The following is a 144,179-nucleotide window of genomic DNA, read 5'->3' as shown; positions in this document are numbered from 1 at the left end:
GCCATTCAACCAAAGAATGTGAATCCTAGTAAATCGACATCTTCATTGATATGGCCATTTTTCAGTGCAACAGGCAGCAATGCTATATTAAATAGCACAGAGCATTGGTATTATCCTTATATCCAGATATTCCACTGATAAGCATCTATTTTCAGAGACTAGCCTGTCGAACTAAAGAATTAACCCAGAGAGCCACTGATGTTTTTTTCCTCTTTTAATCCAGTATATTTGAAGGGATTACTAGATTGAGTGGTACAAATTTATTAATTTGAAGGCAATGTCACACAGGATAAGAAAAAGTATAAATCACAAAGACTAAATTGATTAATGCTGCTAAACTATCCTGACCAAAAAAGGCTTACCCAAATATAGTGTCTGTTAAATGCTTTCCAGCTTAATTAGCTCTTCCCACCCCTCCCAAGCAAATATCCAAATTTCTCAATTAAAAAAGTATCACGCAGACTTTCCATTAACATATTTCAAGCTGGACACAAAAGAATTATTGTAGCCATGTTTAACTCAGCACCATGAATTTTAGAAATCAGATAGCTCACGAGTTGAACTTCCTGTTCCAGAGTGGGAATCAGAGTTTTGATCTGAAAACTTGGATCCCAAATTTAAGTTGTTGCCTTCCACTTCATTGTTATCCTCATGCTGCGACATTAGGCAGAACTGAGCTTCTTCTGGCTGGGGGGAGGTGCTCTCATCTTTAAGCAGTGTACTTGTTCTTCTGAAATCCACGAGTGCTTGAAATTCTGAGTTCTGTTCAGAAGCCTCCAAGAATGTGCTTTCCTTCATCCCTTTTGCATTTATCTCGAATGGTTCGACTACAACTGTACTAGTCTTGCCTTCCATGGGAAGAAGATCAACTGGAACCAAGTTTCTCTCTCCTATTTTATTAGTAGCTGCCTCTCTTTTAAGACCAGAAGCTTCAATTTCACTTACTGCAAGATCATTTGTCAAGGCTTTGACATATTTTTCTGGAGCTCCCTCTTTGAGAACTATCTTAATTTGTGTATCACAGCTAATTAGAGTGTCACATGGCTGTGAACTTGTCATGAATAGAGTCTCTTTTTCTGAGGGAAATGTATGATCCTCAAATTCTTCTTGCTGATATAAATCTTTGGAGATTGGACATGAAACTGCAGATGCTTCTTGAAGAGGTTTTTCTAAAGAGCAACTGAATTCACCAAATTTTGTGATATTTGAAACAGAAGTTTTTTCTATTGTTTCTTCTATTTCTTGAGGGTCATCTCTGTCTTGTTGATATAGAACATGTATACTTACACTAGTCTGTATTTTAGCATGCATTTTCTGATCCATATTTTCCCACACAGAAGCTGGTGTTTCAGAGACCTCTTTGGGTGGATTCTGAAAATTAACATCAGACCCTCTATATTCAGTGTTGGACAGTGCAGATCTTTCTGTGGTATCACCAGCTCCCTGCACCAGCTCTCCATCATGCCCATAGTCTGTGCTCATAGCTTTCACCTCAGCAGTCCCCTGTACTGTGCTGTCAGCACATTTGGATTTAGAAGGGGGTGTTTCAGAGGCCTCCTTCAGCAGCCTCTCTAAAGCAGAACTGAAGCCACTGGCTTTGGATGGGGCAACAGACCTTTCTATGGTCTCACTGATTTCTTGAGGTACCTCTCCGCCATGCTCATAAGTCATGCCTTTATCTTGCACTGCAGCAGTTCTCTGTGCTGTGCTATCAGCATTCTTGGCTTTAGAAGGGGGTGTTTCAGAGGCCTCCTTCAGCAGCCTCTCTAAAGCAGAACTCAAGCCACTGGCCCTGGATGGGGCAACAGACCTTTCTACAGTCTCACTGATTTCCTGCAGCACTTCTCCACCATGTTCATACATTGTCCTTTGAACTTGCTCCTCAGCAGTCCCCCATGGTGCACTGTCAGCACGTTTGGGTTTAGGAGGTGGTGCTTCAGAAGCCTCCTTCATCAACTTCTCTAGAGCAGAACTCAAGCCATTAACCTTGGATCCAGCTACAGACTTCTCTATGGGCTCATGGACCTCTTCAGGCTGACCAGTAGCTTCTTGGTGTGCTGACTGTACACTGCAGTTACTTTGTGATAGACTATCTGAGTCATTGTATGTTTTTATTTCCGCCCTTCTGCGTTCAGAAGGTTGAGATACAAGGGCTTCTTTGAGAAGGTTCTCCAAACCAGCTTGAGGCCTCTGAGAGCCCTCAAGAGTATCATCCTTGTCTGCTGCCTGATAGTGTAGATACAGAGGTTCAAATTCCCTAAACAGTTTTCTGAGATTTTTTCTGTTCTCATGCTTATCTGTTGATGACACATTCCCTTGTCCTGTACGTTTGCCTATTTCTTCTCCTTGATCAACAGGAGAAATATCATGACTGTTGTTCCCTGTTCTCTCAAAAACCTTGCACTGATTTGATTGAAAATGTGCCCCTTTTAAAAGGTTTTCTTTGAGGTTTAAGCTACATGACATCTCAGAGGCTTCCTTTTCTAGCTTCTCTAGACATGATTTAAATACATCAAGCTCACCTTTAGGTAGAACAACTTTATCCACAGTCTCTGCAACTTCCTCTTTATCCAAAGGAGTAGTCTTGTTTTCCCCTTTTTCTATAGGTAAATATAGTTTATCACCTACTACTGTGTCCTTTAAAACATCTTTAGCACCAGGTGTCTGGAGCTGCAAGGATACATGATGATCTTTTGATGAAACAATGGTTTTTTCTGTACAATCTCTAACTTCTTGCTCTGGAAGACCCATCTTTTCCTGGGATTTTGAGATAATTGGTTGTCTGTCCAGCTGGAGAGAGTCTGTATTCCTTGTGTGTGTCACATTCAGACCTTTTAGAATAGGAGATCCTAGAGACTTTTTGCATACCACAGAATCTAGTTTCTGTGGTTTTTCTCTCTCAGATGTTTGGGTTTGTTGTAGAATTAACCCTTGCTTGCTCACATTATCTCTGCCTTTTTCCTCTTCCCTTGATTTTTTTTCATAGGTTATTGATCTAGTATTATTTGGCCAAGAATCATCTTCCCTGTCAATGCTACTCTGGAATTTAACTCCAGTATCCCAGAAGTTTCTCAGACTCTGGAAGTGTGAAGGATCTAAAATTTGATTCTTTGACTTTTCATTCATCTTGTCTTTTAAAGACAAAACCTGGAAGCTGGACTTCTGTTGGGAAGAAGCAGCAACTTTCCCTTTAAGAGTTTCCTTCTCATTTTCATCTTTGCTTTTTGAGGAAGCTGAAGTAACACCAGCTCTGGGATGCAAGTTACTGGCTTTTGGGAGTTCACCAGATTGAAGTGTCCCTTCTGGCTTTCCAAATGCATGGCCTGGTCCTGATTCAAAAGAATGGTAACTTTTGTTTCTTGAAGCCTGGCTTGCACAACTTAGTTCAGGACTTCTTGATGTATTCTTGCTCTGATCATGCAAGGCCTTAGGTAGATACACTGCAGATGGTTTTAGCTGGTCACTTTCTCTGAGACCTGTAAAAGCACGGCCACCTGACACACCAGCATTGATACTAACTTCCTTCTCTCCATGACTGGGGATACCTTTATCCCTTTCCCAGAATGCTCTGATCTCCCTTATTCTTCTTTTTTCTTGTATTGCCTTCTCTGACTCACATTTCTGAGCTGGTAGCTTGTGCCCTTGATGGTCCATGAGATGTGATTTTTTATTTTGTTGTTTGATTTCTTGATCATGTTCTTTTTCTTCAACTCTTGTACAATCAAATTCAGTCAGCAATTTATCATTTTGCTTCTCATTTGCTTCCCCTGTCTTAGGCTTCACCCTCTCCTTTATCAGCTGTATGTTTTCTGAAGTAAAAGATGTAGATGAAATTCTGCTCTGTTGTTTAATCTTTCTGAATGGTTTCTCTTCTGAATCTTCTGTTTTTCCATGCATGCCAGGCCCACTGCGCTCTGCAGGAAGAACTGCTGTTCTGATTGACACATCCACTTCCTCTCTAGGCTCCCTGAATTGGGACTTCGTTGATACAACTTGCTCATCTTCAGTACTAGAACTTCTTTTAAACCAGTCTAAAACTTTTGACAAAGATTCATCATCCACTTTCATGAGTTCATCAGCATGCTTGCCAGGCTTGAAAATGGTTTTAGCATCTCTCTCCTCAACAAGATCAGGCTTACCTTGTTGAACACTTGTAGAATTGGTATTGGATGCCTCATGTGCTTCTGTTTCAGCAGAAAGTTGATGTCCATCTACAATGTAAACAAACTTATCAGAGTTATGAATTAGATACATGACTAAAAATCTCTGGTCTACCTAGAAAGTTCTCAATTTTTTTTTAACTGTTAGTGGAAAAAAGAGTTCTCTGTCCCTGTGATTTTGGAAAGAACCATACCATGGGCAATGGCATGAAGAAAATTCCTGCTCTGAGACATCATACTGGAGTCATTGCTATGGAGGGTACAAGCCAAGAAGATGAGTTAAACCCATTCTTAAAGGAAATGCTTTCATTGAAGGAAGGCTGCATGTGACACGCACACAGAGGATGACAATCCAGCATATTTTTGTTTAGTCCCATAGGCAAATCCCTAAGTCACATCTGAATTACTCCCAAGGACAACTGACAGCACTACACTAAAATACCATCCACAACAGAGGTGCCTATACTGGCTCTGATACAATGACCAGTAGGAGATCATAAATGTATATTAAAAAATATTGATTATTTAATTCTGCAGTAGCACATTCCCGCAGTAGCACGTTCCTACTACTGTTTCCTCGTTGTTAATCATTAGCTACAAGTGATCCACATTAATGAATATGTGTTATATCCTATATCAATCCATTTTTCACTTCTACTAGAATCTTACCAGTAAAGTTTTTGTGTGACTCTGATTCATGGCTCAAGATCTGGTTGGATTTTTTTTCATGTGTTTTATCAACACTCCACTCATTACTGCTGTTTGACAGGATATTGCTGGAGGTCTTCTGTGGAGTTTCAAGTTTCTTGGGAGTAACTATATCTGTCTGGAAGCTTTCATTAACTGGGAAGTCTGATCTGTTACTGTCACAAGGGCTGGATGCAGATGTGTCTTCTTGTAAATCATCTATTGTTTTAATTTTTAAAGTTGATGAATAGGTTCCCAAAGGCTTTGCAGCAGGAATTTGCTTATCCCCAAGTGAATCTGATTGAATAGCATAATTTTCACTATTCTTTTTTTTGTCATATTTTAAGGTTTCATGCTCTCCTTTTTCTTTACCATGGTGTAGCTGTGGGCTTTGCAGAGGTTTTCCTTTACCTGAGATAGATGAAAACCTCACTTGTTTCAGTTTTTCCAGTGAATTTTGTGCAGAGTTTTCTGCTTCTTCCGTAAGAGAATTCTTCTCACCTTCCCCTTCAAAAATAGTTGCAGTAGCAAAACCATTTTTTTTCTGAACATCTAAGGTCTGACTGGCCCGAACTTCTGAGTCAGTGGAACTTGAGCTTGAGCTGCGCTTGAGAATGCCCCTGGGTGTGGTACCAATGCCATTTACCCCCTCACTCTGCTTGGTTGGTTTGGGAACAAGGTCTTCTCTTTGAGATACAGAATCTGCTGCTTTGTGAATTAGTTTCCTAGCTTTTGGGACAGGACGCTTAACTAGCTCCTTCTGTGGTTCATCAGTAAGTTCTACAAAAGGCCTCTCAGGTTTCTCTGTTTCATCTTTTTGTAAGTTTGATTTAGGTGGGCTGTCTTCTGAGAGTGACCAAATTTCTGTAAGACACAGAAGAGTTCATGAGTCTATGTGACATTTGTAAGTATAAACAGAAAAATATGACAGTGCAGATCTGAAATGCAGTGATTATACTAGTTTATTAAAAAAAACTGCAACAAAAACACAGTCAGTAATTTTATATAGGTGTTGATTTCTTTTTTATGTAATAGAAACTTTTAGCAAATTAAAAGCTTGCAGTTATTTCTTATTTACAAACACTAGCTATTTCATGATGCCAAATAGAGCACACCAAGTTTTTTGTCATCATTATTCCTGCAAGGGACAAAGTTTGCAGGGAAGGGCAGCTTTTGAATACATATACACCTCTTCAGTGTCAGAATGTAAACAGCAACCTACAAAAATGGAAACTGGCTATTTCCAGTCATGTGGAACAAGACAAATACAGAAATAATCTCCTGGCAGGGAGATGAAGGGTTTTGTATTCCTACTATGCAAATCTTTCCTTTTCCTGTTAGCATGTTTCACAGCAAAGACAGGAGAGTAATAGCCACATATGATTCTAAATTACAACTTCAAATGCCTGTATTGTGATATATAAACACTCATCAACTTGCTTGTAGAAAATACTGCTGGAAAGGGAGGATAATAAACAGACTAAGGAAACAAAGGAGAAAACTATGGACCAAAGAAAGCTAGGCTGCTTCTGTCAAGCTAATTAGCAGCAATGATTGAAAGGTCATAAAGACAGCTCTGCCACATTCAAGGAAATTTCACTGTCCTCTTGTCAATTCAGGACCAGCAGCCCTCCCAGATGGAGTGCTTAGTACCGACTAAAACTATGAGTAAAAGAAAGGAAGCAAAATCCATTTACTCATGTCTACTGCCATTTCCTGAGTATATTCACATGCTTTCGATGAGGTTTGAAATAAGCTAGTTGAGAACTCTCTATACTAACAGACAAAAAAGGTTTTGATCTCTTACAGAAAGAAGCAATGGAAGTAAAAATAATTTCCATATAAACCAACAAGAAATTCACAGTCATCTGCAAAACAAGTTCATTTACCCTTCTTTGATAGCTGAGGTACGATGACTGGTGCGTCTTCTGATTCCACACTGTTCACGTTATCATCTGATACAGTGGAATTAAAGGGATTTCTCCTTTGCTAGAAAAGGAACAAACATTACTGTTGCAGTCAAAATCTTGCATCACAAAATAGACAAGTGCAGTGATTTTCTCTTCCCCACTAACCCATCAGTAAGGAGTCTGAAGGCATACCACTTAAATTGGATACATGACAAAAAAACCTAAACAATATGAACAGGAAATGATCAGAAGTGCCAGTGACAACTGCATCTTGTTCTTCTAAACTCACCAACAACAGAGATAAGCCACCACTTAAAGACATTTGCAAATTCCAAGTTTTTGCCAGATAAATAATTTTATCTCCACTTCTGTGATATTAGAAACAGAGCAGGCCAATCGCTTTCAGTAGTTGAACAGATTGGAAATAATGTTAAGAAAAAACAGCCATCAATTATAGGTGTAGCAGCACTTTAGTGCTGAACCTTTAGTGATTTTCATTACCTCTCTCTAAAACAAAAAAAAAAAACCCTAATTTTTTTTACAAACTATTATTTTTCCTCCTCAAAGCTTTACTAATGCTTCCCACTGAAGCAAATAACTTCTACCATATTCAGTACCAGTCATACCCTTACTGATGAGACTGCTGCCTTCACAGGTCTTTCCTCTGGTTTGTTTAACACAGGGGTTACTTCTTTAGAACTGTAAAGGAAAGTTAAATAACAACTTCAGCAAACAGGACATTACTTTAAGCCTTTTTGAAAAAGCAAAACAAAGATTCACTTATACATACTCAAATATAAATATAAACATGGCACTGGAGTTTTTCTATTTAGCCTCTTTTCATTCCTATAGGAAAAGGGATACTCTTGCTGCTTTATTTCCTTGCAAAAATGTATTTACTTGTTAAAGAATTCAATACAAGTTCTACTTGGTGTGACAGAAACCATAGTTTTGATACATTTAAAATATCGGAATAAAATTTATAAAAATAAACATAAATATAAATCAATATTTTATCTTTACAGTAAATACTGTATAAATACAGTAAATATCACTACTCTCCAATATCAGTGTTGCCATCTTCATCCTTGTCCTACATTTGTACTTCTAAGACTGAAACCAAACTGGAGGAAAGTGTCAAAATCTGACTGAAAAATAGAATTTTACAGAATGTCGAAGTCAGAAAAAACAGAGGAACTCCATCACCACTACAGTAAAGATGTGACATCTCACAGATAGCAACACATCTGCTCAGAGGTACAGTTTATAAGGTATTCTTTCAATTGAGATGTATAAATTTTTTTGATTGTTTGCATAAGTGAAGTAAGTTATTGCTTGTGATAATAAGTATAGCCCAGATATGGAGAAATTAAAACAGCTAGAAGAGACAGCTCCTATATTATCTCTAGAAATATCTAATCTACTTACAAAACAATGCAAGGTTTTTTTCCCAATCAGATTTTTAATATTTTAGTTTACCTAAACATCTCAGATATGAAAAAGTATTTGAAGATGGAAGTTAGACATGGATTTCAATATGGTCTTCACATGACAACAATATTGAGTATCCTAATTTTATATGGAAAACACTGACATTAATCAAGATATACACTTATGATTTCAGAGTGGGGGAACAATATGAAGCAGAAAATATTTATATTTCCTGATAGGAAATATATATCAGGCTAGGAAGGACAGCAATTCCTATGGTTTTTTCAATACAGATGTACAAAGAGATTTCAAAACTAAGGATTTTTTTAGTCAATGATCTTTGTTATGTGTGAAAAGGCTTAAGGGTGGTAAGGAGAAGAGCCACAAGGTGTCTTGGGACAGAAACAGCATCCACCTCTCATCAAGTTCCAGATTCATCTCCTTGCATTAACAAATATCTCTCCAGTCTGGTAATTGGTACCAGTCTGCCCTCCTGAGGGGAGGACAACTTTCCCATCTTCTGCAAGGTGCACAGTTAAGCTCAAACTTTAGGGGAGAACAAAACCCCAAAATACTCTGATAAACTACCCTTGGAAGTCTATTTGTCTCTGGACTGCTAAGGTGTCTGCTCGGTGACATCACTTACGTTTTGCAGAAGGAAAATACAAAATTATGGAGAGGATAAAATGACCACAGTGAGCAATGTGAACATAAGGCTAACAAAAAAAATACCAGGTGCAATCTGAACTATAAACTTCTATATCCCTTCCTTGCTCTTTTGATTCAACACTGCCTTTAAGAAACATACCACCATGCATAGCGAGAGAGGGTTAAGGAATGAGCTGATCTTGGAATGGAATCTATCTCAAGGGTGAAAAATTAAATGTTCTTACATTTTTGTAGGACAGTAACTGTTGCAGCCTCTTACATGCACACACCAGATTACTAGCAGATTGCTATTGTTCTTTCTACCATTTGCTGATCCCAAGTAAGAAAAAGATTCTGGTTCTCAAAGAGCTAAATGTTGCAACTTCTATTTTCTTTTCCAAAATATCCTTTCACATCATTGTTTTTAACCTTAGTTCTAATATATATTTTTAAGTATGAAAATAGACACACATATTAAAGAAATTTCAGAAAATGAAGTTTGTGTTCTTGCATTTATAAAGCATTTGTGGTTTTGTTTTTGAGAGCACCACACTCATATGCTCCTGCATTTTGTGTCTTCTCTGCAACATCTACTACTGAACAGGACAATCATAATTTTTGTTTTTCAGGTTTAGGTCCCAAATACTTCAACCTCTCACTCATTTTAAGCAAGAAAAATACTGTTAAGCACCCTGGGCTGCAAGAAACTGCTAAGACATTCTTCAGTGAAGTTTTTACAGGTGGAGAGGTACCTTTATGTGTGTATTCAGTGAAACATAATCTCATAATCTTTAATGCAATGTTTCTTTGCACTTAGCATAGAATAATTAAAGATTAACAACTTGGCATTATGTACTGAAAACCCTGGTCTAAATAAAGCAAAGCAGAGAAAAAACAACAGCCAGGATCCTATAACTCTGTTTTACAACAATAGGTCTGAAAATGAGTTTACCCACAACCTACATAGATAAGAAAACTGAACAAACTGTTCCAAGATATGCTGCATTCACAAGGCTAATCTAAAAGTGTGTAAGTCCAAACTGATAGATTAAAAAAGGCTTTAAAAATTCTACCCTTCAACTTGGAAAAATGATGTGTCAAGAACCACAAGGGAGGTCCAAGGCCCGTACAGACTGAAGCAACAAGGCAAATGCAGGAGCAGAGCTAGGGAAAAGGGTTACAGATTTGCAGGCATTGTCAATATGTGGATTCATACACGACCTGTGAATCTTAATTTGAAAGACAACCCTCCTTTTTTAAGATTCAGCATATAGACAGATGGCATCACTGGGCAGATGTAATATTGACAGTGTGACTCACCTTTGAAAACTCATTCTGTTCAAGGTTACACCTTCAAAGACATTTCACACACCTGGCCTGTAAAGGCTCTGGTATGCAAGAAAATTATCACAATGATATAAAACTCAAAAAAGAAATAATTAATAGCTTTATTACGTAATTTTGATATTTGGGGTGTGGGAATAAATGTCACTGCTAATTTTAAGAATATTGTTGCTCTACCTAATATAGCAGCACCCTGATTCAACAGTAGTTGAACTGGCCCCAGAGTTGGTTTTATCCTTATCAGTTTACAAACAGATCTAGCAGAACTAAACTTCCTTTACACTCAGTAAGAATTGTTTTGCTTTAAGAACAGGATCCAGAACAAAAGTACTCTGAGTAACTTGTTATCATATAGCTTCAGGACCCAATCCTCAGGTGAGCAGCTGTGTAAGTTTATGCAAAGCCTGCAAGTCAGTGCTGGCCTGAGCCACACTCTTAGATAAAGGGGGGGAAAAACAAAGAGAAAAACCCCATAAACCCCACAACACCAACAAACTTATTCTTAAAGCAGCACTTAAAAATGCTTTAAAAGTTCAAGTGCTTGAACCACAGGTAGCATTTGGACACTGTAAGCCGTGAGCTGCCTTTAATGCAATCCCAAATTCTGCAATAATTCTGTTTCATCCTCTTAGCTGTGTTAAGACTATTCCATTGTGAGAGGAAGAGCCCATTAATTCCTTGTGGCTCCACTATCCTAGCAGCCAAATTAAATGTTTGTAGACTTTCCCTTCCCACCCCAGCTACTGGGGTTATTGCTTTTGCATCATTGTGTTTCCTTCTGCCCTTAGAGACAGGCCCACAGTTATGCCAGGCCAGTCTCCTTCAAATTCCAGTATCCAGAGAACAGAAAGGACGACTATTTTAAAAGCATATGGTGCCTCCTGCAATTTCTCACATACAATACTGTGTAGACTAACCTCAGTTATGGTGAATGAAGCCCTCACTAAAATCATAAGCAAAGAATTTCACAGTCCTGCCACATTTGCTTGCCATAGGTTTTGACATTTTAGAAACAAATAACCTGAGGCATCCAATCAAGTTATTTATGCAAAGTCAGTGTAAGTAAGCATCCAGCCCACATGTGACAGATCACTTCCATGACAAGGTCCATTTCCAATTGCCTCATAAATCACTGGACTGTGTGGGGTTGCTTTAGAGAGAAGATCTTGAGCTATTGAGGAAAGTACAAGTACACATGAACAAGGCATGGAGGCTGATCAACTTCTGGTACAATTTGGAGCAAAAGGCAGGGGAGAGTCCTGGAAAATAATTATCAAGCTTTGCATGGCTGTGATCTGAAATAAGTCATCAAATACTTCAAGTTGAAGACCACTATCAAGTTGGTCCCATTAAAAAAAAAAAAAAAAAAAAAAAAAAAAAGTCTACATATTCTTAAACCTTGCTATGTTATGTATTTTTGAAGAGGCTGCCCTGGCATATTATGAAATCTATTATACCTTATCAATCACATATAGATTCTGGAGAGTTCTAACTATAAGAATATGATTATAAGACTATACTTCTTTAAAAATATCATCATCTGTTCCTGATGAGCAAGATGATATGTAAAATATTCTAAAAGATATATTAAACAGCAACATGCCTTCTGCTGTTCTCAAAGAAATAACTTCATAGCAATCTCCTGAATGTAAAAGCCACCTGTAAAAAAACTACATTTAGTAACAACTAACTCTGTCAGCACATCAGTTAACTTCAGCTGGGAAGGAAAACAGAGCTCTGTTTTGTGATAAGAAACCTTTATCATCCTTTTTGGACAACTTCATTTTTGGCAAGTCTATAACAAAGCAGTTGATTTGACCTCTTTCAGCACAATTTCAGATGTGGTCAAAACAAACACCTCTGAGTTCACTGATAGTGATAAAATATAAGAAAGACACAAGCCAGAGTTGTTAAGACTCACACCAACCTTTGCTGCCACTCACCATGAATGTGTGTGCCCAGACTGCAGAGCATGAAAATGAAAGGTTCAATTGCTACTAGGTATTGTATAAATGCATAGTAGGAGAAGCCTTACTGCAAAGAAAAAACAGGTAATGTACAGAGAAGGACATAGAAGACAGACAAGAAAGGGACAGGTTTCAGAGCTGATCAATGGCACAACCAGAAGTGAAGCAGTTCCCTTAAGAAGAAACTCTGGCTCTTACCTCATTCTGTTCACTCTAAGCACAAACAGTGGCTATCTGGGTTACACCCTGGTTCTTGTTTCCTCAGTGTGTTGAGAAATCTGGTCACTTTTACCTGCTCTGACTCCAACTGTTTCAGCACTTTCCTTCTCAAATGTAGGCTTTTTGGAAGTTTTTAACACAGCCAATGAATTACATGTAGGTATTTTAAAGAGAAGACATATCTGTTTCAGAAATCAACTCAGCATATTTCAAAACAAAATAAAGCTGTTTGGGATGTTTATGGGCTTAAGATAAGTAGTTTCTGAACTAAAAAGGATTTAATATTAAATCACTTTATCATCCAGCCTACTGTACAATTGTAGTAATTCAGGCATACCAAAGATGACTGTCTCATTTTACTCTGAAAGGAAGCTTCTCCATTCCAGAAAGACATTTACTTTTCTTGGTAGAATCTGACTAATTTTCTGCAGCTAAAGATTCTAGTTCTTTCCATCTGAAATATATTTGGTCTTCTAAAAAAGTCTCAGAGGTCTTCAACTGCGTGCCAAATAATTTGGAAAATTTTAAATGGCAATTTCTTAGTTTCCAATTCTTCATGTGATATGAAGTGCTCAAAACATGTGGATGTGGCACTTGGGAGTGTGGTTTAGTGGTGGCCTTGGCAGTGCTGGGTTAATGGATGGACTTGATAATTCTATAGGTTTTTCTAACCTCAATAATGCTGTAATCCAAGTTTAAAATTCAGGCTGAATTGATAGAATGATTTCAGTAAACAACTGAATGAAGACATGCAGAAGTTGTGATCCCCATATTACTGACTGCAGGGGACTGATCATGGCCAGCCATTCCAACTAGAAAATCCAGGTCTCACTTCAAGGAACCAAAATAAATCGTGACACAAGAACATGTGTGTGACCATTCTATGCTTGATTGTCAACTTTTTCTGAGAAAGGCAAGCTGAAGATTGTTAATTGTTCTATATTCAAATGCAGAACAGTACATGACTATGTGTCTGTGACAAGCACAGTTTTCTTGTACAATTCTAAAGGAACATTTGGTGACCTTTGAAATAAGAGATAAGTACAATATTTTGGGTGGAACTTAGAGCTCCCAAGTTTCACTAGTCTATATATATATATATAGATATATATATATATATATGTCTATATATATATACATTCTAAGCATACATTCTAAGCATGATAAACAGACAGCTTACCCCCAGCTAGTTTTCTGTTGTTCTTCTTCTTGATGTTCCTCAATGCCATGTAAATCTGGTGGCTGGAAGACTTCTTTATTAACATTGTTCACCCAGCTGATCTTTGCTTTGCTCGTTTTGTTCTGAGCCACTTCAGCTAAAACATGATGCAAGAATATTGTTGTTTCCCACATGCTCATACAGGTTTTCTTAAGAAAGATGTACAAGTATTTGCATTTATGCCTACAGCTATTTCTAAAGCCCACTATACTTGAATTGTTTTCAGAAGCAGATCTGGTGCCTTCTAAAGAACACCTTTTTAATGCTACTAAAAATGTCAAATACTGTTCTGAGTACTTCATTTTACTATACCAGCTATATCTGGTTTAAACCTTAAATCTTTAAACCAGATATATCTGGTTTAAACCTTAAACCTTTAAACCTCCATCTCCTCGTAAATGGAGGAGTTTTCTACAAGAACCCGGGTATATACTAATCCTGCAGTTCTTGCAGTTAGACAAATACTGAAAGTTCATACTCAGTGTCCCAAGGAAGGAAAAAATGATTAAACCAGAGGAAACTGAAAATATGTTGAAATCAATTCAATTTTTCCCTTCTTAAACAGTAAACCGGAAGTTGGTCATAACTCGCTTGGGCCAATCCTTTATGAACAGAATTGCCACAAGACGTTAAAAAGGTAATACGAAAAACCCAAACAAACAAAAAGCCTCACCTCACTCAGCAATGCAAATACATTTGCATTTCTTTTTAGGGTGGGACAAAATCCTACTCCAATAATCCCTTTCAGAGCAAAAACATTCCATTATTTCCTCTAATGCTTTTTCCACTTCACCAACAGTTCAGAAGTGAAGAATTTCTCAGTGTGCAAAAATAAGCAAGATTTTTATTCACTTATTTCATTTATTCACTTATTCATTTATTCATTTCATTTATTCACTTATTCATTTATTTTTATTCACTTATTTCATTCATTTATTTTTGCTATCTATAACTGCAAGGACAAATATCTTGCCATCTCATGAGTCATTGAAACCAAGCAATTGTACACAGTTCTGAGTGTGCCAACATGTCACTTTGTTTAAGTAACAAGATTGGGATTAATTATCTTTCCTTTAAGATGGCATAACTTTTAGTACTTTCCTTTAAGATACAAGTTACTGTGAAATTTAGCTAGAATTTTACAGCTGATTTTCATAACCTTCAAGTACAAAACCAGCCAAAATGACAAACACACCACGCTAACCATCTAGGGGGTTTTTTTTCTGCATTCTTTTCTTTTTCAGGCCTTTTCTTTTTAACTTAAAAACTCAAAGCAGTAACCTCAAACTGACTAAACTGACATTATTCAAAATCATCTCTGTAAATATAGAAATTAAGAAGGTGCAATACTACAGGGTTAGACAGAGGAAAACAAGGCTAACTTGTAGTTACAAAACCCATAAAAAGCAACAACCTGTAGTCCATTCACAGCATGGAACTACACTTGCTTCACTAGCACATAGCAAAATCCCTTGACAGAACTAAAAAAACGAAATAGCACAAATATCAGTACAATTTGGTAAGAATAATGTAAGTCTTGCCCTTCTAAATCAAGAGGACTTAGCAGAACTTGAGGAGGTTAAAAGGGGATGTAGGTCAGTTTTGCTAAGAAAAAAAATCACTTTCTATACAAAGAATGATAAAATAGACCAGGACACTTTAGATTTAAAGTCAGATGTTGAGAGATTTATAATGGGGGTCTATAAAATCCTGGATATCATATAATATGTTTTTGCAAATACAGATTGACTGCTCACTCCCTCCTTCCAAGGGGTAAAATTAATGGTGACCAGGACACCCACCATGGCATGGGGATTATGGGTGCACTTAAAGTTCACCAGGACACAGGATGCCAGTCACAGCTGCCAGAGCTTTCAGCACATGTATTTCAGTTAGTTATAACCACTATCTCTAGCTTGTGATGCCTGCCATTAAGCCTCAAAGGTCTCAAACCAAGCACCAAAATCTTGGAAATTCATGTTAAAGAGCAATTTCCTCAATCTTGGATTCTTTGCATGTTCCTAAATAACTCATAGGGCCTCAGAAATGGAAATGAGAATGAGTCTAGGAGTGCAGAGAGCTTTTAATCCTACACATAAACACAAGCCAGTCCCTTCTGTTAGCAGTCACTGCTCTTGAATATACAGCATTGTGGGAGAGGAAAGCTTCCACTGTAAATTACATGGGAAGTCTCTTTTTTGCATCACTTTCCATTGTAGAGAGACCAGTATTCTTGTATTTCACAGACAACACTGTCTGAGGTTAGCAAAGTAAGAGACAGCCTTTCCAAAACAAATTTCCAAGTGCTCACCGATGGTGGCAGGTTTCCTGCGCATGGAGGCTCTGATAATATCTGCTCCATGGATCTTATCCCTGTGCCTCCTCGACTTGGCCTCATAAAACCACTGCCCGCTCATATTCTTCAGCTGAACACGGTCTTTGACTCTTTCTGGTAAATGCCTGAGGAAGAGGAAAATGAATAAATGAGATATAAACATACTTCACATACTTACCTATGTGAACAGGAAAAAAGAGTCAGATTGTTTTGGTTGCTTGGTTTTTGTTCCAGGGAGCAGGGCTGTGTTTTGGTTGTTGATTTTTTTTTTTTTACACAGTCTCCACATCCTATTTCCATCTTCTCACCCATTATGCTCCTTATCTATCTGAAGGATGATAATGAGCTGGAAAGGGAAGAGCCTCAGCCTTATTACTTCAACCTATGCTCTGAGGGTAACTCTTAAAAAAAAAAAAAAACAAACAAAAAAAACAAACAGCTTTGCTATGATAAACACTCAAGCACTGGAAAAGTCCCCACTTACTGCAGATTTTGACTTTCTGCCTTCAAAGGCCAGTTTTCCAAGATTAAAATTGAGATAGGCTAGTAGAACAGCATAAATGTCTCTAGCAAAATTAAGAGCATGGCTATTTTGAGGCCCAGAAGATGCCTCTTCAGAGGTTTTTTTGGCACTTATTGTACCCACACACAATCCAAATCCGCATTAGAAGCCTGGTGCCATTTTTTCCATAAATTACACAAAAATCCTTATATGAATACACTGAGTTACAAAGAAAAACATCATCACATGCAAGAAACAACAAAATAAGTTTGTGCTATTTGTTTTATTAAACTATATATATATATATCCATCATGTGAACTACAGTCATTTAAAAAACTGGGAGACAAATTATTAATAATTTGTTTTCAGGCTACAGGGTTTTCCTGCTTTTATGAGGCATGCTTTAACAGAATAAGTGGTTGCTATGGGCAATTTGAGAGGGTGGTTTTTTTTTTTTTCCTTGTTAGGCATGTAACATATTAGGCATATGCTTACACATGGCCTGGAGACTAACCTGCAGATCAGGGAAGTTACCAAACAGATTTAGAGAGCACTTAAACAATAAAAAGTCAAGTCATGCTTCATCTTCCTTCTCCATTTATGTCCTTTCCTTCAGCAGAATAAGCTAACAACATAGCCCAAGGGAGAAATCAAATCAGGTCCATTTACTGAGACTGGAAGGCTAAGCACAGACCACAATGCCATGGAATGGTGCTGTCTTTCACAGGCCTGATGGATAATCATGTATGGTTTGGGTTGGGAGGGACCTTTAAAGATCATCTAGCCTAACCCCTAGGAAGTTCAGAGTATGACATTCCTCATGGGTTTAGGGGACAAATCTTCTGGTACAATCAATTATTTCTGATGACAGCCCTTTAAGTATAGTTTGCAGATTTGATTGTCACACACTGATAGTTATTCACAGCAGAGAAAGGACACTGGGCTAGTCCCAACCCTCAAACTAAGATAGACCATTCTCATCTGTCAAACTTCTCTTTCATCTTTGTATGGTCAGATATGAAAAGCCTTATTTGAATACTTAAAGCTTCATTTTGAAAGAACTGTCAAAAATTGGTCCCTACTACTAGGGGTGCCTCAAATCTACTACATACAGTTTAGGCTGCCAGATGTTGAGGTCCCCACTGGCATTTTTAACTCCAAGATTCAACAGTCCATAGTATTACTATGTCATTTAAAATTTCTCCCTCTCTCTGTGCTTCTCCCAGGGCCAAACCAAATACCCTTCCTAAGCAAGTGTTCTAAGTTGAAGCAGGAACACAGCAGTAGCTTCTCTTTGTCCTCCAGCAAATATATTACTCAGTTTATAAATGCAGCCAGCAGGAAGAATGGAAATGTAGAACACACAAATTTTTTACACAGGTGGCTGCTTCTCCCTTTCACCTTCTTTCACACGTGTTATTTGTGTTCTCAGAAGTGATGCCCCTCAGGGCAAGGGACTGGCTTTTCAGCTGTTTGTACAGCCTGCAGGGCACCAAGTGCTCTGGGACAGTGCGACAACATATGCCAAGGGAGGCTCTCTAGCGGGAGGGTGCTGAGTCACAGGACAAGTATTCAGTGTGCTCACCCCAGACACTGCTCACCCCTCTCCCCGTGGTATTCAGCCACTGAAACTGTGGGGTGTGGCTGGAAACCTTTACAAGTCAGCTCAGAGGAGAGGAAGCTCAGCTGGGCTGTGGAAGGGGACAGGATCACAGGACCCCAGACTCTCAGATCTGTGACCAGTTAACCAGATAGAGACAGAGGCACAGATTTGTCACAGCTCTAGACTCAATAAATTTCACCTGGCCAGTGCAGCTCTCATTTTGTCCGTAAGTGAAAACACCCTGCTCCCACCTCTGCTTGCTGCCTATGAGAGTTATTGTACCTTAACTCCACCAGCTCAACAGGCCTTCAAGACTTTGGGAATTAATTAATTATGCTTGCTAACAAAGGTATAAAAGTGCTCTCAATTTTCACAGCACTTCCTTTACAAATGACCTGCCTGATAGGGTTTGTATGGTGAGAAATGACAGATGCTGACAGCAGCTGACTTAAACAGACTTTTAGTATCTCACCTCAAAGTAAGCTTGTCTTACTTGCCTTTTCAAGAGAGGCGTTTAGCCTGTCAGTCCCATTGTTTCTGAGGAACTAAGAGCAACATAAGTATTAAAGCTATTTCCAGGCATTCTCCAGCCACAAATAAAGAAATAGAATTCCATTATCAGAAAGACAATTAGTTCGAGGTTCTTGACAACAAAAAAGTTTTTAAGCCTCCTGTGGTCACCAATACATCACAGACTTGTAATGCCTGCAACTGTTTTCACAACAAACGAGAATTTTTTAAATGCTCCTTGAATTCTCAAGATTTTCTAGGAGGAGGTCTCAACAGTCACATCAAACTGCTTGCACTATGTGGGCTTGATTGACTGCTAGGAATTACACAAGATTGTGGTTTACCTTGAAAGCAACTGTGGAGAATCAGGCTGCAGCCATGGTTTTCCACAGCTACGTCAGCCTCCCAGCAAACCACAACAGGCCTAGAAGCCAACAACTGATTCTACGCCAGCTCCACAGTTAACAAAGAGGCTAACCAAGTTGCCTTCAAATTTTTCTCTTGGTGATCAAAGAACTAGTAGACATCCAGATTAAGAATCAGATTGCTGGCTCAGCTGCCAAATCGCAATTAGGAGAAAATGCAGCAAGACCTCTATGCATGGTGCAAGTATGTATTCTGGAGTCCCTCTGTGCTCTGCTAAAATGCCAGTTAGTTTATGCTGCAGTTTTTCAAGGGGAAACAGCTTAAAGTTATAGTGAAGCTAGTGCCCATTTCTCCAACAGGAACTTTGCACTCAAAAAAGTAAAGGTACATAGTTAAATGGAAATTTAAAAGAGGATTTTGGACTGAATAAGACTTTGTTACCATTATTTAATAAGATGTTTCCACTATGCTAAGGTGAAACATGTTTTATGGCAAGATGGAAAACTTGTCATCTCCCCTAGGGCAGTAAGTACATGGAGATTGCACTGAACAGGAATACAAACCAACTGTCCATCACTCAGCAGGCAAACAGAAAATCTATGCATGGATTAAATTGGTTTGTTCCTCTTCACCTCTGGAACATCTGATAATGGGCCAGATCATGTAGCACCACTGTAAGGCAGGAAATCTGCTCTGATATAATCAGTCTCTGACAACCTTCTTATCACCAAATCCAGAATGGTTTATCCTGTAGGCTTTGTAGGCTACTGTAATAGGTCATTGCATAAGCAAAGAGGTAACAACTCATCCTTGTTTTTGAAAAAAAAGAGTATCTAGCAATACATACCTGTATCTAAAATTTTTCATCTACACTTCCTCAGTGTCTCAATTCCCTCCCCTGCACCTGCCTTATTCACAGTCTACATTACAAGTCACCATGGAATTTGCAAGATGTGACTACTGACACCTTAATACCTCATTTGATTACCTTATGCCCCAACTGACAGCTTAAACTGAGCTTTCAGGCAGGAGAATCTGTGTGGTGCCAGCATATTCTGGGACTTCTCGTGATGAATGAAGGAGGATTGAGATCAAGGTCTGTGTTTACCTCAAAGATAGATTCACTATTGTCCTACACACCCTAATCCAAACATTTGGAAAAAGCACCTTAGAGTCCAATACCAAAGTAAACCCTTTAAAAATCATTATATTACCACACCTTATCAACAAATTAACTTCTGAAACCTCCCTTCTGCAAATGGGATAACAAAATACCAAATAAGTGGAGAAGTTGAAAGAGAAATTTGATTAATTTTATCTCAATTCTATTTGCTGCAAACATAACAACAAATCACAAACCAACAAAAAGACAAAGGATTTAGGTTCTGGGTCACATTCTGAACACAGACAAGACAAACTTTTTGTAGTATCACTCATGCAAGAAGAAAAGTAAAATTATATTAGCCCAGGTATTTTAAGAGCCAGACTTGTTGATAAGGTTCTTTTTTCTTCTTTGAGAGTAGGAAACAACTACAAAAAGTTTGCAGGACAAAGCAGTAATTATTTAAACATTCCACCTTGTATGAGCATGCCTCTTTAGTCTGCAAATATCTATAGAAGGTATAGGAAGAAAGTCTGTTCTGACATTTGCTAGAGAGCTACACCCAAAATATTTGTAGTGGGCAGTCCCAAATTGCAAGTAAGCTATCTTTTGCATGGTAGCTGCATATGACATTACAAAACCCTAAAAATCAAGAAAACCCATCGGTAACTGTTAACTTGGTTTAAACAGGAGAGTAATATAATTTGAAAATGGTTTAGGGCTATACTAGAAAGAACAAAGCAGACCTGTGGGGTTATGCAACCTTTCCCCATCCTTGCCATCACAATTCCTCATAAGCAACACCTCTAATTCTTGTCTTCGGTGTCTCTCTAGACAGCCAGACTTCTGACAGTTAGAAGCAGCTGGATACATGAAAAAAGCAAGCCAATTCTGTTTGTAGTAATGCATGTTCTTCCATTTTATGCTTCTTCAGAAGTCTGTGTGTGTTGAGTCTACTAGCAATACCCTGATGAATAAATCAGGTATCATCTTGCTTTTGGGTCCTTGGAGAACTGACCAGGCTGTAGTCAGCTCAAGTCTTGATGACAAAGACTTGACATTGTCTCTCAAGTCAGAGGGGAGATAGATCCAAGCCTGGAGCATCAGAATGAATGAATGAGTTACATGCTTAGAAGGAGTGAGAAGTCAACTGATTTTGGATTGAAGGAAGAGAAAACATGAAGCTCTGCTGCCCACTGAAATATGGTCTCCATCAGAATCTGGAACCAAAACTATGATTCCAATGTTTGTGCTAACAAGTGGCTGTGAAATACGCTGACCACATCAACCCTGCTGTACATTTCTCTCCTTGCAGATGGCCACTCAGGGGGCATCAGACTGGCACATTTTCCCCCTGTTTAATTTAAAATATATGCATATTCTGCACTACAGATAGAGGCCTTAATGTCTATGTGCCTTCCTGCTATGTCACCTGCACTTAGCACTTAGACTTACTCTCCTATTAGTAGTTACACTGTCAAGTTTGAAGTAAACTACCTTTTACAAGCAATGAATTATATAGATCATGTAATTAGATACCCCCTAGGCAGACACAAAGTAAGCACAAATGCTTTGTTGAAGCATTTCTTAGCATATAGAAGCTTCACTTTATTCCATTCAGGAAATCAGAATCAAGACTCTTGAGTCCTGCTACAGGAGGCAGGAGTCTTCAAGGTCTGCCAGTATTAGCAGCTTCTATTATCTTCCAATTGTTTTATTTCCAGAACAGCCTTACAGTGTTTAGTTTCTCTGCTTATTTTAAAGGATTTGCATTGAGGTTGTCCAATGGCCTCCCCTCCCTCTTCTGATGCAACCCAAGTAAACCTGACAGGGGAAAACTAAACCAAACTGATCAACTCAATCCTCACAATGAAGGCACAGCTGTCCTGTGACAAATACACCCTTGGTATGAGAGCCTGCCTGGACAGCAGCACAGGACAATCTGAACAAGGGCTGGAAAGGTTGTTAGGAAATACGTAACTGGCAGGTTCAGCTCACACGGTGTCCCCAGCTCTTCACAGGCTTTAAAAGTAGGCATATAAAGCATAAAACCAGCCCCACCAAATGACACATACAAGCAAATATAAGTGAGCAGAAGAGCCTGTATCATAGCTTGCCTCACACTATCAGCAAGGACATCTTTCCTGCTGTGCAAAAGAAAAGGTTACATTTAGGATTTCAGGTGAATTACAAATCAAGACTGATCCAATCTGAAGACAAAGGCTTCAGTTTGGCACTTAATAATACAACACAGTGTCAGGTACGAACATGTGATAAGCCTTCCCAAGAAAGTTTTTGAACTGTAGGGGAAACCTTGCTTACAGAGGGAGTTCTCAATATACAGGTTAAAAATGTTATTAGTGTCCACTTTTTCCCTTCAGTACATTCTTACCATACAGAATAGGTCCCATCTCCCCTGCTTCACTAGCACTCCCAAACAATCATCATCCACAATTTATCTGCTGCTGGTAGGCAAAGTAGTAATCAATACTGGGAAGAAATGGTACCAGCTCTTTTCTCAGTGTAGTCTAATGCTGTATCTTTTACCAAGACAGATAAGCAAGGTCTCTCTTCCTTAAGCCCATTTATCTCACCTGATCAAAATGAAAACAGTCCTGGTTTTCTTACTGGCATTTTACAAGATGGGCTGGGACCATTCTCCCCACCGTCATTCTCATGTCAGTTGGCTTTGTTAAAAAGGATAAATAATGACACAAACATTCTGCTAGAGAATAAAATTGATCTACTTCCTGAATAGTCACTGTACTTGGAAAATCATGTGGTGCTAAGCAGTGTCCATGATGGAGAATTCATACAGAAGACATGAGCTTATCCTTTCTGCCACAACAGGTGCACTAAGAACCTCCTTGCCTCTGCTAAGCACACTCTCAAAACAGTTTCATGCAACAAAAAAAAATAATTTATGACAATTTTAACTACATATTCTGATGTAGTTATTTTCACATTACAGTAGTAAGTCTGGTTTCCCCAATGCCAATATTAACCTTGCCATGATATCTTCAATATATCCCACCTCACAAGAGACAGTCAACAATATAAGAAAATCTGCCTTTAAAAGTAACTGGAGAGGATATCTGTTAGAACTAGACAGGGCCAAAATAACATTTACAATAGGCTTTCAACTGCCACACACTCCCAGCAGAATCAGACGCCTGAAGCTTTCTCTTTTTGCAATACCACACCAATCAATGTATCAAAGGGGTTTGGCACTCAGCAGTCCCCACCCACCACACAAACAACTCCATATCACAATTTCCCCTATCATTAACCTCCTTCAGTTTACATAAGGAGCAAACAATCCCAAACACAGCCCAGAAGAGCACTGCTAGGAGGTTCTGCTGGGAAGGGCTGATCAGCACATAGGGAACCCTGTCTCAAAGGCGACCACAACAGCTTTCTGCCTTAGACACGCTGGTGCCAGGGGCCAGCTACTCAAACCACATAAGAGTCACCCAGCCACACTCTACAACTTCACAGACAAATATATTCCTGTTCACGTTACTGTCTCCAGAAAGGGCTCAGAGTTAAGTTAATTCTGAACTATGCATCTGTAAAAGGAGTTAGGGGTTACATTGAAGCTACTGCCAGGACATTCAGTTATGTACATAGCCCACTCCTTTTGTTCAACGCTGGAGTAGGGTATATCAGGAATGATGACAAAAAAACCCCAAAATAATTAAGTTAGTAATATGCTGAAAAAACAGATTCTAGTCTTGAAAAGCTGTCACCTGATTCTTATTTTATGCCTTTGCCCCATCCACAGCAACACTGCTATTGAGCAAACTGCTGCAGCTCCTAGAGCAAGGAAGCAAAGAGAGACATCTTCTTGCACCAGGAATAAAAAAGCATACAATGTCTTTTGCTTTCCATGCATCACACCCTCTTGTCACCTGAGATTTCTTCATCACCCTTTTGCCAAAGAGATCATCAGTATCCTCTTTCCTTTGAGACAAACCTCAGCAGAGGTGAAGGAGGAAGCAGACGCTGTTCCCAAAGCAGTGCTGCACCCAAAACTAATCATGCTGATCCTGACCAACACATAAGGAGCCGAAAGATGGGGAAACACCTGTTACAACCTTCAACAAACCAAGATTTAAATCAGACTACCTTAAGGAGGCTGCATGGGCCAGCCTACTTAGATTTTTAGTTTTATTAGGTTAGCAATATTAGGAACTGTTAGCAGGGAAGAGACTCTATCAGGTGGTTTGTAAAATTCCACTAGGAAGTGGCTCAAAGAGGATTTTGTCACGTAACCAATTTGACCATGCTCCAAGAACATGGCACAGATTATTAGAACACCCTTCAAACCTCAGAATTCCTTCTGAAGAGGAAAAAACATCACATTGAAAGACTCCCATTATATACACATATAAATAACACATTGTCTAATGTTTGTATGATGACAGTTGATCTCAGGTCCTGGAATCTTCCAGCTGTGCAAGGCTATAGAATCCAAACTAAAGTACTGCACCTCCTTGGCTGGAGATACAATTCAAGCAGTGTTTTAATATATAAGACATGAAAAGCAAGCTCCATGTGCCACAATTAAGCAGAAAAATCCATTTCATATGTAGGCTTCCAGCTTCTCAAGTTATAATATTTAGAAACTAGAAGAGACTTTTTATTGTAGCAGCAAACATGCTGCTGCAAAACATGATTACAGGCTGCTACAACCTGCAGTCTCTTGCATTTTCCACCACACCCTCTTGAACTAGAATTATAAATGGCAAAAGTAAAGCTACAGGGACAAAAATACTTTCTGAAAGTCTTTTCAGACCACTACTGAGAGTGGCTTTTTTGAATTTCTGTTCTAAGAAGGGTTCTTTTCTCTAGATGCTGTTTTCAAACTCATCTACAATTACTTACCCTGAATGCTTTCAGACCTGGCACTGATGTAACATTCCAAGACTAAATACAGTAGTTTTCTACCTTCAGTAAATAAAATGCCTATTCTGTTAAAGAAAAGTCAGTTTACTGCTTTTTGAAGCAGAAGACAAAACTGTGTGGTGAAAATATTTACTTAGGCTGCATTAAGATGGGGGCACGAACTTGGAACAGTGCCTGTAATGATTTTACCTTCACCAAAGCAAATGCTTTGAGAGGAAAAGTCTTTTTAACAAGGAGAAGCAACTGGTCTGCACTTTATTGCTCTTAAAAGAAGCAAGTAGAATAACTCAACAAAATGCTGATTGCATGCTGATCAAAGAACCTCAGGGCTGCACAAGCACACAAGAGGCAGGCTGCCTTTTCCTTTGCAGGATATAGGGTATGCCTACAACAAGGACATTTATTTAAGAAAAAAAATCCTTCTCAGTAGCAAAGAAGCATCAGAGATGCATCATGCATCATGGTTGGAATAACTTCAAAATATTTAAATTGGAAATACATTACTTCATGAGGAACATCACAACGAGAAGGAATCTCAGAGAAGATTACCAAATCAGTGAGAGAAAATCCTGCCTTCACTGAGGCCTATAAAAATTTCTTTCTGTTATAGCACTTGGGAGTTCTCAGCACCTCAGGCTCCATTTTTCCTTATTTGTCCACATATTATTTTCTGTACCTTGTAATGGATAATTTCCTTTCCAAAAAAATTAAACAATGCCTCACCAAAATCCTCACTCTTGAGCAAGCAAATACCAGCAACTATTTGGAGATATAGATGTCTATGAAGCAACTATCTGCTACTTATACCTGTGTAGATAGACAGCTTTCTCAGAGCCATCTGGGAAACACTACTTTCCATGCAGGCATTTCTAGTCATAGCAGTTACCCTAATAGTAGCTCCAGTAAAACCTCCCAGCACATGAAACATTCCAGAATAACAACACACTGCTCCATCTGTAGCACCACAAAGAAATTAAAGAGCAATTTTCTGCTTTATCCATGGATTGCAAGGACTTTTTCATGGCAGTGGGGCATAGTGTTGGTACTTCTGAACTCCAGCTCCAAATATTTTAGGTACAACTTCAGCATTCAGACATATTTTCTGACTGCAATCATGTTTTGGTTTGTTGGGGATGCTTGCAATCCTTTTGAGCCAAGTCCCTCACTCACTATGCATTTGTCCAGTCTGCAGTGGTTTTGGCCCTTGCAAACTGAATCCTCTTCTGAGGAAACCCAGGCAGATGTGTATCCAGGCAGATGTGTACAGGGTGCTCTTGGCCCCTTAGGGAATTGCAAAGGTCCAGAACAGTTTTGGCCACTAATGAATCATTTGTGTGGCAGAGGTATTTCATCCAGAGACTATGGTAAATCCGGTCCAGAGTAGAATATATCTCCAAACCACATATACTGAGGCATATGGGGCCCTTAGCAACAACTGTTTTAACCTACTCCTGAGTAACAGAGCACAGGAACTGTGTGGGTCTTCCCAGGACAAGCAGGGTGCTGGATCCCTTACCTGACTCTCTCTTCTTCAGCTCTTTTAAGCTCTGCATCCCGTTGCAGCACCTTCATTATTGCCTCTTGTTCCTCCTCTGTTAGGAAGCTTAGGTCAATCATCTTGTTTTGTGTGTAGGGCTGGTAAGGAGTCTGGGAAGATCTTGGATTCTGCTGAGGACAGTCTGGCAGCCTGCTTTAAAGTTCTAGAAAACTTTTTCAGCAGGCACTGACAAACCCGGACTGGGTTACAGTCAGTGGTTTAAAGAGTCACAAATGTTGCTTTCTTGCATGTTTCCCTAGATGAGAGACTTCTGGGAGAGTGTTGTATTCCTGCTTGTCATCACAATAATGTCTTCTCAGTTTGTCCACCCAGCTCTGCTTCCTGGAGTAACAGTTCATTGACCCAGCATATCCAGAGTTTTAGAACAAACAAAACGTTCCCTAAAAAAGAGACAAGGAAGAACAAGTTGCAATATCAGGGATCAGGGAAGTAGATTATGTATTCATTTTTAATTAAAAGAAACAAGTTTTTCAGTGTGATTAAATGACTTTATGAAGTTAAAATGGTCACTTCAAGTCAAACCTGTTTTACAGGCCTCTTGAACAAGGTGGCCATGAAAATATATTCCTCCCGAATATGACACTCACACCCTAAAACATAGAAATGAGTGTCATACAATTGGTGCACTTTTATTATACAATATTTTAAACCATTCTTACAGTTAGCAGAACAATTTGAAGCAAAGGGGAGATAACCACCCCCCCCAAAATAAGTAAAGAGCACTTATCACAACGATTTAAAGGGAGGGAAAAAAAGGCCAAATCACTGTTCTACAGGCCATATGGAATAAATGTGAAATACTTTATACATTTCTATATCGAGTATGTGTAATTACAAGTCATGTGGTAACATGAACCTCACTGCTTTATACAAGCCAAACTGCATTTACAAGTAGTAATTTGAAATACTGTTTTGTCTGTGTTCCATAGGCCATGGTTTCAGAGGACTATTCACTTAGAGATAATTCCAACTGTAAAAGACAAAAACCTCTTCTTTAAAAAAACCCTTAAAGGGATAGAGAGAGTGGCATGGGGAGGAGTTAGTTGTGTCTGTGGTTAGGTTATCTTAGTGCCTCAGGATTCCAGGGACACTGGAATGTCAAAGCCTGAGAAAAAATAAATAGCTCCAATTTAATGCTCAGAAGCATGCCTAGTGCCAAACCTGGTAAGAGACAGAAGAGAAGCAGATGTTTTCACTGGACATATCTCTGTACCAGGCAGCTCCATCACAGCCCTTCAGGGTTGTGGGTGTCCTGCTTTGCTCCATCACTGACACTGTGATGTGGCTGACAGGATGCTGAACTCATACTGATCTCCCCAGCACTACAATCCAGCAATGAGTCACTGCGTTTGCTCCCCTGGCCACAAGAGCGCCACCAGGCCAGTAAAACAAGATAGTGACACTGGCAGGACTCAAAGGGAAACTTCATTCTGAAAAGAACAGCATTTCTTTTAGATTTGGTAGGGAGCTGTAGCCACATTACTGATTATCCCCCCAAAAACTCCAGTGCCCAACCACATTCTGCATGTTTTGTTTGGCTGCTATATTTCTCTCTATGATACTCATTGTGATTTTGTTGCATGAGGTCGATACAACGGCATCTCAAACAACCCATCACCTGTAACTTCATTTGTATTTAGAAAATTATGGGTTTAAAATTAGGCAAAAGTGAAAAGTGCTTCCTGTAGGACTACCAACAAACAGAAAAATCCTAAATTTGTTGAGTATCTACATCAGTACTCCTTCAGCTTAGGAACAGGTATGGATATTGGTTTCAGCTATCATGTGGAAACTTCCTACACCATCTGACACAGCAAGCAGCATCCACAGTGCTAATCCAAAGCCCTGGGTGCTGGTTGAATGGCAAGTGCCCAGCCAACAGGCACAGAAGCTCAAGTTACAACTACAGAACCTGGACAGCTGTGAACAGGAATAATCAAAGATTTTGCTTTGTTTCTTGCCCAAGATCAGTCCAGTCTGCAAGAAACCTTTTGCAGGGAATAATATCTTAGCACATCTTTGGTCTTTTACTTTTTTTAAAGTAAAAGGGAAGATGTGTTATATTGCCTTATTATATGAATTTTAAACTAAAGGAAATAGTTGGACAGCATTTACAAAACCACCTGCAGACTTCACTGATGTCTCTCAGCACTCAAACCAATAAAATAAGTGGAAACAGAGCTTCAGTCCTCCCCAGCTGAACAGCAGTTTGCAAGGGCACATCCACACAGGCTGTGAGAGCTCACAGCAAGCAGCACTGCCACTGAACCTCCCAGATACCATCACACTGTACAGCAGTTTCTTCAGCACCCCCACTTTGTTTTCAGAGGCGAGATAACAAGATACCACCCACCCTGGCAGGCTCTTCACCCATGATTCCACAGTTCTTCATAAACAAGAAAAACTCTTTCTGTGTGTGTGGTGTGTGGCCAATCTCATGAGATTGTCGGATACCAGTAACTGCAGGCTGGCTCTCTGCAAAAGATTATCAGCACTGATTCCAAACACGGATGGTAAAAACTGCTAGCTTAGAGTATAGAACCTGTTATAAAACTTAAAGTTATTTTAAAAATAAGAAGTGAAAAAAAGCCCAAAAATCAATGTCTTCTCCCTGTTAAATTCACACTCCAACACCACCTCAGCCTCAATTATTTTGATTTCTTTTGACATTTTTTCCTCTTAAAAACCCCTATACATGTCAGGAAGAGCTGAGAGGTTTGAACAGTTTGTTTGGTGCCACTGCACCTTCAATGGCAAGCATTTCTTGTCAGGAAAGTTTTCAGACTTAAGTTTCAAGTAAGATTGCAAGATCCTTATCAAACTGATTGACTCATGAAAATTGATACCACATTGACTGACTTCCAAAGCAGGGGTCTCATGTGCTATATACTAACATTTGTGAGTCATGGCATATTTGGCATGATTTTTTTTAAACATTAAATTCAGGTAAAACCACACCAAAAAAAAAATCCTCTCTTTAATGAAAGACTCCCAGTAATAAACAGGAATCTGAAATTATGTTTTATCCAACTCATGAAAGCTTCTATGTTTTGGCAAGAAAAGAAACAGAAAGGCAACTCAAAATATAGTTTTGCCCACACACACTCTTAAGCTGCTTTTGGTTTCCAACTGGTTTAGGCCAGGCACTCATCCAAGAATTTTATCTTGTAAAATTTCTCAGAACCTCTCAGACAGCTGTACACCTCATTTGCTTTAAGTCAGAATTCACATTTTTCTAAAACAGGAACCACAAAAGAAAGACAACTTTGTCTACAAACTCATTAACCCTACAGAAGGTTCTGCTTACCCCCAGACACATCTTTCCCCCAAATACAAAAGGGGGACATTAATTTGAATGCTGTATTACGAACACTATGGGATATTACATTAAGTGGTACTACAGTAATAGTTTAGGTTCCCAAGTTTTTACTCAGTGTATACCTGTGGGATGCTAATGAGGGAGGCAAGGAAAAGGCTGGAGTACTTTGCCATGGCTGACATTGAGTTTACCAAAAGAGTCAGAGCACAAACAACAAAACCCCAGAGTCAGCTGCTCCATTCAAACCAACAAGATCTCCTTTTGCATGCAGAAACCTCATAATGTCCTAAATTTACATTGCAAAACTACTTTTCAAGTGCTCCTAGTAGAGTAGACCTAAGCTGCTAAAGCTTTGATCCAGAGAATTTGTCTTGCAGCCAATGCCTTCTAACAAGAGGAAGAAGGTGACAGCCAATCCTACTTCTGGCTGCTTCACCCACTCTCTGTGCCAGCTCCTTCAGCTGAACAACTGCCCTGCAGGCCTGGCTGATCAGCAACTGCTATCTGCACATCTTCATCCACTCACATGTAACCCACTGGCTCTGAAAAATAAGAGGGTTTGGATTTATGTGCTTGAAAGGTACAACTTTTTCTAACTGTGTTTCTCCACTGCTAGAACATACCAGCACTAGCAACTAGGATGAGTTGGAAGTCCACACATAAGGCAACAGGAAGCTGAGGAAAACAGAGAAATGCAATTGTGCACTACAACAATTTGCATGCACAGAGGAACTCATTCTCAAAAGTAACCAAGTTTGGCCTACACCCATGCTCAGGAAATAACAGACCTTTACTTAGAAGCAGGGAAGCCAAGAAGAATACTAAGAGTGATAAAAGCCTTGGAGAGCTGGCCCCTGTGGCCCTGGGAAGTGACATTAGGCAGTAACAGTACCTCTGACTGCAAGCCCCACAAGCTACAGCTTTGCAGCAACAACAAACAAATGAATAAACTTAATTCTCCAGGGATATTTAAGCAGTGCAGTCACAGGTAACTCAGCACCAGCCTAGCTAGGCTTAGAGATAATTTTTCTGTAAATACATGAGGCAAATCTCATGAAGGCAGAACAGCTAATTAAGCTAAACACCACTGTTGGCACAAGCACAATTGGTCATGAACATATTTGCTCAGAAAATCAGAGGATTATGGATTTCATTTTGAGAAGTGGAGAAAGAAAAGCTATTAACTTTGAAGAGGAACTTAAGTCACAATTCACAGGAGTTTTAAAAGCTGTTGCCTGCAATGATCAGGACAAGAATTTAAGCACAAGAAGGCCTGTTGTCATTTTTATTCCTGAAGGGGCAGAAAGGAAAAGATCACCCAGTAAGATATGCATATCTGCAGCCCATCCAGCTGCTCTTACAAGAGGTGCTATCAGAATATTTTCAAAATTATAATAGCAGAGTATACATAGCATATCATATGTCCAACAGTCCCAGAGATTAATTTAGAAAAGAGTGTTTTCTTACATGTATGCTTAGTCAGTGGGAGGTAGAGAGGTTCTTATCTAGCTAGTTGTGAAGAATGTTGGTAGAACAAGGACTTTTGCAGAAGTGAGGGACATCTATTTTAAGAGCAGTTTCAGTGTTGCCTTATTCATACAGCAATGCTTCATTTTATTGCAATAATAAGCCTATTTGTTCTCCTATGCAGGATTCCTTACAACATGGTTAAGGGAAAGAACAGGACCACATAACTGCTCCAAACAGCCACAAAGGGGAAATACTGAAAGTTACACACAAGCTTTGCTCACACCTTACTCCTTCTCAACAGTATCAAAAGGATCCTTGCTGATTTTAACCTGTAAAATAGTTGCAAGTCCCAAAATACTTTCACTGACAGTCTTGTATAATGACATTCAACCAGCTGAAAGAGGAAGTTCAGCTGGCACAAGCACTTCAGAAAAATTCACATTTTTCCTGGAACATCTGATTTCTTGGTCCACATGACTGCCTGTGGTTTAATTTTATTCTTATTTGGTAAGACATTAAGACCTTCACGACTTTGAAGACTATTAAGGCAATTTACTCTGAAGAAGAGCTAATAACAAAGAGGATAAAAGTTAACAACTTAATATTGGAACAGAAAAGAATAATTTGCTTTGGTTTTGGCCTAATCCCTCTAATCACATATGGCAGCTTGCCATTTCTTTCACAGGGTTTGGACATTGGCAGCACTGCCTAAGAATGTAAATCTCTATACCTGTTATGGTGTAAAACCATTAGGCCAGAGGTATTAAGAGAATGTGGTCTCTGGAGAAAGAGGCTCATAAATTAAAGAGAAGACTTTGGAAAGCACACCTAAACATTCCTTCTCCCTGTGACCACTGTCAGACTAACTGCAGAAGCCATGCCATTTATTGCATATTACAGTAAGTATAAATCTACTAAAAATATATAATTTGAAGAATCTTCAAAATTACAGAAATTCCACCAAGTTATTGATACTAACATCAGCATATTTTCAAATCTAGTTATATTTTCTTGCACATTGCACCATTTGTACTTGGCTGTGGTTTAATCCCAGTAGGCACACTGCTTGAATTAGTAACAGTTCATTTGAAAGAACTTAATTCTTCTAGCTAATTCTATTCATCAAGAATTACAGAACAAAGAATATCTTCTCAGCATAATGGACTTGAAATATAATAATGAAGGTGACTCAGTCCTGTAGATCTCTGAAGGCAGAGCTCTGTCAGTTGTGTAACACTTATTCTCATCTCCATTTAGACAGCAGAAGCATGAGGCTCACAGAACTCAAGCTCCCATTGCCAGTTTCTCACTCTTCATGTCAACATTGGCATTAAACTCAGATAGGGTCCAGTCTGAGGGACTGTTTTTATATCTTATTTGAAAATAGATTTAAGCAAAATACTAAAACCTTTAGAGAGATCAGAAGCAAACCAATTACTTGGTGGGAAGCATCTCCTGACCCTACATATCTGATACATTTCTGTATGTAATGGCTAGCTATTTCTGAATGTTTCCCCAACATAAATACAAAACAGATTCAAATTCTAGCAAGGAAGTTACACAAGAAAAGCCAAAACATTGCCTCACCTCTCCCTTCCAAAAAATATCCCAGCAACAAGCAACCCTGAAACTCATAATGCAACTTAAGTGATTAGTTTCTTAAGAAGGTTTTGTTAAGAAGCCATGACCTTCCTTTCATTTTACAGGAAAGAAGTGCTTACCCTTTTCTTCTGGAGACTTGCCATCTTAAACATATGGATTCAGCATGGAAGATAACAATGAGAATGGGACAACAGGACCTCTATCCCTTCTCACAAACTTTTATTGCAGAATGGAAAACACACTTGCTATTTCTCCCACTTGGACTGTCCCACAGAGGACATTCATCTATAAGCAGGAGCTGCCAAACCCCTTTTCTTTTCTTTCATTGCCCTATTCTTCCAAAAAAATATATGTATTCCAGTTTGGAATCTAGCATTACCCAGATTAGGCTAATGAACACTGCACTGATGCAAGCCAAATAAAAACATCTATTATGTACTAGGAATTCCTAGGGGAAAAAAAAAAGTTATCAAAAAAGCTAGAGGCCTTGATAAGTTTAGATATTGAAGACTTTAGGGGAACTATCTGACTTCTACCCTCCTTCCTTGCTCTCCAGCAAGCATTGACTACATTTCAGCCAGAATTCTGTTTTATTGTAGGGACTGCACTATTAGAGAATGGAAGTGTGCAAAACAGTGTGACTAATTAACAAGTATTTCCTATCATGGCTTCCCCGTGGCTACTGGGAAGTGACACACTTCCTACACTTTGTTAAGATATTCTTTCTTATGTGAAAACAAACTGAGCTGCAGTTTACAGTCACTGGGTAGTTCTGACTCTTTCCTAGAGAAGACAATATAATGAAAGGGCTTATTAAGGGGCTAGCAGCACTGATGAGAAGAACTCTGCTACAAAGAGCAGACAAGGATTTGCATTCAAATAGAGTAATGCTAAACTGAGCTGACAGTAAGACAGTTTGTAAAGCAGTTCCAGTCCTAAACACCAACTGGAAGACTGGAGCATACAGTTTCTGAAGAAATCTTCTCAAAGTTTTATTTCAAAGTCCATGGACATGACTTCTCAGATGATTTTTCTCTCACTGTGGAAATCCTTTAGTCAGTATCTGTTGCATCCCTGGGACTTCAAGGGTCCCGCTCCTGCTCCTCATTTAAGTTGAGGTGATGAGCTAGTTGAGCAAGGACAGCTACCATCACTGGCAGACTGATTTTGCTCCACTACTTTTGTAAAACTTGGAACCTGTGGGTTAACAGGTTGCTCCTTCCATGTACCACTTGGATCTTCTCTAAAGCACTGTCAACAGCCAGCTGCTCAGGTCACTGTGAGTAGCACATTGCCTCTGCAGGAGGGTGCACAATACAGTCTGTAGTACATATTAAGCAAAAATTGCCTAGTCCAGACAGCAATATTTTACATCATCTTTGCTTTCCCTGACAGAGGCCACTGATCTCAACTTCCTCAGAGCACCTTTGCCTGCAGCCCAACAGAAATGTGGGATTGCACAGAACATTGCAAAAGGCACTCCATCATTCTCAGACAATTAATTGCATAAGTAAGTACCTGTGGGAATCAAAAGAATCTGTAACTCACCTGAACCACTTAATTTGTCACTGCAACCTCCTGCTTTTCAGCTACCAGCCTTGTTCTTGTAACTACAGCTCTATTTAATTGATTACTACTGTGGACAAAAGAGCCAGCAAACAGAACAAGCCCTTTGTCTGTCCTCTCTCACAGGTTGACTGACTAACCACTCACCTTAGACACTCACTTGTGCAAGTTCTGAAGGTTAAAATTACCTACCTAATAAATTACATAATCTCAAGAATACTAAAAAAGTTTGTGTCAATTAATCAGGTCCTTGCTGCTGTAACTAAAGCATACACCTACATGAAAACAGGGCCTCACACAATTGCCAGCACATATCAGGTGCTAGAGGAAAGAAAATATCCTTTAGGAGTCCTGCAGCCACAGAGGCAATAAGTAAGCCAAAGAACGAGCTGAAAAAATGTACTACATCAAAGGTCCCAGGAAAGTTAAAAATCAAAATGTTTAAAAAAGGTAGCATGCAGTCTGCTCATAGACCAGTCAGAATCAGGTCCCTTCTCAGTCACCAAAATTAACTTCAACTCTGCAATGAAGTTTTTATTTCAGGGTTATTGGTTTTTTGTTTACTTGTTTTGTTGTTGTCTCTTTTTTTTTTTAATAGATACATTTTAAAAAGCTGACCATAGCTCCTTATTTAGAAGAGAATAACTTGTCCTCCCAAGCATAATGCTTTAACATATAGCCCCACAACATGAAAATTTTGTATACTATTGGGGTCATTCTGGCTAAGTTGAAACCACCAGCCATGTTAGTCCTCCTTAATGCTGATACTGAATTGCAATAATAACAGGAAGCCTATCAGCCATGAAAACTTCACTCATGAGATTGTTTGCACTGCTGGGCTGGGCTGTGTCACACAAAATTGTCTTCTCCCTGACTGGTACCAGTATCCCTGAACACTTATGGCCAGCTGCAAGCAGAGAACTCTGACACTGAAAAATGAGGTGTGCTATGGTGAAAGGAAGATAAAAGGCCATGGCAAGAGCTAAACCAAGCTGCTACTCATGAGAAGCATGAAGCAGGGAACAGTTTCTGGAGTAGCCTTCAGTTGCACTGGATGAGGTGAGGTGTCAATTTGCACTGTGTGAAAATGATTTGCCCTACAAATGCTGCTGAATAGCACAGGAATAAGAAAGAAGGAGCAAAAGACTGTGACAGGAATTGTTTCTCAATCACAGGCAGCTAAATCAGGAGTTCAGAGTCTGTGAGGCTGGGCTTTGGAGTATCAGGCCTGTCCCTGAACAGGTATTTAGTCTTGCAGGAGTGGCTCATTCTTTATGAACACAGCTATGCAAGGTGTTAGCTCACCTGCCCAATAGCTGCAGCCACATACCCAGGAAGCAGCCAAATCCAGAGCCCCCATGACCACCTAACCCAAGAGGATTCAAATGCACATCCCCTTGTTCACCAAAACACATGATAATCGCTGAAGGGTTTGCTTGGCCCTCTCTTGACCCCTCCTAGGCCTGAACTACCAAGGATAAAACCCACAGAATCATTATTAAAATGATACCACAACCTTGCAGGCAGAAACAGGAAGCCAGGTACACTTTCTCTCAGTAAGGCCACTATAAAAAAAAAAAAAAAAAAAAAAAAAAAAAAAAAAAAAAAAATCAAGGTCTGTCCTAACTTCTTTCCTCATCCAGACAGACCTGCATTCCTGGCTATAGAGCAGTCCAGTTCTAATAGAGCAGAGGGAACAGGAGAGTAACCTGAGGGTATTCGTTTTTAATCCAAGTCTTTCAACCTCCAGAGAAGTAATCACTATGAATCAAGGCAAAATTAATGACATTTACACTAACATAAGCCATCCTGGGATTAAAAAACAAGTTATGTGGGCAGGACCAGAATAGAAGGTCAAGGGCTTGCTACTTCTGCTTGTTTGACAGATTTCTGCCTGGGACTTAGATACATACCTTCTGCTTACAGTGCTTCAAGTGCAATTACAGAGGGGTTTGGGACCTCACCCTTAATTTTTCATAACAGACTCTCTATTTTTAAATGCTATTTGTAAATCACATTAGCCATTTAAATTCATTAGAGAAGAAAAGCACGGTGGCAGATCTTACAATCTACAATGGAATAGAAACCATTTCTAACCCAGGAGTTCTCAAATACCCTGATCTAGTTCTGGAGCTCTAGCTCCATGGCTGAGATCACATAGTCTGACTGTAGTTCATCCAGCCTGTACACAGCAAAATCTCTGTCAGTTTATCAGTCAGCCAGAAACAGACACTGGGCAGGAAATTTTATACAGAATTTACCAATATTGTTTGATGCTTTTGTAGAACAAAAACATTTTACAGTGAATCTAGGATATTGATCTGCTAATTACTCCACAGATAAGCATCCCCTTTCTTCTTACCTTTCTTTTTATTTATACTCAGACACATGTAGAGACAGATGAAATGCAAAATTTCCTTGACTGGGACAGAAAAATAGAAAAAAAAACATTTTTTAGGAGATTTATACTGCAGAGAAAAAGGAACATACCAAGATGTAAGGGACAAATGGGATCATAGCACAGTTTGGGTTGGAAGAGACCTTAAAGACCACCTAGATCCAACCCCCCTGCCATGGACAGGGACACTTTCCACTAGTCCAGGTTACTCAGAGCCACATCCAGCCTAGCCTAGAATACTTTCAGGGATGGAGAGTCCCCAGCCTCTCTGGGCAACAAATAGTTAAGCTGCTCATTAATTTGATGTATAGGCACAGGACACTGAGTGGCTTTCAGGTCAAAAGTAGTCTGGCATTATCATCAGAAAAGGAGCTCTAAAATAAAGAAGGGGAAGAAGTAATATTTTCCTCCTCCTCACATGTACATTTCATCTCTTCCCCTTGCCCTCTTGATGCAATAAGCAGAGTCAAATTACATATAGCAGGGAAACCTTATAACATGAAGTAAGAATGTAGCACAGCCAGTTGCTGTCCCCCAATGAATTGGAATGACTCCCTGCCACAAGAATGAATCACAACTAAGTCTGCTGAAATCAGCTGTCACTCTCAAGTTATGCCCAAATAAGTTAAAAAATTGGAGACTGCTGATACACAAATGCAACATCACTGGTTGTACACATTTTGGCTTAAGTGTTTTGGAATTGGAAGATCAAACTATGGATCCTCCTTAAATTGACTTCTGACCAACCTAAATAAGCTGCCTTTAAATGCAACAGGTGAAGGACTTCAAGCACCAGAAAGGAACCTACTGCTTTTAGCAGTCATCCATTAGTCAGCAATCCCAGGTGAAAAGCACTTTCTGTGCAGAGGAAAGAATTCTTTACTATGGCTCAAAACAAGTCACTCCTGAATAAAGACTGAATTCCAAAGGATAGAAGCATCACTTTTAATAAAAAAAAAAAATTAAACACTTTTTCCTACTGAGAGACTACAAATGATGTTTATATTTCCTTGTAAATAATGTTTTCTTATTAGATTTTTGATTTAAGTCTGTTTCATCCTTTTCTGTCAAGAGCACAGGAAACAATACAAAGTAGAAAATAAGTAATTTCTTCAACTTCATCCAACAGCTTTCCTGGTTAAGCCGTTTTTTCAGATGAAACTATCAATATTTTCTCCATCTACTAAACTGAAGGAGTATTTTCACTTGGGAATCTGGCAAGCATCTCCTGCAGAATAACAGGGGTTTACTCCAGAGAATACCTGCACATGGTCTCCAGAGCACTCCTGAAGTGCTATCCAGTGTTCTAAAGCACTGGCTCTTAATGGAACTGGCAGATTCACTTTTCTACCATCCATTTTTGGGGGCAAGGGAATCTTGTTTATTCTGGCCTTTGTCAGAATTGGAAAACAAGAACTGAGTATTTCACTGAATTTTAAAAGTCTGACAGTGAAACTGACAATACACTATTTTGGGATGCAAGAAATGTCGGAATGAAATCTGTTTAACAAGAGACAAGCCAAATGACAGCTTCAAGAAATTCAAAAACATGCCTTAACCAAAGCAGAGAAGGGCTGCAAACATAAGGTAGAAGCAGACTAAGATGCTTATTATTTCCTTGCTTTAGACCTAGACATAAACACACTAAGGTGTGTAATTGGTAGCAAGTATAAGCATTTTGTAACACAGCAACAGTTTCAGTAGCATTTTATAACTTACTATACATGAATAACACACAACTGCAAATGAACAGAGACTTGCAGTATACTTGCCTGAACAGGGCACAGGAAAGCATAGGCAAATAGTAAAATCTGCAAGATAAGAACAGAGAATGTAGGAAAGATGTCAGATGAAACTAAAATAAGATTGCAGAGCAAAGAGGAGATGTGTCTAATGAACCAGAATAATCCTGCAAAACAAATAAGATGCTGAGCAACACTACTGTAAGCTTATTCCCTCAAATAACATGGGCTACATCATCTGAAATCACCCCCTTTTCTTCCAGGGAGAAAGCAAGGTGAACAATACATTAACAATTAGAAAAGAATGACGATAATTTATGAAAATCACAAGAAACCTCACTTTGATTCCAGCTTCTCTTGTCGAGGAACTCTCAAGCACTTTACTGTGACTCCTACAACTGAAACAAACAATCAAGAAGAGTAGTCATCGGTGCTAAATACAGGGCACCAGCTCCAGGGCATTGTATACTCCAGGTTTACTACCACTTATATATGCGATTGTTAAGAACCGTTTGGGAAAGAGATACTAACGACTAATGGTAATTAAGAACTAATGACCGGAAAGCTGCTTTGTTGCTGTATATGAATTTAATAAAGTGCTTTGATTCTTTAGTCTTTTAAACAATCCATCACTGAGAGCTTCAACCTGTGAGGAAACACGCAAATGTTTTGGTGCAACACTTTGATCAGTTCTTTCAGCTAACAAGATCAAGTTTCTTCTCACAACATCCTGTTAAGCTGAGAGTGTGGGGGGGACACATCACCACAACATGTTCTAAGTCCTTTCCCCTACACTTTCTCCAAAAGTTCAAAAATACTTGTCACTGTCAAAATATCTGTCCCCAGATTTAAGTGACCTACATCCTTGCAATCCTCTAAGCAAAGTCTTCTGCTCACACAGAAGATTTTCCCACTCACACAGGAAAGACACAACTGGCTGCATTAAACTTTAGGGCCAGGTCCAATCTTGCAAATCATTCCAGAGACAGCGTGAATGATGCGATTAATTCACTGTTTTGAGATTAAAAGTGTTTACTGTTTACGAAAAGATCATTAACATCTCTCAGCTGAGATCTAAGCACCTTATTTCAATGAAGAGTGTTCTTTCCTCCCATCTCAGCAGAGTCAAGAGCTCTGTGCAGCCAAGTTCGGACAGATCTCACCCGGACAGGGGCAGCAGCAGCAGCAGCGGGGATGTCCCGGCGCTCGGCTCCGCGGGGCTCTCGAGAGCGGGTCTGAGGAAGGGCGCTGACAAGCGCTGCTTCCCTGCGGCCCCAACAGCGGGGGCCGGCCCGCCGAGACACCTGCGAGCGCTGCGCCGCGCTCAGGCGAGCGGGCCCTGCCAGCCCAGCCCAGCCCAGCCCAGCCCACCCTGCGGGGCAGCCCGGGCTCCTCAGCGGCCAGCGGGCTCGCTCGCACGCTGTCCCCGCACCGTGAGCGCGGGTGCTTCTACAACCCCTTTTAACTCCGAGTCACGCCATTAACAAGTCCTCCTGCTCCCCAACCTCAGAGCCCTTTCTAGGTCAGCCTCACCTCTCCTTCCGTCCCCTCCGCGGCTCCCCCTTCCTTCCCTCCGGCCAGAGACAGCGCCGGCTCCCCGGTCCCAGCAGGCAGCCGCTGTCCCGCGCCTCCCCCCGCTTGTCTGAGGGCAGGCAGACGGCGGAGCGGGGCGAGGCCGAGCCCGTCCCGCCGCCCTGGGCCAATGCCGGCGCCCGCCCCTCCGAGCAGGGCGGCTCTCCCGGCCCGGGCCCGCCCTCACGCCCGTGTCACCTGTGGCACCCCGGGTGTGCCCGGCGGGGCCCTGACAGCGGGGGCGGTGACACTGCCCGCAGGCCGGGCCAGCTCGGGTCGGCTGTCAGCGGGCACTGCTCTGAGGCAGCAGCTCCACAGCGGACAGTGGCTGCTTCACACAAGCCCACGCAGGGAGTGCCGGCTTGACTTGACGAGCTGCCTTGAGGGACAATGATCAGTATTTCACTTTACCTGGCGATAGGCAGCCCGAGAAGTGTGAACATACGCCCCTGTTTGAGTAGATACGAGCCGCGATAACAGAGGTTGCAGTCATCTATTTGTTCAGGAAGCCGCTCTAAGTGGTTTTCTGTTTAATTAGTGGCACAAAACACACATGCCGCCATTCCATGGGGTGTTCCAGCAGGACCTTCCCCTCAGCAGCCAGGCACCACGGCGATTTCCGAAGCCGGAGTGCCTCTGCGAGCAGGGTGAAAGCACCGAGCCCAGCATGGGGAGAGCTGCTGTGCCGGTATTTTCCCCTTACACACGTTTCTTCTCACAGTGCTTGACCTAACTGGTTCAATTCTAGTTCGGGGCAGCTGAAGGATTTCAGCCTCTGGCGTGTCCGGGAGTGGGACCGCGGTGCCCTGAGGGCGGCCCTGCTGTCACTGCCCACGTCTGCCGCCCGCAGCGCTGGCTCGGCTCTCGCTCGTAGCAGCTCTGGTTTGAATTGCACCCCTACTCTGCTCCCAGCCCGAGTCCATTTACACCCCAAATCCTACACCATCAGCCCAGGCTTGCTGCTAACAATAAATTATGTTTCATTTCCTTCTCAAACTTAGATACGGTGAAACAATTTTTAGAGAAAATTTAGTGTTCCTAGCATTGGTGTGAAGTCTTGGTCAATTACATATCTTTTCAATTTCATGCATTTGGTACGCGATGACAAAATAAGGGACGAAAGCATGCTTTTCATGCACTATGCAGTAAAATTCTGGCTTAATAAGCCTTTAATAAGGCTTACATTCAGCTCACAAGGATCAGAGTGAATTGGAGACCTTGTGAAAGACTAAAAGTCGCTTGCTCTCCTCAATAACTTCATTCTCATCTACATAGCCAGTTTATTCACCCCAATGCAGCATACTAGGCTGCATCTATTCTAACCCACATTAAAGCGCTGTTCAGTGCAGATCGAGAAACATCACTTAATTAGAAGTGATGCGAAGCCCTTTTGACACTCTTCGTAGATGGAGCATCCTTTTCTCGTGTGTAAAATACCTCTTTACCCCCTCTCGCAGCAGTCCGAAGGAAAAGGAATGTATGAGTCGAACAGCAGTTCAGGACCAGGCAGGCTGTATCAGCTGGCGCTGTGAGTGCTCTTGACTCCTGCTGGATGGACTTGGAACTGACGGGTCTGGTGCAAAACAATTCCCCCTCTAACCAGGGACTTTGGACCCAAGCTTAGGAAAAAGCAGCTCCTTGGTGCTAAAATCGTAGAGGTCTCCACCACGCTGAGAAGTGAACTGCTGAGAAACTGTGTATGTGGTGTGTGCTGTGTCTGTTAAAATACGTAGGTGAGCTCTCCTGCTCAAATTTAATTTAGTGATGTGCTCTTAGAATGGATTCAGATGAAATCTGTAGGATTATGTGTCTAAGGACTGTCTCAGCTCAGACCAGTTGCCAGCTCATATCTTCATAAAGAAGAAACTGAAGATATAGACAGAACATGGAATACCTGAAGGACCCTCAGACCCATTCATCAGTAACTGCAGATGGAAAAAGTCTGCACCCAGTATCCAGCCTGTCCCCACAGCTACTCTGCAGCTGTTCAGCAGATTTGAAGAATCCACTCATTTTATGTAAGCGCAGACCAGCTGTTTTTCAAGTGAATTGCGCCTGAACACTCTCAAGGTGGCAGCAAGAGAACAAAAATTAGTCACAGAAGGGTATACTCTACCCACCCTCGTCTTTGTGAAAGATTTAAGCATGGTTTTAATTGCAGAGCATAACAAAGAGTGTTATGGCATCTTCAGGATAAAGACCCAAACCAAAGAAGTCTGCAGGTATCTTCGTATAGTAGTATTGCTATCAGATTCAGAAAGTGGATCACCTTTCTTCCTTCACCCCCTCATTCAGCATGTCTCTCTAGTGATTTCCCAAAGTAAAAAGGAAGTCATGCCATCTTTTTCCACGAATGAAAAAATTAGTGAGTGCCTTGGTGTGGTTACAAAATGACAGGTATTAGTTGAAGAGACAGGAGCTTCCACTGAAGCAAATTGAGCTGATAATGCTTTCCTTCCTCCAGTTTCCTCCTGTCACTCAGCTGCCTTTGACACTGAGCTGCTCTCTGATGAACTAACCCAAATCACAGCTAACTCAGATGTTGTTCAATTAATGGCTGTAGTGACATTTCCCAGGTGGCTTCGACCAGGTGGCTTTTCATCCTTCAGTTGGTTCCTGGGCATCAAGATAACTTCTTTTCTTCTTTTAAAATCTTCCACGCTCTTAGGTTATGCCATTAAAAGTTCTCTACATGCACAACAAAGGAAGGCAGAACAATAACGGTGAGAGCAATAGTTTGAGAAATACCCTGCCTGGCTGCCCCCAAGTCCACCACAGGGGCTCCCAGCCCATCAAAGGTCCCTCTCATCACACATGAAGGAGTGCAGAGTCTTTAGAAAGTAAGTCTTCAAAAATATTTTAGAATTATTTAGAATTTATTTTAAAATATTACAAGAAAATGTATACCAGAAGTGCAAACTGTAAAAGGAAAGAGTGTGAATAATTTATATTACTCTATACAGTGCTCTCTGTGGTAAGAAAAAGACTGGCTTGATAATAATGATCATGAAAGGAATGGCTTCAAAGATCAAATGTGCATGACTAGGGCCTGATCATTTTCCTTCTCTTTCTCACAAACAAAACAAATTTAATCCTGCTGCCAGTGACCAGGGCATCTTTAAATTTACTGTCTTATGCAGCATGGCTACAGATCTCTGCCTGTAGGACTAAAAGCATTTTGTCCTCACTTTAATGAACATGTCTTAATTACAGAGACTGCTCTACTATGTCAAACAGGACTTGTCAAAGGAAAACACAAATTCCCACAGGGATGGCCAAGAATTATGAACAAAGTAAGTAAATGTGAATGTTTACCATGGAGAAAAAGCAGCTATGGAGAGACCTCACTGCAGCCTTCCAGTCCATAGAGGAGGCTTATAAAAAAGAGGGAGAGTGACTTTTTTTATACAGGCAGATATGGGACAAGGGTGAATGAATGGTTTTTAACTAAGAGAGGAGAGCCCAGAGAGGTGGTGGATGCCCCATCCCTATAAGTGTCCAAGGCCAGGATAGATGGGGCCCTGAGCAAACTGAACTAGTGATGATGTCTCTGCCCATGGCAGGGGGTGAAATTATTTTTAAGGTCCCTTCCAACAAGCCTTTCAATGATTCTGTCACCCAAGAATGCAGGCAGCAGCACTTTTGTGACTGATAATTTATTTCTGTGGTTGAGTATGGCTCCCAGGATTATGTGGCTCAGGCACTGATATCCTATGAAGGAAGGAAATGACCAGAGCCTATTCAAAATCTATTGCAGACCACAGGCCAGGAGGAGAGAAGCGGAAGTAGTTCAGGATCAGATCCCAACCTTTGTTTGGAGTCTTGAGCCCTTCTTGAGCCCTGCCCCACGCTGGCCATGGCCTTTTGCTCTGATGTGGAGCAAACGGGACACAGGCCGCAGAGTTCGGCTGTTGTTACCGCAGTACAGGAGCCACCCGAGGCTCCTTCGCAGCGCCTTGGACAGAGGGAGGTGGTTCCTGAGAGAGCAGCTCTGCAGTGATGGGTGGCCCTGCTCACATTCCGTGTCAGCAGGACTGTCCCACTACGGAGCTGGGACACAGTCTCTTTCTTGACGAGAGCTACAACTTCAGCATTTCAGCCTGGCACCGCATTTCGGCGAAACCCAGCCCGTCCCACCGCCTTTTCCCCGTACTTGTCGTTTCCCGGGGCAGAGGGCGCCGGCGGCCCCCACGGCGCTCGGCCCGGTCGCGATGGCGACGGGCGGGCGGGGCGCGCGGCAGGGCCGGGCCGTGCGCCGGGGCCGCGGCAGGGCCGGGGCAGAGACAGCGCGCGGTGCGGGCCGGGTGCCGGGGCGCGGGCACCGTGAGGGGGGACGCGGGAAGGGGCGCGGGCAGGGCCGGGGAGCTGCCTCAGGGAGCTGCCTCAGGGAGCTTCCGGCCGTGGCGGGAAGGGGGAGCGAGGGGCTGAGGCACAGGGTGACGGTGCCGGCGGGATTTGGTGCCTGCGGGCAGCGAGGCGCTGAGGGGTGGCCCAGCTTTGTCCACTGAGGTGTCTGGTGGTGAAGGGGGCTGGGGGAATAGTGTAAGGGACATGGGGGAAGTGTTAGCCAGGGACGGATTGAGGGCAGGGGGAATTGTTAGGCTGCTTTGGAGATTGGGAAAGGTTTGCAGTGTGACTGCACCATGTTGTAGCGTTGTACCTCCATTACTGAGGTAACAGATTTTCCGTATTCTGCACCTGAGACGGTGCAACCCCGGCTGTACAGACAGAATGGGGAGGGAGAGGATGGACAGCAGGCGGTGCAAAGGGACCTGGGGGTCTTGGTCGATGGCAAGCTGAACATGTGTCAGCAGTGCCCTGGCAGCCAGGAGGACCAAGTGGGTTCAGGGGTGCATCAGCCGCAGCATCGCCAGCTAGGCAAGGGAAGGGATTGTCCCCTCTGCTCTGCACTAGGGTGCCTCACCTTGGATATTCTGTGCAGTTTTGTGCATCACAGGAAAGGCATTAAGCTACTGGGGAGCCTCCTAAGGAGGGCACAACGATGGTGAAGGGTCCTAAGGGGAAGCCATATGACGAGTGGCTGAGGTCATTGGTCTGTTCAGCCTGGAGAAAAGGAGACTTGAGGGGAGACCCCATCAAAGTCTGGAACTTCCTCGTGGTGGGGGCTGGTACCAATCTCCTCCCTTGTAAACAGTGAGAGGATCCAAGGGGATTGATGGCCTAAAACTGAGTTCAAGGCATGCTTGGACAATGCTGTCTGGCATGTGGTGTGATTCTTGGAGTGTCCTGCACAGGGCCAGAAGTTGGACTCAATGATTCTGACAGGTCCCTTCCAACTCAGTGTATTCTGTGAGTCTATAAATGTTGGGAACTGAGGGAGTGGAGGCTTCTGGTAGCGCAGCTGCTCGATATACAGGGATTATTATGTGAGTGCAAGTGCTAGTTTGGATGGTGTTAATGATAATGATTGGGCTCATGAGAGTGGTGAGCTGCTGTACAGGTGGTCTCTGTAAAGTGTCTGGAAAGTCACTGTAGTTGGGGTGCAGTGTCAGGAAACTGCCTGCTCCTTCTAAGGATATAATGGTAGTGAAGTTATTGCTTGAGACAGTGCTGGTGCTTATAAAGGGGGTCAGTCAAGAGCTTCACAATTTTATTTGTTTGGGAGAAGAAATAGACCTTTACTTTTGTAAATGTTCTCCTGTGCATTTCAAATGTGCAGTCAATCCTCAGTCCCCTTAAATATGTTCCTCTCTGTCTCATGTGAGAGTATTTTCTATGGTTTGCAAAATCCTTTATTGTAGCATGTGTTTTTTCACCTTTTGCAACTTGGAGGCTTTCTTGTTCCTCTCTACTTGGGAACAATTTTATAATTATGTCACTGGAGCTCATCTGGGTCTGTAGTTAAAAAAACCAAAAACACTCTAAGCCTTTGCAAAATACTTCTACTCAAAATTTTCTGGTTTGTATCCAGTTTTAAGCAGGGAATTTGATTTTCCATTTAGTGAAAGAAACAGAAACAATTTAAAGAAACCCTTAGGGAGTGCTCTAGTGATCTTCAGTTTCTGAGGAAAATCAGTAAAATAAATGCTCAAGTGGAAATGGAATCAATAGCAGTCCAGTTAATTCTGCACTGAAGAAGTGCGATGGATTCTTTTTTACACTTAACAAGTGTATCCTGCACTTGTGCACTTGGTTTGGAAACATCAAAGGGGTCTAGGAGGAGCAAAGTACCCAACTTCCTGCCTCAGTGAGATTTTTTTCTTAATTCACTTGTTTATTGGGTTTCTTTTAAATCTCAGGTCTTACAACAGCCATGTCTTTAGGATTTTAGGAAACTTCATGAAAAAAAATATTGTACTGAATTGGAAACTTCAAAGGTTGTATATGAAATAGGATAGAAAGTTGTTTTGTATACAGAAAGCTGACATGGCCTTGCTGCAGGGTATGGGGAGTGTGGTGAGAAGGCATAGGACAGTGTTTGGATTGCAGTGCATCTGTCAATAGTTTCACTTCATTCCATTGATTTTACAGGCTTGCCTCTGTGGCTTTTTACTGATATTTTGTCCTGTTTACTCGTGCTCATTTTAACAGGAAAAAGTATCCAGCCTGCTGTATTTAGTCGCAGAACAAGTTTTAATCAATTTGACCTATTATTGTAAAATTCAAAATTTAAATTCAGAGAAGCAGTTTAATGCAAAACCAGGTTATATACAATGTTTCTACTCATTCAGTAATAAAACATTCTATATTATATAAACTACTTTGGTTTATAAAATTTGATTATGTGACTGCTAAAAGCGAGGAATCATTTTAAGTGCCCTTTCTTGTGACATTTTTTATTTTGTATAATATATGCTACCAGTTCCATTGCAGAACTGTTCATTGTCAGTTGAATTCTGAGGCTGGTGGTTGTGACAGCATGCCTGGGGAATACTGCTGACATGCATATCCCTTCAGAAAGTGCTTTTGTTCCAGCTCTGACAATGAAAACTGGTATCAGAATTGTGGTGAAAGGGAGATATTCATAGTGCTAGGAGAACAGAAGGAGAGGGAAAGAGAGGCATGTGAACAAGTGGACTTGATAAAACAAACATGATCAAGAAACAAAGGACTGGAAAAGGAGCAGCTTCTGGTTTGATTTGCAAGAATGTAAAAGACAACCTGTAGCAAGGGATGCAATAAGTAATGGTGATAGAGCCCACTGTATCTACCCAGGTATACATTACATATATATATGTATATATATACACACACATATATATGTGTATATATATAGAGATATGGGCTTGAGTGCTACCCCTGGGCAGGATTGTTGCTGCCAAAATCCCAGTTTGTTTTTTTTTTTTTTATTTCAGAACTGTTACAAGCTTGTCAAAAGTGACAAATGCCAGTAAACACACAATGTTTTGTAAATTATTCATCTTTATACTTTTTTTTCCTTCACTTCTAGCACATTAAGAAAAAAAAAAAAAAACAAAAAAAAATGGAAGAGAGTAAGAAAAAGAAGAAACCAGAAGAGCAAGTTCAAGAGCCTGAATCTGATTTACCAGAATCCTTACTAGATTATCAGTAGGTTTAATATATTTTAACTTCTCACTCATACAGAATATGTGAATAAAGAAAGCAGATAACAAAGACAACTTACACAATTTGTAGCCTGAGCTGATTGATTTGAGGTTTTGAGGCTATTTCAGAAAGGTTCACTTTTTAAAATGTAGCTCTAAGAAAGCAATTAAATGGGTCAGAAATTTTATGCCATTAGGCTATAACTTGGGAAAAAAATATTAAAATGAAAAACCCTGACATTTTTTCTGTTAGTAGCAAGCTTTTGATCAGCATATGCTGAAGTTGCAAGATCACATTTGGCTGTATTTTTTAGGATTCCTTGGGGTTCATGGAGGTTTGTTGTCACTAGCCAGAACCTCAAGACCTACAGTTTGCTCTCTTCCTTGGTGCAGCTGAGAGCAGAGCATGAAGTGTTTTATTTTGAAAGTAAGAGATAAATGAAAGGTCTCTTAAAATCAAGCAGAGGAAAATAAGAGCCAAGGGGGAGATATCTGAAGCAGTTACAAACCTGTTCATCTTACTTGATTTCTAGTCTCTTGAGTAAATGATTAAAAGGAGAAAAAATAAGCTTCATGACTTTTATCTGAGACAGAAATTGAAATGGAAATAGCTCAGGAACACCCAGTATCCAGCAATTATCAGCATTTAGGGAGCAGGGAGTAGTGCCTCGGTGTGGAAATGACAAGTGGAGTAAGCAAACTAAAAAGGATGCTCCTGTAGTTGTAGTAACAGCTGTATGAGTTCACAGGGTTTATGTGGGATTTTCCTGTTTCATTTTACAGAGCACAGAGTACAATTTTCCATAGTGAAATAGCCTAGATTTACCTCAGTCATATCACAAACAAATACCTTCTGAAAAGTCCAAAACTAACTCACCTATTTTGTGAAGGAATAAGGAAACTGTATTACTGGGCTGAGAAAAAAACGGTACCACTTTCTGATAAAATTATTGTTAAGCATATGCTAATATCCAAGCAAATGACTCATTTGTCTGAAGTCTTCCACTGAAATAGGTGCTTCATTGAAATGGAATATGTAGTTTCTACAGCAACAGAAGGGGGAAAAGGGAAGAAAAGTATTCTTCTTGCTGTTTTTATCTTTCTGCCACTCTCTTATCTGTCCCTCTTATTCTTCCTTTCTTTCTCTTCACCTCTGTAAATTCTCTGTACTACTTGACTGATCAAAGGTGGATAATCATACAAGTGAATAGCTGTCACATTCCCCTTTAGGATTTATCGAGTATGTAGGATTTATTTAACTTTGATTCCTGTTTTTTATTTCCTTGCACTGAAGAATGGTCACTGTTCCTAGGAAGTTTGTTATTTTGCATTTTCATTAAAGTTCTTCATTTCAGCATTTCTTAGGAACAACAATATTATGATGTGCTTTTGCTGTGACCATGACCACTGTACCCTGGTCTAGTCTCTCTCTAACTAATATCCTTCTACTTAATAGAAAACCTGAAGAATACCTTGGAGCTGACACCAATACACAATGCACTGACACCAGAGGATGCAAATTTAGTAAACTGCAATTTGCATGATTCAGTGATCCAAACTTAGCAAATTAACTAGGAAATGAATTATCTTCTTTTGAAACAGCTGAAATCAACAGAGAAGGGAAAAACTCCCAAAACCACAAAAAAGCACTCCAAACCCTCAAACTAAAAACTGAGAGAAGAAGAACTGTTAAAAGAATAAAAGGTTTTATGATAATTGCAATACTATTGCACCACATGATGAGTGAATGCTGGGAACAGAGGTACAGAGTGCTAGAGTAATACTTTTTGGAGCATGAATTAGCTTGTCCTGAAGGTGACCTGTGTAAGAGGTCAGCTAAACCTCATGCAGAATGAACAAACCAGCTCCAGCCTCTCAGGAGGCTACACAGGAACAATAGACCCACAGAGTCTGCTGCTCTGTAGGGCTCTGAAATCCAAACTAACATGCAGGCCCAGATGTATGTGGGAAATAATTTCTTTATGTGTAGTAAGCAGACAGTGGTATTTACCCAAATAAGTCTAACAATATGATGTGAAAATAAACATTTTGGTAGTATTTACATTTAATCTGGCTTAAATAGCATTCCTTTCTCTAATTTTTTGTAAGAATGTCTCTTTCTTTACTCTCTCTTCATAGCATTGCGGCCAAACAAACAGCAATTGCATGGGTTTTGTTTCATCTGAAAGGATTGGAAGAAAAGCTCAAAGAAGATATTAAAAAGGTAAGTTACTATACAGCAAATTTTATTTGTGGTATTCTTACTCATAGATTCAGTTTTATTCTTTCCATTTGAATACTACATACTTTAAAATTAGTTATTGCAGTGCATTTGTTGCAGTCAATGAAACTGGAGTTAGTGAGTCACTTTATGTGCTGAAAGTTAAAGTGTTACCTGAATTAAATGTGACATATAGCATACATGTCCTAAATGTAACATGCTAAAAAGAAGCTGCAGGAGTAGAACATTACAGAATAGGACAGAGCATTAAGGTAAAGTGAGTTCAGTGCAGGTGCTTTCCAATGCACAAGAGATCCTTATAACCACCTACATATTTAATGGAATCACAGAATTGTTAAGGATGGGAAAGACTTCTCAGATTATCAAGTCCAGCTGTTTAACCCAGCACCATTGTGTTCATCACTAAAGCAGTCAACAAGTGCCACATCCATGTGTCTTTTGAACACTTCCAGGGATAGTGATTCCACCACTTTCCTGGGCAACCTGTTCCAATACCTCACCACCCTTTCAGTGAAGAAATTTTCCCTAATAACCAATCTAAACTTGGCACAATTTTATTTTTCTTTTGCCCTCTTACTTGTTGCATGGGAGGAGAGAACAACCTCCACCTGGCTACAAAGTCATTCCAGGAGGTTTTAAAGAGAGATAAGGTGCCACCTGAGCCTCCTTTTCTCCAGACCAAACATCCTCAGCTGCTCCACTTCAGACATGTGCTGTAGTCCTTTTATCAGCTTTGTTTCCCTTCCTTGGCATTTTTCTCTGCAGCAAGCACAGGACAGCAAGCCACCTTTCAGTAGGTACCTTTCCTGCAGTACATCAGATATGCCTTTTAACCACTCCTACAAATATTCTTCAATATTTCAATGCATGAAGAATAAATGGTATAAATTTAGTTTTTGTTGGTAGTATTAGCAGATCTAACCAAGCACTGAGAATTGCTGAGCTTCTTTGAATCCTTCTGAGGTAATGGAATTGCACAGGTTTCTGGTGAGAATCTAGTTATTGCTGCAAACGTAGTTACAATAAAAATTGAATAAAGGAGAAAGACCATCATGCTATTTGCTAGCTGTGATTTCTAGCACTGATGGATGAAGACACACTTTCTCATGGATTAATAATTGTTTGGGTAACTTTTAGAACAAGGTTGTGTAACTACTGATCTCACCTGAGTGACACTTTAAAGAACCATGCATATGAGCTGTATATAAACAGCCATAATATGGCATCTGGTAACTGTGAGCAGTGAACTTTGAAAATAGATATTAGAGAGTCACCTATTGAAATTAATTGAAAATGCTCAAAAAATCCTTATTCTGCATCATGTTGCAGCCTGCACTTCATAGCAGTGAAACATTGAAACAATGCCTCTCTGTCTTTCCCGTGCTGATGCTTGCCGTGCTTTTATAAGCATCCATCTGTTCAGCTCTCTGTGGTACTTCTTGCAGTCTTGAAGCCTGGATGGTGTTTCATTTGTGGCTTGACTGTCACTGGAAGTGGCAATTGCTCTTCTTTCTGCAGGCATCTGAAAGCTTTTATGATTATTGTTGGGTCTTATGTCTCTTGGGATTATATTGCTGGATTGGAGGGTGGTTCAACTGCCTTGTTCAGAGACACAGAGCAACAGCATAAGGGAGACCCCTCAGTTGGTATCCCCACTTTGTGACCCCTCAGTGGGTCTCCCCAGTTTGTTTGAGTGTGTTACTGACAGCCAGTGCCTGTGAAGGGCTCACACTGACAGTTTATGGAATAATGCTCTTTATTAACATAAAGTTAGATTAAGTTTTGAGGATTTTCAGTGATAGTATCTCTCTGCAAAAGCAACACACAGGCAAGCCTCTAATTCAAAGTATTCTGTGCCCACAGAGCATGGTTCTAACCCAATAGGTGTCCCTCTATGGGGGAGAAGACAGATTCAGCCTCACAACTGATCCCAGCAGTTATGATGGACTTCCCAAACTTCTCCCCATTCCTAACTTACTTTTATACTATTTCTTTATGTTTAGGCAGAGCTTGAGTGACTCTAGTTATTCATCTTCTTCTCTCTCCCCTGGCTGACAGGTGTTGTGCTGTTTGTCAGCTACAGAGTGCCATTGAGTTCCCCTCCCTGCAAGGATTTCTGTGCAGCCTGGCCACGGTGTCTGCACCCTGTTCCACCCTCTGTTCCATGCCCTTAGCAGGAGCTGTGGTTGCAGATTGTAGGGCAGCATCATGGAGTGGGTTTCAAGCATGCCAGCTGCATTCCATTCAGATAGTAGCAGCTGCATTTTACTCTATAATTTCCCTACCATCCAACTTCTGTTAGGATGTGAATGCAACTGCCTAGTTTCCTCTAATTTTACTCCCAGCTATCTATTCCCCCAATTTGCTGCTAGTTCATGGTCTTTCAGGGACTCCATGTTTTGGATTGAGCAGGGTACTTTAAGGCATGGGTGAAGTGCTATTGTTTTAATTTAATCATGTTTTGACAGTGCTTTGAGCTCCATTCTTTATTTCCTGCCTAATGTTTGTGAGTGGTTTAGAGTTAATCCTAGAAGTGAGGAATGCTTGAGACTCTTTCCACTGCCTACTCACTGTTATTTACTTCCCACTTGTTTGCTCCTGTGTGGTATCTTTTGGGAGCAAACATACACAATCTGGATTTCAAACAATCTGAGCATCACTAGAGAGGGTCACGGCCAGGGGTTATGATCCCAGTTGTGGTTTCAGGACGTATTACTCATTTCAGCTCTGACAAGACTCTTTGCTGTGGTTATATGCAAGTGACCTGATTGTCTCATGATTTTTCTATATGAGGATGGTACATTCTCATGAGGAATGTCCACAGGAAGCAAACAGCTCCTGCATAGAAACATTGTTATTAAATTGTCTGCGAGCACCTTTCTTTCCAGGCAATGGAGGATTATTGGTGGGCTGTACCCAGTACAGCTGTCATTGGTCTCTCATTTCCTTCCAGTGGTCTGAAGTTACTGAGGAAATATCTGAGCCTTGCAAATTCTCCCTCCTGCTCTAACCTTTCAGAATATGAAGCACAGGTTGTTCTTGCATCTCATCTGGCACTAGGGCATATTTTCCTTTTTTTCTTAAGTTTTTCACTCTGAAAACGTTTTAATATCAGCTGTGTCTTCTTCCTTAGAATGTTGTTCTGAAGGAAGAGCAGAAGTTGCTTATCAGCCGCTTAGTAAGGCAAATAGAAGAAAAGGAGAACAAACGAGATGAGAAGGGGATTGTAACCAGGGATGATGTGGAAGAGTCACTGAAAGCAGTTTTCCAGTTTGTGAAGGACAAAGAACAACTTCTTGAAGGTATATTGTGTGCTGGGGAAGTGTGGTTTGCAGTTTACACACTTGGGATTAAGTACATGTTGATGTTGTTTTGCAATTTAAGTAGAGATTCAACTTCTTTGTTGTATAAAAAGTATCAATACTATTCCTCTCCCAAAATTAGGCTCTCTGAGTTTAGTGTGAGATGTGGAGGGCTTATAAATCAATCTGTCCCTTCCAAATGATGTATAGTATTGTGCAAGTACAGAGGCTTCCTCTTTTTTGAAACTCATGAAAGTCCTAAGCACTGGATCTACTGAGGATTAAAAATAAAAAATTATTGATGGAAGGAAAAAAGACCAGTTTTGAGCGTTGAAAATTCCAGCTGCCATCCCTTGCAATTCTCTGTGGGAGACACGTGACCTTGGTTACAACATTTTGGTGAGAACACTTGTCTCTCTTTGGAAGAATAAGATCAAGCTGTTTTCAGCAATGCTAGTGGCCCTAGGAACTGTGTAAGGCCATCAGGTTGTGATGTACTATAGTGTGGAAGAATCCCCCTTCCTTTTCCATTCCCTATGAAAACACCTTTCTTAAAGAAGTTGACATAGGAAGAATTATCAGTTCAATAAATCAGTTTTGACATTGTTATTTTAATAGATCTGCGCTCCCAAATTGAAGAAACAAAGAAAAAAATTGTAGAAAAGCAGCGTGAGAGAGATTATTGGTTGGAGTACAAAAATGTCGGAAGCAAAATACATGCTGAGAGGATTAGCCGTCTGGAAAAAGACATTGCAGATGTCAAATATGAACTTGAAAAAACTGAAGGTCAGTTTACAACTGGTGTAATGTAAGTCTTACATGGGCTTTGCATATTTCCTGCAGGAATGAAATGATAAAATTAATTTTAGATCAAGTTCTAGTAGCTTCTATCAACTTTTCTAGTAATTTGCATGAACTTTTCTAAGTGCACCTAAGATGGGCTGCATAATCCTGAAAAATAGAATGACTCCCTTTCTTTATTTCTCTCTCTGTAAAAGTTCCTTTATTAAAGAAATTGGTAAAGTTTACAGAAATGATGACACTTCAAGAAACTGATAAGCTGGTCCTTTGATGGTTTTCTTGTAAAATACAGGCAACCCATTAAAAAAAAAAGATACTGAGAAGGATAGCAGTTTTTTGTAAAAATAAGTTTACACATATTTAGGTCACCTACACAGAGGGCTCCCTTAGCAGTCATACTTGAAAATGTTGACTCTGCTGCTGTTAGTTCTCATCATCTACAAGCACTTCACATATTGAAAGCTCCTTTGACAGGAAAGCAGTATGAGCTCATTCTTGGAACGGTCTTTTCTGTGGAGCGCACTGGTTTCCATGCAGGACTAGAGGGAGCTCTTTAGCCAGTGGTCTGGGCCTTTCCTCCTATTGCACAGTGTGAGGCTCTGCAAAATCACCCACAGGCACGCAGACACATACTGAGAACTGTTTCAGCCCTGTCACAGCAGTGCAATTCATTTGAGAGCTTATACATTGTGCTGTGAGTGCTTTACAAAGATTTCTTTATTACTGCATTATTTAAAAATAATTTAAATATTTTGCTGTTACATAAGCCATGCTTCCAACAGGAGAAGGATGTCCTGGTTTTCTTTCTTTACGTCCCTCTCAGTATGCGTGGCTGCAGCCAAGCAGCTGGTAGTAACAGGCAGTGACACTGCTCTAAGGGTCTCTGTATATTCTGTGCCAGCCATTACCAGGCATCAGCTACTGTGAATAAGCTATCTTTTTGTCTCTCAAAACATATTTTACCACCATTAAGATCTGCTCTGTGATTTCTACATTTCCAGATAGCTTGCTAGATATCCACGTCTGTATTCAGGAGAGGTTGGGGTTTTTTCATTTTCCGTGTTCTTAATTGATTTAAAATTTCTCTATATTGCTGCTGAAATATGAAATGAAAAAGAGAATGGGCTGTTATATAGAATGCCAATAGGGATAGGCAGTCTGATCTCCTGCATGCCACAGGGTACAGAATGTTGTGGTTTAACAAAAAATCATGGTCCAACAGAAATGTATTTATTGAAAATCAGTTATAGTGGTACATATGTAAATGCCCTACATAACATACTGGAAAATGATGCTGACAGTACTGGATGTTTACCATACTATTTTGCTTAACTCCCTAAAACTGAACCTAGAAAGTGTCTGGGGAGTACAGCCTTCTGGCAGAAATCTATCTTTCAATCTATCAAGCTTTCTGAGCAAGGCAGCAACAAATTTGGCTTGCTCACACCTTGAATGTGTAACAAGCTTAGAGAATAAGCATAGGTAAGCAGGTATCTGTCTCTGTGTGTACCACTGAAGGGCTTGGAACTGGCACAGTTCATGTTTTCTGGTGGTGACATTTTAAGCAAAACAGCTGGAGAGGAGAGCAAGCAAAAGAGAGCCACAATTTAGGTGATGTGTGGGGAACACAGTGTTGCAGTGAGGGGATTAGGGAAGATAGCCTCTTTAGCAACTGTTCAGACACACACTTTCTCCTTTTTCATTCTCCAAGTACAACTCAGGTTATTTAGCTATTTGAAATAATGGAAGAGTGAATTCATTACAGTATGGAAGTCCTTCCTTTTCATTCTGCCAAGTCTAGATGGTGGAGTCCAGCTTCCACTGTGTTAAATTAATAATTAATGCACTACTAATACACCTTTCATGTTTGACTGCCTTTGACTCCACAGTGCATGCATAAGTAGATATTTGTTTGCAGCTAGATCAGAAATAGGCTGTCTGCAACACAAGTGCAGTAAAAGATTGAATTTCAACCATTTGAAATAAGTGTGCTATGCCTTCCTTCACAGAAAATTACTATAATCTCATTCATTCCTTCAGAAGGAGGAAATATCAAGCAGGAGTGAGCTATTTAGAAGAGCAAAAACAAAAGAACTAAATGGAAGGATGAAATAATTAAATAGCAGGTGACTAGAACATGAATCCAAACCTATTCAGTTCAGCGTAAGACACACTTTCTAAATAATGACCACAAGTAATGATAGAATCACAGAATCACAGAAGTTCAAGACTGGAAGAGACCTATAAGATCATCAAGTCCAGCCGATGTTCTAACTGTTCAACTAGATCATGGCAGCAAGTGCCACATCCAGTCTTTTTTTGAATTCTTCAAGGGATGATGACTCCACCACCTCACTGGGTAAATGATTCCAGTATCTGACCACTCTTTCTGTGAAATATATCCTTAATTCTAACTTACATCTTGCTTGACGCAGCTTGAGACTGTGTCCTCTTGTTCTGTCTGTTGTTGCCCAGAGAAAGAGGCCGACCCCCAGCTCACTACAGCCACCCTTCAGGAAGTTGTAGAGAGTGATGAGGTCGCCCCTGAGTCTCCTTTTCTCCAGGCTAAACAACCCCAGCTCCCTCAGCCGCTCTTCGTATGGCTTGTGCTCCAAGCCCCTTATTAGTCTTGTTGCCCTCCTCTGGACACGCTCAAGTAACTCGATGTCCCTCCTAAAGTGAGGGGCCCAGAACTGGATACAATACTCATTGTGGCAATTGCCACATTCTCCATTTTGTTCTGCTGTCAAATTAGAACCTCAGAGTCTTAAATAAGTCAGAAAATTTATTAGGCACGTTATAATAACTATCTGAAAAAATGTCATGTGGAGAAGGAGATCCAGTATGCTTCTATGTCAAAAGAATAAATTTTCTAAGCAAATCTCTCATATGGCTCCAGGAGCTCTGCTATTGATAGAGACAAAATTTAATGTTAAGATGCCAGTATTTTAGCAGAGAATTGCTTAGATCACTGCTCAGTTAGCAGGGAATTGCTCCGCTCTTGCAGTTGTGAACAGAAATGTGTAATTTCTATTCCACTTCCAATTTCCAGTTTTGTAGTTAACACTTCTATTCTTTGGGTTTGGAAGGAGAATTTCTTTAGAAAAGGATATTTGAATCCTTCTCTGTGGAGTATCTTATCTGCCCAGGTGACACTCACTGATAAGTTGCAGTTTAGTAATGGCATGTCAGTTTTCTATATGTTATCAGGAAAAATTGATGGCAAATAATGATTTTTGATTTCCCTGGTTTTTTGTTTTGAAGAATATTATAGCAAAGCTTTGGAAGTTGTGAGAGAGGAAAATCAGAAAATGTTTGACAGGCACATGAAATTACTCAGTGAAGAAGCTCTTAAGGTAATCTTTTTGCTTTTTTTAAAAACTCCTGTGTTACAGTTGGGGTACATGTACTCTGCATTATTGATTATTTTAACTCATATTAAGACTTCAAACTTTTTTAATAAATTGAGAGTAAAATAACCTGCAAATCCTGGTACATATGGATTTGGTTACTGCTATACATATATGTACCTTTTTTTTTTCTTTCCACCAGAATAACAATGGGTAGATGTGAGGGCATTTTACAAACAATGCACAGGAAACTGGGGCACCATGCACTGACAAGGCTTGTTTGAGAACATGTTGCTTTTGCCATGGCCTTGATTTTGACATTTACACAGATTTCCAAAAGCAGTAATACACCAATAGATTGCATGAAAATATACATCAATTTGAAAAAAAAGGTTTTCACTGTACTTGTAAAGTACAACATTTTTTAAATGTCACAATAGTGCAGTCTCAGGAAAATATAGGTTTATTGATTCACTATGATTTTGTAATCTCTGCCAGCTCTGATTTGAAAACATGGTTTACAAATAGTTCTAGTGACAACTTCTTACTTTCACAAAATGCAAAGTATACTTCAGTACAAACCACTAGGCCCATTAGGTTTTTAAATTCCCTGACTTCAGTGCTGGAATTTCCAGTCATGTGAGAACATAATCCAGAGGACTGTGTTTATGGTGATCTGTTGGGGCATCTTCCCCCTCACTTCTTCCTTTCCACTTTACTGACATCAATAATTAAATTGTATCCTGGGGTCAGACCTCTACATGCTTAGGTCATTTGTTGTAGAGCAGAACTGCCTCATTTGGGATTTTACTTGGGATTCTTAATAGCTGAAGGTTTGGTTTTCTGAAAGCAGTAAGACTTGAGCAGTAGTGGTACACAGAAGAATTTATTAGACAAAAAGGGAAATGTCCTATTTTAATATGGGAAATCAAAAATATTGCTAAATTGCTTGACATATAATCTGCTCTAGGCAGAAGATAGAGGAGAAACATCTGGCCTTGTGAAGTAAATCCCCTTGTAATCCCTCAGAGGATGCTACAGTCTGTTGTGTAGATGTGTCTTAATTATTTCCTGCTAAAGAGCAGACAGCTTTTCTTTATAGTGTGCAGGACTGTCGAAGTGTTGCTCTCCGATGGGATTATTTTAACTTGTGTTTTCTCAGAATGCTGTGGGGTACTTAGACAAGAACTGTCGCAGAGAGATTGAAGAGAACGAGTGGCTAAAAGAAGAGGTAAGAGGATTGCTTGCCTGCAGTTTATCGTGGCACTTCATGTTTGAAATAATGTGGCCTATGGTCAGAACTGTTTCCAGTCATGGGCCTGGGAGACTTCTTTTGGCAAAGGAGAGCAGTTTTCCAGTGATTAATCTGTGATCCTCAGCAGAAAGCAGTGCAGTGTGGTGAATAAAGGTAAGAGGTGAACATCTGCTTTCACAAATGGAGGACCCCCTTTCCTGCCCAAGCTGTTACATGAAGGACTACAATGTTCCATACAATTACAGATCTTTATCTGTGGAGACTGGGATGCTATAAAGGATCAACTAGGTAAGTAACTGAAGAGGGGAGGTTTGAATTGCATTAAAGTTCCAGTGCTGCTGTATTGAAAGAAAATGGATATGGATGTTGGAAATATGTTCTGAGAAATGGCTTGAGACGACATGAAATGGAATGTCATAAAGAAACCATGGGGACTCTACACTGAAGAAAGGAAAATCAAAATCATATATGGCTGTAATTAATTGCTTGATAGCTCTTATACTGACCTTTAATGACAATTTAGAGCTCTATATTAGATAGCTGTAATTTTCTTGACAAGAAAACATTTTTGTGTGCCAGATTTAGGAAAATAATTTTTTCCATAGTGAAAGTTTGATTTTTTTTTATTCCAGTCAGTATAGGTTCTTTGTTTCAATCAAATCTAAGCATGAGATTGGTGAGTGAAATGCCTTTCCTCACTTTTACAGCCTCACAGTTGAGAACCGAGCAAAACTTTTTGGAAAGTTAATAAATGTACTTCTTACTTTTCCATGCCACATCAACAAACCTGGCAGAGGTTCTTCATTTTCGTTACTAATTTAAGGTACTTGCCAGGATGCAGGGACACAGCTTTCCTTCTTCCCCTTAATGAGCTCTGAGCATGCATCTTTAACTTTCCAGGGAGGGTGTCCAAACCACAACTTCTGAAGCAATGAGGGTAAGGAAAAGAAATGGGAAAGAATTAATGTTTTATTCTGTATAAACAAACAGGAGCTCAAATTTACACATCCCATCACTGCATGAGTATGAATTCTCTTCCCTTCTCCCTGTCTCACTGAACACTTACAGGTTTTACACACATTAGCAGTGCCAATAAGAGAGCACTTTGGAGTACTCTTATGTCCTGACAGGCCTTCACCTCAGAGCTGAGGGATTTGGATTTCTTTCTTCTCAAGCAGAAGTTTCCTATGTTATGAGTTACTTTCCTATGTTGCTACTTTCCTATGTTATGAATTACTGCTTTGAATTTTGGGCGAAAACAAAACTATTATCACTAACTTCTCCGGTCCTCTGAATTCACCCATTCATTTTCTCTGCTTTTCTTACATGGATGAAATATTTTCTCTCAGACTAATGTTTATATGTAGCTGACAGACTGTTTCAGTATTTCCTTTGGGGGTGATAAACCAAAAATTTTAGTTTTGTCTCAGTTCTTTTTTTTTATTTAAGTTTGGCCACTGAACTGAAAAATGACTTACCAAAATAGCTCTAGATTAGTTACCTCCAAAATTAAAACAGATTTGGAGACTTCAGTCACATTTTTCCATGGTTAATCTGTCACACCAAGATGGTGCAAAGCTGCATCACCTCACTGTGCCAAGCCACATCCTGTTACTGGTTAATTTCCAGTCATTTTCACCTTTTTAATCCTTGGGAGAAGTTGGAACTAGTTTTAACTGCAAATTTGGATGATTATAGCTGGGTTAATTTGGTTTTGATGAGAATGGACGCTTTCAGATCGCTTGGTACTTCTCTTGAACACATGCATTATGGGTAAGCTTTCTGGGAAGATCTTTCCCATAGTATATTCCCTTTCCCAGTAAGGGGGTAAACACTTGCTGGTACTTATGCAGAAGTGGGAGGCATTGTGGGAACTGAATAACCAGCATCCTTTGGTCAGTATATCTCCACACTGATAAGGGGCAATTGCCAGTCTGAAAGCAAATAGTACCTGGGGCTCAGCCAATGTCACAGAGCCATAGAACATCCTGAGCTGGAAGGGGCCCACAAGGATCATTGAGTCCAACTCCTGCTCCTGAAAAGCCCCACTGAGAGCATTGTCCAAATGCTCCTTGAGCTCTGTCAGCCTTGGGGCTGTGACCCAGGGGAGCCCGTTCCAGAGCCCCACCACCACCCTCTGATGGAAGAAATACTGTGGTAACTTGGACTGAAAACTTCACTAATTTTAGGTAAGAAGGTTTCAGGTATAGGAAGGAATTAGAAAAACAACACTTGCTGAGTAAGACCCTGACTTTACCTCTGCAAAGAAGCTTTTCCTCTCTCAAAACTCTGATGTGAAAGCAAAAAAGAAAAATCTAGAGCTCCTGTCTAGCAGACGTGTTTGACTGTACAAGAAGATTTTGCTGTCAGGGTTGCACAGCCCAAATGTGTGGCTGTGATTGACACACATGTGCTGTGACAGTAACAGGGTTCTAATAAAGGTGTGAAAGAACCAGCGAGTCCTTCCTTTTGTCTGAAGATGTGTCACTGTGTTTCCCCACCAAATATGCAGTCTTGCTGATACAGCTGCATTTTTCCTAGGTGTGTGCTGGTAAGGTTGTTGCTATCAAAGCTTTACGAAATTCTAAGACTTTCATTTATTCTTTTTTTAACTGTCAAAAGGTTCAGATCTACCGAAAGGAAGAAAAGGATTTGAAAGCTTCTGTCCAGCTCCTGGAAGAAGAAAATACCAGTTTGGTGGCAAAACTGATTGATATCAAACTTCAGCATCTAAGAGTATCAGGGTAAAATAATGCTTTCATGGACTCAAAAGTGATTTTTTTTTTTGTTTTTTAAATAATGCTCCTGTCTGCCTCTAGAGCTGTTTAGGCTCTCCCACATCAAAGCCAAGGTAGTCTCCTAGTTGAGGAAAGACAGGATTTGACTGAGTATACATGGGAGCAGTATCTCTGAAGGACGACAATAAGATTGTGATTCCTCAAGTACTGAATTTCAGGGAAGAAACTGGGTCCTTAATTAATCTACTAAGATCTAACACTACTCACTTTATATCACTTAGGCTTGGAAATAATTTCTTTGTGTTGCAATTAATGGTCTCAGCCCCAGCTTTTCAGACTAAGTGCTGAATAATAGATTTTTTTTCTTTACTGTTTGCAAAATGTTTAAGGATGTGAAGATTAATTTGCAAATATATAGGGGGTTTGCAATCTTGAGTGAAACAAATGACCTGACACTGAGAGAGGAAGAGACCTTGGGAAATGTCTGTCTGCAGAGGTGTCTGTAGTATTAGCTTCTTTTGTGTTGAAATGATTTAACTTTTTCCCTGGAGAAAGATTAATTTAGCTACAAAATGTCAACACTAATGGTGTCAAAAGCACAGTGCAACAATGTGAGAGATCCATCTTCAGTTTCCAGTCCCAGCTCAGTGATTTTAGCCATATTGCACAAAAAGTTCAAGTCTTAAGAAGTGACCATTTTTCTCTCCTTTCCAAACTTTGGATTTCTTTGAAGTGAGAGCTGCCAGCTGTGGTCTGAATCTTGGACTGACTAGAGACTATAACATTTGTTTTCTTTTAGTCTCATAGACATAGTTGAACTAAGGCACTAAGAATAAAAAAGAGCAGCTTATTAGCCACTAAGCTACCTGGCTGCCTCCATTGCATTTTTGAACCATTGCGCTATTCTGCCTCTGTGGTTAGGCAGCAATGGCTCTCAGAAAGGGTGGTGGCCTCCCCCTCACCCCAAATCACTGCACAGGACAGATTAGAGAAAAAATTAGACTCCTATTATGGATTTCACTTTATATTTTTTACTCCATAGGCAGTTGTTTCATACAAAGGAAACTGGCTTGCAAGAACTTCCTAAGGATGAAATGAAAAGGGAAACCAGAAAATATGCAGGTAATGCAAATGACAGCAGCTTATAAGAAATACTAAGTTACTGAACATGCACAGACTTTTTATTTCTGAAACTTTTTATTCAAACTACCTGTTTGGCATGGAGAACACCTTATTTCCCTCTTGATTGCAGCCACCACAGCCATAATAGATTGTAATTTGCATAAGGAGATAAAATCACAATCTATCTGTAATACAGTTTTTAAATTTAAATTGGTTTTAGATTGTGGAATATTATTACTCATCCAGAGCTACCCTGGAATACAGTTTACAGGATTGGCCATCTTTTATGAAGATATGAATCATATCCTAATCAGTTCTTTACTGATCCATATCATAACTTCATTATAGCTTGTCCTTGTGAGGACACTCTTAAACTCCATGTAGGCTTTCACTTTAAGTGTGCATGCACTTTGCAGTCATTAATCTAATACACCAGAGCTCAATTATAACTAAATCCCTAGCAAGAGGAGATGAAGTTACATGGAGCTCAACCTAAACTGAAAATTTTGGTAAGCAGTACTGAATTTTGGGCTGAATCTCCATCCCTTCTGGTAGGTGTGGCCAGGGAAAGGATATACTGTTAAGCAAGAAGGAGCAGGAGCCTGTGCTTATCTGTTTAGGGCAGACTCTGTGGGTTCCGAAGTATCACAAATTTTATTTTACATCTTTGTGTGAGTAGAAGAAAGAGGATGGAAAAAAGTAGAAGATAATTCTAACATATCTCTTTAATTAAAATTAAAGAGATATGTTAGAAAAATGGAAATAATACAGTTATGGATACATGAAGAAGTTTGTTGAAGTTCTGATCAGTCCCAGCCATAGGTGGGCCTTTTCAAACATCAGGCACCAGCGAACATGTTGACCAAAACTGCTGTATTAAACACATGTTTACTTTGAACACATTTGTTAGACTTTTGCAATAGTTACCTGGAGGATAAGGCTTTGTTTCAAGAAGCTGGGTCACAGTCACAGGCAAACCTGTAACTTGGCAGTCCATGTTCAGAAACCTCTGTATCATCTTGAGAATGAGTTAACTACAGATGTGATCTCTTTAGGGGAGTTATAAGTAGACTGTTTCAGGAACTTGTAGTTATGTACCTATACATACACAAACATGGATATAGAAGAAATTTATACTTGGTTTTGCTGCCTTTCTTATTCTTTTTAACTATTCAGGGCTCTATAGGATGTAAGCTGAACTGACAAAAGCTCTTTTTTTTCCCTGCCCCCTCCTACAGATCCATTAGTTCTAACTTCCAATCAATTTCAGTCCCTGGGTCTTGATCAGAAATTGTGAACAAAAAACACATTAAAAACCCCAGTGTAAATGAGTATTTGGCTTGAATTGCTAATTAATTTGCTAATTAAAAATGCTACCAAGCTGTTCTTTGCATTGCAGGGGCTAAGCCATATTAAAGATTGCAGGCAATGCTCATATCAAGTACTGATTCTGACTTCCATAAGGCTTAACTATTACATATACTTCCTTTTTCTTCTCTTTGATAAGCAAAGACAGATGGAAAGAGCCTCAGAAGTGCCTTTCCAAAGATTCGTTCTAAAAGAGATTATAAGAAGCCTCCAGACAGTGATGAAAAATTGAAGAAAAAATTCTTCACTCCATCCCTGGACAGCTTGTTGGATGAAGAAGAAGAGTTCCAGGTATGAGCCAGAGTTATCAGGTCTTCCACTGACACAAACACACTTTAACACTTTCACTGTGGAGCATGAGCTACTGTCAGGACCCTTCTATTTCCAGTGGTTATGGCATCCAATGTCCTTTACCTGCTGGGCTGTTCCGATGGATTGTAGTCTTCTGGTGATATTTGGGACAGTTAGGTCCATGCCCTTCAGATGCTGGGCCAAAAGAGCACATGGAAGTTTTGGATGCCTTCAGGCATCTCTGATACCATGAGGTATGTGTTTTGGCCATTGAATGATGTCCTAAAAATCATCCCATGGAGTGTCAGGATGAAATTCCCCTAGAAAGAATTCTGAATGTCACGAGAGATTACGAGGCTTGGATGGCAATGAACAGGTCCTTTAGAGTCTGTGTTGCACAGCAGCATTAAAGGATCAAGATTCCTTCAACAGAAAGCCAGGATGAAGGTGTTCCTGGGTGCGAACTTCAGGGTTGAGGCAACAGTGCACATTGGTCTTTGCTGCAGCTGATGGACTCTAGTCCAGCAGAAAAGTTTTCCTTTCTGTCTCCCCCTGAATTAGTTTCTGTTGGGTTGGTCAACCGAGTAGACTCAGAGGTTTGGAGAAGACCAGAGCCAGTGCAGATGTGGCTGAAGCACATAGCTGGGCTTGAACCTCTCTCTTTTTGAAAGGAGCGAGCTGTTGCATTGGTTTAATTCTTCTCACAGAACTGAATTTGAGATTAGAATTTGCTTTTTAGAGAAGGTGATACTGGTGAAAACACAGAGAAGAGGGCAGCAGGGCTGTAGCCTCCTAAAATGAGTTGGCTTGCAAAAGAAGCCCATTATCTCTGACATTATCAAACACAGCCCCAGAGCAGCACCTCTACAGTTGCTTTAAAAATAAAAGTTTCTGGTTTTGTTGTTTTGGTTTTTTTTCTTAAGAATGGTTGCTTTTCTATGAAATTACAAATGAACCATATTCTTTCTTCTTAAGGCATACTCAAAACTGGGACCTCTGAAGAGAAAGCTGCTTTTGGTTGGAAAAGCTGTGCTTACTTGTAAGGAAACAGAAGAAGTGCCAAGCGGGAGCCACAGAGAAGGGCGTACTGTTGGTAAATCAGATGGGCGTATCACAGCTAAGATGATCCAGGCCTTATTTAAGGAAAATGATGAAAACTAGACAAGCTGTGCTCTTTACACAGAAATGTAACATTCTTAGTTCATTAAATATTTGATCTCTTCTGTGTGGCATGGGGCTTTGAGGAAACTATTTTAGAGTGCCTGAATCATGATTATAAGTTTCCTGAGAGGTATGTCTGTGTGCAGAGGCTAATTGAAACGTTCCTTTCCGTACCGCTGAGAGAGGTCTTGTGCACTCTCTGGGGTATTCAGTCCACATAGCACATATATCTACTAAAAGGTCTGAGCTAATATTTAGTTTGTGTGGTCTTCACTTGCAGATGTGGAATTCCTTCTTAATCAGACAATGAATGGGTAAATGCAGGCTGCCATAAAACACAGAATTGTTACAAAATACATAATGCTCTGCTAAAGCAGAATTAATTTTTGCAAGCATAATTCAACTATTGCTATAAATGGAGTGTCTGAATGCTTTTTTCTGTCTCCACAAGACCCCTACTTAAATACACTGAAATAAACATAAATTAATTTAAAACCAATTTAAAACCAGCATAAAAATCTCTAAGGTCTGAAATATTTTGGCCAAATATATTGTGTAAGCCCTTATCCTTGGTTTGTGGCTGGTCCCTTTGAACATTTATCTCAGTGCATTGATGCAGTGGAGGGGCTCCCTCTGGACACCCTCTCAGCAGCACACAACAGGTCCTTCCCACATGTAGGCTCTGACCCATGCATTTCCTCATTAGAAACTTGTGACAGAATTGAATAATCAATTTTAACCCTTGAGAGGATAATCAGCTGTTTGGAATAAAGCTTTTTAAAAAACTTAATTTTTAAACAACCTGTATCTCTGTGCAGTATCTCAGTGTATCTGTACTTCAGTGCAAGCACTTTTGGTTTTCCAAGCACGCTCAGCTGTTCCTGGCCAGCAGGTGGCTCCTTGGGCTGCAGGTGAGTCCCACTGGTCTCTGGGGTCCACCGACCAAGCTCCTCCGAGGCAGGGATCACAGGCAGACAGGTAAAGGTGGCAGACTCCAGCTCACACTTACTCTCACCTCTCTGCCACGTGGTGAACAGTAAAGCGAGTTTGGACGTGCCCTTGCTGTAACCCAGTGGAGTGACTGTTAAGGCTGAGGTGATTCCTATCCCTTGTGTGTCCATGGAATGGGGATCTGCACCTGGGCTGTGTCTGCAGCCCCACAGACACCTCCCCTCGGCTCCCCTGCCTTGAGTGCAGTGCAAGCCCCATGAAATGGCTGACATGAAAGAGAGATTAGTTCTGCTCAGTGATTAGTTTAGCTTCTCCTTTAGATGCAGAATTACAATGTGGCTTGTGCTGAATGGCTTTTCTGTTAAAGAAAGGCCTCTCCTCCTTCCCACCCCTCCCAGAGGGGATTTACATTTTCTGGTGGTGTAAATGTAGGGCCCATCTCTAGGCTTCTCTTGGCTTATGCCCATAATGCATAGCACCATGTGCAGGACATATGGCAAGACAACATCAACCTGCACCTTGGAAAAAAGACCCCTTGCCTCCTCCAGTCAGTTTAGCCTTTTCCCGTAACAGCCTGTGTGGGTGAGAGGGAGTTAAAAAGAAATCCCAAACATGCTAATTAGGGTTCAAGCCACAGGCAGCCTGCACAAGCCAGAAGCAACAGCCTTCAGCAAAACATATTTAGTGAAGTGTCCCAAATCCCCTTGATTTCTACAGGATTAGCATTAAGGCCACTGCAGGGCTTTCATATGGAGAAAGCTGGGTCTTCAGCCCAAGGCATCTGGATTTGATAAATTCGTTACTAGCAAAATCTCTGAGAAATGAGCAGCATGTTGTAAAACAGGGGGCAGATCAGTCACTTTCTGGCAGCACAGCCAGTGCTTCCAAGCCCCACTTGGAGTTCACTATTCCAGTCAGGACCAAATTTATGGGAGTCACCCTTGTATTCCCAGCATTATGAAATAGCTTTTCTTTACTGTGTTACTGTTGCACAAGAGAGCTCTAGGATGCAAGCAGGGGTCCTGGTCTCCACACTTATAATCCAATCTAAGCTTCAGCTGAGGTGGAGTTGTGTGTTTAAGTAGAACAAAGCTCAAAAAAATTTGCAGTTTCAACAGGAAGAAAAAACCCAACAAGTATTCCTTGGAATTCAAAATTAAAGAAATATAAGCATCACTCAATTTGCATGGAAATAAAAACTACTTTAATAGAACTGAGGTCCATGAGCTAGAAGTGAGAAACATCAATCCATGAAATGTCTAAAAAGCACAATGAGGAGAGGTGTGCTGAGAGCCTGTATCCACTCCAGTGATGAAAGGAGCTGCTTACCTCAGCACTCTGCTGTCTTGAACCCTCTCTGAGCGACTGGCTTGTAGTGCTTTATAGTCTGGCTGTGCTGGTGTGATCTCCCCCAGCCTGAGCTGCAGGGAACATGGGTGATTTCACTTTTGGTCTGGTTTTTACGAGGTTTGCAGCCTCCACTGTGGTGAGGTTATATAACAAGGCACTCTTTCCACAGGTTCAGACCTGCAGGTTTTGCGAAAGGAGGGTTTAAGAGACTCGTTCTGCAGCATTTGTTCTTGTTTGGCTGCTTTCTGAGAGAGAAGTTATTAAACACTGCTTCTGTGGGCTAAAAGGAGTTTGCCAGAATAAGGTCAAGGCAGAAGGTAATGGACTGAAAAGCTACACTATAGTGACAAGCAGAGAACAGAGAATCTATTGGTGTTAGCATCTTTAGCCACTGATGTTTTGCAGCTGGATGTTCCTCCAAAAAAAGGCTTTTCCTTGGATTTTGAAAGTAAGGATGTTTTTTGCAATACTATATTTCAGGGCTCATGTTCTGCAGTCTCTCACAAACACCATATTGTTTTAGGACATGACATGGCAACAAGATGCCAACAACTGTTGCCATATGTTGACAACTGAACATTGAGCCATGCTGAAAACTAGGATTTAACTTGGTGCTGGATCTTTGCTCACTTAGTGATTAAAGTAAAACAAGAAGCTAAAATTGTATCAAATACTGCATTTCTAAAAAACTCCAGTACTTGGGCAATTGCTGTAGCTGGCAGAGGGAAGTTCAGCAGTTACTGCCAAGAACAAAGCACAGATCCATGCTAAGAAAATAAACCCAAGACCCCTGTGCTCCTTGTGTACTGCAGCTGCCGGATATCCAAATCACTATGCTTGCATCCAACACATTGTCTTTACCCATTATCACTTCACATAGAAATTTAAGCAAGTTGGCTTTTTGTTCCAAGGCTTTTTGATCTTTGCTTCAGGAAATTTCATCATCAGAGAAGGAAGAAAATAATTAAATGTGTTTTACTCACTCCTAGACTGATCTGTTATCTTGGGCAGGCCATCTCACCGCATTACTCAACCTTCTGGTACAAAAAGGTGCTGAGGAGGTGGCAGCAATGTTACACCTTCAGGGAACCTGCCCAGGGTTTTCTTCTCCCCACTCATTCTCCTGATCCAGCCAGGATGCAGCTGAACACTCAGCTAAGTCCCTCTGCTCTCCAGATTGAACTTGGCAAACAGCAGCATCTCACAGATTTTTCTTGTTGGGCAAACTCAGTGGAAGATGTCAAGCCTGTTTCTGCTCTCTCCACTGTTGTGTGAGAGCTCCAAAGGTCAAGTCAAGAGACTGACAACGGGCCAAGGAGCAAGCTCTTGTTCAGTTTACATATGCTGCCATTAGCACTGCTCTTTTGTCTGTATTCAGCACATTTTTTCACTGCCCCTCACATTATCTTGTCAATCTTCTGCTCCCATCAGCATTTACTATCCTTCCCAGTGTTTTTAGCACTTAATTCTCATTTCTCTGCCACAATCTTTATCTCAGTTATGTCATGGCCTTTAAGTTACAATTCATTTATGTTGCTACAAAATTTGTGTTAGGGTCTGTAAATGGGCACTTTTTGTCTAATGAAAGATGCAGGGTTTCACCCTGTCCCTTGTTCTTGCTGAAGGGCTGTTTGGCAGCTGGGAACGTCTGTGACTTATTCTGGCAGTTGGCTGAACGGAACCTCTGATGTCAAAAAGTCATGCAAAGACAGACTTTAAACATGTCCTGAGGTACCATCTCAGTTTAGTTTGTGACTTTGAAACAAAGAAGAAAAGCAGCAAAGGAATTCAGATCTGTCTTCATATGAAGACTCAACATCAGTGATGTTGGAAAACTCAGGAGCTGTTCAAGTTCTTGTTCTGGCAAAAGTAATTGTCTCAAGAGGTAAATCCAGTTGTTTTCATTATAAAATTCCCTAATCTAAAAACAAACAAACAAAAAAAAAGTGGTTATTCTGACACAGCAGCTCCCTACACAAAGCTTCAAGAGGAACCACATCCCCGCAGCAAAGCACTCCATCGTCCTCTGCTTGCTAAGGGCAGGCAGCTTCTCTACACAGTTTGCTCCTGTAGAATAAACAGCCTTTCCACTCAATTCTGAAGAGAACCAGGTTTTCACTACCCCCTATTATCGAAAAGTGCTAGTAATTAAAAAACAAAATACGTCTGTGTGCTGTGCTTTTTAAATTAAGCTGAGTGTGCTATTTCAGTGACACTGAAAGCAAACACTTATGGGAACAAAGCAAATGACAACCTACTACTCAGGAAAATTCTCAAGCCAGTTTGTCTCTGAAGAGTAAACCAAAGAGCAAGGGTTTTTAGCAAAGCCTTCAGCAAGAAGGCCTAATCTGCACAGCAGCTGTTTCAAGGAACACAGAGCAACAACGAGTGAGCACTAAAGGGTAACAGGAGTTCAGCATCCCTGCAGAAGACATGGGTTTGGGTGTTCACAATTCTTTGGTACTTTCATGATTTGCAGCCTCAAGTCCACAGCCACACAAAGAGTCCAAGGGATCGAAGAGATCTAGGAACACATCTATCCTCAGCCAAAAGCCTCAAGTTAGACTCTGCAGAGAGCAATGGAGACGGAAGAAGAAAATGAGCATCTGTTTTATCATAACCCAGCTCATCAGGCTCTGGAGGAAGATGAAGGTCTACCTTCTTCTTCACACAAGGTCTGAACAATCTGTTCCTTGGTACTTACTGAGGTAGGTAACAGGTCACAGACCCAACTCAAACAATTCACCTTTTTTATATTCTGACCACAAGCAAACTGACCCACACCGAAAGCCCCAGCAGTAGGAAGGCAAAATTTTAGTAAATATGTATGAAACTCTCCAGATCTGGGTGTGTGTATTACATACTCTGTAATAGGTTCAGGGTTTTTTTAAGTCATGCTTTGAGAAAGAAATTTTAAATCTACTGACCTGTACTGCTCAGTTTATGATACCTTGGCCTCCAGGACAAGCCTCAGGTCGTTGTAAGGAGGAAAGTTCCACTTCTATCAACTCTTCCTGTGTCTAATTACAGAAGGTGGTCTCAGCAAACTGTTCATAGCTTTTCCAGCACTACCTTCTGCTGTAAGATTAGGGAAGATAATAATTTTTGGGGACATAGTTATGCTTCTTGGTCAGTTATGAACAGTACAAGTTTATTGCCATGAATAGTTTGAAAAACTAGAATGTGGTGAAATATCACGTTAGGTCAGGAAGGAGGAGACACCTTGTCACTGAGGCGTCCACCGAGGCTGTCCGTGACACCAGCCCAGGGAAGAGGCTGCATGGATCACGTCAGCCACAGGTTCAGAGTGCTGCACTTCCTGCAATACAATATGCACGTATGAAATACATTTGGTATTTTATTAAGTAAACAACGCAATTATCAGTGCACATTTTAAGCAGCAAAAAGAAAAGAAGCACCTCAGACTTTCATACCGTAACAAAAGTTCTGTGGAAGCTGCATTTTATTTGAAAATCCACCCATTTTTGCTAACATACATTTTAATATTTTAAACAAAAATAGAATCTGCAGAGACAATGCAGCAAGTATGCTTAATTCATGTACAGAATTGCTTTCGTATCATTGACTATCCTTCTGAAGGCCCCACTCCACCCAAAAGTTATGGTGTATTTACACAAAGCACCGATCAACAGCGCTACTTGAATTCCTCGTGAACTAAATACCCACTAGACATATGTAAGGAAGCTACTTCCCCTTTTTTACTTTTAAAAGGTACATGATCATGAACGAGCCCAATGAAAAGGCTTTCCCCCCCCAACACACAACACCTCAATTTATTTTTTTTTACAGAAAAGAAGGAAAGTCTTAAAAATGAAAGCAATTCCTCACATTCATCTTGGAAAGGCCTTATAATGTCAAATGTAAAAATAATGACATGCCAAGCACAAAGCAATAAAGTTCCTTCCCAATGCACTAATGCTGAATTAAAAATGTAGTGCTTCTTCTAGTCAGTTAACTGTTCCCTTGCAAAATCCTAGGCACAGAATTGACTATAAGGATTAATGCATTTTACAGCTCTTCCCTAATTCCCATATATACTGAGAATTCATTAGATTCAGACCTTTAAAATATTTAGTGCTCTGTATGTCAGCTGAAAAGCATTCTGAATCAGATTCATTCTTTGTGGATAAAAATCAGACATACTGTATACATCCATACTCATTTTCATAAGGAGGTTTTTTTGATACAATATTAATGTTAAATTGATAATCATAAATAAATACAAACAATAATACATAAGGAATGTCTACTGCAAACTGAATATATAATTTTTAAAAAAAGTTAATTTCCATTACTGCTGTGCCTACATTTGTGAGGATTGAAAAGGTAACTGCAGAATTAAGAGTTAGGATTCGACCCTCCCCTGCCCAGAGTCTTGTTTTGAGTTACGGTAAAGGACACATCTCCAATCCAGACAGCATTTCCAAACACCAATATCAATTTCCAGAATAAAGGCTTCTCTGTGTACGTTACCAATTAAGGATATTATTAGAAGCTGAGAGTATTGACTTGTTAGTCACCAGGACAAAAATAGGTCTTGGTCTTAATTCATGGCAATTCTTGGCTTTTGTTGTGTACTGATGTCTTCTTATGGAGGTGTCCCAGCTTCCTTCATCGGTCTTCATCATTTCACTGCATCACTTAATGGAAGAGGAGAGTTTGAGGGACTGAAGTTCATTTTTTTCCTGGGAGTTTACTGCTGAGCACATCTTTTTGGAAACGTTCCTTTCTCTTCCATCTAACACAGTTACATAAACTGAATCTGGAAAGATGAAAAACCCTGGGGTTAACATGCAACAGAAGTAGGACTTCACTCTAAACCTTTTTTCTTCAAAAATTTCCATTCTTCTGATGCCCAAGCTACCCCATGATCTGAAGTTTTGAACAGAAATAAAATATTTTTAAAAAATCAGGGCCAGGAAACAACCAAAAGACATCAGGATGTTCTTCCAACGACACCAGCCTTTGGAATAGCTCTGCATTAAAAATAAAACCCACCTAGTTATCCATGCAATATTGTCACCAGCGGCAGCATAACACAGACCAACACCATTATGAAGAGAACTCAGGGTCATTTTTCATGTTGAACCAGAGAAGTGCACAAAGAAAAGCAGCTGCTGTGTGCAATAAGCCTACTCTCTCTTTATACTACAAATTCTCAAATTTCTTTTTCATGTTTTCACTCATTTTACTATTTAATTCCCACCTGCCCCTGACTGGTCAAAACCAACACAAGTCCTCCACTGCACCTCTGTACCATAATGGATCCCTGGCACATGTGAAACAAGCACCTCCTCCTGCATGAAGGGAACTCTGGCCAAGCCATGGGGAAGCGCACGAGCACCCTGCCAGCAGCACTCGGGGCTCTGCTGCTAACGGGGAACTCTGAACATCCTCCTGATGAGATGGCAAAGACCAGGTAGCACCAGTTCCTTCTCCCTAACTGCACCAAGTACCACATGAACTGGTTCTATTTCCAATGGACTGAGGCAAAATCACTCAATCAGCCTGTAAACTGCTGAAGTTAAACACAAAGAGTTTCCAAGTCACTTCCACAATGCTTCCAACTCAAAAAGATTTGGTTTTATTTCCTTCAGAAACAGTTCTAGCCATGTTAATAAAACCTGAATTAGAACTTTTTTGTTTCATATCACAAACACCAGCATCTCCCCAGAATAATGGACAATACCTAAGTTGTTCTACAAGAAATCCTGGAGAGAGAGCTCTGCAAAGGGATCCTTTCCTGAGGCTCTGTGAGGACTCTGACTGGAAGGGCTGGATGCTGCAGACAGCTAGTAAGAAAGACGACAGAGAAAGGGAAAGAAAAAGAAAACAAGGTCTCAGAATGACAGAATATGAAAGCTAAACGTGTAATGAAAGGACAAGGGGAGGTTAAGAGGCACACTTGGCAGAAGTCAGCTATTAAAATAAGGTGTTTGGTTATATGGAAAACAAAGCCTCTTAAATGGTTGGTGTAATGTGGAAACAAGCCAGACATGACCCTCCAGAAAGGAAACACCAGTGGCATTGGCCAAAAAGCAGATACACACTTTCACAGCAGCTTTCTTCAAAGGAAGATACAAAACATTCAGCCTGACTTCTGTGAAACAAGTTAGTCCTCTCCCTGCTTTACTGGGAAAACTACAGCCTGGCAGGGAGAGATGATGCTGGGGTCTGGCCAGAGCATGGCAACTTTCCAGATGGTTTCTCCAGAAGGAATAGCTTTCAGCATCTTTTCTTGTCAAAATAGGATGCATATAAAAAGAGGTTGGATAGCAGAGAATAGTTAATTCTCAATTTGGGACCTAGAAGGAGAACAAGAGATATATTCTGTGAATAGGAGAAAAAAGGGAAAAAAAGGCAAAAAGATGAGAGTTTCAACTGCTACTGTGGCCGTTTCAGGTGAGAAATGAAGACTGTGACTGATAGTCTGTACACTCATAAAAATTGCATCCTACAGTCATGTACCTAAAGCAGCACACCACAAACTCAGTCATATAAAGCACATAACTTAAAGGTGGGTAATATTGGCATTCCAACTACTGCTGCTGGGAAAGACCAATAATCTGCAGACTGTACTTGCAGGAGTATCTGTGCTATTTGTTGATTTATTTTTCCTTCTATGTTAGTATTTTTCCTAACAAAAAAGAAAATGGTGTTTTATTAAATCCTATTTGCCCTCCCTCTGGGTAGAACACGCATGTTTCTGCACTTATAAATCAAAGTCAGCATCCTCCAATTTGGGTTCCTCACTGGAACAGCTTGTTCAGAACTGAGTCACTTGCACTCCATGCCCATGACAAAAAACATTGCATGAAGACCTTTTCCTTTGGAAATGCCAGGCACCTGCCAACCTACACATGACAGGAAATCTGCTTATGGGAATTGCTTGCACAAGTGCTCAGAGTGTAAATATTGCCATTGCACATTTAAATTTTTCACATGAACGTCTATTTTGGAAACCATATGAGAAGGAGGACTTCCTTCAGGATCAGTACATACTTAATCTGCATTGGAATCTTCATCTCCTCCTGAAACCCCATTCCCAATGGGGCATTCAGATCCAGTCACCATAAATAAATTATGCAAAAGTCATGAGACAGAATGGGAAATGCTTGAGAAGCAGTTTCAGGACGTCAGAATTTCCCCTCTTAAACTTGGTTCTTTCCTTTGGGAAGCCATAGGCAGACTAGTGATATGGTCCAACAGAGTCCTAACTTCAGCAAGGAATGCCTGCTGCCACTTGATTTCAGGAAACATTCCTCCTCTTCATGGTCAAATGCCTTGAAGTCACATAGATTTCTATCAAACTGAGTTGGCAGATCTCCAACCCATATCAAGTCCAAAGAAACGTCCCAGTTTGAAAGCAGTGTGGAAGACTGGTAGGTTTGGGCCACTTGTGCAACATCAGCACATAACCCAAACACAGGGGAAATTTCAGGAAGCCTGTTCAAGTTAAAATCTGAGGAAAAAACCTGATAATGCTATTACCTAGATGCCATAATTAAATTCAGCCAGGACTTGCAGTAAATACGCATTTTAACAAAATTCCTTTAATTATCAAAAAGGAGACCTAAAAAAAATGCATGGGAAGTATAGTTAGACAGTTTCCTACATTGCACCTCTCCAGATTACTCCAGTTTATACATAGATCCGAAAGCAAGGACCACTCCTAATAGTTTCTAAGGAGAAGCATTTAAAACAACACTGCTGGCCATCAGTTTCTCTGGAGCTGTGGATGTAGTGCCCCTGCTGCCCAGAGCTGGTGTGATGTGAAATGCACTGCACCACACTGCTCAGACAGCTTAGGCTCACCTCCAGCATCAGCCGGCACTTCTCACTGCCTCCAACAAAGACAAACCTCCCTGGAGTCCCAGTAAAACCTAAGAACCCGGCCATAAGCGAGCATTGGGCTGACTGCCACCATTGGCTACATTCTGGTTTCCCATTAAACGAGTCTGTCCAGCTGTTTTACCATATATTTCAGGGGTAATGTGCCAAAGCAAGCATCTTTAAGGTCTATTTTCTGGCATAAGTCTGTCCTGAACTTTCTACCCTGTTCTTACAGCTTCAAACACCCCTCAAACCCCCCTCCCTACACCCAGCCAAAAACCAACCACAAAACAGATCCACCAAACCAACTTACTCATTTGCACATTTACCTATTCTCCATCACCCAGGTGATCACTCCTGCTACTTGCCATGTACAAATGGCTGTGTTACAATTTACATAGATGTTGGCAGTGGGTGGAGTGATTTCTTTATTCTTTTTTTAACCCTTAAATTTTGTACTACCCATCTGCTACGCCTCCTAAGGTTATGTCCCTCTGGGGACACCACACCAGAACATGTGACATGCGAAGGATTTGTCCTAATTGTACCATTTTATATTGGCCAACACAACACTGTTGTTGGCTTAACAGCCACTGGGATACTCAGGCCTTGTGATGGGCAGACACATTCCAGCCCCTGTACATCAGTCAAATCTGGCTTGTCTGGGACTTTTGGCGTTTGCTGTCCAGTATCACATCTGCCATTCCTCTGCTTGAAGCACTGATTCAGCCTGCCCCCTCCTCAGACACACACACACACTTCCCCCTCACCAGCTACAATGTCATCAAACAACTCCAACCATTCTCACTGTTCCGGGTAGCACAAGGTAATAAGTTGCAGTGGGTAATGCCCACTATTTTATCATGATGAAAACTTATTTTCTTTGTCAGGTGGGAAATACTGCAAGATAAATATTTTCAAAGAAAAATTACACATCTTTCAAAACTATAAATGCCTTCTTTGCTCAGATTTCCATAGAAGCGACTGTTCTAGTTTCATTCTCAATTATTTCAAATTATTTTTTCCTTAAAAACCAAACTACCTTTGCTTTTGAATGCAACAATTAGGGAAAAAGTTGCAAGCATGTAAAGAGAACACTTGGAAGAGAAGCAAAAGAGGTATGTCTAGAGATAGAAAAAATTTATTAAGACTAATCCCTGAGAATATCAAGTTATGAACAACAGTTTAATTTATATGGAAACTGCACAACATTAAGATGCCTATTTTCCCAGTGTGTTCTCAACTCACTACAACTTGGCAATAAAATTTTTGGCAACAACTTCACATCTGTCATCATGCTTTTAAATACCTTTAGCTTTCTTTACTGTAGACAACACCCAAGATCTATCAGGAGACCAGAGGTGATATAATCTGGCGCTTTAAATATGAAAAACAATTTCGTTTTTGGCAAGTGATGACACCATGGACAAAACCAGTAATAGAATAATGGTGTTTACAGTGATCCATGTGGGCAGTTTCAGATGTGTGCCTTTCAGATAACCATTATTTATTCTTTAAGATTTGTTTACTGACCCCAAGAACACATGTTTCTGTTTCTTTTACTTTCCTTTTTCTATTTCTGGCACAACAAGAGCATTAACTAAACTTAAAGTGCAAAATATGCTCTCAGAAGAGCCTCAAGACTCAGCACACAGTAAATTCAGTGTGATAAGAGTGCAATTCCCCTCCGTGGCTGTACATTAATAAACTCTGCTGTGTATGGGGAAGCTCTCACATGCAGCCCTTGTTTCATTTAATATGCTTTATTGACATGAGGGTTCTGAAAACTTGACATCTTCCAGCAACAAAGACTGTGTGTCTCAGGGAAAACCCTTCTTGGTCACAACAAATGCTGACTCAAAGGGTGTGTTTTCAATGAAATTAATTCTCACAGGCGCCAAACACTGTCAGGTAAGAGAATAAATATAGCTGCATACACCTCACTTGTGACTAATTCCTCTTTCTCCTGTTCTGACAGCCAGCTGGGATTCAACCAAAGCCCCACCCTGCAATGTCAAATGAAGGAGAAAGGCTCACTGAGCTATTTAGACGCATCTACACGTTCATAACTGAATTAGGCAGGTAGGCAGGTTTTTTTTTTAAGGATCATTTCAATTTTTTTTTAATGTAGAGAAAACTCCTATCCTTGAGGATCCTTTTACTTGGTCAATATTTAACAACAGTCATAAACACTATTTGTCCTCTTGAAATGGTATAAAATTCATGTGAAAAATACCAAATCACTTATGTGACAGTGAAGGTGCAAAGCAGGTCTCAGAAGTCTAAGACAAAGCCAGTTGAGAATTGCTAAAGATTTCTTTCTAGCTAAAGAAATCTAACAGCATCTCATCCAGATAAAGCATTTAGAAGAGATATTTAGAAAAAAACCCTATTCATAAGGCTGTATTTTGAAGAAGACAATGGGCATACAGCCCACTGGGAACACACAGCAGAACCCTTCTCATAAAAGGAGCAGACTGAGGCACTGGAAAATGCTTGAGGCTCTTTTTAGTTCCAGCTTGCTGCTGAATTCTCTTCCCTCCACAGTCTAGTCCCAAACACTGCAGTTACACCAACCTATACCTAGGTGAAGTCACACATGAATGCTTCTAAACATTCACCTATAGAAACAGAGCTCTTTATAATAAGATCAAAATACAGGCACAACATATTTAATTTTTCTAAGAGAAGGTCTGATGTGCAGAGTGAACTTTGAAAAAGAGGAATGTGATAGGTGAGTAAAACTACACTTAATCCTGGAGTTTCAGTCTGCCAGTTAAACTTGGCTCTGCCTCTAACTCCAGTTCACAAATACAAAGTCTCAAAGATATCAGAATTTTCCAAAAATAGTATGAAGGTGGTCAGGGTTATCCATCCCCTCTTCCTCCTACTTTTTAAAATGTTTTTCTTACCATTAACAAAACCCTCTCTTTAGATGCCTATTGGGTTATAAAAGTGAGTTCAGACAGAAATTTCCCAGTGACAGATATTTGTAAAACAAACAGTAAAACAAATCAATAACAGGTATGTATTTAAGTCCAGTTAGTTCAGAGTGGCCCTTTGGCACACTCATTCCAGCAGGTTAGGTAACAATCTGGACACAGCACATCCTGAGAAACAGGTAACCAGGGGATTTAAGGAACACTCCACCTAAGGTAGCACTTAACAGGGAAAGGCCAGGTAGATCAGTATTGCGATTGCGCATCCTCGCTATGCTGCACATGCAGTCTCCTGCAAAACCATGGAGGAACACAAAGCCCACTGGAGACCAGCGTGGTTAAAACCAGATGGACGTGCCACGTGCCTCCCACTGAGGTACTCAGGACCAACAATGGAGTAGTGGGTTGAATTTTCACCAAGTTTGATGCCACAATTCTTTCAAACCCACCTAATCCAGTCATGGGCATAAAAGGCTACACACACCCTGTCTGGCTCCTGCAAAATGCTCTAATACAAACACACACCTTGCACCTTGGGTACTTTATAATCTAATACATTCAAATGTAACAGGGAAAAGAACAGTGACACGTATACTCAGGAAAAAGCTGGAATAGCCAATCTCACATAAACACACTCTGAGAGTAAAGCAGCATGGAATATGACTTTGGGGAAAAAGCTCATCTTCAGCAAAGGGCACAGACATGAGCTTTTGCTATTTGTCATTGTCACATTCCCAGAAAAACAATGCCTGAAAAAGACCTATCCTCTTCGGTTCGGTAACACAAATTTGCTGCTGTCAACATGGATACAAGCAGATAGGAAGCAAGCCTTCCATGAACTTTCCATGAACTTGTGCAATAATTTGCCCAACACAAATAAGAGATATTAATTATATCTAAGTGTAAAATTAGCATATTTAATATACTTCTAAAGAAACTGCCTTGTGTAATTCATTCCCAGCACCAGCAATTTGAATATACACACCTGCGCTCCCGGTACAGGGCCAAAGGGGTTTGGTGGTCTCATGACTGGCTGACTGTATATCAAAGTTGGCTGGGTCATTACTGGTATGCCTCCCATCTGTGATGGCTGAAAAAAACCAGACAGCATCAAATCACACACAGCATTAATACATTTCAAGTATTTCAGGAGATAAAGGAAAATGGCAAATGGGTGAAAAGTCTTGGTCATATTTGAGATATGCAACCATGTGAGATCCTTCTAAATATTCTGCAAATAAAGGTTACTGGAAAGGAACATTAGAGCCTTTCCAAGGAATTTTTCTCAATAACAACAGAGCCCATTCAATCTCTTGCTGCAAAGATCTGAAGCACTAAAACATTTGTTAGACAAGCATTTGTGCTGGTCCTTCCGCTCCCCAACGTGAGGTCTGACAGCACCTCCCTGACTGCCTCTGACAGCACCAGCACAGTTTTGGAGACAGCAGTGCAGTGCTGACATAGCTCTGGACAAAACTGAAAACTGAGAGCTGTACATGCAATTAATGTCAAGTAATTATGCAATCAGAGTCAAAGTGTAACCAACACTCCAGCTGAGCCAAATTAGAAGTTTAATGGGTATTAATGGTCTTAAAAGTCAGGTTATATTTAACACAGATGCCCATCTCTGGCACTGCTTTTGGCATTTCCCTCAGGCTTGGGTTGACAGCCAGCAGCAGTCCTACTGAAGCAATCCCCACACCAAGCAGCTTTTCCCTGACTAATCCTGGTAGTGGTGGTACTCTTCCTATCATGCCTACCAGCTGTTTGGGCAATCACAGGGTGAACCCATTCAACAAACTGACCCTAATGAAAATACACTATAAAAAAATATAAGAACATCTGAACAAGTGCTGGCCCAAGACACAGGAAACAGCAGCCAGGGAATGCCCAGGCACAGTGCTACAGCACTAAACAACCTGCCTGCCCCAGCAAGCTCGCGACATGTGGGAACATAAGGGAAAAGCCTGCACTTAGAGAGGACTATCCTCAGAATTCTGGCCCTCACTATTGCTTTTATGAAAAACTAAAATGTTAACAGCAAGGGCTCTATATTGAGTCAACATTTCAGAGATTCCTTATGGTAAATGTCCTGAGTAAAGTCTGAATGAGCCAGGGCAGATTTCAGGACGTGCTATGGAGCCCAATGATCATTCTGTAAAGGCCCACCTCACCCACCTGCTCAGATCCTGGACATGTTTGAACAAGCAGCAGCAATTCAGGGTAATAGAGTTCTGTCTCCTTAACTCCAGTTTCTATTTCACACTGGCATTTAAACCCCACAATTAAACATAACACAACAATGTAACATAACAAGCAAGATTACTTTTCATACATGTTGCCTTCCCCTGCTGCTGACTCAAAATAACCATGAAAATGCTGCTGGTACCACAGGAGCAAAGTTGTGTAGATCAACTTTGTATGTAGATCAATGTAGAATCCATACTGACGTTAGTTTAAGCATAACAGCTTTGACCAAGAACATGGGAGTTCATGGATAGGTAACAGGGAATATGATGATATATGATACTCTCCCAAGAGGCCCTCAAAAATATAGTTGGACACTTCTGCAGTTCACTTACTGAGTGTATAGAAGTTATAAGTCATTAAAGTAATTTGGTTATATGATGAAATTTAATTTTTTTGTTTCCTTTAATCTGTGAGCATTTAATAAAATAACTGCTTGAAGCAAGTTTTCTTGCCTTTTATTCACCCAGGAAAGCTGTGCTGCATCAAAATCATACTAAAAAGAGCTAAGGCATATAATTTCAGAAATATTTTAAAATTTAAGGTAAGAACAAAAATTTGCCAAGCAAAAAGCAGGAAGGTCAGGTTTATGTCAAAAGCCTCGAGGCGCTGGTGTGTCACCAAGAGATCCAACTCTCAACTGAAACCACACCATATTGCAGTGTCACAAACTTGCACTTCTGTAGCATTAATCATCACAGATTCTTGCTCCCTGACCTCAGCAGAAGGTATTTAAGGAAGGCTTCACTTCACCAAGAAAACATTTCTGTTCTGAAAGCAGATATCTATATTGATGCAATAAACTTATTTCTATGCTAAACTTATTTCCATGCCAATAAGGATCACCAAGAACAGACACTGTAATTTTCATAGAATCACAGAATGGTTTGAGTTGGAAGGGACCTTAAACATGATCTAGTCCCATTTTAAGAAGTTTATGAATAAAACAAGTGAAGTATGGAAGGGTAGATTTAAGTTCAGACAAACAGCATGTAAGTGGTTCAGAAAACCAGAAGTTAATAATTGGTGAGGAATAAATGAATGGGAGTTGAAATTCAGTCTTCAGTAGAACAGTTGAGGAAAACAAGAGCTACCAAACTATAAGCAATCAAACAACATACAGCATGTGCCTGGCTGGAGCTGTAGGAATTGCACTCACCATCACGTAGCCCATCATTCCTGTTGGCGTTGTGGCAGGATAGGCCATTACAGGGGGTGCCTGGTGTGAGAAACAGTGGTGAACTGAGAGGAGAAGAGATCAGCTGCACACTCTAACACATTGCTTTCTAAGGATCACCTGCAGCACTCAGCTTATTATGAACACAGCAAAGAATAAATAGCATTTGCAGTCTGGTGTTAAGAGTGTATCCTAATTATTTCAGATGGAGTACAATACCTAAACTAAAGTTTATAGGCCATCTTGGCAAATCTTTAATAATGTATTTGCTTTTATCGTGTTAGGATTCTGGCTGATGAACTAAACTGCATGTACCACTCTCTCAACATCCTGTTTAGAGAACACAGTACAAGACTCAGAGAAGTTTGAGAGAAAATATTTATGAAACAGAAGCACATTTTTAACCCTATGTAGTATATACTTATATTTCAGTATCAAAAGTAATTGTACACAAGTCTTAAGAGAGAATTTGAAAGACCAAAAGATGAAATTACCATTGCTTCTGCTGACACTTGGAGGAATTCTCTTTAGCCAGGATGAACACATTATGAGGATTCTCCTAGCAGGCTTTGATATAAATTAGACTCTCACAGGAATAGCCAGTTGGCACTCCCTCTCCCTCACTCACTCCATTCACTGCATTTGAACTTGCTAAAAGTCCTCTTAGTACTTGGCAGATACATTTATTACCCTGATGTGCTTACTGTACTTTTATGAAGGTACAGCACAACTGCTCTCAAAACTGGGGTGAACTTCTGTTTTGTAAACAGCTTGGCAATATTTAGGTAGAAAAACAGCTGATAACTCTTAGAAATTTAAACGAAGATAGTTCTTTATCTCTTAGCCATATTCTTTATTCTACAGTTTATTATCCACTTTCTAAATTAGTATTAACTATTTTAAGGACAAAAAAGTTGGATTTTTTTTCAGACTAAACTGGTGCTTACAGATATTTAGATAACTTGCTATCCACTCCAGCACCTGTTAGTCTACCCTCTTAGAAAAAAAACAGTAATTTTCATGTTTTTGCTGTGGGGATTTCTATTCAAGACAAACACCATAAGCATTTCTTGGTACACAGACATTACTGCTACAGAAAAGAGGCAAATCATAAACCATTAATCATATTGGATTAATTAAAGCAGATAAATTGTTTCATCAGGAATAGGGCATCAGGAAAGCTGCTTCTGAATTCAGTTCAAAGGTATCAGCTGCTTTTTTTAATATAGTAGAGCCAGTGCAACTGGCATTTCAATTGCCATGAGAACAGATAGAAAATCATCTGGACAGCATATTTGCAATATTTCACACAGCAGGCAAAGCTATCCAGAAAATTACAAGTTTTTTTTTGTTTTGCTTGTGTACACACACCTACACAAACATGCTGAATAAACTTATTGTTGAGTGCTCAAATATGGACCTACCACCCTTTAGTTACAGAGTTACCCTGGAATAAAAACAAAGTACAGGGAAAGACCAATATTACTGTTGACATAAAGAAAAAAGTCCTTGGAAATGAAAGCTTGCATTCCTCAGACAGCAAGCACAGGTTAGTTCTTGCCCTCTGTAAACTATCTGCATTAATTTTCTTTCTTCATATGAGTATTAATGACATATTGGTCTCTCCCCACTTAAAAAAAATTTAAAAATCAAAATCTACCATAAATGTGGATCAAGTGCCATGTATAACAGAAGCCTGTGAGGTTTCATGCAGTTATTCAAACACGATATTTTTATCTTCATTCAGAATCCACCAAATGCATTAAAGGCAGCACAGACACACACCCCAGCTCTCTGGCAGCAGATGGTACAGTTTAAAGCAAGGAAAAATAATCTTGGTATTTCCCATGCCATCATTCGATTCAAGAGCCTGCACACCACCTATGAAGTTTGTGTATGCTAGGAAAAGCTCAATTTTTGGCACACCAAAGATTTTCAAATGAGAAATGTGTAAATAGCGAGGAGGTTATGAGATTCTGCAACAGCAGTGGTTAATATCAGCATGCCAGTCGATTGCAAAAAGGCTGTGGGTTGTTTCACTTACGTATTGTGGAAAATGCATGCCATTCTGTATTTCCCAGGGAGAACAATTACATAATGCAATAACACTGGATTAGAAGCAAATACTTACACAACAGAATATACACAGATAGCATTTTAGTTCACAAATACATTAAATGTTTATTCCAACACATTCTTGTAATTCAAGTCATTCACTGAGACAACACACCTGTGATACTGTCATTGGTATTAGGTTTGACATTGGTTTGCATAGTCCATTTATTTGGTATATGCCTTTTTCATCAAAGATTTTCAAAAGCATATTTACTTAGCAAGCTGCAGCAACTCCACAATAAATGGACCAGCCGAGGAAAACAAAGCTTTTTTTTCCCCCTCACATTATTTCTTTTTCAAGTTTTTTATGTTTATAGAACAGTTTCACAAGAAGTGTCTCAACAGTATCTCTCAATAATAAAAGCTGTTAATTGTAATGACTTATCATCACAAGATGTAGATATAAGACATGAGTTATTAAACAGATTCAAGCACACAGGTAAACTCAAAACACCAGTCATTAACACAGGTAAGTAGTTACAATTTCTTCAATATCTACATATCCTCCAGTAAGATCCACAAACATATTTCTCCCTAAATAATTGTAGTGAGTTGATAGGGGACGCCTGGTAGGGAAGAGATGGCAGATCCAGGGAGACAAGTTCTATCTTTCCAAATCCACAAGGTTGCATTACTGCACTGCAGATTCAACCTCCCCCAGTCAGAATCAGATGCAATAAATCGTTGGGGGCTGTTTTTTACCTGCTCTACCCATGTACAGCTCTCCAGGTCATTGGTGAAAGGGTGTGTAGGATTCACATGCAAAAATGTTCTGTGAATGTTGTGAAAACTACTTCTGTAAAGCCTTAACATGTAGTTAAAAGCCCTCCCCCTACACTGATACCCCAAAATCCTTGCCAATACTACCTGTTAAAACATACATGAACTTGCTCATCAAAACTGACATGGATTAAAAGCAAGTGCACACACCAGGCCAGGAAAGCAGTAGTTATGTACATTACTAAAGCTGTAGTCTCAGACACCTCTGCAAGTATCATAGGGCCAGTTCCCACCCCCAGAGCAGGCCAAGTTACAATGTAATGATGTAAGTGCACCTGTAAGTGCACCCGAAGGACACTTCCACACTTACACCTTTCTAGACTGCCAAATTCCTCCTCACTCCTTGGGATTCCGAGTTTTATGTCATAAACTCATACAATGCTCTGCGTTGGAAAGTACTTTGATGGTGACCCAGTTTGAACTCCCCTGCTGTGGACCCAGACACCTTCCACTAGACCAGGCCGCTCAAAGCCCCAGCCAGCCTGGCCTTGAACACTTCCAGGGACTGGGGCTTTCACAGCTTCTCTGGGAAACCCCTGTCAGTGCCTCAACACCTTCACAGTAAAGAATTTCTTCCTTGTATCTAATCTAAACCTGACCTCTGTCAGTTCACAGCCATTGCCCCTTGTCCTGTCTCAACAGGCACTTGAAAAGTCCATTGAGTGAAACCCAGAAAGCCCTACCTCCCAAGAGAGAGGCTGCTCAAACCCTACTGAAGTTGGTGCTAAACCTGCATACCCTATCACAAACTGTTTACTAGAATCACACAGCCAATAAAAACAAATCCCAGTAGCACATAGCTCCAGCTGACCACTTCTTCAATCTTCTATTACCCTTTTACTATAACTATAGATCATTTTCAAATTCATCCATTACACAAGACCCTGCAGATCTAAATTGCAGGGAACTCACTATTTTAAAATGAGCATTTGCTTACCAACGTTGGAGCGTTCCACGCAGTTGTAGGTGCAATCTTGGGTTGCCAGTTGGAACCACCTGTTAGTTTCTTTTCACCTGGCTGAGTCCAGTTTACATCACTTGAAATAAATTTTTTTAAAAAATTGTTAGAAAACATTGGACTTCCTTAAAAAACAGGTAAACACCATTTCCACTTGGGAATGAGGCTTCTTTATTAATGAAGCTCATTTAGCAAAGGGATTGATAAAGAATTTCATGACAACATGTTTTGGCTTGGAAAAGTAAGAAAAGATGTTCAGCATGAGCCCCCTCAGCATCTCAATCAACTTGCCCAGAATAGGTAAGTTAGTATCTGACTCAGAGCAAGACATTTGAGTAAGATTTCAAGACAGCATATTAGTTTTCTGCACGATTTCAGAGTTGACACAGATGGTCCCAACAAATTTGAAATTTGCCAATTCCATTTTGTGGCTTTGCTGCTAGAGCTGATGTTCCCAACCCTCAAACACACACCCCCTGCTTCAGAATTCACTGGTCTAAAGGTCAGCCTCAAGACAGAGGTTGCAGTTTCATAATCTTGAAAACCGCTCTGCTCACACTCAGGTCATACCAAGTATTTAGGGAGTGCTATGACTACCAGCAACAACTACAAGGAAACATTGTGATGAACTTTTTTTTTTAATATACCTGAAATCTGAAAGAAATCAGACCCAAGACACCTTGCCTGCTGCTATCATTGTCACTGCCACTCAGTCTACAGTCAACCTCTCAATTGACGCTCTCAACAATTCATTACACCTTGTACACTCCCACATGTGCTATGAAGGCTAACATTATGTTTTGGTATGTACAGGTTTCAACATGCACATTCATGAAAATTTACTATCATGAAAATCCAAATGCTCAACTTCTGTTAAACATACTCACTTTTTAGTAGTTCCATTTCCGATGCCCAAATCTGTCACAAGGGAGAAAAAGAGACTACTGAAATTCTGTTTGTTTAAAAGAAATCACTAAGTATTTACATGTTAGTGGTTCCATACTTACTGCCTACAAGATTGGCTAAAGATGAATCCAGATCATCTGACACTAATTTATTAGGCGGTACTTTGGCAACTGGAAGACTCTGGTTTTGAGAGGCCACTGTTGGTTTTAGGAGACCACCTAGTTCATCAAAGCCTTGGAATGAGAAACATAAGTGATTTGAGTCACAGGCCTCCCACAAATGTCATGATATTCAATTAGACAGCAAAGTTAGGACAATGGCTAAAATCCAAAGTTAACCTGGTGATGCTACCTTATACAGGAAGGATAAAACTTATTATGCCTCTTGATAAAAAAGATATTTACTATGGAAATAAGATTTCAGTTCAGTGGTTTAACCTATGGGACAATTTTACATGAAATGGATTCATAGTGACTGTAAAGAAGTCAAAATGTTAAACAAAAAAACCATAGAAAGCGTTTCAATCATACAAATACATCTATTTGCTTTTAGCAAATCAATGGCTTAGGAAAAAAAAATCTGATGTCAAGAGTCTAATGAAAAATATCAGAAAATACCTACTTTCCAGATGCTCAAAAGAACAGAAAGAGCACTATGACTTCAATCCAAATTAACTGTACTGACTGATCATTTTCTAAAGCAATATTAATGTCAAAAGAGGAGGCAAAGGAGTGCCAAAAACCATGTTGTAGATATATAAAATGAAGATGAAATTTTACCTCCTCCAACCACACTCTACAAATACAGACTTAATTTCAGCTCACAGCATATAAAAATGAAGGCTGTTCACTGTGTGAAGTTCTAATGTATAAAACATTTAAGTGAGGGAAATCAGTGTAAACATTTCAGCAGAGTGTAGAAATAGCCTGTAACGAAAAATTATTTGATTAATGCTGTTATTGACCTTTTAAAATCAGCTTTCTTTTCTTCATCTGAAACTGTCCCAGTAGTGCAAGTAAATATATATTAAGAGATTTATACCTCAAGACTAAAATAAATTAAAGGAAAGGATATACGTGATTCATTTTAGCAAGTGTCTTACCACCAGAATCTGGGACAACATTAGAAGATTTGTTTCCAAACACAGACTCAAAGTCAACATTAAGGCCAGCTGATGGCTGTGGCTGAGCAACAGGAGATGGGGTGAACCCTGTGGGGAAAAAAAAGAAAGAAATTGTATGTTTTTATACAGCATTTCCCATAAATCCACCTTTATGCAAGACAAGTCAAATAAGTATCTCAGCATTGCAGAAACACAAGAAATACCTCAGAAGTCCAGATTACACCCTGACACTGAGCAGTTTGTTTGGTCTTTATTCGAAGTTACTCGTCCAAAGAAAGATTTTGTCTAAAAAACTGAGCAGACAGGCCATAAAACACAGTCCCCTTGCAATTACTTCATCTCTTGACACCTTCCTTATTCTTTTACCATATGTTTACAATAAAATTACTGAGGAAAAAGTCACCATGCTTCTCCAGGAAAAGAAGCTGGCTAGTGTGGAATCTGTTTCAGGATTATTTGACTGAAGATTATTCCTCTGTGGTTTATATTAATCCAGCAATTCTTTCAGATACAACTGGAGTAAGATCCAAACCATCCCAAGATGCCTGAACTACTAATGCCTCTGATAAGACACATCTAATACAAATAATTTTCATAGCTCTTAGTTACTTGTGGACACACATTTTGCAGTTGACCATGTTTTTCAGTCAAATTTCTAGAAATTATGGCAAGATATGGGGAAGTACAGTCACATTTCAGCTCCTAGTGCTGTCTAAACTTACTCCCTTTGTATTCCATGTGTCTATAGTGTTCTACAAATACACAATTATTTTTCAACACTGAAAATTTATTGCAGCATGAAGCACTGCATACGATGTTCAGCAGCATAAGTCAATAATTCAGTAATAAAGAAGGTAATGGCCATTTGTTTGTAGTATTTTTAAATGTTATATATGATCACACACAAGCCCGTGCATGTGCAACACCTTGGTATTCAGGCAACAACAGAAGTAATCACTGCTTTATATAAAAAGCACCAAAAAAAAAAAAAAAAAAAGCAATGCCACCTTGAAAATTAGCTCTTTTGGTTTCTAACAAAAAGTATGATGCCATGGAGAAATGAAAGGATTACAACTACTTCAGCAGTAAAACACTGCAGTGGGCAAAAATGACTGACAAAGAAAACTTCTTGGATTTCATTTTGCTTGCTGGGACAGCACATCATTTCAATTTTACTGTTTGTCTGAAATAAGTCACATTTTGCCTAAAAAAATTATTAACTACAGGATGTTATTCTTGAACATAAGTTTCAGAGAAAAAAAAAAGCAAATTTGGATGATCTGTTTCTTTTTGTCTCAAAGGAACATAAGACTCTTAACTTCATCACTAATATTTAGACAATGTAATTTTCATTAAAAATAAATCAAAGTAAACTGCATACAGCAAAACATGGGAAGCAGTCATGTGGGAAAAGAGAGAGTAAATCAACAAACCAAAATGAGTATCTTTATGACATGTATACCATCAAGTTGTTACAAGCCATTTCAGAGACTCTGAACTTCAGATGGGAATTCCTTTGATGGGATGTCCTGCAACTCTTAAAACCGTGCCTGTACCAATAGAAAACTTGACTTATAATAGCTCATATTTTGCTTTAGCAATCAGCCTCAACCAAAACAAGCTGAGTTTCCTTCTCTCACATTTTAGAAGTTTCAAGTTTTATGAAACTAAGACGAGACCATCTCCTAGACAAAACAATACACAGGACTCCTTTGAATCAGCCCCTGAGAAAAATCAAATCCTACTCTTGATATCAACCACCAACTCAGGGCAATTTGTTTAACAAGGATATTTTGAAAGGTGCAAAGGTCAGTATTTTAATGGAGCTTCTTTGAGCATCAAAACTTGACAGAAACTAATAATCCTGTTTTTTTAATAAGGAACAAAGGGAACACAATAATTTGTAGGATTTAACTTCTGCAAAATGACACTCTCTGATTTTTGTGCAAAGATATTAAACCAAAATGTGACTTTATGGGGCTTTTAAGATCTAAGCCTTCCACAAACCATTTACTGAAGGTATGCCTAAGCCTTGCACTGCAGCAATGTTTACACACCCTGCTCAACCTGGTTTGGACAGATTATAACCTGTCACAGCTCATAGTCTCTCTAGCAATTATCAGGATGGTGTTCCACAATCAGCACCAGTATGGGGTTACTACACAGACATGACACAGCTGCACAAATGACTAGCCAGTACTTCAGCGCAGCAGAGACCTCTTTCTCCTGTTCTGTTGCAAAGTTTAACACTGGTTTAGTGCACTGTTTAAGAGCAATATATCAACAAAATTGCCATAAGCAGCAAAAACATCCCAATCCCTTTATCTTAAAAAAAATGAGGTAGAGCAAGATGAGAAGCTACTTATAAACATGCATGTCTTTTGTGTTGTATGCAGCAACAAGTGAACTACGAGAGATCCTGAAATGGGGAGATACCCATTTCATGTCTAGGCTAAATAAGCCTTAGTTTGGCAGAAACTGAAAAAATTCATACCATTTGAGACCACACACCTGGCACAAGCACATGAATTCTAGCTGGAGCCACTACAACAAGGCACTTCTGTAGTCAGCAACATGCCCACTAGTTCTAGGCACACAACACATTCAAACTTCTGTGTGTGTGGTAAGGCTGTATCCCATTACCTACCTCCAAATAGACCAGCTACAGAAGAAGGCTCATTGCGGAAATGAGAAGCGTTAGGATAAGCTTGAGGACCACAAAAAGAATCTGATAAGGAGTATCACACAAGAGAGAAAGCCAGGAAAGGAGAAGAGGGAGAGTTACAGAAAGAGAACCAAGATACACTGCTATTCAAAACTTTAATTTCACATCAGTCTATAAACCCACATATAGTCTACTAACATAGAACCAATGGAATGAAATCAATACACATCAGACAGACGGTAAGAAACAAGTTTACACAATCTCTAACACAAAAGGGGAAAACACGGTTTCCAAGGAACAGCTATATTAGGATCTTTTGTTTTCCAATCAAATGCCACGTTTTACACCCTTGGAAGAAATGAGTGTAAAAGCTTCAAAAGGCATTTTTCTTATACCTGAAGTATATTCATATTTGCTTGCCACAAAGGGATTTAGTTGAGTAAATGGATTGTAATGATCTAAAGAACCAGAAAGAGTTATTTTAAATCCACATTCACATTATTTGTAGCACCTTGATCATGCTACAGCTAAAACGGCATCTACATGTCCCACATGAATCTGTCAGGAGGCCACCCTCTGGCTCTAGATATATCATGAGCGCAGAGACACTGGAAGGGAATGCAATATCAACACCACCCATTTCCAGTGACTTCAGAGCAGTCATGTGATAAATACTGCAAGGACCAGCAAGCACCACAAAAGCCCACCAGGGTCCTTGTTCACAACTCTGCATTGCTGCAACTTTTCATGTGACTGCAGAGCAAGTTAGACAGAGAAAACTAACCTGACTAAATAACCATCCTATAAAAAAAAACAACCCAGCTGTATTTCAAACAATCATTCTATATTTACATGAACCATAACAATTTCATTGAAGCATGGAAAAGACAGATTATCACACAGCAGTACCAACTAAAGGTATTTTACATATAAAGATATATTTATCTTTCCTGTTTTGTCTTTCCAATAAAGCCAAACAGGCTAGGAAACTAGTTATTAAGTTGACAAAGTATAGGTAGTATGAATATCTTTAAAGAGATAATCCTTTTGTTTTACCTCTGTTAACAAGTAGCAGAGGTATTAATAACCCCTCTTTGTTCTAATAGTCTGTATTTGTCTTTGACCAATTCTAGTGAGGTTCAACCAGCATAAATACAGCCTGTGATGTACAACTGTCTTTAAACTTGCTTTGTTTAACAGAACTGACATGTCATGGAGTGATTTTTTCATCTATGAAAACAAACTAAATCTTCCTGTACCAACACAAATGTTGGAAGGATTTCTAGTGAGACAGCCATGCTGAACCATCTCCAAAGTAAAATATGAACACCTTTTAATGGGTGAGTTATTAGTTTATTGTCCCATAGGTATTGCCCCATAGTCTGAGTAGATTATGCATCAATATGTGCATGATTTTAACAGCTTTGTTAGTGACTACATGACTGGGGCAAAACCATCAACTATTAAAAAAAATCAGAAAAGACTCCTTTGTTTAAAAAGAGCATTTCAACCTGAGGAAGAAAGTAACAGCATTTTCTTTTCCTTCGCAGGCATATGCAGCATTTCACCTTACAATTCCCAAGTACAAGAGACTGTAAAACTGTACTCAAGCAACTGCTCTCTTTCTTTACATCAGGTTAGAATCCCATCTAGGCAGCCAAGAAAGGATTTTAACACCATTTTCATTGTAGAGCTACTAAATCAAATTCTAACATCGCATAAAACCAGCCCCAAATTACCAGTTTTTATTTTCTGAAAGGCTGCAAAAATATATTTTAGAAACTAAAATAATGTTAAAATTTTTAGGAAATTAGTTTAAAATGGTACTTTACCAACAAATATTTCATGTGTGGGTGTCCTACTGGTGAAAGTAGATACATCAGAAGACACAGACAGATGAGCAGCATCGTTAGTTTTTGTAAGGAAAGGATTTAGGTTTGGAATGGCATCATCAACACTATCAACAGTAGCAGAAAAAGGATCTGTTCAATTCCAGAGAGCAAGAGAAAGAAGAAAAGGGAGACGGATTTAGTTTTCTCCTGACATCTCTAAGCTTGGGATGACCCAGCTATTGATCTCACTTTCAAGTTGTCAAGGACTGCAGATACTAGCTAATAATTTCCTCTTTTTTAATTATTAAATCAATAACACCAACTTATAAACTGTGCTTCTTCCTGAATGTGTTTTAGACTGAAACTAACTATGTTATTCCTCTTTAAACACCATCACTTTTTGTTTCTCCCAGTCTTGTCCAGACATTTGCAACAAAGTCTCTGGAGCAGAGGACGCCTGTCAGCACTACAGAACCCAAGGTGCTACGAGAGGATTCAATGCAGCAACATCTCCAAGATAACTTAAAAAACCTGAACAAAACCAACTGAGATGAGCTTCTCTTTCTCCAAATTGTGTTTAGGGGTTTTTCTGTTACTGAGCATCACAAAATTTTCAAGAGCTATGATTATACCAAGGTAACATACAGGACATAAGCACTTTCCTTGGTACCTGGGGCATCAGGAACAGCAGCTTGTTGTGGGTATGCTGTTACCTGCAAGCAAGCAAAGGACTGCTCTGCTTTTACAGACAACAGACCCTAAGCCATAATAAGGAAAATGTTCCTTACTAAAAAATTGTCAGACTTTATTGGAATGATGGAAACATGGATCTATACATGTGGCTTCCCAAGGAACATAGTTTCAGGGTCTCCTGAGAATGGATGGAGTTGCCAAGCTCAAGTATTCCTGTAATTCAGAATGTGTCAGATAAACAGGATACAGAAGGCAGCTATAACACTTGTTGACCGAAGGAGCTGTGGTTTAGCTGTCTGGTTTCAGAGCCCATGAACCCTTGATGGAAAACTCAAGAACTCACTAGGTGAGATCAGCAAAGGTTGTACCTGGCCCTACTACTTATCACTGTTCCTGAAGTGCAGCTTGATCTTCTAGAAAAAGCCACTAGAGAGAAATTTCTGAATAATAATTACAGTAAAGATATGCTAAATACTTCAGTTCCTGGCCTTTTTTTTTATTTTTAACCTGGCCAGTTTATGCATTTATCCATAACTCTTGTAAATACTATCATGATGCGTGTAGCAGTTTTGAAGTGGAAGTTATTTTCTCTCCCCGAATCTCACTTGCTGACTCTTAGCTCTAAGTCCCACACAGCTTCATAATGTGCTCATAATGTGTAGAAAAGTCCTAATGGAAACAAAATAACTACATTATTCTTTGCAGGCTTAAAGCATGCTTTGATTTGCTGCAAGCTCAAGGTATGTTATTGGGTTAGACCTGACTTTTCCCCAAATTGCTTGGCTATGTTGCAAGAACAAGTCAAATGCTTTAAAAGACCTTTTCCTAAATCATTCAGTCAGCAAAATGACAGTGTCCAACACTGAATAAAAGATAAGTAGAAAAAACTGATATAATATTTGTAATATATAACACAAATACAAAACTACATATTGTCTCATGTAGGTTTTATATACAGGATATGCCAATCAGCCAGCTGCCTGAAGCTGAGTCCTTGTTTCAGCCACTCCTTAAAACTGCTTTCTGCTTTGAATGTCATTTTAAAAGATGTAGAACAAACAAATCTGTCAATAAAAATGGGGCAGATTATCTGTTCATCAGCTCCTCCTTGCTCTTTCTGTTGCTACTTTGTGTTCTGCTTATTTTATTGGTTTTCTTTATATATATTATATAAGTGGAAAAAATTCAAACAGATGGGTCAAAATGTTCATTTCCACACTGATACATCTGTTTTGCTTTTGAAGTTTAGGTACAAATTGACAGCTGGCAAATGTACCAGAAACAGCTGGAATGATCTCCAAAGAATCCCAATAACTAGTGCAGATAAAACAATATGGAAGAAATTAATAAGCACAAGTTTTTAACTGTATTTGTCTGAATCTACCAACCACTAAAATTATTTTACACATGCACTCATCCAGAAAATAACCAAAAATTACTTTCTGTTCCCAATTCCCAAGGTTGTATATGGAACTTCCTGTGTTTTGACTAGTTAAAACAATATAATCCAACTTTAGATTATCAAGGTTTTCTCAGAAATTTAACCCTTTCTCAGATTTGTTGCTTGTCTACTCTATTCTAACTCTAGCCAGCATGTCCCATCTTGTCCAAGTCTCAGAACTCACAAATGCTAGTAACAAAAGTTACCAAAAATTAATTTGGTTTCATATCCTAATTTATATCCTTCTATATTCAAGTTTTAAAAATTGCTGTCTCTTCTGACAGCAAGACCTCAATGTTTCTAAAGCCCAATTTCATCCTTGAATACAAATGGCATCTGTTTATGGCAATGGAATCACTCTGCACCAGCATGCCATCATTAGGCATTAATGATTTAAGTGCATTTAAAAGAGTAGTTTGAAATTTGCAAATTTCTACCTTTAAGTTATCCAATTAGAAGTATTTTGTCGAAAAAAACAGTGACAAATTACTTCCAATGGCATCTTTTACAGTCTGAAATAGGTAAACTGAAAACATACAATCACAGAACCCATTCCCCAGGAGTTTAACCTTGTTAGTTTGTACATTTTTGGAGCACAAAACTAAAGGTAGCAACCCAAAAAGAATACTTCTGTAACAATTTATTGTTTTATTACACACCTAAGAGCTTCTGCATAAAAATTTTAACAGTAACTGATTTTGGCTGATCTGATACTCTTCTCAAAGACACCATATACACCAAATACAAAGATCATCATGTCAGAAAATTACCTAAGGGAAGGATGCTGTGCAGTGGTTAGAGCACAGGACTGGAACTAGTTCAGGTTTCATTCTTGGCTCTGCCACTGACTTGCCGTATGACCTCAGACAAGTCAGTTAACTGCTCAGATTTCCCCATCTGTAAAATGTGGAAAGCACTTCTTATCTACCTCACCTGTGTGAAGTGAGTGTTTATGTCTGTAAAGCTGAAGAGTTGGGGATTTCTTGATGAAAGGTAACACAAAAAATGGTGATCCCCGAATTTTAGCCTAAAACTTTAGAAGACAATCCAAAATCTTCACAGTTAAGTCTTATAAGTATTTAGAAATGTGTCAATAGTAAGCAGAAATATCAACGACTAGTACTGAAGACTCATACCACAAGCAACACAACATTGAACAGACTTTCAGGCTCAACTTTCAGGTTCATGAAGAAATGCTGAATTGTGATGTGACCTTTGAGAGGCAAATAGCTCACCCCTTTTATATCTCACACATGAAACAAACAGGACAAGCTGAAACAGAAGGTATTGGGCAGAAAGCAACCAAGATGAGCCAAACCATTTTTCTCCATTTCTAAACTCTAAGCCTATCATAGCACTGAAATTTGTATGCCTAACTCCATACACTCCTCACTACATCTTTCTCCAAAGATGCTTTTCTCAGCAGAACTAAAGAACAAGTAAACTACTAATTTATTTTAGAAGCTGCCACATATATTAGTAGTGCCTTCCTCACTCAAAACTGTGTTATTTCCCTACAAACAAATGTGAGAAGTATAGAAAACAAAGTACACAGCAAAAAGTAAATAGGAAAGCAGAATACATACACAGCTTATTATGAAGATACATTAGATAGCTGGAAAGATGTTAAGAAGAGCTATAGCTCATAAAACTAAACAGGGAAGTAAAAATTTAGAACATGGTTGTTCTGATGCCTATGAAACCTCCTGAAGCAGCAATTCCCAATTTTCCGCATCATAAAATAAAACATTTTTGCAAGCATCTAGTTTAGTAAAAAATAATCTGGAAATAGCCACATAGTTCAGGAGTTTACTATTTTATTAAGCATCATTTATGTAGAAAAATAAAGCAACACTACCTCCCTCTCCCTCTGTCATAAAGCTCTTTAATCCTCCACCAGTATAACCAACAGTTATATTGGCAATATAATACTGTATATGAATTATTCTGGAACACTGCAAAGCAGCCAAGAACTTTGAGAAAACCTCAAAATGCTCCAGCACTCAAACCAATCTTGAAGGAAAATTCATTACTTTCTAGAACTCTCTCTCTTGATCCCTTGGTTTGAGAACTTGACTGTACCGATAAGATCATTTCAACTTATTCAGTCCATCCTAGAAACCGGGCAGAATGAAAATTTGGATGTTCCGGAGCACACTTCAGAGGGAAGAAGGTAAATTTTGTCTCTTCACTTGAGAGATCCAACCACAGCTTTTTGCTGATTTGCTATTGTAGTTAAATGAAATATAGCAGAGAATTTAATAGGGCAGAGAAGCCTTATTATTATTATTTTGATAACTAACTCTTGCCTTTCCTTCTATGCACAGTTGTCACAAGTGCCTCCTTTCAGGCTTTATCCAAGTTCTGCATTACCACCACCAGCAAGTTTGATTTAATATTACACAAAATTTAGAATATGTATTAAAACGATTTTGCATTCAGGTTTCTGTTTGCAGCACAGTCTACCTCTTAGACATCTTCACTGAACTGACTTCTGAATGCTAAATTTCTGCAGCTGGCTATGTGAACCTTGAAGAGAGCAGTTATAAGGCTGGCAGATCTCATCAACAATTAAAGTAACTTTGCTAATAAGAACACATATGAAAAAATTTAGAATCACCACACACCGCTATATTATTTTAATGTATACACATATTTTACTTTTTATCATCCCTTTATTCACTTGTAATGTCTTAAGATCTCTCTCTTTAAGGAAGCAATAGCCCCCAGACTAGGGGCAACATGTACAGGAACATGGCCATGGCAATTAGAACCTTAATCCAACTCAGAATTCTTACCTCCCCAGGTACTTCCTACTTGTGGAGCAGCTGATATAGGATGTACAGACGGATGAAAAGTTGGCTGCAAATCAAGCAGATCATTTGGCAGCTTTGAAGTGCTACAAAGATAAATTAATACAACTGTTTGAACTACATCACAGTTTTCAATATAAGCAAATACTAGCCACTGTCAACAGTAATGAAACCTTTGTTACAAAATGGTTATTACAAAATGGATAAAATTGAGCCAAAATCAGAAGGGCTGGTGAGCTCCATGTTTTTAATTCTGTAAAAAAGTGTTAATTTAGCAAGGTAAGTTGTATGTTATACCAAGGGGCTTTTGTCAAATCAAAGCTGTCCAAGAAAAAGACAGGTGTCTTAACAGTCCAATGCCAGGCTAGGAGATGTTATATTCAGAACTCTTCATCAACTTTTAAAGTTCACCTCATGAAAACTCTATAATACAACAACAAAAAAAAACAAGACAAAATCAACTCTAATGGGCTGCACCACCAAACTATTACTCTAAATTCCACAACTCTGATCTTTCCACTACAATCACTGCTGAGAAACTACATCACAACCATGAACTATTAAAGACCTTTGGGGAAAGCAAAATCTAAGAGGCCTTGAAACACTTGAACACACATCAGGCATGTGAATGAAAACATATTTAAATGCACATTTTAGACCATTCAAAATCAAATTGAGAACTTATAACATCACATGGAAATTAAGAGTGAAGGCTTATATAGAACTTCTGCATAAATTTAAAGAGTCAGACAAGAACAGTAAAATTCATCCTCTTGCAGAGAGTTCATTTCCCATTTTAAATAAGTCTTGGGAAAAAAGAAAAGAAAAAAAAAAAAAAAAAGAGTACTGGTCTTCTCCCAGAAACTTTTAGGACATGAAATGAACCCAAATCTGCACACATGTCTTCTACTATGCACAGAAGCTGAATCACTGTGACATCCAAACATCTCTCTAAATGAGACAGCACAAGAGTTTAATGGCCAGTAGTGACATCCTAGATCTCTGTATATTTTCTTGCTCACCCAATCACTTGTGGTATTGCATGATTCATTTCAGCAGTGATTGAAATCACATTTTTCCACTACTGCTCCTATTAAAAAGCAGCATGGTCTGGCACTGCCCTGTAATGTGAGCAGCTGAACAAAGATAATTTTCAAGGTAAAGCTTGTTCAAGATAATGACAGGGATTAACCAGACACATTGCATTTAATAGCAAGCCACTGAACTTCTGACCCAGCATATCCCCATGATGGCAACTCCTGCTTCCAAATCTGTTCTTTGCTCATAGCATTCATTCTGCCAGCAAGGAAATTTGAACAAGAAAAACTAGCATTTGGGGTTTTTTTACAAGAAAACACTCTTGTCCTCACTATGCAGTGTTTCTGTCTGTTTAAAGAAGATTTATCAGATGTTTCTATGTTTCAGACCTCTTAAGAAGCAAGATCAGATACTCAAGTTCAAAGCACACACCCATTTCAAGTTTTCTGGTCTCTAAAAAGCAATTAAAAAAAAATCTTTTTACCAGGAAGTCTTTCAGTTACTAACACTGACAGATTCTCCAGCTTCTTCTATGTATATTTGGTGTCAAGTAACTTCCTACAACAGCTTTTTAATGGGAAAGAAAGCTGTCAAAAGAGCAGTAGATTCTTATGTGAGCTCCAACAGAACAACTACACAATCCCTTCAGGTTTAGGATCAGGCTCAAAGCAAAAAATATGACTTCAGAGCATGGATTCCTTCTACACTGATAAAAGCACTGTACCTTCCGCTGCTGCTTAGTTTGACAGGCATTTTACAGAATGAACATCACACACTTGCTCATACCAACAGCTCCTGTTAGTGCAAGAGTACTCACTGCATGCTAATCCTGATCTTTGACTTTCTTTGCAGGTCCTTGCAGAAATGTTCCAGATACAACACAAGACTGCAAAACCTGCCTCTCATTTCAAACCCTGCTTCAGGCTTTTCTTTTTCTGAAAAACTAGACAGAATATTTGCCACTCTACCTTTAAAGATCTAGAAATGCATTTTCTTTATGACCTCTCAAACAGAATTTTTATTTGACTTTTCTCAAATTTACTTGTAATGCTCCCTGGGGATAAAGTATGTGTGTTTTACAGTTCCAGCCGTCTGGCTTATGGACTAATAACAGCTACAAGGGCTGTCAGCAGGCAGTTTATACCAGAAACTTCTGCAAACAGATGAGAACATAGTTTTATGTTATTTATTACAAAAGGCTATTTTTCATCAGCTTCACTATGATTTCTTATCACATTGCTAATGTACTCTACACCCAACCCATCTTGTGCAATATACACTCTGTGGCACAAGTGTAGAGGAAACCCTTGCTGCAGCACATCTCCAGTGGAGGATTCAGCATACCTGTTAGAGGAGCTAGGGGTAGAAAAAATATCAATGGCTGGTGTAGTCATTATGCTTCCTGCGGCAGTTGACACGGGAGAAGCTGCTGTGGTTAAAGAGGTATGAGGCTTCTTTGCAAGCTCTTTTAGACGTTGCTCCTGTTGGGAAAATGAGCTGGTATAAGAAATCTGAACATTTGTGTGTATGACATTGGAGGTAAATAAAGCAGAAGTAAAGAATCATTTATTCAACACACTAGTGTTAGCCACTTGTAATTACAAGAGTCAGTGGTGCCACAAATGCTTCAGAAAACTAACAAACCCTCCACAAGCTGTACCATCTAAGTACACACAATTCTACTTCCAGCACTTTGCCAACAGTACATGTTAAGTATTAAAAACTCTCTTTTCCCCTTTGCTTTTATAAGAATCCTAATAAGCTATCAAAAAGAACACAGGAAAAGTATTTTCAATTAAAAATTCTGTACGCTTACCTTTAAAGCTTTTAAGAGAGCCTGCTCTTCCTCTAACGCAGCTTGTTTTTCCCTTTCATCCACTTTCGTGAGGGACAGGCCAGTGCTTGCAAGGGAAGAGACTGCATTGGAAAGGGTGGTAGCCCTAAAGTCATTGGACAGGAGAAAAGCTGGCTGTTAAAACACAACACGTGACAGCGGCGTCTGAAGAACACTTCACTCGTACCCACCCAGTCTCCTTCTGAGCTCGCCGTAACATTGGCCAGATCTTACACTGCACAAGTGAAAAGTTTATACACACATCATATGAAATGCAAAATTAAAAATGCCCAGAAATCTTGCAGTCCACTCTACTGGCTTTTGGATTTTCCACCTTAAATGCTTCCCTCCAAATTGCATCACAAAACTCACATTTGAAGCCTTTTCCCTTCTCCTGTTTGTCTAAAATGACAATATTTGTAGGCACACAGCAATCTCCAATCATCTGGGCTCCATTTCAAATTGTTGTTAATTTAACAGGCTTAGTGAACAAACTATCAATGCTCTTAATATATCCCAAAAGAAATTTTTCATTTATCATGTTCAACAATATGCAAAAAGATTTAAAACAAATACTTAACTTTTAACAGAGTAATCTTAAAAAAGAAAGCAAATATTCTAAAAATTAGTGCCCTAACAAAACAGTGCCCTAATAGTCACTGCCATAATGAACTCATAAAATATTAGTGCTTCAGTTTTTGAACATGCAATAAAGAAATGCTATTTAATTTTACAAGTCTTACCCCCAAGATTATGCTTTGTTAAATTGGAACAATGAAATTTGTCATGCAGAGGGGACTTCTCTGTATTGCCTGTTGTACTTCGGAAAGCACTCACAATAATTTAATGCCTTACACCATATGCATTATGGCTATCACTTCCAATTACTTTCAAAATTCATTCTTAATGTAAGGACTTCCTGGAAGTATTTCCTTGCTTTTGACAAAACAGGGATTAAAGCTGAGATGTAGAAGTCTAAGGACATCTTCTGCATACCTTGCAGAAGTCTAATTATTAACATAAAAAGAACCTTTCCAGGTAGTACATGAAAGAAACTTAGATTCTCTTCAGAAGTTCAGGATCCAATGCTAGAAGTGTAAGTAGGGATGCTAGAGGAGGCCCTTACAGGTCCTTAGATTCTAGTTCTGCTGACCTGGAAGAAGCTGTTTTAAGATATGACAACTTTCTAATCCATCATTGCTCATACAGTGCCTTTAAGGGAGCCTCCTCACATCTTAATTTACAATGCAATTGAAAAAAAAAACTTATTTAACACTCAATTTGACAATTGTCCAAAAGGACAAGCGTATAAGCACCTGCTTGCAGCTGTGGAATCTTTGATTTTCTTCCCCTCTAGAGAAGCTAAATGCTGTTCCAAAGCATCAAGAAGGCTACTCGGTGCCTGCAAAGAGAGACATTGGGGAATACATCTGAAGAAACCAATAGTTTAAATATTTTCAGAGAATGCAACTGTAGGGCAACTGGTACAACAGCTCTGAATACTTTTACCCCCTCTTGGCATTCTGTACGTATTTAATGACTTCAAGTATAAGGTGCTGTATTCTATTCACTACATTATTCCATCATAATCATTTATCAGCAAGGACTGAAATAAGTCAAGAAATGTTAAAACTAACAGCTAGGAAACAGCAGGCAGATAATCAGAAGCAGTCAGTGTTTTAAGAGACACTAAGAAGGAAATGGTACCTAAAGTAATTTCTTTGTGCATGTTCTGCAAGCCTTCACATTAACTTCAATAGGCACATAGCCAAAAGCAAGGCTGCTAGAAACCACAGCTTCGTAATATCATGTAAGACTTTCATTATGTGACCTCACAGATATAAACTTTGTCTTCAAGCATGATGGAAATAAGGTTATCTTAAAATTCAATTAGAGAATGACAGAAATGTTATAAATTTTTTACAACAGGATCACTGAATATAAAAGCTAGGCTCTGACAGAGCTTGGATTTAATCACAGACTTAGAGATAAGTTGGTGACAACATATACAGTAATGCCTAAGTGAGTACCATAATGGCATTTCTGATCATGCAACCCTAAAAATACACATACATGCACTGGCAAACACATAATAGGTTTATCTACCTGTGAGAGATCTGGTATGTCTCCTCTGTCAATTCCAACTTGCTGTAATAAAACAAACGAGCTTCAGAACCTGTTTGTTTTTTTTCTTTTTTAAGGCAGAGATACTCAGAAAGAAAACAACATTAACATGAAGTAATGCAAAAAGCACAAACTTGTTCAATATAAATTTTTAATCTCCAGAGTCTGTACTCTAATGGTTGGCTGTCATAAATTCTTGTTAAATGTGTACACATTGAAGTAGGTGTGTTACAGAGATATTCAACAGATAGAAGCTCAGAAACAAGAGAGCAAGATCCCAGAGTTTTAGAACCTGAAGAAGTTTGCCTGTCTCACAATTTATGTGGCAAACTCTCAGACCTACTAACACACAGGGTATATTTGATGAAACAAAGCATCAATGAAGTTTTGTAAAGAAACATTTTTCTAAAATGCAGATGAAATTTACGATGTTTGCAGCAGGACATATTCTGTTACAACAGAAAGATCAGCAAAAAATCTTGAAGAAATTCCATGTTCTTCTGTTTGTCTCAGTTGCCTATTTCTGAAGCTGGTATTTTATTTAAAACTTCTGGTAGAATTGTGGGTTTTAAACTAGAATACAGCTAGAATCATAGAAAGCAGATCACCATGAGTTCCTTTGTTAAAAGTAAGCCTATTTTTCAAAGAAAGCTCGCAAGTATTCCATAACCAAGGAATTTTTAAAATGCACATTAATAAACTCTCCTCAGCAAAAGATAAACCAATAAGCACTCCACAGCCAGGTTTTCCAACACAGTCCTCAAATGAACTAACACCAGGGTAGAGATGAACAAGATGACCCTTGAGAGAATAGCAATTAAGCAAGGAGGAAGAAGCACCTGTTTTATGATAAAATAAACACTTTACAAGCTGCTTCAAATAAACAGCTAAATTGATCAGCTCAAGTTTACCTCTGCAACTTTAAGGAACTCTGAGATCCGTGTCATTCTAGTGAGGAACTTCTTATATATATCAAGGCCTTCTTTGCATTGGTTCTTTTTCATATCAAAGTATTTTTCTAGAAACAGTAAGAATATTTGCATTAAATTGGAAATCAAGATTTGCAAAGGATATGCAAAGTAAAAGCATATAAACCAAGACAAACAGAAAATACCTGCTGATCTGTTATTATGGCAACTGCAGAAGTCACTATGCCTAACTTGCACCAAATGACAAAAGCTCTGCCAAATGTGAGCCACTGCTTCCATGCATGAAATTACACCTTACCTTGCAGGTACTAGATACCACGAAAGCATAACCACCTTGAAGAGGACAATCAAGTTAAAGAATAAGTCACTCAAGGAAATGTAAATTCATCTTCTTGGGAAGAAGAACAAACAAACAAAAAAAGGGCAGTTTTACAATCTGGCAGTCAAATACCTACTCTATTCCAGTGGCCAGCTATCAGGCAAGATTTTGATCTCTGACAAACTGATGCCTCTTACTATGGTCTGGGGCAGTGAAGTAAAACCGACAGTGCTGAAAGCAAGAGGGTCCCACTCCTCCTTCGAAAAGCCCTTTCAAGGGCCTGCTGCTTCTTTTTTACTAAGCTTCACTCAAAGCATAAGTAGAAAGCAAGTGCATATTACTTCTTACCAAGGGAAAGAAAGCTGACAGGGGCGTCATACTGGAAGACTGACTGACTTCAGATTGTCCCTTACTGACTTATTCTGGATTTTACTTTTCATTTTGCAAGCACTGGGTAATGACAGCAATCAGGAGCTTCATTTAATCACAGCATATAACAAAATCAAGTAAATCAACTGATTACTTTCAACTTAATTCTTTCCTAAATTTAGGAAAATTTATCTCCAGTATGTGCACGTGAAAGGGCCTTAACTCTGAATTTTTAGTTCTCCTTAATATATAATATATGCTCTAGGAACATAAGATAACCAATCATGGAAACAACGCAACATTGACGTTTCAACAGCCAAGCAATCACTGATCTTGTGACTGCAGATTTGCAACTGACCATAATTGATTCCTTTACTAGGAAACACAAACTGTTTCTTAAGAAAATCCCCAACCAACATCAATATTATAATTCAGGTTTGTCATGCACTTTGATAAGACAAAATTGAAAAAAAAAAAAACAAACCCAAACCAATGCACACAAAAATCCCCAACAGAGCAGTGCAAGAAAAAAAATTAGGTGAATAAAATCCTGGATGGACTTTGCTTTCAGATTTTACCTAGCCCTGAGTACAAAGCAATGTCAAATGCAACTGCACAGACAAACACTGGAAATAACAGCAAAATTTTGATGTTTCACAGTAAGACTGTTTCAGTTTCTCAAGAGAGCAGCTCTTGTGAATCATTCACTGAGTTCCCCCCAGAGCTGAGTATTGCAGGGAGAAGTTATACCTACCCAAGAGGTTAATAATCCCTTCGTTATATGCCGCGAACAGTCTAATGGCATCTTTGAAGAGGAGCATGAAGGCAGCATTAATTACACCATTTGTAAGTTCATTGCTATTAACCTAGGAAGACCAGAGAAAAAGTTAATTGAACTGGATTGATCTCTTACTGGAAAACTTCTAGTTAAACTTCAGCACATTGTCTCAAGATAGGCTTTCCTGTCATCCCACTGGCTGTTAGCAGAAAGTCACACCATAACTAACCAACAGCTTCTCTCATCACAGAATTAAGTCAAATCATTTTGGCAGATATTTTTGTTAAACAAAGCTAATGTTAACTAACGTAACTAAAAGACAGAGGGCATAAATAATCAGCTTTTCAACAAACAAGCAACTCTTACATAAGGTACACAATAAAAACACAGTCCTTTAGCACAAAGCATTCTCTCCAGTGAGCATTGTATCTATTTTTTCTTGGGGGTACACCAATGAACAAAATGATTTGTGCTCTTTAAGCTGTGCAGATAATATGGAACCAAGTGCAAGACATTTAATCTTAACCTATTTTACATGTTTGTACAAGTTGACTGTATGTTAGAAGTGTATATGCTGCTAAACTTACATTAAAGTCAAGAAGTGCATCCATTTGATTTTGTATAATTGGTACAGTTTTTAAGAGTTTTTCTGTGCTCATTGTTCTCATCACTCCATCAGCCCTGTTGTGAGGAAAAAAAAAAAACACAAAGAAAATTCTTCACATGAATTTTGAAAGCCATTGTTAGTAAGAAGTGACAGAAAATATAGCAGGTCATCAGAGAAACCATTTAAGTCTTTGCCACACAAAGCCATCCTTGTGGTGTTTAGGAGTGGTGCCTAGTCAATGTAACCATAATAACTGCAGCACAGAAAAGCAATTACTTATTTGGTCAAAATGTGACTTCAAGCAGAATTTTTGCTCAGAGAAAATGAAACTAATAGTGTTTAGAAATACCGGAGAGCTACAATGCATCAGGTAACAAGAAAAAAATTTCCAAAGATTATTTTTGAAGCAATTTTTAACGTCTTCTTTTTCCAATCATTCAATTATTATTTTGTATCAGTTTGGATTCTTTTCAACGTAAAGAGGTAAGAAAGAATAAAAAAACACAGCAGCATGTTTTTCAAGCTTTTTCAGAAAGATTCTACAGACTACATGAAATTTCCCTTTAATGGTTGACCACCAATATTTGGTTGTTTATTAATTGCTCAGATTGAATGTACTAAGATTGGCTGCACATTTGAAAACCCCATCAAATTAATACCAAAAATATCCAAGAAAAGCAACAGCTGAGGAAGAGACTAAATCCCCTCAGTGACATGAAACAACTGCTTTCTGTAAGACAAATCAGACAGCCTTGCAGCTCATCAGCATGCACAGAGCAAACCAAATGCTTCTGCAAGCGCAAATCTCATCGTGCATCTTCACAGAACAGTTTGTGGCTGTTCTCCAGGCTGGCAAGCAGTGGGGAGCATGCTGCTTCCAGTTCTCTACTTGTGCTGTATATTTACTGCTAACAGCAAACAGCAAATGCAAGAAACTGAATGGGGCAGAGCATGGGTGTGAGGGCCCTGAGAAAAATGGAGTAGGAAAGGCAGATTGCTGCCATCAGAACAGTTATTTCTACTGCTCACAGAAGCTCCTCCAGGCACATGGTGCAGGCTAAATAATTAATCTCATTAGACCTAAAACACCTGATAAAACAATGGTGTATCTCTTCAGAGCAGCTGCAGCCACCTTACCACATACAAATCTTAAGCATGGAAAACAGTGTTTTGTGTTGTTGGCAATCCAAGCAACTCTAAAGGCAGAATGAGCAAAAGAAGCCAAAGAATCCTCCTTTTACTCTACCATCACACTTCAAACAAAAATGGATCCTACAGTCTTAGGAGGCAGAAAGGATTTGGACAGTGTTCTGAGGCCCACTACAAATGCCTTTACAACCTTAATGCAAAATATCATTTGACAGCCCATCACTACAATTAATTCATTCAATAGTATTAAATTCAGATTTCTGTGGATTTAACATTAAGCTTTTAGTTTCAATATAAATTCACCTATATGGATAATATATGATTTAGATTGGAGTGTCCTATATATACATATATATATATACATATACACACATACATACACATATATATATATACACACATATACATACACGCATATATATATAGGACATCCAAATCTACAACTAGTATTATGCTTTTAAACCTTCAAAAGCACCATATAAAAAGATAATGGACAAAGATGGAAAGACTCAACTACCTGTAATTGGTACGTTTTCTCCAGCCTTCCCAAAGAAGAGCTCCAGATTAATTCCATCATTCACCATAACATGTAATTTACCAAACCACTGGTGCTCTGCACTGTGTTATTTTACATGTAAACAGGTACTTAATCTCAAAATAACTCCTCTTAAACGAGCACACTTTCCAGGGAAAATTTGAATTCCTGTCAACCAACTCAGGATAGCATCTGATGTAAGGTACTGTTAAAAGTACAAATTTACACTGCCTTCAAAAGGTAGTAAACTTCACACAGATATTTTGTGACAGAACAGAGAAACACCAGGAAGGACTGCAAGGTTTTTTCACCTGTCATTTAAGCCTTCCAGAGCTACAAGCACAAATAAATTGCATGGTCCACTATAATACATAAAAGGCAGAGTACATAATCTATTGTGAAAGATTTGTTAAAACTTCTACTTTTTTATGTAGACTTCCAGGCATACCATCTTTCATTCCTTTATATTAAACTGCTGATGTTTAAAGATAAAAAATTACAACAACTGAAGTAAAAAACTTTTTGCTATATACACTTTCAGGCTGTTGGGCCTTGGAGTGTTATGGGAAATATTCAAAAGAGAAAAGGAGTCATTATTGTCTGTATTAAGCCAGAGCTAACGACGATATTTTTCACTAGAATTACAGGACATACAATAACACCTCAAGATCAGTAGAACAAAATGCAGTCCTTACCCTCTTTTTACTTTTGTGAAGTCAAAAGCCACTTGTCTATAGGAAACTGCCTTTTCATTCAAATACCTGCTATACCGCCTGATAAACGTTGACATGTCATAACCTAAAAAATAAGTTTCAGAGGTTTATTACTTACCTAATCAAAGAACAAGAATGTTATTCAAAATAAAGTGCAAACTATTAGCACAAGACAGCTCCATTGACTAGGGAAAACTGTGCAAAAATATAGTCTGAAAATAACTGCGTACGTCACTGTATTCACCATGTAAATCAAACAGACAATACCACAAATATCTAGACAACCTCAAGTATGTTAAAGTTTACACTTCACTTCCTAAGGAAATCACTTCCACAAGCAAACTGAAGTAATTTTTATGCAAGTTCTTTTATATTACAATAGACATTACTATCAAAGAAATTAAATGATGCATTCACAAAGGCATTCACATCAGCTCGGCAACACATTGTCTCATTTGCAACTGAACAGAAAAAAAAGGCTTTGATGGAAACACCACACTATGACAGAAATTCTTCTCTGTTAAGATAGCAGTGATGGGAAATATTTTGATTAACTGTCAATCTAGGGGTATAGACTAAGAAGAAGATCTGTTCATAGTCTATGCTGAGACCATAGAAGTTAAAACTCCAAAAAATGACAATTTGGTAGAGCCTTGGTTATAAGTGAGAAGGTTTCTGTCCTCAGGCAATCACTTTGGCTGCCTGTTCTAGCACACCTGTGGCAAAGATCAGAACTATGTAAGAAGCAGTAGACAAAGTAAGGAACCATCTTAGGAGAAAAAACAATGCCAGCTACAGGTATGGTCAGAACTGCACTGAACTGCAGCATAACAGTTTGGAAGACTATTTCAGTTGAAAAATCCGAACCAGAGAAACAGATATTTGCCCACTGGATTAGTCTCAAAGACAAATGGAATAGTCTTTGATCAATTTTCCAAAAATGTAATTTTAATTTTATTTAGATACGGTTCTTGTCTCACTGATATGATGTAAGTACATATGATGAATTTTTAAAAAATTAATAATCAAAATTGTCTCATTTGGAGTTGTCTATCTCTACAGAAATAAGAGGGATACTGAGATTCATATGTCTAACGAAGTCAGAAGCCTTTAAGTATGCCTGTAAGAAAAGATTCAACATGGTCCTCCAGCACACAGCTCCTGCCACACCATGACAGTGCTTTATTTAAGAAATGCAGCCTGGGGTAAAATGGACAGAAAAGTTACTTCCTAAATGACAGGGTTCATTAGAGTAAGCAAGTTGTCTTTGCTGTTCCTCAGCACATTACTAAATTTAATGAATAAAAGACACCTTACCTTGCAATCCACTTTTGTCTAGGAAATTGCTCAAATTAAACAATGTGTTTCTGGATGCCAAATACTGGATAAAACGCTAGACAAAAGAGAAAAAATTGAATACTTTCACTGTGTTACCAAGGAGAAGGAATTGCAGTAACAACACTAGAAACTTTTTATCCAGGTTACAAAATTCCGCTTTTATGCCTTAAGACTGACTTCAAATCTGGAAACTATTACAAAACCAGCTAAGCTATCAAAGTAAGCTAGTTATTTTTTATGCATAAATCTCTGAAAAAATCCAAGTAGCATTTTGTATGAAGGCCTCATTTTGTTGGAGTTTATTTTAAGCTAGAATATGGAACTCTGAACTTCTGAAAAAAATCCCTTCAAATACATTCTCATTTTACATGCTCATAGTTGTTTCACTGACTTCAATTTTATAACAACTGATTTAATAATGCTAATTAGCAAAGTCATCTTTGCTCAGCATACAATTGCAATGGTACTTAGCTTAAACATGAATATAGGTGATGGAAATGTTAGTTGGCTTATAAATCAAATATCAAACATAACAATTCATGTAAAGCATTAACACTGTATCACAATACTTCTTATAACACTTAATTACAAATTATGTTTCACAAGGTGAAGGATGCCATTTTCATCTTGTAAAGACACATTTAAGATTGTTGACACAATAGGAAAAAAACTTGTACAGAGCTGCTACAAAAATAAGCCAATCATTCAATTGCAAGAACCATTTTGACAAAAGACAAGCAGTGTTGATTAGTCTAACATGTAGCACTTCACTACTTTTACTAGCATACATAAATTACATAGAAAAAAGACTGGAGAAGAGTAAAGGCACTCAGTATCTAGTTGTAAAGGAATTAAAGTTGAAGGCAGCATCCCTGGAGGTATTTAAAAGACACACAGATGTGGCATTTGGGGATATGGGCTAGTGGTGGGCTTGCAGTGCTGGGTTAGCAGCTGGATTTGATTTTAAAGGTCCTTTGTAATCTAAATGGTGCTATAATCTGTTTGCACTCTCATTGTCCAAGTACTACTTCCAACCGTGAAAAATTTCATTTTGAGCAGCAATCTTACCCTCAAAACTCTTGTAATATACTTGGCAAGCAAAATTTGTTTGTAAATTCATAAATATTCTTAATGCAAAGTATTTCAGCCAGTGGTCCCATGAAATACTTTTAATTGCTATGAACTATTTTGATATCAGTTTAAAATTAATATGACTCAAATTGCAAGGTGTTTTGAAAAGTGTCAATTATCCCAATGAAAAAGTTTAAGCTTCAAGCCAACAACAGAAGCTTGCCCTCTTGTGGCTTAGTTAGTTTCACAGAATAGATTTTCACCCAGACCAGCAATAACCTGCAAGTGAAACCAGTATATGTTTAAAAACTTAACCTCCCTCTCCAACCCACACAAGTCAGTCAGAGGAAGCAGTTCCTCTGAATGCAAACTCAAATGAAAAATGTTGGTAATTTGCTAAAAGGATCTTAATTCCAAAGTTCATATAGCTTACCTTATTCTGCAGTAAAAAGGAATGTTTACAAACATTTTCTAAGAAGATCTTGGAAATATTTTTTTTGTTTTTTAAAGACAAAACATTCATGCTGCTGCTATGCTTGGCTTGGTATTCCAAACAATAAGGGCCCATAGGAATTAAAACTGTGAGACAAAACAGGTTTATTCCTTTTTCTGTAACTTGGGGTTATGTTTGTTAAACTGTTCAACTGTTAATAGCTTGGTGTTATTTCACCCTGTCCTAGGGTGACCCTCAAAGCCAACTCATAGGCACACATTTTTTTTCTTTGTAAAAAATTAGGGTGTGATGGTAGAAATTACTTTAGAATGAAGTTATCAAGGAGAAAAGACCATAGAGTTAGCTACAGCATGAAGGCAAAACTGCTTCCATTTTCAGCTTGTAGAATCCCATGTGAGTTAGCTTTTCTTGGGTTTTTTCTCTTTCATCATTAGAATATGAAGATAGGAAAAAAGCACCCTCAGCACTTGGGACATTTACTTTTTACACTAGAATTGCACACTTCGAAGTAGAAACAATGGAAACAAACAGAAAATGAGACTTGTGTTCATGCAGAGTAGGATCCAAAAAGGCAAACCTGAAGATTGTCTTACAAAAAAAAATTACTGGAAGCATTTAGGTGGCATTTACAGGAATGAGGGACTGCAACTGTTCTCAAAATAATACATCACTTTTGTATTACCTCATTTCCATACACCATTAGATGATGGGTTGTGATAAGAGATTTGAAGACCACTACCCAGCTACTGTTGGTAGTTCTTTCAAATAAACTATCTGCCAGTTGTGGGATGTTCACATTCATCTCATTTGTGCACTGGATTAAATCTGCAATACAAAAATTTCTGTTGTTATTATCAGTTCTGTAAAGGAAGATCAGTAATGCTCCCTAAAAAAATCAGTACAATCATTATCTGTAGTAATATTTTTTTATGAAAACTGAGGGGCTTTCCAGCAAAATAAATATCGAAAAGCAGCATGGCTCTGGTCTATCAGAACTTAATAATACAAAGCTCACTCTGCTCACTGCCAAGACTCAACTGCTTTTGCAGCTGCCTTAGAAGTACCATAATGACTTACACTATCTCTGACTAACAACTCTCAGCTTTCAAACACCTAAAGCATTAAATAGCAAAATAATTATTACATGGTACCATTTAATTAAGTTTTACTGGAAGATTATGACTAGAATTAACTGTAATCTCAGATTTCTGGCCTCTTAATGGATCAGTAAATACTTTCCAGCACTGGTTCAAAGTGAGTAATACAAGATTCAAATACTACTTAGTCTTGATAAAATGCAATCAACACCTTCAAAAGGGCAGAGGAAATGTTGAGTGGAAAAAGGAGCCCATAGTAACAATGCCAGAAACTGACAGATTCATTTAGTTCAAACAAAGTTGGATCATTAACCAAAAGGATGGTTAGGAGCTCAAGACCTGAGGCTGGCTAATTAAAACAAAGCTTTCCAATCTCTGTTCAACCTGGACTACTGTCCCACCTGTGTAAACATGGGGAGCTATACTTTCAGTACAACCAACAGAACAACGTCCCATCATCCAGTAACTTATTCCCAAAGGCCAGTGATGGCTTAAGATCACGACACTGCATTGACAAATACAACAGAAACAACTATATGATAATACAGCTCGCTAGTATTTAATATGAAGCGTAACTTAATGCAACATAGCAGTGATGAAATTTTTCTACCATTACCACTCCAAAAATAAACCAGCAAATTTCACTGAAAATGACAGCCCTGTCAAAGGCTGTAGCTCCATAAAAATCAAGACTTCAGAATGTCCTATGCCTTCCTGACTAAGGACTACCAAGGCATACTGGAAACAACCATTTAATCTGAAGGCAAACATTTCACTTTTGAAGACAGTTTTATATCTTCCTATGAACAATCATCCACCTTGAAGGACTCCTGAAAGACAGGACCTTCCTTCAGCCAGAGCAGCAGGTAAGCACAGCTACCACACACTCTGAACTAGTATGGTCAGAACTGAAAAAGCTGCTATTTACATGTTTAAGTATTAAAGGAAGCAAGCAGGAAATGATTTCCACATTCATAAATGTAATGAGATAAACATTCTTTTATCTACAAGTAAAATTGTGATGACTACAGGCATTCATGACCTCCTTTCTAAGTCACGGTTATCTATTACTGGATGATGATTTGGGGCTGTTAAGACAATGCCAGGATATTACTCAGCAAGAGATGTGCTCTGAACTGGATCATCAAAACCAAGCCCTGCAGCTTCTTCACCTTCAGGTCTTCCCTCCTAAATAATAACACAAGCAGTTTTGTGCAAGGCTATCTGGCAGGAACATACATTAAATACAAAGGTACACACATCAACTGGATGTCGAGTGATACATTTTGGCATAAGAGGTGCAAGTGCATATTAGAAAGTGAGAATTTCTATACTTAAATGCAACATCTGCCAGCAAATCAACAGTAATAAAAAATACAAAAGAAGAGGTGGCACTTGAAAATTCACTATCTAAAAACATTAAAAAACCCCACCTGAAATAAATATCCAGCATAGACGATATTTTGTGCTGGGAGAAATGGTTTCTGAAATGCCACTGAACTTTGGAATCATTATCTGTTGCAGTGTATAAAAGAAAACAGGCTCTGTAACCCTCAGAAAATCATCCCTCACAGGACTGATGAGTGTTTCTGTGAAAAGCATATGAATGAACCTGGGGGGCGGAGGGGCAGAGGGAAAGTGCCAGCACATTATGAGGAACCGGTGACCAACTGGGAGAGAAGACAGGCAAGAAGCAAAGTACAGAGGCAACTCCAGCCTCCAGTGGAAGTAAATTTGCCAATGCAAACACGGGAGTCACTACAATACTACAGTTACTACAAACTAAATTTAGTAAAACATGGAATTTCTCCGTCTCCAAAACACAGACTGAACAGATGCACAACAATCTGGTATGTATTAATACCTCAAAGTACCTAAACCATACACATCTCAGAAAAGTTCCATCACTCTGAAATTTATTTTCAGAGTATTTTCATAAGCAATGCTAAATAGGTAAAGAAATATTTGCACAGTTACACCCAAATTAGAACAGCAATTTTTGTGCTAACTATACCATAAGCAGCATAGTACAGACAGCAGAAGATGGTATCCTTCATCCCACACTCCTGCACTACATCCCACACTACATATACAGTGTTCCTATTTATCCTATTCCCACAAACACCCTTCATTAAAGGAGAGGAACAAATATATAGTTATTTTCACATCCTACACTTAACACAACTTGTCTCACACCCACCTATGAAAACACTAGCTATGTGTTTGGAAACCTAAGGGCCCCCAAGCAACAAATCTCTAGACTGCTACTTACTGGAAATGCTACAAGCAATACCACAGGCAGGTGTATAACCAAAGGGTACAGCACTAAGGGGAACAGCTTTTATCTTAGAGCACAAATAGAAACAAACAAAATCATCAAGAAAACAAAGGATAACCCTTGGTAAAAGAGTGATTCCTGTTTCATTGATCATCTTGTCATGGGAGTCAGGGAGAAAGATTTAATAGTTACTCCCATCAATACTACAGAAAGGAAAATCACTTTATGTGTCAATCTTCTGCATTAAGGCCAGAATACCTCACAGCAGAAAAATAAATACTCTCCTGGGAAATAAGCCACCTAAAATCACAGAATTCTGCAATTCTAAAATCTGTTAAAACTTTCACAGTAAGAGACACACAGCATACAGATGTTAGATAAAAAAAGGCATTCCTTATTTCAAAGAAGGCAGCAATTAGCAACAAGAATCTTAAGCTTGCAGCTGGCTGGGAGACTTATTTGAGGGAAGCTTAGACAGCATCAAGTGCACAGTCATATCCATGGATGTGGCTGGGGACAGCCAAGGGAAAAGCTGCCAGGTTGCCCAGGGTGTAAAGCACTTGTTGCAAAGCACAAGAAGTGGTTGAAGGAGGTGGGTTTATTCCACCAGCAAAATACAAGGCTGGAGGCAGAGAGGGCAAATATAAAGACTGCCTTCAATCGGGTATTTCTTGGAGGTTCACAAAAAAAGGATGAAAAGCAAAAGAAAATGGTCAGGCACCAGAGCCTGTAAACAGACCTATAAATGTTCAGCATGGTTTAAAAGCTGGGGTTCATTACAAAACCTGAGATCCCTTCCAATCAAAAGCAATTTACAAATCTATGCAACATCTACACAACGAGAAAATAAAGGCAACAAAAACAGAGAAGTGGCTCACAAAGTAAGTTGAAGTTGGAAAGAGTAGTCCAGCAGGTATTCCTAAGATCAAAAACCTTAGACTTATGTGACTGACAAAACATGCTTTGAGAACACCACTTACCTACCTACAGTATCAAATTTTGGCAGAGGTTTCAGAGGTAAAACTAGATTTTCCAAGAAAACACTTGTAGTTTGTTTTTAAATAGTGTTTAGATTTTATTTTTGTTGTAACAGTTAAAGCTTTCACCACCAAGTGACTTTCACATAATTCAGTTCTGTTTGGGTCTCTTTCCACCAAAGCAAGGGTTTTGCAAGGAATCATAACAAAGGTCTGGCCAACAGACATTTCAGCAACATTTGAAGATTTGCAATTGCACCTGTACCAAAGCAAGCATATTGCCTAACCCTGTTCAAGTTAACTACTGCAAAACATGCAGTACCATACTTACTGTACAATACTCAGGCTTAGAAAAAATTATATACTTGCAACTCCCAACCAAGAGTTCTACAGCCTTTCAACCGTTCAGTCTTCATTACAGGAAAGAGCCAAGTGATTCATTGCCTTCTGCTATTCATAGTTATCAGGTGAAACAAGTATAAAGGTGCAAAGTAGAATAAAAGCAGAACAAGATCGAAGATTCCTACACAAGAGGAGGCAATCACCTACACAAAGCAGTGACTACAAGGCTATGATGATAAAGAATTCTGTCTACTCCAGATTAGGCATGTAGATGTGGATTAGCCAACCCATGGCAAGAGATCATGAGTCTTGACCCACGGCAAACATGAGGAAGGTCAGGCTGGATAATAAAGCACCAAAGGCATGTGTCCCAAATCACCCCAAAGAATGCATGTGCTTTCAGCATGTGCCTGTGTCCTAATGCCTTGTGCAGCACCTCGCTCTGCACCAGGCAGCCTGCTAAGACAAAATTATAAAAAACTGGTTTCCTTCCACACAAACAAAGAACCACAAGGTATCCTGAATGATTTCTCTTCCCAGAAGCTTACTCATATGAATTCACAGTAAGATTCTAAAGAACCGGGTTGAGAAGAGCTTTCATTAACGGTTTTAGTTTCAGGTCCAGTTTCAGTTTACCGTGACATTTGTGGTAACTTGACAAGCAGACTGAATGTAAGCCAGATTTACACACTCCATGTACATGCAGTACCTGATTATTTCCAATGCTTTACCTGTATCTCTCATTTCGAACAATATTTTTATTTGTAAAGTATCAGTCTGAGAACATTTACAAGAGTAAGATCTTCCAGGCCAGAAAGTGTGCCCCACACCCCAGTTACTTCAAAATAGGTCAAGCAACTGTGACAGATATCCATCTTGTTACCTATTGCTTTTTGATCTTTTATGCCACTGACACTACCTTAAGCAAGGAATTGGTTATATCCTGCAAGTTATTGACAGTTGTGCCATTTAAAAAAATATATATAATGGGAGAGACAGTATCCTTTCAGTAAGCAATTGAACTATTGATCATCCAACATGAGTAAAGAGATAGTGCCAAGATCTAAACACATTACATTCTTCAGTTAAAAAATAATAATAAAAGAATATTTAAATGCATATTGGTGGATCCAAAGCATGAGCCAATACACATCAGATTATGTTTACATAACTGGTAAATTTAAAATTTAAGTTAACACAGCAAAGTTGTTTCTTTTTTTAAATACAAAAGGAAATATAAAACATTTATTGCATGAATTAATATTCACACAACTTATGCCCACACAGAGGAGTTCAAGAGAACACAATTAATTTAGTATTGTTCAAACTGAAGAGAAAACATACTAGTGACTGACACTCCACGAGGGAACACTTGTGGCCAGTCACAATGTTGGAATACAGGACAGTGTCTATCCTTGAGATAATTTTACTTAACAGTGTGCATCTGCTTGTGATCAATTCCTCTTTCACCCAAGGCCATACAAAACAATTTTTAGATTTGAGTAAAAGATTTAATAATTATTGATACAGAGCTATTTTCTTTTCCTCTTAAGGGACCATTTTCTCAATGAGACAAAGCCTTCAAAGCTGACACACTCTCATTTTATCATACCTTTGGAAATGAGTGGGAAAAACATTGGTTTCTCAACCCAAAAGGCTGAAACAAAAATAAAATAATAATGGAAAAGACATGGTTATCTACACTGTCAATACTCAAGTTAAATTCCTTTCCTGGCTGCCTAGATTTCAATTCCTATAAGGGTTTTCAAATTATACCAGTTTCCTCTATGTCAGGGTCTCATTTTCTTCTTGTTCTACACAAATATTTGATCACTGGAACAGAGCTGCTCCCTCATTTGGTCAGCAATCTTAATCAAAATGCAAATGGTCTGAATCGAAAAGTCTATTAAACAGCTAAAACATTTCCAAAGGATAGGTGAGAAAGCAGCAAAGTGACCATTTCCCAATGGTCACACAATGACAGTCACACTGTGTAGCACCACTTAACACTGACAAATTCAGGAATTTGGGGAAAATTTCAAAGAGCAGAAGTCAACAAGTTCACATCAAATTAGTTAATGATATGAAAAACTGGTTTTATGCCATTGAGGAGTCAGCCACTAGCCAAAAAGTTCCTTCATTTGATTTTTTGTTAGGAATACAGTTACAGCAAGCTTTTACTACTTCTAAAGAAATTTTACAGGTTTAAGACCAACATTCCCCTGCCTACCCCTAAAGAGCTCATGATCTATATGGCCACATAGATTTTAAATAGTCTTGTTACAGGTTCTGGGAAAGCACACATGACTGCCACATCTTTCCTTTCCAGAAGGACATTGAGAAAGTTTCACAAGAGGGGGGAAAATATGGGTTATTGAGAAGGAGAGGGGGGAAAAATAAAAGAAATTAACATGTTCCAATTACAGTAATGCAACATTTGTCAGCAGATCTTAAATGAAGGAGAAACTGAATTTAGCATCAACAAAGTTTTTCATTGTCTATTTTTATTTTGTTATTTACTGAACTGGAAGTGTCTTTTTAACCAGAGTGGTTTGCATGAAATGTAACATAAAATAATAGAAATATCTAACCCCTGTATATTAGATATTCTTCCCAGTTGTATTTTTTTTTCTTCAAATTTCTGTAAGATCATCTTCCTTCCTTGAATAATTGGCAAATCAAGGTAGTTCCTTATTTTCAAAACTTCAATAAAAAGTTTCAAGTAGAGTTTTTCAACTGGCTACAGATGAAAACAGATATTTTGGATTATGGAGGTTATTTTTTCTATTCACCTTGACATATGACTATGAAGAGTGTGCTCTAATTTTATCCAATTACAAAATTTAAAAAATTAAATGACTTCACAAACACATAACAGTTTTATTCTAGCAAAGTGCTTTGAAAACATTTCTGAAACATATAGAGACAATTTTCTCTAATATTTAAATACTTGGAGGACTTTACTGTGCCAGAAAGAACACTTACAAAAACTTCAAGAAATCGGAATACCAAAATAAGAACAAAAGAAAAGGTTTTCTGTAAAATCTATAATTAAAATCTACTTCTACAGATTAACAGTTCTGACAACTACAAACCCTGACATGTTCAGACCTGATTCTACACATTCCAACTGACATTTTAAAAGTAGATAACTTAATGGAAGCATATGGTAATTTTCTAAATGATTTCCCACTTCTTCCACAGGTGATGTCCTTATTTAAATATGGGAAATAGGATTTGAATGTTCCTGGAAGTAAAGAAGTACTTTCATTAGAGAACCAAGCAATTTGTCTAAAAATAATACTCAGAATAATTCTGAACATTAATGCAAAGTGGTAAAATTGTAGTTTTTAAATAATACGTTTGTAACCAAAAATTAAGCTTGTGCAAAAACGAGGATACCCCAAATGACATACTGGAGTGATCAAATGAAACACAGTGATGGTAAATTTCATTCTGAGCCACTCACTAAAGGACATTTAATCTGTTGAATTTAATCTGAAGAATATTATATAGCAAGTATGTATTTGAACACTGAGTGAATACTTCAGTATTTTCCTAATTAACAGAAAATACCTGTTTGCAGTTTAAAACAAAATATGCCATAAACACTATTGGTTTTAAATTTATCTTCTGAATAAACCCATTTGTACCAAACCACTTTACTAGAAGTAGTTTACTACATCAGATTGTCCCATGGCTTCACCAAAGTCCCCTTGAGAAAGTGGACAAGGACCACACATTTTTAAATTAACAATAAAAATTCTCACTGAGAAATTTTTCTCTGCATATATAAAGCATCTTAACAGCTACATGCACTGACTCAGGAAACAATTTCTGGAAGAGTTAAAGAAATCTGAGAAGTCTCATTCTATTCTGAGCTTTCCATGTTTAAAAAGAACTATGATTTGATCTAATTTATATTAGATAAGCAGGATAAAAAAATGCAGAAAGAAGATTTATTATAATGTTGAATAACTTGCTCTATAACCACAGGTTTATATTTTCATTTAATCAAGCTACATCTTGCCTTTTTCTTCCAACTCAAATGAGACTATCATGTTTTCTCTCCTACTTAAAACCTCTGTTTCTAATTGGAATTCTTACAAATTACTTTAAATCTCTACCAGTAACCCTGTGAACTCAGCATTACTGCCTCGGGTATCTTTAAATAAATTTTTCTCATATGGCAACACTTCCAGCAACTTACTACTGCTGTTTGAGAAGCAGTAATTAATATATTTTCTGCAAAAAAGAGAGTAAAAATTTGTTCAGTTGAACAACTGGTTTCAATGAAGAATTCTCTGAAAAACATTAGTAGTGTCTACCAAAACTCCTCAACAAACAAAGCATTGGTAAAAGAAACAGCAAAAGAAGTTAAAAATAAGGGAAGAACAATTAGAACCATTATGCACACAATTTTCCTTTTTCTTTTCTTCATCTCAATTCCTAAATACTGGAAGGTGCCACATTAACACTTCATTTAATATTCATAATGATTATTCCAACTTCTCCAGTTACAAATATTGTGGAAAAGACAAGTGTGGCTACGTTACCTTTGGAGAATTGATTTCTCAAGACAGACTTTAGCATCACTTTCATCTAAACTTGCCAAATACTCCCATCACATTTTAAAGACTAACATGAAAATACTGTGAAATATTGCCTCAACAGCTCCAGCCACAGACTGTAAATATAACATTCTCATTTCAAATACATTCAAGCTGAACACAATCATAGCTTAGCTCACCTAGATCTTCATCCAAGTTTAACATATGGCAGAAGTTCATTATTTTAGACCAACACAAATGCCTAAGACACATAACTCACAGGATATGTTTTCATGGTAACTCATGACAAATCTGGGTGGTCCCATTCCTGTCTTTACCTGCAAGCATTGACACACTTCCACTGATGACATGCTTATGTCATGTCAGCCTAGTGTGCTTCTCTGAACCATCCTAACTTCTCAGAATAGGAAAATAAAACCCCACAAAAGCCCCTGACCTCAGTGGTGTTGGATGGGATAATGGGGATGACACATGAGGTGACACAACACAGCACAGTTTTTTCATTATCCTACCAGCTAAAAAACCACTCACAAAAGACCAAAACAGGTGCAAGCCATAACAAGAAAAGGAGATGATGACATGCAAAGGTAAGAAGAAAGAGGAAAAGGGGAAGTAGACAAGTCTTTCCACTTTTGGCACCAGTGAGTGACTGCTACCCAACCACGCCACTACAGTCATCCTCTGTCCTTCCAAGATGTCTGCCTTGGCCTTCAGTGGTTACTATACATGTCTACAGTTCCAAGTTTTCTGACATTAATATTCCAAAGTCTGATGTTCTGGTGCAGATTAAAAAATAAATTCCCTTTGTGCTTCTCACTGAAGACTGAGCATCCATACTCCCCATAAAAAACTTTATCACAATGAAAAAACTACTATTTTCTTTCTTAATAAATAACTTTCTTTCAATGTTTCCTAACTTTTCAGTCTTAATTCATCTGACCACCTCGATTTTCTACAGTTTTGCTGATTTGGTGGTTTATAATGAAAATCAAGTGAGCCAAACTTCTTGCACAGTTCCTGCATGTTCAGATAATTCTTCTAGACTAAACTGAACCAAGCATTCATAGAGCACGACACCAATTTATCAGTGTAACTTCATCTTCTAATCTTGGCCTGAAGAGCAGTTGCACACATTCCCAGGACAGTGTAATTCTCTGTTGATACACAATGTGTACCAACATACAGTTATTAACAAAAAACGTCATTAGAACTACATATGGACATATTCTCCAATTTAAGTATTCTCCAGTTGTGGGCAAAGTGATGTAAGCACTCTGTACTAAAGCAGCACTCTCTGGGTCCACTAAGTTTGAAAATCAATGAAAAAACAGACTAAAACCCATGGCTTTTACCTGTACCTATCAGTTGTTATAACAGGAGAGAACTATCTTTGTTAAAATCTTAAAACGCTAAGCAATACAAAAGTATCTAAAATTTATTAGTTACCTTTCTAAGGATTAATTTCCCAGCTGCCACCCACTCTTAAGACTAAATTCTTCCTCAAAACAGAACAAATCAACAATTGTTTCAGCTCCCTGATACTAAGAAATATGCAAGACATACCAAAGCTACTGAATACTTTTGCTCTACCTTCAATTCCTACATACCCTTTAAAAGCATTTTATCATGAAATCTAGTTCAAAATAATTATAATCTCCCACACGTACACTAACACATTATTCCCACTGAAAAGTATCTGTAAACTTAGAGCCTTGATCCTATCTTTACAAACATGCTTAATAAATAACAAGCCTGTGAATCATATTCTAAAGATGATTCTTGATTAAAAGATGAAAAATGTCTGTATCTACCAGCCAACTAAAATGGCAATTCTTGCATAAGCTGTATATTCAATTTGAATATTTAACCCACTGGCCTAATTAAACCAGGGAAAAATCAATATTCTTTTTCACTAATCACATGCTAATTTCAATGCATTCATGAATAAAATTATGAACAGTTCTTTGTTCAAGATTGTCAGTATTTTCAGAGCGCATGGCTGCAAACATTTGAGGATGCACCCATTTCAGGTTCTGATAAGCAAGAAAGCAGGTATGTACCCCAAGGGTTCTATACGAGCACTGCTGTTTAAGAATACATTAGGACAGGTGGTTGGACAGGCTTTGATTTTGAATGACAGCCATTGGTTTGATATTGAAATCAAACCAATAATATCTAATATAGTAGTGTCTAATATTAAATTACTATATTAAATATGAGAATAATTTATAATAATACTTAAGCATCCAATGTAATATTTATAGTGTGAATGGTCACACATAGTGGGTCAATGGAAGCACGATGAACGACATTAGGTGGAACATTTTAACTTCGATGAAGGCTAATTACTTTGAAAATTGCATTGCTCTAACAATGCTTTTATATCCTACTAAAAACATGTAGGTACTTCAAGCAGCCTGCATATGTGAGTTTATCCTATGATTTCACCTTAGATGCATAGAGAAGGCACATAACATGGTTCATAGATAGCTGAGAGATCAGTATGTGATGCCAGATACTGACCCTCAGGTCTCTGCATCACCACGTACACACGGAATGTTACCACACTGTTCTCTGTCCCTGGCAAGAATAGCGCCCAAGCCATCTGCCTTTGCATACAGTAAAGTTTTGGTTATATATGTACTTATAGCCCTCTCTTTCTGCTCCAAAGAACCTATAAATGTTCTATAGCTATTGCACTTCCATACAATAAAAAACAAGTTGTGCTAACAGACATGCTTTTAAAACAAGGCCTGTGAAACACAGGTACACACTGCTGCTGTACTGCCAATAGCACGTAACCAATCCTTGCAGATTGCTCTGGATACCCCCTGCATGCAGGCATAGCACCAACAAATGCCTTACCTGGCAGCTTGCTAGCAGTGCTACAGTGACATTACCATAGCCCAGTCCACAGGAACAGGGAAACCATTTTGTTAATAGCAGACATCACTGAACAAAAAATCCTCAATGAGCATAACTCTACAGTAGTTCTGCAGCAAGGCAACTTCCATCTTTGCAAGAAGGTAAGCCTTTAACCTAACTAGGGTTCACTTCAGTATCTGACCTTCCTCAATCCTGCAAGAAACTCCTAATCCCAACTTTAGCTCACCTGGTTATATGGCATTCTGATTATATCTGTTAAAAAATATACTCAAAGACTGTCAAAGTATCTATCACAAAACCATAGAATGGTCTATGTTGGAAAGGACCCTTAAGATCATCTAGTCCCAACACCCCCACCACAGCAAGGATGTCACTCATGATCAGGCTGCTGAAAGATCCATTGAATCTGGCCTTGAACACTTGAAGGGATGGGGCATCTAGAACTCCTCTGGACAATGTGTTCCAGTGCTCCACCAGCCTCCGAGTAAGAAGTTCTCCCTCTGTCAGTTTAAAGCCATTTCCCTTTGTCCGGTCATTATCGACCCATATGAAAAGTCCCCCTCCCTCCAGCTACTGGAAGGCTGCAGAGAGGTCTCCCCAAAGCCTTCTTGTATCCATACTGAACAACTCCAGTTCTCTCAGCCCGTGCCAACTTCCATCATCTGTGACTTCCTTAATCCTGCATTACCGAGGAGCAAACAGAAAAAGCCTGACTTCGTGCACAGCACGTTTTGGCAGTAAACACTTCCAGCACTCTTTCTGAATCTAAATATGTGTATCTTCTAAATACAGAGTATCCACACAAGGGCAACTTCGGTGTTCCTTAGGATGTTTACCTTCCACACCCTTTTATTCTAAAGACACACCAGAATGCAACGTTGTAGTAGTGATGCACCCTCACAGTAGAGCACAGTGAAACTGAAACCAGTGAGTGTTAACGCCAACCTGACCTCCTGCCACCACATCCCACTGAACAGATCCTCAAGCCAAAGAAATCCAAAGACCTTTGTTACTTTGGAATTAGTCACACACATGTAATTCACATCCTTTTCTCTCTGAACAGCAGTGCACCATCTTTAATTAGATAGTTTAATGGACAAAACCAAAGATAAGAGAAAACCAAAGCCATCTGACCTATGGTTTTCCTACTTCAATACTTGTCTCATTACAGTAGCTCAAAGGTCTTACTCCAGCAAAGTTGTTTGGAATATGTGCCATTCTCTCCCATTTTAAACCAAGATTTTGAAAATTAGATTTCCTTCTGGACAAAATCTAACTCTGAGCATGAATAGCACGTTTTTCCCTGCATGCCTTTGGGAGCTGTCAGGAAGCATGTATTTAAGCTGAAGGAGTTATGCCTCTGTATTTGCCTTCCTCCGTCAGCGCTGAAACTGCCACTGAAGATGTGTGTATCTGATGCACAGTAGGACACATTTCTTGGCAGATATCACCCTCTACAGCTTCTGGTTAACTAGTGGGAAAAACTGGGCTGCCTGGTTAACCACTGGAAAAACCCAACCAAAACCTAAACTTGTAAATGTGTGGAAATAGGTTTCCTTTTGTCAAGAGTCCATGCTAAATACAGAACAGTTGTATTGTTGAGGGAGTCTAAAGGTGTGTCAGCACCTACTACAGGTTCTTTTGCCCCTGTAGTATACAAGTTAAAAACCCACATTTCACATTTTATTGCTTCTCATGTATTTACACAGATTTTTAAAATTAGTCTGATAAAAAAAAAAAAAAAATAAATGGGAAATTCTTGCATCCAAGACCAAAATGGTTTAAGCCATATTCTAAAATGGTTTGATTATTACATCATGTTCTTCCAACATCACAGAGATGCAAAAATTACTCATTTGGATTCGTTTTAATATAGTAGGCATAAAAGCCCAATATATAAAATTACTGCATAAGGTACTTTTCTAGTATAAAATAAATAGAAGAAGTCCAAATTACTTAGATTATTAAAATTAGTACTATTTATTACAAAACAGTACAAATGCTTTTCCTTATAAATAGCACAATGCCCAGCTACTGGAGAAAACCTCCTCAGATGACAGATTTTTACTATGAATAAACTTCACACACATCATACCACAATCCAACTATGCAGCATTTCCTATTTTGTATGGATAATCTATGTATCTTACTTTTCTGTGTGTCTCTCAGGAAATACATACAGCAGGGTCCTGTCAGATAATCACCTACTCTTTTAGCTGACTAAACAGAGCTTAACAGGTCTCAATGTAGCTCTGATTTAAAGGCTTATAAACAATGACCTAAGCATACCAACAAAAGTGGAAAAACTTGAAAAGAGGGGAAAATAAGGCAAAGACAATTGAATCATGGGGCTAATAAGTGACAAACAAAACACAGATTTCATGAAGAAGGTTTGCTGAGGAATACTTTTTTATTGAAGTTTCTATAGAAGTAGCTGGTCAAGCTTAAAATAGTAACCCTCAAGATTATAAACAATTGCCTTAAGTGCACTTTTTTTGCACTTGCTGCAAAAATGTCCTTACCAAACTTCAGTTAACAGACCAAGGAGGAAATCAGTTTAGACTATTTGCCTATTATATATCAACTAATGAATTTTCTTAAAGAAAAAAAAATAAACTCCTGACAAAATATCTGAATTTTTGAATGATGAAAGCAGCAAATTCTCAAACTTCAAATACTTATCATTCAGTGAAAATCAAACATCATCCTTCTCCTACAAAGTGACTGGCAGAAAATCACACACAGGCCAGCACAGGTTTACACAGTTGGGTACTTGAGCTGGTATCTCAGAGATCAAATAGGCTAAATGCTGAACTCCCTGGTGTTATATGAAAATAGTTTTGCACAATGTGGCTGAGTTTTATCTTTCTCTATACTAAAAAAAAAAAAAAAACCCAAACAACTCTGCACATCAGACATTTTTTATACAACTTCTGTCTAATTCCTAAGCGAGACTAATCTTAATTTTTCCCATTAAGATAGGAAAAAGAAGCATGACAAAAACCAAGAAACTACTCCTTCCTTGTCAACCTATTTGGTGACATGGAAAATCCTGGTCATTTTGGTTAAAAAAGTGTCACTACTTTAAAAATTACCATTTTTGAAGTAACAAGGAAAGTTCATGATACATGGATTTAGAGCATTTCTGCAGTCACTTCAATACAAGCTCCATCAATTCCATACAATCTACTTCATGTTTTGCACTTAAAAGTAGGTGAACTCATTAAAGGAGATCTTTTACTGGCAGCCACTTTCATACTTTTTCTTTTGACCAAAACCAGATCAGATTTTGACATGAACTGTTAGAAAACTGGATGAAGCAGAGCACAAGAGCTAAAAAAAAAAAAACAAAAACAAAAACAAAAAAAAAAAAACCAAAACTAACAACCAAAACCAACCTCTCTACCTATAAAAACAGAGGTATCACCACAAAATTGTTTCAACTGACACTCCTCTACTGTGACTGTGAAACTCTTCCACGAAGGGAGGCAGCCAAGCAAAAGTACAGCTAAATTCTTCCATCCTATTAATAGAAATGTTGGAAATGCCTGCCTAATTTAGCTTTTACTTCCTTTTTCAATTTAGACTAACATCTCCCATGAGATATTTGGAGCTCTGTGACCAAACAAGACTCACCCTGGCTCGTCCCAAGCACATCTTCAATGCACATTTGAATAGCACTCTTTTTCAAGGGCACAACAAAACCATCCCTTACAGAGCACGTCCAAGCTGCTCACAGAAAATATTTTAGAACATTCTGTGATAAGAGATTAGGATGGTGCAGGAACAAACTTCATTTAACATGCAGAGCAAAAAGGAAGCTGAGTTTTTCCAAGAGCATACACTAAGCTTTACCGATTCTCAGTAGATAAAGCAGAGGATATTACCAAGGGGAACACATCCTCCTTACAGCAACACTGTTTTGTCTGAGTTTCACAAATCCAAATCAGTTCTTTCCCTCATGCCTCACTTTTAGAGACTGTTCCTGAGCCCTTCATTAGTGACCATGGGGTCATGAAATTTCACGAAGTTTCAGAGCCAATACAGAGTTTCAAACTTTTAGTCTGAAACTGGATGGGTAAGGGAAACTGTATACAGAAAGAGCTCCTCAGTATCCACAGCTTTCAGCTGGGAACTTCTCTGTTTACCATGAACAAAGACATGTCCCTATCACAAACAGCCTCTAAGATAAACTAAAGCCAAGAGAAGTAGTAAATAACATCTGTCTTTTGGTTTTCAGTAAAAGGAAAGAAACCTTCAGCCAGATTCTATCCTTAAAATTAAATTGTTTCATAAGAAAAGTTCAAAAAAGAAAATAATTAGTTATTCCATTTACTTCAAAGTAAGGTTGTTCATTGGTTAAACCCTCAGAGAGCTAAACTGAATATGGAACTCTGGTAAAACTATGTGTTAAGACATCTTGTGTGAGCCCTAGTATATACCAAGAGACTGACCACATTCCTTTCTACAAAGACTCCTCATTAACAGTTTAAAATAAAGACAAAAGCATCTCCTCCAACTCACTGTATTTTACTTACAGATCATTAAATATGAAGAAAGTCTCCTCATAAACTATGTGTCAACAAAAAGCAAAAATCCCCAGCAAAACAAGAGAGAAAATCAGACCCTAGAAATGCATGAGCTTTAAACACATAACAATGAAATCCCAAGCATATTCAATTCAAATCCATAACAATGAAAACCCAAATTTCAGAAGTTACACTAACTGTGTTGCTCCCTAGTATTTGAGAATTAACACAAAAACTTCTGTGGATTTCCATCCGCTTACACACCAAATTCAGCACTGAAACAAGCTTCATATGTTCCAGACTTTTAATGCAAAGCAACCTGCTTGGAAATTGACTTATGGTACATTTAATGGGCTTAAATGATGCTACACAGCAGCAAGGCATTTCAACTGAACAGGTCAGGAAAAAAGCTCGGGCTAGCTCCTTATTAACTACCAAGAACCTAAAAATAAAAGTCTGTATCCAAACAACCATTTTTCCTCAAAGCCCAACAAATAGTGTACTAGTCTCTGTGTATCAAACAGCTTATAGCTAAGAATTGTGCATCCTGAGCTTTTCCATTCATCTGCTAATCAAATGTGACAACTTACTAAGCATGAAATACCCTTATTAGAAATAACTACAGTCCACAAATGCAGAGGTGTTCATACATGGGTTCTTTTTTTTCTTTTTTTCCTATGATTAAAATCCACTTCACACGTATTTTTGATACTCTAAATCTTATTCTGCAGTGCTGCACTGTAACACTCCTGACTGAAATGCAAACACTCTAGGGAGAAATAATCCCTAATAAATTTAAGACTTTAGGTTATTAATATATAATAGAAAAACTGATTTAAAGGATAACAAATCCAAATTCAGTCATTTGAATAAAAACCAGCTATCTGATCATGGCTATATCAATGAAAGCTAAGGGACATGGACGTTCAGAGAATTAATTCAAAACTGAAAAATACCTAAAGATTCCAGTATCATTCTAAACAGTAAAGAAACTTCACTTCAAGAGAATAAAAGAACACAAGGATATTGTTCAAAAACGCATTTTTCTTTTTTATCTGCAACTAGGATTTGAACTAGTTATGGTTCATGATGAATAAAAAGTAATTGCAAGTAAAATACCTGAAGTTCAGCCCTAAAACTTACAAACTGACTTAACTGCTTACATAAATATTAAACTCAAGTGCCCCTTGTGAGACAGAAGAATGAAAGCATTTTATGAGTAAGCAAGACTCGATGAAATCAGCCTCACATCAACTCAGAAATGAAGACTTGCTTTGGGAACTACAACTGCATGAGGCTGCAATACATAATCAAGTAAATACTCCCAACAAACTGATTTTAAAATGAAAGTTATTTTTAATCTCTCCATAACAGTATACATCCCGAATTACGAACACCAGTGGCTTCTGGCAAATAGAAAAGGGGACAGAATTAAACATGATCAAATAACACCACCATCACAACAGTTTGAACAAGGTTTTACACTTCACATAAAAAAATAAGGTCAGATCTAGAGTTGCTGATCAGAAAAATTCATGATGTTTGAAATAGGCTGCAATGATGGCTGAAACTACTATGATAATACTGAGCAGAAAGAGAAGGAAAGGGGATAAAGCAAATTGAAGTGTGATCCATTTTCAATTAAATATTGACCCATTGCTCAGCAAGAGCGGAGGTAGCAGCTAAATAAACCCAGAGCAACTGCAGGCAAATGCAGGTGAAATGGTGATACAACTTCTGAACATATGGGAAGAAGTGGGGAAGAGAAGGACGTGCTACATAACACAACCAAACCCAAGACAAAAAGCACACACTTGAACTGCAAAAGAGGGGCACAGAAACACTTCAGGTCACTTACAGATCAGCACCCACCCCAGAAAAGCTCAAACACTGCCAACAGCAAAGCAAGCTACAGCAGCCCTTAAGGGCACCAAGGAGCATGAGGACACCAATGTCCACCTTTGGACAACCAAGACATTCAACCTTCTCACCTGGCAGAGTAACACATCACAAACAACCAGAGCTGCTCTGAGTGGATTCACTGCCAGGTGAAGGTAAATACTTCTTTTTAAAATTATAAATAAGTATTTAAAACACGCTTAATTCTGCCTTTAGCTTTGTAGCCTGAGTTTAATTTAAAACTTTGCATGTTACACACTTGGAGTTAAAAATCAAGTTGACTATGGCAACTTTAGAAACTTATGCTGTGCAGATGAATACAAGTGGGTTGGTTTGGTTTTGTTGGGCTTATTTTTCTTTTTTTTGGAGCAAAAGTAATTAAGGAATTATATAAACCTCATTATCACCTTTTTGTAAATGGATAAAATAATGTACTTTTTTACAAGTTGTTAACGTGGACAATTTGTTTACATACTAATTGTTTAACTAGGACACAGCGTTATTAAGTATGCACAATTTATGCTTTAAATTTTATTAAATTATCTATTCAAAAAATCAAGAAAGGTTACAAACAATACAGGCACCTTGTTGATGCCATAACACACAGCCAGCAACTGGAATAGCTGAGCTACTGCAAGCACCATATTTAGAGTAAATATGTGAAATGCCAGAGCAGTTTCAACCCATGCAAACTTCTCACTTCCCACATCAGCAAAAGAATCACTCCTGCTAGAATGGCACCGCTGCTGGAGCATATGAATGTTGTGACTGAAGGCCTGCTGGCTTAGGAGGAAGCAATAAAGGACAGCAAGTAAAGATTTCTGAAGTGTCTTTTCAGGAGAAAAGGCAAAAAGGAGTTGATGAGGAGAACTCAGTAAATTAACATCAGTATGAATGAAAGTGCATAGGAAATCTCAGAATGAGTATAATCCCCACTTTTGGAGATTTTTTAATTTATTTTAGGTTTAGACTACTTATGACATGACCTGCATAAAAGTCTCAAGATTTCCCTTTATGCCACCACTGTTCACTCCAGTAATGCTGTATGCTTCATTCTGTGAATTAACATGCCCAAGTCAAATTTTGATGTAGGTCTTGTTCCTTTTCACCCTCTCTTCTGAGGAAAAACTTATAAAAGCCTAATTTACCCTTGTATACTATTGCAAATGATCCAGATAAGCATTACTTTAATAAAGCTCCTTTAGCAAAATAGCACAGGAGATTTTTAGTCACAATCAGAAAATCCAGTGTATTTGCTAAATCTGTATGAAATGCTTAACTTCATTAAGTTATTCTCACACAGTTAAATACAGCTTAGTCCCCTAATTTCGTAATTCCCAATACCCGATTTGTGACATATTACTCATAACTCAGATTTATCCTCAGTAGATTTGAGACAACCACACCTTAGCACTGAATTTACTAACACTATTTTTAAGTTTAGAAACTACCAGTTAATTCATAAAGCTCTGATATAAGCTAGGGGTAAAATACAAAGTAGAACAAGATTTCTCCTTCAAGTTTTGAAGGATACAATTACTTTGAATTTACTAAGAATTCGTGATCTGCCCACTCATGATCATACTTCACAATGGAGAAAACGGCCAGAAGAGCAAGGAAAACACCAAGCCAAATAATTTTATAGCAACAAAAGCTTCTTTTCACTTGATTGCATTCTTTTTTGTTAGTGACTTGTTGGTTACTTTTAATCAGCTGCAGATACAATCAGTAATAAAATCCCTCTCATACCCAAGCCTTTGCAAGATAACATTAAACTCCAAATCGCAGCTACTCCCAGAGTTAAGACTTTGACCCGCAGGAAATCTAAATGGCTAAATTCTCATAGTCATGAATAAAAAGTTTGCAGCAGAAGAGTTTGCTAAAATACTCAAAAGGACACATACTTGAGATTATTGCTTTAAATTTGTATTGCAAACTACTTGAAAATATTAAATTACTGCCCCAGTAGAAGGCTTTGAGACTTTATACGCAAGTCATTTACAATTCTTACCTGATTTCTACTATCATGGTTGAGAAAGAGCTACTTCAGTACACAGAGAAGTGGACATATCCTACCAGCAGTAAAGCTACTATGTGCTCTTTTTAAAGGATTAATTGATGTGTGAGATGCTTTGAGTGAAAATGTTTTAACAGCAGTGAAAATTTTCAATTGAAGAAAGCTGTTTAATAAATTAAGCTTTCAAATACAAAAGGTGTCTCATCTCCAGAAATAATGTTGCATTTTCCAGAGGGAGTGAGACACCAGTAATGTTTTTAAGTGAACTTTCCCAGAATTCTACCATCATCAACAAATCATGTACTTTACATAACGCAACAAATGCAAAAGTCAGGAAGCCTTAAATTCCACATTGGATAAGTCATCTCTTGTATTATTATGCAAACTACCATTACTTTGTGAGACAAGCCATCAGGGACAACTTAAAATTTTCACATCTACAAATCAAAAAGTGATTTTAGGATTAGGAACTGAAGACTGAAATAGATCATCAGGTCACAGGCTGAACGGCAAAGAATGTTTCTCCCAAGTGTCCCTTTTAGAAAATGCAAGATATGACAGCACCATTAAAAAATAATTAAGAAAAATCTCAGCTAGGGCTATACCCAAAGTTACATGAGACCTGAATGCTCACTGCTACTGGGAAACAATGGTGGTGGTATGAAGAGTCACAGGAAGCTGATTGCAGGTGTCCTACAGCTTCTCCTCCTTAGCTCCTGCCTCTTACCTCATCTGAAGTAGAATACTGCTTCAGGCTAAGTAAAATAAAACAACAGCTGCACAACTACACAGCTATTCTTTCTGCAAATGAGCAGCTGTAGGAGAAAATTGTCCCTCTGGCAGCCAGGAGGAGCATGATAGTTCTCATACTCTACTAAAAGGCACGAAAAAATATTCCAAAGGAATTCCAGTAAAAAGTAAGAAAGTTGGCTAAAGAAAGAAACTATGAAGGAATCACAGAAAAAACTCAGAAAGAAAACTGAATACTTCAGAAGAAAGTTGTAATAATGCAATTATCTGTATTCGGAATAATTACAGTTACAAAGAACATTTCTAAGCAAAAATAAAAATGGACTGCCTCCAGAAATTTAAGTCAATTACAAAAAGGAAGCAAAACTGCAAGAAACCTCAGGTGATTCTGCCAAAACCAGAGACAAAATATGAGTTAGTTGAAGCACTAAAATACCATAAAAGGAATGTGGATAATCTGTGTCTACTGGAGAACACAGAAGTACCCACAGAACTAGAGTTAATTCACCTCATCACCCAGGTACACTTTAGCATATAAAGGCAAGTGAACCCTTACAAGGCTGGCTTTCCCAGCTTCCCTACAAATCTCTTGGGTGACCCAGCAAAAAGCAATGATCTTTGTTCCTCAGCTCTCCAAGTTACCCTTTCTGTACCATCTCAGTTTGAAATAGAAGCTGTCCCCAGCACAGACATGAAGCAAGAGTTTCTCACCTGGCTTTTCTCTATCCCAGAGGCAGCCTCCAGACAAAACCAAAGCAGCTGACATTAGTGACTTAGGAATTCAGCTCCCAACAAGTTCCTTCGAGTTTACTTTGCCTTACACAGCTTCTCATAGACATCTACTCAACACAGGGCAGGGTTCTGGTTTACTGCCTTCCTTAAAAATACATGTTTTCTTTCACAATAAGAAATCAAGGAAATTACACTCTGGCTTAATTATAGAGATATTTCCTGTTAAGAATGGGTAATTACAGCATCACAACTTCCTTCCAAGTCATCCTTCCACATTCTCATTTAAAGAGGGCTACTCCATTAGCTACAAGCAGATAGGGTTACGATGCACACTCATTCCAGAGGCCAACCCTAAACGAGTATCACAACAAAGCTGTTTAAATACACTCCACAACACACACATGTACACAAACATTGTTATGCTACTGAGCTATCCCTGCTACAGCAGCTTCACTGAACCAAGCCAGTGAAATTTACTAGGCATTAACTTCAGATATTCCTAATATTAATTATCCACCACACATACAAACACACCTCCCTCTCTGAGAATCACAAAAAGAAAGAGTGAAAACTGGCAACAAGTTTCCCAGCACCATTTATATTGTAACAACCCAAAGCACTTGTTCTTAGCATCACTATCCAACACTCAACGGGGACAAAAACGCTACCTAGAAAGAAAGGGTTGTACCAATCTGTGTGTGCAAGTTAAACCCACAAACCTGTTTAGAGCTCCCACTGCTCAGATAGATGTAAAAATGGGGACAAAGTCCTAGTGAAACTAGGTTTTCCATAAAAGAAATTGATGAACTATGTTTTGAGGGTTCCAAGGCCATTAAACCTGATTTCTGTAAAACAAGTAATCCATCACAACAAGCACAGCATTCAGAACAGCAAACAGAATCCTTAACCCAGCTCTAAGCTCTAAGGCTGGACCTTCAAAACAGAAGAATAAAACAGCATCATGGATTCAAGTATACAGCCTCAAGATGATGTTACTACCTATCACAAGCCATGCCCACTTGTAAATTAAAAGTCTTTCTCCCCCAAACCAAACAACTAAGCTTTGTAATGGGAGAGAAAGCATTCTTTGAAACATACTACATTTTAACCACCACCATGAGCTAAGGAAAAAACTCCTTTTTAACTTCCTTGATAAAGATAATCATCACTCAGGGAAACAGAGGTAACCCAGGATGGAGAGCACATCAGTTTTTAAACTCCACACACTGTCAGAAGCAGGATAAATAAGAATAGGAATAATTAAGTCCATGAGCATCTATGTTGGACTTTCCCCCATTTTTATGAGTTAACATGAGGCTGAACTAGTTAAATCTGTTTGTGACAGCTCCAGCTTAATGAAGAAAGCATTTCAGTAACAGGACAGTCAGAAATCTTGAGATCTGTACAAGAAATACAGAAGCAAGAATGTATGTCATGGCCACAGAGCATGCTGCAAGACTAACACTTCATTACAGGACAGTACAGGAAAACTCAACTCATCTGCTCACCAGGACACAACCTATAGTAAGCTTTACCTCTATTATCATAATAAGCAATAATAAGAAAAATATTAGGGCAGCATGCTGCCTATGAAGACAGGTATATCAATTTTCATTTACAAAGAGATGTCAGTTCATAGGCCTTACCATGTTAAACTGTTTGTTGTAAAAGGAAGATATGTACAAACTGTTCAGAAGTGGGGCTTGAGTCACAGCTTGTGTAAAAAATATTTATTTTAAAGTATACAACCATAAAGGGTATGAACAAAGAAAAAGTTCAAAATACAAGACCATGTGTCATTTCCTGATGCCAGGAACTGAGACTTCTAATAAATATATTAGGGTCCAAAACATCTAGCCATGATATATTTTAACCACTAAAAAGATTAATTAAAAACCCAAGTTTTCCCTGCTTTGATAAAAATTCTCAGAGAGGCAGAAACTAAAACTCCTGACAGTCTAGAGTAGAAAAAGGAAACACAGAATTGGTCTTCTCATCCAGCAACTAGCAGACAGCTTTCTAAGGACGTCCAGGCAACCTTCTGAAGCAGCACCCTGGAGGTCTCCATTAGGCTGTTGCCTAGCAGCCCTATCCAGAACATCACCCTTTTACACACACACACCCCCACCTGAAGAGCAGTTCTCTGGCCAGCTTCATATTCTTTTCAACACAGCTTATACCACAAAATAATTCAGCTACTAAATGCCTCATTACTGAAACCCTACTTTTAGCACAATTACAGGCTAAGCCTGACAAAGTTTGTTTGTCCAGCAAGCCTCACTGCTGCTGTGTGAAATCCAGTAACATCACCATTTCATACATATGCCATATGACAAGGGGTTCTCTCTACCTGCCAATAAGTTACTCAAAGCCCAAAGATTTCCTCAGTGTTCTGACACCCTCAGCTAACCAAATACAACAAGACCACTCAGTTACTGTATCTTCAGCCAAAAGATTAACTACATGAGGGCATACCAAAAAGAGTCAGAGGCAGCTGTTCTGGGACTACCCTAAAAATTAATCACATTGCTCTCAGGTACTTGCAGAACAAGAATTCCTTAAACCTTTAATATGCACACGTTTTAGTGGAAAGAAGAAGGAACTACAGAACTACAGTACAATTAATCCTACTACTATCATCTGGTGTTCTCATTTGGATACAGAGCAATTCAGAAGGCACAAACTCAAGACTCATGAAGACTCAACCTTCTCCTGCAGACGTGGGTGGGAGGAAGGGAGAAAGCACACATAGAGAAGGCACAGACACACAAATCTCTCCAGTATCTTTTATTATATATTTGGGAAAGTGAAAGGGGTGGGGGGGGCTGCTGTCCTTAAAAGGCCTAGAATAAACAGATGCAAGACAATAAGATATTCAGACCAAGAACTTCCTCGGCCCTGTGACCTTACAGCTTAGTGGAGAAACACTAATGTGAACTTTGGTGTTCATCATTCTCCTCATAATCACTTGTACGGATCATAGTTGATAGAAAAGCTTTCAAGCCTTCCCACCTTTGATCTGTTCTTAAGAGAAGCTGAAAAATGGCCAGAACCTGCACGGTATGTTAAGACCAGGTACCAAACTTCTAAAGAAGTCCTCTTAGATACATCTTTCCAAGTGAATGAGACAGAGCAGAAAGAAGACTAGGAACATCCTCACTGAGAGAGATCTGCCCCTCAAACAGACGTCTCATACATTTTCCTACATGCAAGATTTACATGACTGTTAAAGAAGGATTTTTTTTTTCCCTGGTAGATTACCTGGAAAATAATTAAGATAACTGATGAGCTATTCCTTCCTGAAACTCCTGCACCTCCTCTAGAGAATGGGGGAGCGCTGCCCTAGCACGACGCAAATGAGATCAATTAGTAAGGAAATTACAGCCCATTCCTCTGCCTGGCCTCCGTGGTTCTCTCCCTAAGAAAGGGGTACGGAGCAGGTCCTGTCCTTCAGCAGCTCACATTGTCCGGGGCCCTGTGCATAAGGAAGACTGGCAAGGCCCTTTTTGGAGAGCAGATACACTGAACAGCCTCTCCCAGGCTCTCTATCGCCACGTCCACGACCCTACGCCCCCGCCCTCGGGCTGTGCCCGACGCTGAAAGCCCGGGCTCCCCGCCGGAGGAGGCTTCCCGTCCCCACGAGGCCGGTGGGATGGGCGGCAGCCCCGCAGCGGGACCCCGGCACAGGCCGGGCAATCTCGCTCCCCGGCGGGACGCTCGGGGAGATCCCGGGGCCGCCGTCCCTGCCGGTACTCACAGTCCAGGTGCTTCTTCTTGGGGCCCATCACCTCGTGGGTCGTGGCCTTGCACACGGTTTTCGAGACGGCCGAGCCGGTCACGCTGTGCTGCGCCGCCGTGATGCGGTCGGTGAGGCTTTGGCCGGACATGGCGGGTTCGCTGGCGGCGCTGGAACCGAGCGCGGCTCCGCTCCCTCCTCAGGGGCCGGGACGGGAGGAGTCGCCGGGGGGATGGAGCTGCGCGGGCTCCTCACCCCGCCGTGCCGCAGGCGGCCCCCGCTCCGCCCTCAGGGACGGACCTGTCACCCGAGCAGGGACCCCTCCTCCTCCTCCTCCTCCTCCCGCCCCCCTCCCCCGGCCGCCGTCCCCTCCCCCTGCGCGCCCGCCCGGCCGGGGACAGGGACACGCACTGGGCGCCGCAGGAAAATGGCGGCGGCCGAGCTCCTCCTCGGGCCTTGCCGGGCCTCTCCCGCGTCACGTGACCGCCCGGCGCCCCGCCCGCGTGACACGCGCCGCCCCCCTCAGCGCGGCGGGCGGGGCCGGGGCGGGAGCCGGAGCCGCTCCTCGGGCCGGGAGCGCTTCTCCCGGGATCCCCGAGTCCGGGGCACCCTCCCCTGTCCCCGACTGCCCTTCCCCTTGGGGAGCCTCCCGTTCCTATGGGCACGCTCCCCTCGGGAGATTCGGTGAGCCCCTGTTCGGGTTCAGCGCCGGGTAAAGTCTCCGTGGAGCGAGTGGGGGGTGTCTCCGCCCCTGAAGGAAGTAATTTTGTGTTTCTCAGCCTGCAAAGTTTTTGGAGAAGCTCCTTTGGTATCACCTTAGGCTAGGGAAAGCTCAAAGGGAAAAAAATCTGTTCTTAGGCAGCGAAGGGTTCGGAGCCGGCTGATTGCTGCGATCGGGCTTCTCTTCGGAGTTACTTTTACTTGAAAGCTGGCCAAAAATGTCTCGAATGTGCATCACGGCTAGCATAAAAACACTGGTGGTTTTCAGGTCTTTCATGTTTAGCCTCCCACCGCTCTGCTAGTCAGCTAATGCTTCTTGGACCTACGCGGTAGCTCTGTCCTTGTCAGCCTGGGATTTTGTACGAAGTTACTTGGTTTCTGTTCATAAAAATCAGAAAAAGTTCCTTAAGGTGCCTTCTCCCAGCCTGGTACCTACAGCTGTAACCCTGGCTGCGTGTGACAGACAGTGACAGCCAGTGACAGACAGTGCGGAGCGGCTCCTGGGCGCCCTCAGCTCCCAGCGCCCCTTGCCCTAGAGCCGCCCCAGGCTCCCGCTCCCGGCAGCTTCCATTGCTCCTTGCAACACTGCTCCTCTCCTCCTCCCCGAACACACAGCAGTGAATAACACGGCAAAACCACAGGATTCCAGCAGACAAAGTTCTTCCTCTCCCAGAAGTGCCTCCTGAGGAGCTGTTTTGTAAGTGTCCCCCACCCATGAAGCCACTGAAATATTTATTGGGCAACTTAAAGAGAAGCAGTGTACAAATGATACTCAGCTCTGTCTGCTTGACAGGATGTGTAAGTAGGCTTATCTGTTTATAATGCGTAATGAAAACTGGTGTCAGAGGAAGAACATCTGGTGAAAGCTGAACCTAAATAATGCTATTTATGTGTGTGTGTGTCAGGAAGGCTAGCAACATGTAGAACTTGCTTTCTTCATAATGCCAAGCTCTTTGAGGATACTGCTGTATTTGTATTTCTTAGCTCCTCCTGAACTGCTTTAGGACTCCCAAATATCCAGGCTGGGGAAGTAAATCACTGATGTATACAGCAGCAGACTCTGGCATAAGACAGCTTTAGCATAAAGCTTCACACTTTGGAAGCACAGGGGCTGCTATAGGCTACTGATACAGCAACACACATTGGTATTTTTTATGCTAACTTCAACTAGGACCTGGATTTCAACACCCCATTTCAAGCTGCTATTTGGAGAAACTCCATGGAATTCGCCTGAGTAAATTAGGCTCCATCAGTTCTTCTTAGATGATGCCTGTCACTTTCTCCAGGAGCAGTGAAACTGTCCAAACAGAGGAAGCTTGTGACTCTAGGAGTTACTGAGACCAGATTTGGACAAAATATCTCATTCCTAAGGGAACAGAAAGTGACCTCGATCTTAGAAGTCCAAAACTAAAAATAAATTTTCCCTTTTTTACATCTCTTCTTGTTCACAGAAAGCTCACAGTTTTACTCCACAATTAAAAAATCTGCTTTTAATGCTTGTTCATAAGCAGAAATGGATGAGAGAACTGATGGCAAAATGTATTTTGATAATTATTTGTTGCTTCTTAATTGCTTGGGAGGCACTTGATGCCATTACAGCAAGAAGCTTGAAGCACTATGATAGATAATATCTGAGCACCTCCCAAAGGTTTGGAAATTGAAATGAAAACATTATCTCTTTTCCTTTCCAACCTGGAGAAAACAAGTTTGATTAGCTTGTAACTCATTTGTTTTTGTTTGTGTGCCTGGATGTGCTTGAGAATGAAAGGAGGAAGGAGTACATATCTGAAGAGAAACTACTCCAGAGATAGGAGTCCTATATTTAGTGAAGCAGCAAACCTAAACAACATTCTTTTCTCTTGTGAAAAGTTCTTCCAGGATCTGGATCTAGCTCTTGTGAAAGTGCTGTATCATGCATTCACAAGCTCCCCAAAACTGACAGTATTTAGCTGGTATTCAGCTATCCTGGAAGGACAAACAAGCTAACAGATCTTTTTCTTCCCCTGTGTATTGTATAGTACTGAAAACCTAACCTCAGCATGACCTCTGCAATTTATTATGTGTATCATTTTCTTGCAACAATGTCATTTCCACTCAGTGAGGTGCCTGTCACACTGACATGTCTGCAGTCCGCCAGGGTGATTTGGTGTTCCCAGTGCTGCTGGCATCAATGCTCTTCCTCCTCGCTTCATGGAATCAGTATTAGGAGAGCCATGGGTTGGGGGCACTATTAATTGGCTTCAGATCTCACCCAGGTGTTTTGGCTGAATTTCAGGTCTATTAGAAATCAGCCCATCTGTGCCACAAAACTAGAGAGGAACAAAGCTGAGCATATGCTGATAAACCATTGCAGGCTCATTACCAAGGATTTGAGGCCATATCTGCTAACAGCAACAAAAAAAAAAAAAAAAATCCTATCAGCCATAATTTGGGAAGCTAAGGGGTCTAGTGAAGAGAAGTTGAAAAGAGAGAATGAGTTTGAAATAGGGCTGGGTACTGGAACAACTGAAGGGAAATGGTAAGAGTGATGGGGCAAGGAAGCAATGGGGAGGAAAAGCAAGGGCAGCAAAGCCACCTGTGTAAGGTTGGGAAATGCCCTATCAGTGTTGTATAAATGATTTGGAAATAAGTTTCAATCCAAATGTTTCCCATGACCCATTTAAAGGATCGCTGCAGTTTCATTTGCTCTTAAGGGTTATAGTATTTTCCCCAGCTTTTCAGGGAAGGTGTTTTTGATGTTAGCTCCAGGAATTAAGCATCTGAGTAGACATAAGATGTAGAATAGACTGGAGGAAATAGAAAACACCAGCTTCCCAAATGTAGCTCTCTATGACATTTGTCCATGTCTGTGGCCACTACATGGTCCCATTTCTTGTGCACCTCTGGCAGCAGAGAACTCCAGAGTGGCTGCTCAGCTAGAACCAGGCCACTCACTGACCATATGCAGAGATCTACAGTTAGTGATGCATTTTTGAGTAGACTAATTAGTAGAACTGTGCCAGTTTAATTCCAGTGTATTAATTTCAAAACCATGTTCAAACAGTTTGGCAAAGATTTACCCAATGTTGTTTGTCCGTGACTATAGCAAGAATTCAATATAATTTGCATCACCATAGCAACTTAACAAATAATTTTATGGACAATGATAAACTTTTTCCAGCAATGCTTCCAAGAGGATAAGTAAATTAAACTGGAACAAAGAAAAATTATGGTTAAAATAATGCTTGTTAGTGGCACAATGAAATGAAGTAGTCCAGGAGTATGGTTCTTGTTACTCATTCATGCTGCCAACAAGAGCAGAAGGCAACAGAGGTAGGCAAGGTGGCCACATTGTTTGGCTAGGAGGGAAGGAGGCAACAAGATCATTTATCACTGCAATCTGGTATATTTCAAAATAGTCATGAAACACAGTGGAGTTAGGATACTTTTTAAAGTGATATACCTCTTCACTACTCCAAATGTCCACAGGTTTTCCTTTTGCTTCACTTGTATTCAGTTTCTGGTCCTTCATGCTTTTAGTACTCAGCTCCTTCCTTTCATAATGATGATTACTTCATGTTAATTCCTGTTTCAAATACATCACCCTTATCCACCCAAATACCCACCCTGAGTCTATCCAGAATTTTCCTGCTGAAAGTGACATTGAGCTCTTGCTCTGCATTTCTCTCATATCACCTGTGTTTCTTCAAGCTCCACACTGTCCTCACTACTATTCCAAATCGATCAATCCTCAAATCTATTCCAACCCACTCCTTGCAAAGACAACTTCCTCAAGTCCATAGTGAATCAGAGATCTCTTTCACAATTCTGTTCCCTCTTTTTGGAAATAGTGACAACTTTCATGTTTCTTTTGTTCCATTTAAATTTCCTCTTTTGTGCCTCTCTCTGTAAGGCAAATATCCAACTTCCTTCCTCATCTGAGCTCTGCAGCTTGTGACACCTTCTCACGCAGCTCCAGTTATGTAGTAGTTGATGTCCCTTGCAGTGCTGTTCCCTGAAAAGAGGCTGACTTTGTCAATAAAGAAAGCAGCTGTCCAAAAGCTAATGTGATTTTGACATGATAAAAGCACATAGGAAGGGACAAAAGTGAGTCAATACCATTGCACAGGAGGGGAGCAATCAGAACTAATTTTTTTCACTTAGGAGCAGGACATCTGTGTAGGAGCTCCCAGGCCTCATGAGAGTATCTAAGTAGAGGCCAACAACAAATATGATGCTTCTGAATCCTCTTGTGTGTTCTAACACCTTTCTCTTCTTGTCCTGACATGAAACTTGCACACTGCAAGATTGATTGTGTCATTCATGCTGTGAGCAGGATTCCTACCTGGCTGACAAATGCACATAGTAAATGTCTTTGAGTGTGAGAGAGAAAGGAAACAAGCTCCCTTACATTTTGTTCACACTTCCCAGAGGATGTGTCAAACACTGACACCTCTGAAGAGCAAGAGGCTTTCTGTCCTCTGCACCTGCCACGCATTGCCCATCAGCAAACATTCCTAATGCACTCCTGCTGCTCTCTTTCCTGCTGTGGTTTTTTACACATCATTTCTTGGCAGTGGGCACTCTCACAGTAACTCAGATGCTGAACAAGGAAAATCAAACCTTACAGCACAGCCTCACCAGCATGGTAAGTGCCCCTATACACTTCCCCAACATTTCTGTAGACCATCTATCATACAGGGAAAAAAAAAGTGGCCCCATCCCTGCTAGTGACACTTGTCCTATCCCTTCTTCCTAGTTTGATGTTGAAAACCTAGGGCCTTGCTGCCAAATGCTTCTCCCCATCCTTGCAGGCTGGCAGTGTTTGGGAGACTTGGCAGGAGAGAGCATTTGATAAGAATCCTTCTCTGGGCACCCCTGAGAGGGCACTGGCATTCATTTCACTTCCTTGCCAGTTCACAAACACCAAGCCAGCAGGGCAAGTACAGGAGGAACTGCATTCCTTTTGGCCTCCTGTAACTCGGAAGCAGCCCCTATCATTTCCTTCAGTCACCTTTGAGCCAAAAGCAAGCAGAACACACTCCGGCCCCAAAGGAATATTTTTAAGTAAAGATATGAGCAAACAAGCAGGCAGGGTATCAATGGAACAGCCACTGCTGCCAAGCTAAAATTGATACTCATTCTCACACTCTTGCACACATATACGTGCAGCAGAGCTTAATCAATTCCCTCATTAATGTTGAGGATCATGTGCTCGTGCTCTGTGTCTGGGAAAGCTTTACACCCACATGAATTTTGATGTGGAGCTGAAACAAAAATGTTGATGCTGGCAATGCCAACTATAGAGAGTAAATAGCTGGGGCCTGCCAATGCTGACTTGAATGGGGCTTCTCACCCAAAAGAAAACCTACGTGTGAAAAGTATTCTCATTATCAGGTCTGTGCCGTAAAAGTGAATCCTGGTTTTCTTCCTCAAGCAAATCAATCCTTTTATGCCAATGAGCTGGTTTCAAGCCCTGTATGGGTCGGTTCCACTCTCTGGTCTTCATGTGAGATCTGAGTCTTGCCCACTGAAATGAGTCAGGCTATCGGTGTTTGGCTCTGTGCTTCAGGGGTCAGTGACTGCATTTACACATGGGCAAGACTTCATGCTGATTAAATCAAACTACTGCACTGAAAAGAACATTAACTAAATGCCTCCTAACATTCTGATGGTGTATAAGCTATTCTAAATCTTAAAATCCATAGAGGATTTGTCCTAATTCATTCCAGTAAACACAAGTACATAAATGAAAGTGCTTTCTGTTTAGTAAATTAGAGGAAATGCATGAAAAAAAAAAGTTAATGGCAATTTAAAATTGCTTTCTTTTTCAAGATCCGAGAAGCAAAGAATTGTGAGTAATATCGGAATGAATGTTCTCACATTCTCTGTCACCCTGTGTTTCCTAGATTTATTTCTTAGAACTCAAAAAGCAATACTTTCTTAGTAGTAGTGGCACAGCAGGCTTGTCTTGATAATGTGCTTCAGCCACAAGCCTTGTCTAGAAGTGATTGAATAATATGTTTTTCTTGTCTTCTCTACTGAAACCAGGGACAGATGCAGGGCAGATGTTAATATCAGGGGCACAGCACTCTGTTTACAACTCTGTGTTGGGCACTCACCTTTCTGACAGCTCAATGGCCTTGAGGAGATCCCACAGTGGAGGGCCAAATGCAGGAGAATGCAAAATCACGGTCCTGACTCAGGCTGTGCTGTCTCTACAGCTCCCCACTGCTTGTGGCTAGTGTTGTGGTGCCAGAGAGGGGATGAGATGATATCCCCTCTGGGAACAAGGGAGTTGCTAGCACTACTCCAGTGGAGTGGGAGAGGGGCTACAAGAAGGGTAAAATTTCCTTGGTAACCTCCCAATAAATCCGTATCAGTTTAAAGCTACAAGTGAATCTGGCAACAAACTTCTATGACTTCAGATCATAAGTCACCCACTGTGTTGAAAGCTGTTTGATGTGGATCTCTCCCCTGGCAACTGGCTGCAGGCCAACAAACTCACTTTCTATGGATCACAAAATCACCACAGTTTTTACTGGTCACTTCTTTTCTGAAGGCAGGAATAAAGGGTAGTAGAGGATCTGTGGTTTTGGTGCATCCACCTTCCCAGTTCGTCTCTTTGTGCCACTTCCATGTGCTTTCAGTAATCAGTTAAGCATGCCTTTGCCTTTCATACAGCATCCCTTTTCAATGGAAATCCACACATGTTGGCAGTGCTTGCTACCAGAGGAGTAAAGAAGGAGTAATGATCCAAAAGAAATTATTACAGTCTCTCAAATTGCACTGGGATATTCTCAAGTCAAACAGTAGCCCTGAATTTGTTGGTGTTCACTTCTAATATTCTTCAAGAGAGCCTGTGCATTGCTGAAGACTTTGTGCATTGCAATAGCAGATGAAACCTAGGAAGAACTACAAAACCAAGATGCTGATGATTCTGGGCACCTGTGTTTTTTAACCCTCACAACGAAAAAAATCAGTGAATGATAAAGAGCAAAAATGGATAGCACATGCATTGAACTTATTCAGATTAGATAACACAGTTGGAGGAAAGGGGAGAAGATGAGTAGTTTGTGCGACATCTTGTTGACCCGAAAGATCAGATGCCTAAAAGAATATTTTACTAACAACAGTTGTACAGAAAAGAGTAATGTGGGCAGGTAAAACTGCAAATCAGATACTTTGGAGGTCCAAATTTCATCACATGGCAGTATACTTTCAGATGCTCTATTCTGTTCCTATTAAATCTATAGCAAAATGCTTGCT

The 144,179-nt window shown here is 39.4% G+C and overlaps 3 protein-coding genes across 18 annotated transcripts in view; 1 reads left to right on the top strand and 2 right to left on the bottom strand.

Annotated features, from left to right (window-relative positions):
• SYTL2 (synaptotagmin like 2) overlaps window positions 1-40,190 on the bottom strand; it is a 53,517-nt gene extending 13,327 nt beyond the window's left edge. For 6 of the 10 annotated variants that reach the window (XM_063148755.1, XM_063148763.1, XM_063148759.1 and 3 more), the window contains exons 1-9: window positions 36,790-36,852; window positions 35,944-35,992; window positions 26,429-26,850; window positions 15,897-16,045; window positions 13,547-13,682; window positions 7,384-7,456; window positions 6,737-6,836; window positions 4,830-5,711; window positions 4,140-4,211 (exon numbers count right to left, since the gene is read on the bottom strand). In XM_063148755.1, coding sequence (XP_063004825.1) covers window positions 4,140-4,211; window positions 4,830-5,711; window positions 6,737-6,836; window positions 7,384-7,456; window positions 13,547-13,682; window positions 15,897-16,045; window positions 26,429-26,529 — 1,513 coding nt within the window. In that variant the 5' untranslated portion in view covers window positions 26,530-26,850; window positions 35,944-35,992; window positions 36,790-36,852. Of the gene's footprint in view, window positions 1-4,139; window positions 4,212-4,829; window positions 5,712-6,736; window positions 6,837-7,383; window positions 7,457-13,546; window positions 13,683-15,896; window positions 16,046-26,428; window positions 26,851-28,823; window positions 28,936-35,943; window positions 35,993-36,789; window positions 36,853-40,100 lie in introns of those variants that run through there. The other 4 variants (XM_063148760.1, XM_063148756.1, XM_063148757.1 and 1 more) reach the window with 4 other exon arrangements.
• Window positions 40,191-47,554: 7,364 nt separating this feature from the next.
• On the top strand, window positions 47,555-66,085 carry CCDC83 (coiled-coil domain containing 83). 2 transcript variants are annotated; one of them, XM_063148754.1, is made up of 10 exons: window positions 47,555-47,669; window positions 49,805-49,889; window positions 53,041-53,209; window positions 53,828-53,995; window positions 57,275-57,366; window positions 58,523-58,591; window positions 61,238-61,359; window positions 62,396-62,475; window positions 63,992-64,134; window positions 65,110-66,085. In XM_063148754.1, the coding sequence occupies exons 1-10, from the start codon at window positions 47,584-47,586 to the stop codon at window positions 65,293-65,295; spliced, it is 1,200 nt and encodes a 399-aa protein (XP_063004824.1). In that variant the 5' UTR covers window positions 47,555-47,583; the 3' UTR covers window positions 65,296-66,085. The 2 variants fall into 2 exon arrangements, with proteins under 2 accessions (XP_063004824.1, XP_063004823.1); XM_063148753.1 differs by having other exon boundaries at window positions 63,983-64,134.
• Window positions 66,086-71,041: 4,956 nt separating this feature from the next.
• On the bottom strand, window positions 71,042-136,449 carry PICALM (phosphatidylinositol binding clathrin assembly protein). 6 transcript variants are annotated; one of them, XM_063148746.1, is made up of 23 exons: window positions 136,233-136,448; window positions 111,080-111,222; window positions 108,852-108,927; window positions 107,517-107,619; window positions 105,118-105,211; window positions 104,507-104,618; window positions 103,047-103,153; window positions 102,118-102,159; window positions 101,328-101,413; window positions 99,994-100,117; window positions 99,522-99,658; window positions 97,125-97,225; window positions 92,193-92,342; window positions 90,343-90,423; window positions 87,675-87,782; window positions 86,674-86,805; window positions 86,554-86,584; window positions 85,646-85,745; window positions 83,858-83,881; window positions 81,796-81,855; window positions 79,375-79,479; window positions 73,307-73,409; window positions 71,042-72,379 (listed from the first exon to the last, which is right to left on the bottom strand). In XM_063148746.1, exons 1-22 carry the CDS (start codon window positions 136,360-136,362, stop codon window positions 73,317-73,319), a joined length of 2,139 nt encoding a protein of 712 aa, XP_063004816.1. In that variant the 5' UTR covers window positions 136,363-136,448; the 3' UTR covers window positions 71,042-72,379; window positions 73,307-73,316. The 6 variants fall into 6 exon arrangements, with proteins under 6 accessions (XP_063004816.1, XP_063004817.1, XP_063004818.1 ...); XM_063148747.1 differs by lacking the exon at window positions 83,858-83,881 and having other exon boundaries at window positions 136,233-136,449; XM_063148748.1 differs by lacking the exon at window positions 73,307-73,409 and having other exon boundaries at window positions 136,233-136,445.
• Window positions 136,450-144,179: the final 7,730 nt, after the last annotated feature.

Source organism: Melospiza melodia, chromosome 2, assembly GCF_035770615.1.
Source record: "Melospiza melodia melodia isolate bMelMel2 chromosome 2, bMelMel2.pri, whole genome shotgun sequence".
In the NCBI taxonomy this organism is placed as follows: Eukaryota; Metazoa; Chordata; class Aves; order Passeriformes; family Passerellidae; genus Melospiza; species Melospiza melodia.
Note: the sequence above shows the minus strand (reverse complement) of the source record. Positions and strands in the feature narration are given on the sequence as shown.

Excerpts from the sequence above, each read along its gene's own strand:
- CCDC83 (XM_063148753.1), top strand. The coding sequence starts at position 47,584 with ATGGAAGAGAGTAAGAAAAAGAAGAAACCAGAAGAGCAAGTTCAAGAG. Across the intron at positions 53,996-57,274 it reads TGAACTTGAAAAAACTGAAG|AATATTATAGCAAAGCTTTG; the intron begins GTCAGTTTACAA and ends TTTGTTTTGAAG. Across the intron at positions 57,367-58,522 it reads TCAGTGAAGAAGCTCTTAAG|AATGCTGTGGGGTACTTAGA; the intron begins GTAATCTTTTTG and ends GTGTTTTCTCAG.
- PICALM (XM_063148746.1), bottom strand. The coding sequence starts at position 136,362 with ATGTCCGGCCAAAGCCTCACCGACCGCATCACGGCGGCGCAGCACAGC. Across the intron at positions 79,480-81,795 it reads GAATGATGGGCTACGTGATG|CCATCACAGATGGGAGGCAT; the intron begins GTGAGTGCAATT and ends GGTTTTTTTCAG. Across the intron at positions 73,410-79,374 it reads GCCCTGTACCGGGAGCGCAG|CTGTCTGCAGCATCCAGCCC; the intron begins GTGTGTATATTC and ends CTTTCTTACTAG.